Genomic DNA, 144179 nt, shown 5'->3' on the forward strand with positions numbered 1-144179 from the left:
TGTAGATTTACAATTTTTTGTGCTTTGGTTTCAATTATACAATGATCAGATACCCATCCCTCCACCAGTGCCCATTTTCCACCACCATGGATAATATCCCTCCCACCCCCATCCCCCCATCCCCCCGTCTCTGTGGCAGGGCAATCCCCTGTGTTCTCTCTCTCCTTTTGGGTGTTGTGGTCTGCAAAAGAGGCATTGAGTGGCAAACATGTTCAGTCCATAGTCTACTTTTGACATGCATCTCCCCTCCTGGGAATCCCACAAGTTTTAAGCTCCTTATTTTACTGAACTTAGTACAGCATGATCTCCCAAGTTTGGACACAAGTTGCTAATCATCTCATTTAACATGACAAAACTGTATTATGCAATGCTATTTCAAAAGTATATAAGTTCTATAGATATTCAAAAAGCTTTATTTATTTATTTATTTTTGCTTTTTGGGTCACACCCAGCGATGCACAGGGGTTACTCCTGGCTCTGCACTCAGGAATTACTCCTGTGGTGCTCAGGGGACCATATGGGATGCTGGGAATCGAATCCGAGTTGCCTGCATGCAAGGCAAGCACTCTACCCGCTGTACTCTCACTCCAGTCTCATATTCAAAAAGCTTTAAAGATGTTCACAATTAAAGTTCTTACAACACATATTCACTTGGCAAAAGATCACTTCACATTAGAAATTAACCAGGAGACATCTTTACGATTCTTATTTCTAGGAAAACACAGATATAAAAAGATTAAAACACTCATAGATTACTATGAAACACTAAAGATTTCACACTTTTGTACAAAGTTCTCTGAAGGTCAGAACTGGGTTGAAACCTGGTGACAAAGCTTTGCATAAAATAAAGTTATCATAATAATAGCATGCATTTTTACATACTGGACAGACTAATCAACAATATAGCCAGTAAAAGTTGACTAGTTAGTTTCCCACATTTTCCATGCAAGTCTCCAGTCTCAGAAACTACTAAACCCAAAGGGGCTGTTCTGAGTCACCTGGATTTTAAAGTGACTCACTGTTAATTTTTTTTAGTGTGGCTTTGATATTTTTATTTTTAATTTTTATTAGTGAAACACCATGAGGTACAGTTGTTGATTTACAAATTTTTGTGCTTGGGTTTCAGTTATACAATGATCAAGTACCCATCCCTCCACCAGTGCCATTCTCCACCACCACTAATCCCAGTATCCCTCCCACCCTCCCATCCCCCCAATACCACCCTGCCTCTGTGGCAGGGCATTCCCCCTTGTTCTCTCTCTCCCCTTGGATGCTGTGGAATCCAAAAGAGGAATTAAGTGGCAATCATGTTCGGTCCATAGTCTACTTTCAAAATGCATTTCCCATCCTGGGCGGATCCTCCCAACACCCTTTATTTGGTGCTCCCTTCTCTATTTGAGCTACCTTTTCCCCTAGCTTGTGCAGCTGTCCTTCAAGCCATGGAGTAAACCTCCTGGTACTAATCTCAGCTATTCTTGGGTGTTAGTTTCCTATTTTGTTACTTTATATTCCCCAGATGAATGCAATCTTTCTATGTCTGCCCCTTTCTTTCTGAGTCATTTCACTTAGCATGATACTTTCCATGTAGTACCACTTGTATGTAAATTTCATGACTTCATCTTTTCTAACAGCTACATAGTACTCCATTGTGTAGATGTACCAAAGTTTATTTATTTATTTATTTATTTGCTTTTGGGGCCACACCCAGCAATGCTCAGGGGTTACTCCTGGCTTTGCACTCAGGAATTACTACTGGCAGTGCTTGGGGGACCATATGGGATACCAGGGATCGAACCCGGGTCGACTCCGTGCAAGGCAAACACCCTACCCGCTGTGCTATCGCTCCGGCCCCCCCAAAGTTTCTTTAACCAGTCATCTGTTTTCGGGCACTCAGGTTTTTTCCAGATTCTAGCTATTGTAAACAGTGCTGCAAAAGTGTCTGCAGTGCTGCAGATGTCAAAAGTGACTCATTTTTTTTTTTTTAAAAAAAAAGCTAGTCTGAAATTCTAGCAGAAAAGCTTGTTATCTTTACAGCACTTATCAAGGTACAATATTATGACTTCAGAATAGCAGGCTGACATCTAAGATTAACCCATTATAAGGTAAAGGTAAAGGCCCTCCCGTTGATCGTCGATTTGCTCGAGTGGGCCCAGTAATGTCTCCATTGGAGACTTTGTTGTTACTGTGTTTGGCATATCGAATACTCTCGGTAGCTTGCCAGGCTCTCCAAGAGGGGCGGAGGAATCAAACTCGGGTTGGCCATGTTGGCCACTTGTAAGGCGAACGTCCTACCGCTGTGCTATCGCTCCAGCCTGTTATAAATCTTTGCTAAATTGCTCTACAAACCTTAGCTACCTGAAGTCTCAGAGATCAAATAAAACACTGGTAGGATGTTTTGCAACCAACTTTATAACTCTAGAAACTTATGTTTTAAATTAAGTCATTATTCTTTGAACCTGTTTTTAGGTACCACAATTATTTCTTCTCACGTTCTAATAATCCAATGCAGATACAAACAAATATCTATATATCTATCTATATCTATCTTTCTATTTATCTATCTATCTATATATATATTTATCTATCTAGACTTATCAGCATAAGAAAACCTTTGAACCAATTTTCATGAAACATGAGAAAATTTTCTTTGGTTAATTTCAGTATTTCTCATACCTTAGTTATTTCAAATCATGAGCTTTCTACACCATATACTTTAACAATTCCACAATATACAAACAAGTATTCAGGCACAGAAAAAGTCCCTTGGACACTCCTTCACTGTTGGTGGGAATGTCCACTGGTTCAGCCCTTCTGGAAAACAGTATGGACGATTCTCAAAAAATTAGAAATTGAGCTCCCATTTGACCCAGCAATACCACTCCTGGGAATATATCCCAGAGAGGCAAAAATGTATAGTCGAAGTGACATCTGCACTTGTTTGTTCATTGCAGCACTCTTTACAATAGCCAGAAACTGGAAGAAACCTGAATGCCCAAGAACAGATGACTGGTTAAAGAAACTTTGGTACATCTACACAATGGAGTACTATGTAGCTCTTAGAAAAGATGAAGTCATGACATTTACATACAAGTGGTACAATATGGAAAGTATCATGCTAAGCGAAATGAGTCAGAAAGAGAGGGATAGACATAGAAAGATTGCATTCATCTGGGGGATATAAAGTAGCAAAGTATGAGATTAATACCCAAGAATAGCTGAGATCAGCACCCGGAGGATTACTCCATAACTTAGAGGCCAGCCGGATATCCTAGAGGAAAGGGCAGTTCAGATAGAGAAGGGAGCACCAAATAAAGGATGTTTGGAGGATCCTCCCAGGAGGGGAGATGCATGTCAAAAGTAGACTATGGACTGAACATGTTTGCCACTCAATGCCTCTTTTGCAGACCACAACACCCAAAAGGAGAGAGAGAACACAGGGGATTGCCCTGCCACAGAGACAGGGGGGATGGGGGGATGGGGGTGGGAGGGATATTATCCATGGTGGTGGAAAATGGGCACTGGTGGAGGGATGGGTATCTGAACATTGTACAATTGAAACCAAAGCACAAAAAATTGTAAATCTACAACTTTAAAAAAAAATAAAATAAAATAAAATAAAGGGAAAAAAAAGTCCCTTGGTTTTCCCCAAACTTTGATATTAGCAAAACACTTGAACTGCCAACGTTTATAAAAACATGAGAAAACTTTGTTTTTGGTGGCTTCTGTACCTCTGTTGTTTGTAAAACAGTCTAATTTTTACATTAAAATTGGCTGAGACTTTTAAGATAAAGTCTTGCATTCTTTGAACTCATTTCACTTTAGTTTCAAACTCTAGTTCTGCAGCTCTTCCTAAATAGTACGGATTCTGAAGTTGAAAAGAATTTCAACTGTTAATAACCACTAATGTTTTTCCAATAAGAAATTTAGATTGAGAATTTCGATTTCTCTGTAGACTCAACATTCTGATGAGAAATCTTTGTTTAAATCTGGTATAACAAGTTTCAAAAACACTTAGACCTTTAATATTGCTGGGTTGCATATCACTGTGACCTCTTGTGATGATGCTGCTTACCTATTTCTAAGGATTTCTACTTCTGATTTTAACCTGACTCTAACATTCGAGTACTCCACACAGACAGATAGAAAGAGACAACAGACTGACTACAAATATCACATGTACATGTACACACGTATACAGTTGATCAATTGGTCTGACCCTTCAAGAATGACAGGAAGAAAACTGATGGACCGGGAAAGGAAGGGTAGTCCCCAGGGCAAAGTTAGCCCTGTTGACTGATTGGGAACGTTGCCCTCCATTTCCCAGCCCGACCAGCTGTTTCCTGCTTGTTAAAAATTGGTCAAGAAAATGCTTTTGATAATATAAAGCTGGTAAAATAAACAATGACAACATTTGTAAACATCAGATTGTACCTTTTTTTTTCCTTAATTAACTTTCTTAGTTCTGATACAGCTAGAATTTTCTTATCTGACATGGAAATCAGTGGGAGTTCTGGACTATTGGGACAGTCCAGAAAATTTTTGGTGGGAACAAGAAAGGTGGGAGTGCTAAATACTTCAGAAGGGACCCATCTTTGTGGGTATTGGACTTACAATCCTTTTTCCACTGATGTCCCTTCTGACATTGAGGGAAGAGGGTATTAGGTTTGGAGGGATCTCCTGGAGGGGGAGTCCTTCTTGGGACAATTTTTTCTCCAGTGACCTAACTCACCGCATATAAAGCAGCAAGGGCTGCTCATGCAATCATCCTGCAAGGTGACAGCTATTGCTGCAGCATGGAAGGAGGATGAGTCTACATCTTTTGTTTTTATGAGTCAATCCTTATAATGAGCATGTCACAAGCCCTTGCAGGCACACATACATTCAGGAGTCATTCCATCCCAGACCAATTGGTGTACCATCTCATGCTGAATAATGAGTTCTGAGATTTTGCGCTTGATACTTTCTTTGACTCTTTGAACAAATTCAGGAAAAAGCTCTGTTGCATTCTGGTGCAGGGAAGTTGGAGATGCACCAGAGGGCCAGGTGTTAGCCTTTCCCTGGAGTGATTAGCTCAGGACTTGAGAAAAGAAACCATTGCTAGTTGTTGCAACAGGGAGTGTGGATCTCTATCTACTCCCTCCCCCAGCAGGTGATCTAAAGTCCAAGTTGGCGGGGCACAGGAGCCTGCATTACTGCAGTGGTCAGCCTTCCAGCACTCATCTCTTAAAAAACCTCCCACTGAAAGAGAAGAGAGCCTGGCAGGACAGTCTGATCAACATCCCACCAATCATGGGGAGTGTTAAGCGATAGAGAAATAGTGTACAGAATCAATTTGGTCCAAGGCACCTTAACAATATCCTCCTTAATGGTGGTGCACAGATTTTTGAGTTCTTGAGAAGAATACGGGGTCCACACACGGGGTGCCCCTGGCAGGACATGTACTGGATAAAGGGAGGTTATATTCAGCAGGATACCAGATAGCTCAGAAACTGGATACAGGGGTGGGGTGAGGGGCGGGGGGGGGGGGGGGGGGGGGGGGTTGTGGAAACTGCTGGCAAAGGTTGAATAGGGCAATTAACAGATCCAGCAGGACAAAGGAAAAGCAGAGAGAGGCTTTCAGCAGGGACTTTAGGAGCGGTATCTGACTCCCCCCCATCCCCCAGAGTTGCCCTAGATGAACTGTCTGCTGCCTGGGGATGTATCTAAGGCCTCCAGCGGAGTTCCCACTTCTTCAAAAGACCTAAGGCACTGGTGAAGGGCCAAAAGAATGGAAAAATTGCAGGGGAAATACATTTTTTTTAATCTCTCACCTGAGCTCTAGAGGCCAGGACCTAGATTTGGGACCAGGTTGGTTTGGTGATCCAGGGAGTAATCTCACACACATGTCCCCCAAAAGCCTTACCCTGAGACCAGCCAAGTTTCATGCCATGAGGGTGTAAGATTTCCCACAAATTGTTTAGAATAAATAAGTCTTTGGAACCTTGTGGGTAGAGGGAGAAAGAGGGGAAGTGGGAGTGGGGGAAAGGGAAGAGAAACTCTCATGCTCACCGTGCCTGACCCTTAAGGTTCCCTTGGCATTGGACTGCAGGTATAACCGCCCTGCCAAGTTGCTCCCTTGCCAGGAAACTCTCCTTCAGCCATTATGGAATCCAAGAAACCGCAGGTTGGAGCCTACTCAAACGCTGTAGCTGAAGCCCTGGGGTCTATTCAGTAACTCTCCACAGTCACTCACTTGGTGCGCCTCATTCACGTGTTCAGGATTCAAGGGTGTAAAGGAAAAGACACTGCTCCAGCACTTGTGCTGGAACGAGCCATGAATGAACAGAGAAACACGCAAGTGTGTGGGAAAAGTAGAAAGAGTTAGAAAAAAAATGAGACAAGGAAAGATGGTTGAAGGACTGAAGAAGCCCAGTATTCCCCCAGATCAGGTCAGGGGAACTCAGCCGTCGAAAAACTTCACCAATTACCTTCATAGATACTCCACGTCTGGGCAGATCTGGGGCAAAGGATGATGGGTGCGCGGAGAAACCACTCCGGGAGACAACGGATGGTGACTCACTCTACTGCCAAATACATACATATTTTGTAGAGGATCTCAGCTTAAGAGGATGGTTCAATCACATAAAGTTTAGCATTACTGACCTATCACCTTTCCAACTCTGCTTTGCCCCAGCCCAATCCCAATTAGGGCTAGATGGAAATGCAGTTAGGTGACAATTCTTGGGGGAGGAGACTCAGCAACAGATACCTGGTACTTGTAAAATGTTCCTGCTATGCAAGGACAGATCTTATCTCCTCTGGCACCTGTTGCCAAGCTCCACAGCAATAAATTAAAATATTTCTTGAAATACATTTCCTTTAAAAAGTCTCTGTCAGGCTCTATATTATCTTTATTTTATTTGTTTATAGAAATGGCTACCAGTTACTGAGTAATCACAATATGGCATCCCCAAAGAGACCAGCCAGATCCAGTCTTTTCCATATAAAAATTACTCTGTTTTAGAATCAACACTTTGTATAAATTGTGGTCACTATACTATTTACCACCAGAGTTTCTCTGTAGCTCCTTATTTTTCTTTTCTCTTCACTGAACTTCTCATTTTGTGCATTTTTTATTTCCCTCAATTCCTCTAGTGTTTTTTTTCACATTTTCTACTTTTTTTCACTGATATTTAAGAAAGTTGTTTTAAAATATTTGTCTAGGTCCCTGGCATTAAGTTGGGAAAAATAATATTCAGTGATTTTAGTATGTGAAAATTATGGCACTGACAGTAAATTCAACATTATAAGATGGTCTAGTGTTTTATTTCAACATTAGAAATATGATTTTAGCACTGCTTATGATTGGCACATCCACACTACTTCCACTACCCAGTCATCGCCACACTCCAGGAAGCTTTCCGGACCCGCGCGGCCACATCATAAGACACTAAATACCCATCTTCCGGAATTGGAGTACCGTATTTGATAGGGTTCAAATATGGTAACACCTACAAGGGTGATACCCTTGTAGGTATCACCCTACAAGAGTGAGAGGTCGCCCCAAAAGCCTCTATCCCTCTCGGAAAGACTGGCAAGCTACCGAGAGTATTCCGCCCGCACGGAAGAGCCTGGCAAGCTATCTGTTGTGTAGTCGATATGCCAAAACCAGTAACTACAACTGGTCTCATTCACCTGACCCTGAAGGCTTCACCGACATAGCAGCACTGAGAAGGATGAGAAAGGAGAGGCCGACAAAATCTCAAGGCCGACCTAGGCTGCCACAACGAAGGAAGACAAAAATGATCATCTGTACTTTCAATGCACGTACGCTAGCATCAGATGCATCCATCTAGGACCTGATGGTACAAGCACGAATGATCAAGTACGACATCATTGGTCTGACCGAGACAAGAAGGCACGAATCTCACCATACCGTTTTCAACAATGGAGAAGAATTGTTCCTCGGAACATGCGATAAAAGAGGTGTTGGAGGAGTCGGTGTCCTTGTCAACACAAACTTGGCCAAGAGCATTGATTCATTCGAATGCCTGACAACCCGAATCGGACGTTTACATTTGAATAGATGTGGCTCACTGCCTGCAGTTTCTATCTTCGTTGTCTATGCACCAACATCTCATTATGATGAAAGAGAAATCGAGAAGTTCTACATGGAGCTGGAGAAGTTCTATAAAGAAGACCACACCTTCTACAAGATCATTGTGGGTGATTTTAATGCCAAGATAGGACCTAGAAGACCAGCTGAAGAACTTCACATCGGGACCCATGGCCTAGAATGGAACGAACAGGGTGAGAGACATGATTCATCATGTCGACCAAGACCATTCATGGTAACTCACAGTTCCAGAAGGCAGAATCTAAACGATGGACATGGGAGTCTCCCAGTGGACGATTCCACAACGAAATAGACCACATCATATTCAATCGACGGTTTTGCCTGACTGATGTCGCTGTTGTCCCAAAATTTCGAACGGGATCGGACCACCGTCTCTTTCATGCAAAATTCTACTTCACAGAGCGGGGAGAAAGGGCTGCAAAGTTCAAAAAGAGAACTCCCAGAATGACCACCAACTGGGAACTCTTTGATACTATTGCGGCAACATGGGAAGATGCCATTGTGGACAACATTGACGAGGAATACGATCGACTGGTTCAGCACCTCCATGAATGTGCGAGGAACGCCAAGAGAGAGATATCCACAAAAAATCGCCTATCTTCGAAAACTCTTGAGCTAATTCGCCAGCGTGGTTTGGCGCATGCCTCAGGCAACCGCAAGCTAACGTCCGAGCTCGCAAAGCAGTGCAGAGATGCGATCAAGAAAGACCTCAAAGAGAGAAGAGCAGAAGTACTGGTAGATGTGGCAGAAGCCAGGAAAAGTATTCGTAATGCCCGCCTGTCCTTCGCCAACTACAAGACCAAGATGACTGCCCTCCGACGTCCTGATGGATCCATCACATCCTCCAGAACGGCAATGGAGAAGATTATCCATGACTTCTACTCAAATCTCTTCGATAGCCATGTCCACTTGCCGACATACCAAATTCCACAGAATGGATATGTTGTTCCCAATGTTCTCCCTTCCGAAATCTGACACGCCATTTTGTCGGTAAAGAAACAAACAGCACCCGGCCCAGTCAAGGTCAGACCTGAACACCTGAAGAACCTGCCGTCAGTACTCACCAATACACTGGCTCGGGTCTTCACTCGCTACCTGTCTGAATGCAAGGTTCCGTCCCAATGGAAAACCAGCAGGACCGTACTACTGTTCAAGAAGGGAGACATCCATGACATTGGCAACTATCGCCCGATCTGCCTATTGTCTGTCATCTACAAGTTGTTCACTCGAGTCATCCTAAATAGGATTGGCAGAACACTAGATGAAGGACAACCATGTGAGCAAGCCGGGTTCCGCAAAGGATTCAGCACTATCGATCATATTCACACGATAACCAAGCTCATTGAGGTTTCTCGGGAGTTCAAGATGTCGCTCTGTTTAACATTCATTGATTTAAAGAAGGCCTTTGATTCTGTTGAGATGGAAGCGGTCATTGAAGCCCTAGCCAATCAGGGCTTTCAAGCCCAATACATCAGGATCCTCCGTGAGCTGTATTGCGAATTCACTACCAGGATCTCACCATTCTACAAAGAAGTGATCATTGACGTCAAGAGAGGGGTGCGGCAGGGTGATACCATTTCACCGAAACTCTTCAGTGCCACCCTCGAGAACATCATGCGACGACTGGAATGGGAAGGAATGGGAGTGAAGATAGATGGTTGGCAACTACACCACCTCCGCTTTGCTGATGACATTGTTTTAATAACACCAAACATCAGCCAAGCGGCACAAATGCTGGCCGACTTTGACCGTGAGTGTGGAAAGGTAGGACTACAGCTGAATCTTATGAAGACAATGTTTATGAGAAACAGCCTCATTCCTGACGCCCCATTCGCTCTCAATGGAACGACCATCTCCGAATGCAACAGCTATGTGTACCTAGGTCGAGAAGTCAACAGGACAAATGACCTGGCACCTGAGCTGCGCAGGAGGAAGAGAGCGGCTTGGAACGCCTTCAAGAACGTCGAAGCAATAGCTAAGAGGACGAAGAACCTCCGGCTCCGGGCACATCTCTTTGATTCCACTGTTCTTCCTGCATTAACATATGCCTCAGAGACCTGGGCCCTACGCAAACAAGATGAGAACGCTATTCAGGTCTCCCAAAGAAGAATAGAAAGAGCTATGCTTGGAATATCACGTTTCACTCAAATGAGAGAAAGAATCCGGAGTTCTGACATCCGTTGACGATCAAGAATCAGGGACGCTGTCTCATTTGCCAAGGTGTCGAAAATCAGATGGGCTGGTCACGTAATGAGATTTAAAGACGACCGCTGGACTAGAGCTGTTACCGACTGGATTCCCCAGGATGTCAAAAGACCGCGTGGCCACCCACCTACCAGATGGTCAGACTTCTTTGTCAAGATCATGTACGATCGGTTTGAGGCTCTTCATGTTCCCGGAGCGAACAGATGCCATTGGGCTACACTAGCACACGACAGAGACAAATGGAGACATTACTGGCACCCGCTCGAGCAAATCGACGACTAACGGGAAGTTAAGTGATTAAGTGATTAAGTGATGATTGGCATGGTGCCAAGATGTATATCTATTTAGGCTATTCTACAGTCTAGGTCATTGAAACTTTCTCTGTCATTGATAAAGACCCTTCTCACATTCTTATTACTTCCATCATTTTGCTTTTGATGAAGTCAGTGCCCACTCCCCCACCTACCTCCCACCCATATGTGGCTTGTGTGAGGTGAAAAGGAGAGAGATGGCCACTTTATCCAAATTTACCTCTGCTACTCTGGTACCAACTGGGAAGCCTAGGTCTGCGAATATCCCCTGTGGGTCATCGGCCAGTGTCCCCCCAACCAGCCCTACTAGGTGGCTGTCAAGTCACGCCCAACTCTCACTTGTCCTTCTTGGCAAAAGAGTTAATCCCCACCAACTCATTTCTCGATTTCTCAGGAAGCTGGGGACTCAGGCTGGAGGGAAAAATTGCTCTTTGCAGGAAAGGAAAGCCAGTCCTAGGCCTTACCCAGGCCTTACAAGTTTTTGTTCATCTCACAGAAAAGAATTTCAGGAGTAGAATTTTAGAGTAGTGAAATAGCAGTTTGTTCTCACAAAAAAAAAAAAAAAAAGAATTTCAGGAATAGTAAAGTAGCAGTGAAGTAAAAACAGATTTTATTTGGAGGTTTTGAGGAGGGGAAGGAGGGAGAGAAAAGGAGGTAGAGTAATGCACTCTGTTAGGGCACGGATCGAAATCTCCCTTTAACGACAAAGAGACTCCAGAGACTGCAAACAGCAAGCAGGATTTATTGTAAGACTGGCTAGCCAGGGTCCAACCGCCTACACAGACACACAGGTCAGGCAGGTTGGGTAAAGACCCCGAGCTTCTCCAAAGGAGATCTTATATAGGTCTTCACCGACCATTACAACAGAGCCCGCACAATTCATAGCCAATCGATTTGTAATAACAGATACTTTCCTAACCAATACAATTAAGGGTACATCACTTCTTAGCCTATAGTTTAAAGTTCAGCATTTGCGTCAGTCTTAAGAACTTCCTGGTTTTTAGGGCAGTGCTGAGTCTTGCAACATGGATCTTGTGAGAAACATCCAGTTATTTGGTCTGACCCCCACCCTTCTTGTGACTTGCAACTCGAGTACCTGTATCTGAATTCCTTGCTCAGGGGCAGAAAAAAAAGTTATTTTGCAATGCAGGTTCCTGTTAAGCTAAGCTAAATTAATTCTGGTGGTGGTCCATTTTGGGCCTGTCCCTCACAACTCAAGAGAGAAGGTGGGCTTCTCCAAAGGTGGAGATAGTCCTAGTGGTGTAGGCAGGTAGATAGGGAAAGGCCCTTTGCAATGAAACAAAGTTTCATGGAAGAAGAATTCTAGAAATGACCCACCTTGTGGATACAGAAAACAAAGGCCTGATAAGACCATCCAAGACCATCCGCAAACCCTGAGGATATAGGCCTCCTCTCCATGAAGTTCCTCTTTTTGGACCTCCCCTTTACTCCCAACCTCCCTGGTAACCTCCTTAGCAACGGACTTTTACTTGGGAGAAGCCCCACGTGGGGGTAGGTTGGAGAAACCCTATAAAGGCCATCTGGAACAAAGGAAGGATGCGCATATGCTGCCTGAGCACATGTGCTGCTTGCGCCCATGTGGCCGAGCACATGTGGTGCCTGAGCACGTGTCGCCCGCATCTCCCCTCTTGAGATGTGTACTTTCATGCTTTTGTGTCTAACTTCACTCTCTCTCTCTCTCTCTCTCTCTCTCTCTCTCTCTCTCTCTCTCTCTCTCTCTCTCCTCCGCACCTAAAAATCCTCTAAATAAAATCTATTTACTTCACTGCTTGTCTACTCCTGAAATTCCTTTCTGCGAGGCAAGACAAGAACCCGGTAACCCTGGGTCCCGGGTGGCAGAGGCTGATAGGGAGAAAGTGACCGTCTTTCTCCTCCCCGCTTCACATAAGTCATCTGTGGGGCCCACCGACATCACTAGTACACATCTCAAGAGGGAAGATGCAGGTGACACATGTGCTTGGGCACTGCATGTGCTTGCCCACATGGATACAAGTAGTTCATGGGCTCTGGCAGCATATGTGCCTGCTTCCTTTGTCAATGTGGCCTTTATAGGGGTATTCACAAGTGGCCCTGTGTAAACACAAAAAAAAGGACGAGCAAGGGGACGGCAGCGGCCTATCTCTCCCGCTGCCCACGTTCAGTAGTCTCAGGCCGTTTCCCCACTCCAGGGAGGTTGATGGCAATGGTCAGGTGAAGGAAGGAAACGAAGGCCAGGCTAGTTGGTCTTAGTAGCAATTTATTACATGGAAGAGATGTATGTCATGGATCTCTCAAGCACGTGCTCACTTGTTCTCTCAGCTTCTGTCCCCATTCTCTCAGTCCCATCTTCCCAGGTTCTCTAGTGCACATGTTCCCCAGATTCTCTCAGGCATGTGTTCCCCCAGAGAGCCCTGAAATATCTCCTTATATAGACCATGGTACCTCTAAAGGACTCAATACAGTGCTGTCATCAAAAGGAGTTACAGAAAGAACATTGAGGTGGCAAAACATACATGGTTTCTTTACATCCAAAGGCCAGTAATCTTGGCCTCCAGAAAGAAGATACAAAACCAAGACTGAAACTTTCACAAGCTACAAGCTCTTGGATTTGCATCTCAAAGACCAGTCTGCTAGAGCTTGGAATCTATATCCCAAAGACAAGTATCTGAGCTTTGTATCCCAAAGACTAGCCTGGCTGGAGCTGGGAATCTACATCCCAATGATCAGGCCTGGCTAGCACCTGAGATTACTGAGAGAAAAGGGAAACTGCCTCTTACAATATACTGAAATTATTTACTGAAGGCAGTTGAAGGGGAGAAATGTTCAGTCTTATCAAAGCTAGTCAGGACACACGGGAAAACTGCTTCTAGGACAGATTCTCATTTAGCAGATCAACCCACACTAGAACAGAATTCCCTGGGTGTGTTTTTCCTCTCCTTATCCAACCAACATCTAAGCATACATAATATAAATCATTTTGTATGGACACAGTAAGAAATACTTTAAGCTTATAGAATTGCTCTCCTAGGGCCATCTCGATCTCAGACTGCAGTGCTCAGGCTGATGTCGGTGAACCCCACGGGTGGCTTACATGAGTCATGAGGAGGGAAAGACGGTCACCCTCTCTCACTCCGCCTCTGCCACCCAGGAGTCCCTGAGAAGACTATGACTGGCAAAGTCTGCAGTGAGCTCCTTCTCGGCGCGGGCCTGAGCCCCGCCAGCCCCACAAGATGGCCATCAGGCCACACCTGAAGTTCGCTTGGTCTTCTCAGCACGGGAGTTGATCCCCACCACACGACTGCTCGGGGAGCCATGGACTCAGGCTGGGGTGAGGATTTGCTCTTTGCAGGAAAGGAGAGGCCAGTCCCAGACCTTAACCAGGGTTTCTAGGGTTCTTGTCTCGCTCGCAGAAAAGAATTTCAGGAGTAGACAAGCAGTGAAGTAACAGATTTTATTTGGAGGTTTTGGGAGAGGAAGAGAAAGGGGTAAGTGAATAAGTGGGAAAATGAAGAGTAAGAGAGTAACGCGCTCAGAGAGAACGCGGGCTTCTCCAGAAATGGAGAGAGCCTTGAATGGGCTTTTGGGTGGGGTTTTATAGGTTCTTGGGGTCTTCTTGGTCGGGAAGTTCTGGAGTCTTCTCTGGGCTGATCCACCAAAAGTTAATCGAATTAAAAGATGCAGATGTGTCTGATGGCTCTCCGGTGAGGGATCAAATTTCGAATTTCTTCCCGGTCTGCTGAAGGGCTGATCAGGTATTGATTCCTTCCCCAAATTTTGTTGATCTAAATTTCATTGCCAAGGGCCTTTCCCTGTCTTCCTGCCTACATCAAGGCCAGATATCTTTCCTATTCCTAGCAGCAGGGTCCTAGTCTCCTCGTTACTTTTGGATCATGACAGCATTTGCCTAGGATCAAATTCTTAACCTATAGTTAAGAATTGTGGCATCTTGGCCTGGCCCATCTTGATGCCAGGGTAGCACATAACTTACTGGCTTTCGCTGGTTCCATCCAGTTCCATGCCACGTCAGGATCCTGCTTTTGGGGTACAAGGAAGTGAGAGCAACTGAAGCTTAAGTTGAGAAAGCAGATGCCCAGTAGTGAATAATATTCAAAGCCAATTAAATCCTAGGATATAAAGCATAATATTAATTGTCTTCCTGTATCTATACAAAAAGGACTTTGCATTAAACTATTCAAAAGACATAAGGAGAAGAGAAAGGCAATATTAACTTACAGTACAAGGTCAGTGTCCTAGAAGGATGAGACCTTACACATAAACAGATTCTAATTAGGGTAAAAGTTGATTAACTGGTTGAGGAAGAGAGCATAGAAGTGGTTACAGACAAAGGAATGGGAGTGACTTGGGAGCACTGTGAGGGGTGCAACCTGATAAACCTAAGATCCTTGTACTCCAACAAGTCCCAGTACACATCTCAAGAGGGGTGATGCGGGTGACACATGTGCTCGGGCACTGCATGTGCTTGCCCACATGGACACAAGTAGTGCATGGGCTCTGGCAGCATATGTGCCTGCTTCCTTTGTCAATGTGGCCTTTATAGGGGCCTTTATAGGGGTATTCACAAGTGGCCCCATGTGGGGTTTCTAGCTAGGTAAGAGTTGCTAGGGTGATTACCAACAGGGCAGGGTTGGGAGTGGTTGATTTTGAAATTCTTTCCCTTGGCCTTTGTTCCTGCTAGAGCTTCTCGCAGAGGTAGGTCAACCTTCTCTGGGTCTGTTGGCACACAGGTGAAGTCTCACTCTCCTGAGCTCACAAGGTGGGTTCTTTGTGGCATTGGGGCTACTGGTTTTATTACTTCCAAGGAATTCCATTGCCCTAGGGGCTCTTTCCTGTCTACCTCAAAGACTATAGCTATATGGTGGAATGGGACTTGTCTCACTGGCCAGATGAGCAATGGAATTTGTATACTTAGGGGCCACCGCAAACAAACAAACAAACAAATACCTCATGAATTAGATCAATTACCAGGGAAAATAATGGCACAACAATACTTAGGAATTTGTCAAGGGCCATCATATGTGTGGTCACTGACTAAATGCCATATGGAACAGATGGCTGTAATACCAATGTCTGGATGTCCCCAGAAACAGTTTCCACCAATTAATTGTTAATTTAATAAGAAATAACTTCTTAGGACATAGTTTAATAAGACATAATTTCTTATTTCTCTGTCTTCTAATTGTCTTAATTATACAGGTTATTTTCCTATTTTAGTTTGATTCCCCCTCCTCCCTTTCACAGGATTTATTATTTTTCAGTTGTTAAAGGCTGCAGCAATCAGTTTAGTTGACATATTTCCCAGACTATTCTAAAAATGATATTCCTTGTCAATGTGATCACTGAAGTCTCTGCTCTTTGGCTTGTGTTCAACTAAACTTTTGTAGCTTATATCCATTGCGTTCAGCTAAAATTATGATAGAAATTTTCTTGAGTTGTAGGAGCCCCACAGTTTTTGCTAATTGGCTCTGATCTAAGGCCCATCTTCCATATGCCAGCACTATGGAAAGAGAACAGTGCAAGGTGAAAGTCTTCTTGATGTCGGTAGGCTCCACAGGTGGCTTATGTGAAATAGGGAGGTCACTTTATCCCCATCTGCCTCTGCCACCCGGGACCAGAGTTAGTGGGTTCTTGTCTCACCTTGCAGAAAAGAATTTCAGGAGTAGATGAGCAGTGAAGTAAAACTTATCTGGAGGTCTTTGAAGGGGAGGAGGAAGAGAAAAGTGGGAGAGAGTAACTTGCTCAAGAGAGAACCCGGCCTTTTCCAAGGGCTGAGAGAGCCCCTACATACATCCCAGCATTAGACATGTAAGCATTAAAGTACACCTCTCAAGAGTGGAGATGTGGGTGACACATGTGCTCAGTCACATGGATGCAAACCTCACGTGGTTTCGGGCAGCATATGTGCACCCTTCCTTTGTTCAAGGAGGCTTTTATAGGGTTTTTCCAACCTGCCCCCATGTGGGGCTTCTACCTAGATAAGAGTCCATTGTTAGGGTTGTTACTAAATGGGTAGAACTGGTTGCAGGCTTTGAAACTCCTTTTCTTGACCTTTGGTCCTCCTGGATTTTCTCTCTTGGAGGATGGGTCCAGCCTTCTCTGGTCTGGGCTAACTGAGGGCTAACTGGATTAAAGGAAGGAATTGATGGTTCTCCAGTAACTTCCTTCAGGCTCTTTCTGTAGGGAGGGATCCAGTCTCCTCAGGGTCTGTTGCAGGAGAAGGTCTTATCAGGTCTTGCTTTTCTGTATCCACAAGGTGGGTCAGCCTTAGGACTAGTGGCTTTATTATTTCCAGAAATTTCATTGACATCATTGTGTGTGCTTCCCTAACCTACCTGGCTGCATCATCCTCAGGTATACATGTGGCTTGCCCTTGAGCATGCAAGAGGCTTTCTAAATTTCTCTCTAAATAAAGTTGCTTCTGAATTCCCAACTGCCCAAAGAAATTCTCTCCAGGTTTTTGCCCTAGGTAGGTTGCTGTAAATTTTTTTTTTTTTTTTAAATTTATTTATTGAATCACTGTGGGAAAGGTTACAAAGCTTTCAGGTTTATGTCTCAGTCATGCAAATATCAAACACATTTCCCTTTACCAATACTTATTTTTTACCATGAAGAACCCCAATAAAACCCCACCCCCCACCCCTCCCCGTCCCTGTGAAGCAGATGAATTCTAGTTAACACTCTATCTGCTTTGATTAGATTCATTGTTTCAATAAAAGATTCACCACTATTATTTAGAGTTTACCCCCCCCCCCCCAAATCAGACATGCTGAAAAAGCATTGTGAAGTGATTTGCTTTCTACGGCTGGGTTCAAGAATTAAATGTTGGTTTTGGATTTCTGCTCTTTTACCTATTGACCCTGGAAGTATTTCTACTGAAAGTCAGATAGTTAAGAAATTGGTTTCTGTGTTCTGGAGTCCTGGCCGTGCTGGAGAGCCGCTCGTGGGGGGCAACCGGTGGCCTCGGTAGGGCGTGAAGGGCGGACCGAAACGCCCCCCTTCCCATGAGGTTTTAGTCGCCCCCACACTCCCGGCTCATACCTGCTGTCCACAAGGCTCCCATGTGGCCGCCATCTTTCTTTCCAAAGAGGAGAGGGCGAATGGGGCAACACCCTTTCCCCTCCGGCAGACTTGATGGCCTGGATCAATGCAGAGTCCGTTCACTTTTCTGCTCCAAGCTGCTGGGTTCTGCATTAAGTCCTTGTGCTTCTGGGGCCGTGGCCGTGCTGGAGAGCCGCTCGCGGGGGGCAACTGGTGACCTCGGTAGGGCGTGAAGGACGGACCAGAACGCCCCCCTTCCCATGAGGTTTTAGTCGCCCCCACACCCCCGGCTCATACCTGCTGTCCACAAGGCTCCCATGTGGCCGCCATCTTTCTTTCCAGAGGGAGGAGGGCGGAAGGGAGCAACACCCTTTCCCCTCTGGGCAGAAATGATTGCCTGGATCAACGCATAGTCCTTTCACTTTTCTGCTCCAAGCTGCTGGGTTCTGCATTAAGCCCTTGTGCTTCTGGGGCTGTGGCCGTGCTGGAGAGCCGCTCGTGGGGGGTGACTGGTGGCCTCGGTAGGGCGTGAAGGGCGGACCGAAACGCCCCCCTTCCCATGAGGTTTTAGTCGCCCCCACACTCCCGGCTCATACCTGCTGTCCACAAGGCTCCCATGTGGCCGCCATCTTTCTTTCCAGAGAGGAGAGGGCGAATGGGGCAACACCCTTTCCCCTCCGGCAGACTTGATGGCCTGGATCAATGCATAGTCCTTTCACTTTTCTGCTCCAAGCTGCTGGGTTCTGCATTAAGTCCTTGTGCTTCTGGGGCCGTGGCTGTGCTGGAGAGCCGCTCGTGGGGGGCAACTGGTGACCTCGGTAGGGCGTGAAGGACGGACCAGAACGCCCCCCTTCCCATGAGGTTTTAGTCGCCCCCACACCCCCGGCTCATATCTGCTGTCCACAAGGCCCCCATGTGGCCGCCATCTTTCTTTCCAGAGGGAGGAGGGCGGAAGGGAGCGACACCCTTTCCCCTCTGGGCAGAAATGATTGCCTGGATTAATGCATAGTCCTTTCACTTTTCTGCTCCAAGCTGCTGGGTTCTGCATTAAGCCCTTGTGCTTCTGGGGCTGTGGCCGTGCTGGAGAGCCGTTCGTGGGGGGCAACTGGTGACCTCGGTAGGGCGTGAAGGACGGACCAGAACGCCCCCCTTCCCATGAGGTTTTAGTCGCCCCCACACTCCCGGCTCATACCTGCTGTCCACAAGGCTCCCATGTGGCCGCCATCTTTCTTTCCAGAGAGGAGAGGGCGAATGGGGCAACACCCTTTCCCCTCCAGCAGACTTGATGGGCTGGATCAACGCATAGTCCGTTCACTTTTCTGCTCCAAGCTGCTGGGTTCTGCATTAAGTCCTTGTGCTTCTGGGGCCGTGGCCGTGCTGGAGAGCCGCTCGTGAGGGGTGACTGGTGACCTCGGTAGGGCGTGAAGGACGGACTGGAACGCCCCCCTTCCCATGAGGTTTTAGTCGCCCCCACACCCCCGGCTCATACCTGCTGTCCACAAGGCTCCCATGCGGCCGCCATCCTTCTTTCCAGAGAAGAGAGGGCGAATGGGGCAACACCCTTTCCCCTCCAGCAGACTTGATGGGCTGGATCAACGCATAGTCCGTTCACTTTTCTGCTCCAAGCTGCTGGGTTCTGCATTAAGTCCTTGTGCTTCTGGGGCCGTGGCCGTGCTGGAGAGCCGCTCGTGAGGGGTGACTGGTGACCTCGGTAGGGCGTGAAGGACGGACTGGAACGCCCCCCTTCCCATGAGGTTTTAGTCGCCCCCACACCCCCGGCTCATACCTGCTGTCCACAAGGCTCCCATGCGGCCGCCATCCTTCTTTCCAGAGAAGAGAGGGCGAATGGGGCAACACCCTTTTCCCCTCTGGGCAGAAATGATGGCCTGGGTTAACGCATCGTCCGTTCACTTTTCTGCTCTAAGCTGCTGGTTTCTGCATTAAGTCCTTGTGTTTCTGGGGCTGTGGCCATGCTCCAAACTTAACTCTGATTTTCAGGGAGAAATATTGGGTGGTTTACTTCTCATTGATCACTTTGTATATAGAGAGATGTCGCGCGGCCGCGTAAGCGGCCGCGCGGTTTTGAGAAAAAGTCCTCGTTCCCGCATACTCGAGCTGTGTTTGTAGAGGCTTCTGGTCACCAGGGTTCCATCTGGGGGAGGCGGGATGCGGCGCCTACTCCATCTGGAACTTCCCGGTGCTCTCGGCTCTTTTTGGAACCTGTTTTTTCTTTTTTCTTTTCCTCCGGGATCCCGCACCCTCCATGTCTTCCTTCTCTTATTCTGAACGTTTCAAAGATGGCGCTGGGGGGCGGGCTGTGGGCATGACTTCCGGGATCAGAGGTTACCTGGGAGGTGTAGTCCGGCAGATTTGAGAAAAAGTCCTCGTTCCCGCATACTCGAGCTGTGTTTGTAGAGGCTTCTGGTCACCAGGGTTCCATCTGGGGGAGGCGGGATGCGGCGCCTACTCCATCTGGAACTTCCCGGTGCTCTCGGCTCTTTTTGGAACCTGTTTTTTCTTTTTTCTTTTCCTCCGGGATCCCGCACCCTCCATGTCTTCCTTCTCTTATTCTGAACGTTTCAAAGATGGCGCTGGGGGGCGGGCTGTGGGCATGACTTCCGGGATCAGAGGTTACCTGGGAGGTGTAGTCCGGCAGATTTGAGAAAAAGTCCTCGTTCCCGCATACTCGAGCTGTGTTTGTAGAGGCTTCTGGTCACCAGGGTTCCATCTGGGGGAGGCGGGATGCGGCGCCTACTCCATCTGGAACTTCCCGGTGCTCTCGGCTCTTTTTGGAACCTGTTTTTTCTTTTTTCTTTTCCTCCGGGATCCCGCACCCTCCATGTCTTCCTTCTCTTATTCTGAACGTTTCCGGTTGCTGTAAATTTTAAGACAATCTCTGTCCCAGGTGTTGGATTGTGTATAATTCAGCTTATTGTTTTTTTTTTCCTGTGTGTATGTGTGTGTGTGTGTGTGTGTGTGTGTGTGTGTGTGAGAGAGAGATTTTTTTTTAGATGTTAAGTGAAAAAAAGCAAAACCACATTACATCAATCTTTCAGATTCCTCCTGCATTACTCTGCATGGCTAATACCACTATCTGGGTGATTTTAGACAAAGAAATTTCTAATAGTTTTGGAGAATGGAAGTCAAGATCAATCAAGTGATCAATTCAGTATCTGCTTAGGGTTCTCTTCCTGGTTTGCAGATGGCTGCCTTCTTACTGTTCTCACAGGATCCAGTGCCTCTTATTATAAAGGCAGTAGTCCTATGGGATGAGGGCTGTAATTACTTTTATGACCTTGTTTAATTTTATCACCTCCTCATAAGCCTTAAAGTCAATATGTGGTGTTAGGGTTTCAACATAGAATTTTGGGAGACAGAATTCAGTCCACAGTATTACAGACAGATTACAGCAAACATAACAAAAATCTGTGCTCAGTTTTTTTCCCTCTAGAACCAGGGAAACAGTCCCACACTGGAAATATAGGCTACTGCCACTTTAAACCCACTGACCGTTTTAGGAATGTCACATGCAAGAAAGAGGTTTAGGGAAGGACAAATAAAATTATTGCACAATCTTAATACTTCTTTAAAGTGCTTTAACTTGACCCAGGGCTCACTTGCTTTATGTAAATTTTGAATGGTTCTCCAAAGTTTGCACAAAATTGGGTCTGATAGTTTCTGATCATTTTTCCCACATTTCTGTAGGAGAACAGGAGTTGAAGCTTCCTATTTGCTCTTTGCTCTATTTATTCTAAACAAGACTGTAATTTTTGCATGCTTTTCTTAAGCCTTATGCTATTCCTCAACTCAAAACTTTCATATTGCTTTTTACTTCTTATAAATAAAAAGATCTCTCTTAAATGAAGTGATTAACTATATTTTAAATAATGGAAGAATGATCCATTTAAAGCAGCTTAACTTTAAAAAGTGTCATATTTGGTCTGAAGGACTAATACAGTGGTTTAGAGCAACTGTCTTGCAAGTATATGGTCATGAGTTCAAATCTCCTGTGTGCCACATTAGCTGAGTAATAGATTGCTGACTTCAGCCAGCATAGAGAAAAGTGAAAATGAAGAAAATAGGAAGAGTTTATTATAAAGTGGAGAAATAGAGAGGTGCGCACTCTATTTCTTGGCACTGTACAACCTCTGATGAGGCTGGGGTAGAGCTGCTCCCCTGCAGAAGCTAATTGGGATTGCTAAATTATCTTGTGCGGAAAAGTAACAGAGACCAGTGGAACCAGTGTGCCTGGTGTGGTGTTCTGCTATCTGTAGAGAGGGTTGACATGAGGAAGCATGGAATGCCTCATGACTTCCTGTCACCAGACAGACCATAAGTCCTGTCTTCCATGCTGGGGTCAGGGTGATCTTTGATTCTGGGAATGTCACTTTGTCCTGAGCAAACCTTACACTGAACAATCCTTTCAACTCTGCTCTCTATGACCACTGATAACATAAACAATTTTCAGCTGTGCTACAGCCAGCTGTGAGTGAGTACCACAAAAAGGGGTGCAGCCTCTCATAACATACAACCAAAAAAGATACAAGAATTCTGTGGGTGGAAAGTACAACCTCTAGAGAGCATGTGTGTGAGCATCACAGTGTTCCTCAACAAGCATCCAACTATAACCTGTATGCCTCAACTACAAGTGTGAATCCCAATGAGTACATATGCAAGCACCAAAAGTTAAAGGAGTGAAAAACCTTTGTGAGAGCTGAGGCTGAGTATACATGCACCATGGCCTGATAGGCAACTCCCAGCCAGCACAACCACCGTGTGAGCACCACAACTCTGAGTGTGTGACTTCTGCATATCACAGTGGTTTTAACAACAATGAAGGAAAGGAGGTATTTTTTTAATTATTATTTTTAGTGAAACACCATGAGGTACAGTTGTAGATTTACAATTTTTTGTGCTTGGGTTTCGATTATACAATGATCAAATACCCATCCCTCCACCAGTGCCCATTTTCCACCACCATGGATAATATCCCTCCCACCCCCATCCCTCCCATCTCACCCTGCCTCTGTGGCAGGGCAATCCCCTGTGTTCTCTCTCTCCTTTTGGGTGTTGTGGTCTGCAAAAGAGGCTTTGAGTGGCAAACATGTTCAGTCCATAGTCTACTTTCAACATGCATCTCCCCTCCTGGGAGGATCCTCCAAACACCCTTTATTTGGTGCTCCCTTCTCTATCTGAGCTGCCCTTTCCCCTAGAATGCCCGGCTGACCTCTAAGCTATGGAGTAATCCTCCTGGTGTTGATCTCAGCTATTCTTGGGTATTAATATCATATTTTGTTTCTTTATATTCCCCAGATGAATGCGATCTTTCTATGTCTATCCCTCTCTTTCTGAATCATTTCGCTTAGCATGATACTTTCCATGTTGTAACACTTGTATATAAATTTTATGACTTCATCTTTTCTAACACCTACATAGTACTCCATTGTGTAGATGTACCAAAGTTTCTTTAACCAGTCATCTGTTCTTGGGCATTCAGGTAGGTTTCTTCCAGTTTCTGGCTATTGTAAAGAGTACTGCAATGAACAACAAGTGCAGATATCACTTCGACTATACATTTTTGCCTCTCTGGGATATATTCCCAGGAGTGGTATTGCTGGGTCAAATGGGAGCTCAATTTCTAATTTTTTGAGAATCGTCCATACTGTTTTCCAGAAAGGCTGAACCAGTCGACATTCCCACCAGCAGTGAAAGAGTGTCCCTTTCTCGCCACATCCACGCCAGCATCGGTTGCTTTTGTTCTTTTGAATGTGGGCCAGTCTCTGAGGTGTGAGATGGTATCTCATTGTAGTTTTGATCTGCATGTCCCTGATAATTAATGATGTAGAGCATTTTCTCATGTGCTTTTTTGCCATTTGGATTTCTTCTTTGAGAAAGTTTCTGTTCATTTCATTGCCCCATTTTTGGATAGGGTTGGATGTTTTCTTCTTGTGGAGTTCAACCAGTATTTTGTATATCCTTGATATCAACCCCTTGTCAGATGTGTGTTCGGCAAATATCCAAGGAAAGGAGGTATTTTTAAACAATAAAATATCAAACAGAAAGGTAAAGGTAAAGGCCCTCCCGTTGATCGTCGATTTGCTCGAGCGGGCCCAGTAACGTCTCCACTGGAGACTTTGTTGTTACTGTGTCTGGCATATCGAATACTCTCGGTAGCTTGCCGGGCTCTCCGAGAGGGGCGGAGGAATCGAACTCGGGTCGGCCATGTTGGCCGCTTGTAAGGCGAACGCCCTACCGCTGTGCTATCGCTCCAGCCCATATTTTAATATAAAATAGGAATTCATGGAACTCAAGTGAAATGAACCCTTTGTGAAATAAAGAAAATCTACGGGAGATCAGAAAGCAGTGTTTTCCCTTCTCTTTCCTTCTGTCTGTCTCTCTCTCTGTCTCTCTCTCTGTCTCTGTCTGTCTGTCTGTCTCTCCCCCCCATCCCCCTATTCTCTCCCTCCCCTCAGAGAACACTAGCTCAGGGGCACTTCTATTTTCAGATATTTGGAATAATATTTAATTTCTTTCTTACCTTGCAGAGTATTTCCCACTTATCCTGGGTTTACATATTTAGGTTACAAATCTATGTTTGGGTTACAGTTTCAGTGTTGAAGTGAAAGTAATTAAGATGTATCACTTGTAAGTCCAAATACCCAGGAAAGAGAATTGCTGATTGAGATTTCTTCAAGGATCAAACAGTGCTCTCCAATCAATTATGTTCAGATATGGAGAAAGATCCTCTCATACAAGTATAGCTATGGGGATTCAATCTATAAATGAGAAGCAGACCTGCAGGGGCAGGAATGAGGAAGGGCTTATTTCTCAATGGAAGATGGACAGAAACCCAGAAAGGATTCACTACATACCAGTTTTAGACTTCAATACATTTAAATGCAATTTATAATAAGGAAAAAACGTGCTAACTTATGAGGCTAAAATTCTAAATTAGCTTTTTAGACTAACAAAAGTAGCATACACATTTATAAATCATTTACTGCTTAGGGATTTTAAAACAAAGCCACTTTCAACCACTGCATATACAAGAAACATTTTCTGCTCTTGTTGAGCCACCAGGGAAAACAATTAAAGAATATTATGATTATTATTCCAGGGAACTAGAGGAGTACAGAATAACCCCAGGGAGCCAAGGCTCATAAATTGAGACTATTTCTCTAGATGACATGAGTTCTTTAATATACACGTGGCAGTCTCTGTTTTCAAGCTAATATGTTGAGTCATGCTGAGTCCTCTTCCCTTGAGATTAAAAGTATTTCCTAGGCTTTCTTTTTTTTTTCTCTATCTGCTCTTTTGCTCCACTCTTCACCTCTTCATGTTAAATCAATCTAATAATACTAGCCTTTCCAACTGTCTCAAATCTTAATAGATTTTGTGAATATGTAGCTGCAAGGAATAAAAACTACCTAGAAAGTGCTCTCTTGGGTTCCACAAAGTGGAAATACTTTATTATGGCAGGCTTTCAATACGAGAGGAGAGGCTCCGTTGAAAAGTGATCATCAGTAAAAGAAGCTCTATCCTTTTATTCTCCCTTGCATTTCTCTTCGAACTCAAATGAGTGAAAAATGGCAGGGTCAATAGTTTCAAATGATTTGAAATCAGAACTAAATAGCAGAAGCTGGCAAAGAACAACAGTACAAGAAAACCAGGTAGTCTGGACAATTTATCCATTACATAACCAGGACTTGAATTTTACCTTGAGATTCTATCTTACTCATGTGCACTGTCAGTAACTTCATGATCTCTGTCTCGTGGTTCCATGGTCAAAATCTTTCCCTGTGATTGCCTATGTCCCCTGCCTAAGAAAGAGAGGCAAGAATTCTACTATTTATATACTTACGGTTGGGTACAAGTTTGCTCCTGATAAACTCTTAGACTTAGACTAAATTATTGGCTAAATATATGTTTATTACTAAGTATTTAACTACCACTGCTAACATTAAAAAGGGCAGACACCCAGATACAATTACAAATTGATTTATGAAAAAGTGTCAGTAATAATTAAGTATTCTCTTTAAAGTGCAATAAATTTTCAACAAGCTAATAAAATGAGATTTGACATATAATGACCAACCATCTTGCCATACTCTTAAATCCCAAATGCTTACTATAAATGATGTTTATATTTTACAAAGATACACAGTAAATCCAATGAATAAGTTATCACCTCTTTGAAAGAAAAGACTTTGTGGTACATGTACCTGAAATAGTAAGAGTTTAATTGCCTGAAAATAAAATAAGATTGACCTCATGAGTCCAATGTAATTATAAGAATGTCAATGCTTTAAAATTATACCATTCCATATGATCTCACTGATTGCCTTTTGAGGCAGATTGGGAAGAAGTTCTCTAATCTATCACTTGGGAAATTGATATTTAGAGGGTTTACATAATTTGCCATGGGTCACCCAATAAATTAGTGATTAAAAATAGGAGCACTAGGATGGGAGATAGTTCAAGTGGAAGAGCACATGTCTAACAGACATGAGGCCCTGAATTCAGACCCTGGCACCACACAATTCCCCCGGTACCACAAGCGTGACCTGGTAGGGGCCAAGTATCACAAGACTCAAACAGCATTGTATTACTAGGCCTAAGCAACACACTATTAGGCCCAAACCACGAGGGTAAAACATTGTTAGGAGAGGCTAGAAACACTGGGTGTTTTCTCTATTAAAAAAAAATAGCAGATCTGAGATATTTGAGGGCCTGCTGAGGGCTACCTCCAAGAACAGAAAAGTGAACATAACTCAAGTCTCAAGAATTCCCTGGCTTATATAAAACCTCATACTGTAGGTACAACAAATGGATCAAATCAAGAGAATCTAAGAGCTGATCTACAGACTGGAGCTTACCAGGGCAGCAAAACCAGCAGGGTCACTGAGTAATTCAGGGGGCAGGGGATGCTCAGACAAGGGTTGGGTGGGAAAGAGACTCTATGCATGAATTCCTATCACTGATTATCACTGACAGAATTCTAAAACTGTGAAGCAGCGTGGCTTTTAAAAAACATTCCATTGCTCTATTCAACACACACACACACACACACACACACACACACACACACACACGTGCAAAATCTTTAACTCCTACTCCCCAGATCTGTGAATATTCAGATCTCAGCAATTATCTTTCTATGATCATATCATAGAACCCTTGCATATTCTAATCCAGATGTCAGGGACTAAAGAAAACGCAGGTGTTGTATGTTTATGTACCTCTTAAAGTGAAAAAAGTTATTCTACTCTATTCAATTGTTTGTTCTGGCCTGTGTTAAACACTTTTTTAAAATTTATGCCCAGCCCTATTAGTCATCTTTGCTGCACAACAAAACTTGTTGCTTTAAAACAAAAAACAGTAAACATTTATTAACTTATTATGTCTATGTTCCAAAAAATAGGGCTAAGAATAGCAGAATGATTCTAGCTCTGGACCTCTCCTGAGATTCAGCAAAGATGGGCAGGGATAATATTAAGTCGTTGATAAACTAGACTAGAGGATCAACCTCCAAGTTTGTTCATTCGTCCAACTAATCTCAGGAATTCTTATTTCCTTAAGACTGCTGCTTACAGGAAACAATGATAATTTAATAATGTGGGCACCTCTATAAGTTGCCTGAGTATCTTTACACATTACAACTGACTTGCTCCAGCAAATCAGTCCCAGAGAGAGAACAAGAAGAAAGCTGTCATGTTTTCTATACTTCTCCTTAAAAAGTCATACTATAGCATTTCATTAAGATTGTATGTATGAGAATAAGTCAGTAAGTGCAAAATCAAACTTGAGATAAGGAGAAAGAGGCTCCATTTGAAGAAAATAGCAATGACTTGCAGACATTTTCCAAGGACTGTGGAAGTGAATAGGATTTAAATTTAGAAAATTTAATTGTTTTCAAAATGATTTGTTAATCTAATTTGAATACATGAGAGTTGAAAGGGAAACTAAACAAGGGCAGGAGAGATGGCTCCAAGGGCTGGAGCACGTGCTTCACTGCAGGAGCTGGGAACAGGCCCCAAGTAACCATGGGTGTGGTACAAAAACAAATCACGGAAAACTACTAGAGAAAAGGGTGGCTTCTTGTTTCCATTTTCATTCTTTCCTCGCTATTAAAAAAATTCTACACGTAGCCTTTAATAATTGTTGACTTGTCCAATCAAATCAATACAAATCCAAACAATTAAAACTTCAATTTCAGGACTTTACATTCACATAACAACAAATTTAGGAATGGACAGTTCAGAGCTGGTAGGCAGCCTGACAAAGCAATCATAAGCCCAGGCACCTCTGGTCTCCTACATTATTTATAGTATATGAGGTCATTGTTACTCTGATTAAAATACGGCCACTCTTTCTCCCGGAGCCTCATGCCACTGTTCTAGATAGGACAGACACAGGTCTAATAGCTAAGGGACATTTCTTCAATCTTTGAGTCCATTTTAGCAATATCCATTTAATTCTGTCACTTGGCCAGTCATGCTTACAGAGTCTAGCTGGGCATATTATTACCCTAAAACAATCTGCTAGTAAAGAAGAAAGGATATTAGCTTAAACAATTAGCAGAGTCTACTATCCTGCTCCAAGTCACCCAGAACATATATCTCTGCTCTAATCTCTGATGCATATTACTGAAACACTACATCAGAGCTGAGATTTATCTTGTTTTCAAACAGAAGAATCTGGTAATTTTGAATCCCATAAACAAAGAATATATATATACTTATAATATATAATATATATTCTTAAATGTATAAGGGTAGTATACTCTGATAATTATTTAAGCTAATATCTTTTAATATACAGATACCTCATGTGTAGATATGTATATATTCTTAAAAATAAGAATATGCTTATACAGAAAGGAATAAAAAGGGTGTGATTGCTATTTTTAAAAAACTAATTTACTTTAATTATATAAGATATAATATAATATATCTCATATAATTATATAAGATATAATTATATATATAAGATATATATGTGTATATTTATATATATTCTTAATTTATGGAGTTCATAATTCCCAGCATTCCTGTGGTACTGGGATTGAATTCAGAGCTCTTCCATGTAAAACAAATGCTCTACCACTGTGCTATATCTTTAACCTTTAAACACATAATTATTATGCACATATATATCTATTTATATATTACTGTGAGTACAACTTTCTTTTTTTTAATTTATAACACTAGCTAATATTGTCATTTCTAGGTACTTTTAGCAAGGTTATTTTACAGCTGTGCAAAGGTATAAGAATAAGATTTGTCAATAGAAAATAATAGTATATACTGTTTACAACAGTAAGAAAATAGGAGAAAAAACTCCACTAATGTCAATCATTAGAATATTAAATGATAGCATATCATTTAATGAATATTTTGGGATTTTAAAAAATGTTATTCAAGATATATTGTTCAGTGAGAAAAACTATATAAGATTCACCTAATGAACGATTATATTTATATTTGTGTTTTTCATCTTAGTAATGTCTGAGAAAATGTAATATGAATTTTTAAAAATGTTTATCACTAGGCCAGAGAGATAATATAGCAGGTAGAGCCCGTGCTTTGCATGCAGCTGATCCAGGTTCAATCCACAATACCACATATGGTCCCAGAGTCTCACCAGAAGTGATGCCTGAGCACAAAGTCAAGAGTAAGCTCTGAGTGAGCACAGTTGGGTGTGGCCCCCCAAACAAAAACCAGTAACCTCCCCTCAAATGGTATCACAATATTATGGAATGTAGAACTATTTTGGAAGTACTTGTTGAATAAATACAGTTCTCATGAAAGTAATAGCTACTAAAAACAAACTCAAAGGGCAGGAGGAGCAGTTTAGATCTGGTATTATTCTTATCAACATTCCTACTTTCCAGGAATTTTCTTAGACATGGTATAGTTGAACTTTCTTACTTTTTCCCACTGAGGAAAAATGTTCTTCCTCATTCATCATCACTTTCAATAAAAATAAAAGGAAATAAAGAAATGTTTTGTTTTCTGTTTGGAACACTATGGCCTCTAAAAGGTGCTCCTTTGCCTTTATGGCAATGGACAGGAAGGGGTGAGGTTGGACAAAAACCTTACACACAGGCAGGAAAGAGAAAAGAGGATGAGGTAAGGGATGTAAGGGGAGAAGGCCCTGGCACAGGCCAGGCCAAGTGCGCTGACCTGGATATCAGGAAACTTTTACTTCTCTTCTTAGCATGATCTGCAGTTTTCTGACTTTAGTTTTCTCATCTGAAAAATGAGAGGTTTGGTTAAGAATCAATAGATTTTTAAAAAGGTGATTTTAGAAAATTCTTTCGAATCTATTAATAGTAAACTATACTAGAACAGAATCTAAACAAATTAAAGGGAAATAATAATTTATATGTTATTACTTCTCCTAGCCATGTGTAATTTGTCAAGAATACACAGCTAGTAAGTGCAAGAACCAAGATTCCAGCTAGAGTCTGCATTCATAAAAGTTCTGCAGAAAAGCACGAAAGGAGGTCATTTTGTTTGTTTTTTGGGCCACAGGAGGCAATGCTTAGGGGTTACTCCTGGCTCTGCACTCAGAGGTCACTCCTGGCTGTGCTCGGGGGACCAAATGGGATACTGGGGATAGAACCCTGTCTGACCGCGTGCAAGGAGGTCGACTTGGACGTAAATGGTCCCCCGAGTCCACCAAGAGTGATCCCTGATGTGATCCCAAATAATTAAAAATAAAGTAAAAAATTAACAAAATATTTCTTAAAAAGATACAAGGTTTTTTCCTTCTTGTCAAGTTAGGCCTAGATGAGATAATATCCTGTAATATAAAAGCCCTGTTACCTCTCTCCTGCCGGCGTTAGGACTGCCTCAGCTTGCAGGCAGCCTCCACCCTCTATTATTTAGGGGGGGAAGGGGGAGGGGGACTAGAGGTGGAGGTGACTTATTCCTGGCTCTGCACTCAGCGATCACTCCTGACAGTGCTGGGGAACCCTATGGGAGGCCAGGTACTGAACCCGGGTTGCCTGCTAGGCAAGCTGCAGATCTGCTATACTATCGCTCTCGTCCCTGGGCTCTCTATCTTAGAGACAGTTTTCTGATACAAAAATCCTTGCCCCAACTGGACTTGGCACAAGTGGAGTTTTACAAACGGGGGCAGAGTTTAATGAAGCCGGGGGAATTGCCTGCAGCACCCAAGCATTGAGAATCCTTAGTTCATGCGTTCCTACAGAAGGTGGTGTGGTATCAGTAACGGGGTTTTCACTCCTTCCTGGTTCACGAATGTTTGCCCAGCATCCCCTTAGTATGCCTCACCTAGCCTTATTTCCTTTTATTATGGCCAGAGGAGGTGGGGAGGAGCACAGGGGAGGAGAGCAGGGTTCAGAGCAGGCTGGAGGTCAAGCCCAGCAGTGCTTCAAAGTCTGACCGTCACACAAAGATCCCTCAGAGCATCTCCGGTCTTAATTCCTGCTATTTCAACTGCCTTCGTCCCTCACTGAGTTCCAGGAACTAGTGCCAGAGCCCGTGCATCGCAGGTTCTGGAAAGAGGGAGCCTGGGGCGGTTCGTGTGTTTGGGTGAGGTGGGGTTGGGGGTGGGGAGGGGCGGCGGCTACTGCCAAAAGCCGCAAGCGGACTGAGACCGTAGCTCACTCCGGACCCGACTTCCCAGACCCCTTCGCAGAGGGGCGGAGCGGTGCGCGGCAGCCAATCCCCGCGTCCGCACGTCGCCGTCGCCCCGCCCCACTCCCCCCAGCCCGCTCTCTGGTGCGGCCGCGGCGACGTCAGTGCTGGGAGACCCCTGGGTGGCGGCTGCGCCGTTGGCGGGCCGCGGCCTGGATGCGCTACGGGGAGGGGAGGAGCGAGCGGGCGGGAGCGCGCGCGGGTCCCGCCTCGGCCGCAGCTGCCGCTGCCGCCGCCGCAGCCGCCGCCGGCGCCGCGGCTGCCCGGGAATCAGTCGGGGCGGCAGCGGGCGGCCCCGGCTAACGGCCGCGAGCCACACTTCGGCAGCTGCCGCGGGGAGCGAAGTTGCCGGCTCTCGAGTCGTCCCCCTCTCCGCCCCCCACAGGAGGGGCGAGAGGGAGCCGCAGTCCCTGTCAGGTACGGCCGGGGGAGGCGCCCTCAGGCTGTGGGTCCAAGGTCTCGGCTCTCCTTGCCCTCCCCCTCTCAGAGAGAGAGAGAGAGAGAGAGAGACAGAGAGAGAGAGAGTGAGAGAGAGAGAGTGAGTGTGTGTGTGTACGTGTGTGTGTGTGTGTGTGTGTACGTGTGTGTGTACGCGCGCGCGCGCGCTCGGGGGCGAGCAGTGGGGCAGGGAACTGTGGAGGGTGGAAGCAAATCCAAACGCTACAAACAGGTGTCTCAGGGTCGCCGTCAGTGCGGGTTCCTGGGGGAGGCGCGGACCACTTCCTGCCCCCGACGCCTCGGCATCCCGGCCCCGGCGGCCTCCCGCCCGCCTGCCCTCTCTCCCGAGGCCGCCGCGCTCGCGGACTTGATAGCCTCCTCCGGGGTTGTGTGGGTCCCTCCTCTCCTGCCCTTTTGCTCCCCTCCGAGCACGCTGCCTGGCCGTTAGGCGGCGACTGTGAGGTGGGGGCGGGGGTGGGGGGTTCGCGGCTCCGCTCCGGCCCCGACCGCTTAGCGGTCCTCCTGCCGCCCGGCCTCTTTCCGCCACCCCGGAGCTGTGGGAGCAGTCGGGACTCGGGAGTTCCCCGTCCCCGCGCCCCTGCGGTGAGCACCGCATGCACTCATGCACACACACACACACACACACACACACACACACACACACACACACACACAGCGTCCACTGAGTGCCCGCCGGACACTTGTTCACAAACACGTCCCCGAGTGCCCGCCGGACACTTGTTCTCACACACACACACACACACACACACCGTCCACTGAGTGCCCGCCGGACACTTGTACACACACACACACACACACATACACACACACACACACACACACACACACACACACACACACCGTCCACCGAGTGCCCGTCGGACACTTGTTCGCTCGCACACACAAGGTCCCCAAGTGCCTGCAGGATACTAGTAGTTCGCTGCTTCTTGGAGCTTCAGGTTTTGTCTCTGGCTGGTTCACTTTTGTCAGTTTCCTTGCGCCGGGCAGAAATTAGCAAACCTGGTGAGTTTCGGCTTTGGCTGCCTGGAGGAGGATGAATGGGTTTTTGGGTTTTTTTTGGGGGGGGTGAAGAGGAAGTTTTTCTTTTTTTCCCCTTGGGATTGGGAGGGTGATTTGAGAGGTGCTGACGAATAGTTCCTACAAGGTTTGAATTTGGTAAATTTATGTACTCTTGAAAAGATGAACATGATGGGAGTGGGGGCGGGAGGGGTGATCTTGCAGACTATTAATTCTGTTGCCGTATTTCTTTTAAAATAAAACTAACGAAAGTGTGCCCAACGCTTAAGAAAAGTTGAGTGAATTCATACTCTTCTGAATTTGCTGTGTATTTTTTGATGAAGCCTTTTCATGCTTTAAGATTGTCATTATGCCAACCAAAGAGCTGTTCTTTAAAAGTGAACTTAAAAGTTACTTGCAAAGCTAGAGCTTTAAAGGATCAGAGTGAATAATTATACCCGTGTAAAGGGCAGAAATATATTCCCTTACCAAAAGTTGAACATAGAATTTAGATATCTGTGGATGCCAGGGAAAAAGTGCTATGCATAATTTCAAGTTGTTTGATTCTGGTGTATATTTAGGCTGTTAGGACTGTGAGTTTCGAGGAGGTTATTTAAATTACTTTCCACAGTTCTAGCAAATGTCAAATGAGCCATGTGCACACAATATATTGTTTTCTAAGCATTACAAGAATTTTATTATCTGCCAGCCTTATCAATGTGCAATGTAAGTTTCAAGTTGTAAGTTAACTCTTTTCCCATATGTTAAGTAAAAAGTATGGCTCCTTTACTGTTCCTTATAGAATTTGATTTTTAAGCACTTTTGGAGAACAATGAAATGTCTTTAAATTTACCTGGATTTTGTTGTTTTATACCCAAGATTCAGTTTTTGAAAACAATTACTGGTTACTACCTATTTAAAAATAGCTATACTTTTTTCTTAAATTTCCTTTTTAAAATTGTTTCTTTTGGGAACACTCACTGCCACTGGCAAGGCTCTCTGTGGTACTGACCAGTTCACTAGAATATGCCTTGCTGCTTTCCCTGGGACCACCTGGGTGCTCTTGGTGCCAGCCCTGAGTGCTCCTGCCACCTCCAGGGCAACATTCAGCATGCTGGGTAGGGCTGGTGTTGCTAGGAATGGAGCAAATGTGGATTTATCTTTATGAGTCAATTCAGTAGCCACAAGTTCTTAGAATTTTGTCACAAACTTAGGAGTGCATATAATGAATTAATGTGTACCTAGCCATATCCATGTAAAAATCTGCCATTAGGTACATACATGCTGTTTACAATTTGTAAATTTGTATTTGTGCTGGTAAAAAGAATTATGGCATACAAATTATACACTTCTACGGTTGCATTTGGTAAATCACTGGAATTCCTGTGACAGTGTAGCTAAAACCAACATTAAATGGAAAAATAGATGTTTTGATACTGAAATTCAGATTCACTTAATTATTTTTTTATACATTCTGAAAAAAAAAACTGCCATACTGGACAATGCTCAGAGGTTACTGCTGGCTTTGCACTCAGGGATCACTCTTTGCAGAGCTCCAAGTATCATATGGAATGCCAGGGTTCAAACCCCAGGGTCTGTCACAGGCAAGGCACACACCCTCCTCACTGTATTATTGCTCTGATTCCTTCAGAAATTTTAACCTCAATGTATCAGATTTGTTGAAAATTATACAAATTATAGCAAGATGTTTAAGATATGACACAATTTATTTACATTTATGTTTGCTGAAAGTCATTTTATCTTTATCTTTTAAAAGAAAGCAGAAAGGAGAACTAATGAAGAATTGCTCCTTAAGAGAAGTTAGCATTTTTCTTAAGTCTAAATATGCATTTAATAAGTACTTAAATTTTGACTTTGTAGTTAATTCAAATGTGCAAAGGGAAAAAAATAAATGTCCAAGTCTGTAATGTTGAAATTTAGAAGTATCTCTTGGGCTGGAGCGATAGCACAGCGGGTAGGGCGTTCGCCTTACACGCGGCCAACATGGCCGACCGGAGTTCGATTCCTCCGCCCCTCTCGGAGAGCCCGGCAAGCTACCGAGAGTATTCGATATGCCAGACACAGTAACAACAAAGTCTCCAATGGAGATGTTACTGGGCCCGCTCGAGCAAATCGACGATCAACGGGAGGGCCTTTACCTTTACCTTTACCTCTTGGATAGAAAAATATGTGAGTATAATGTAATGTATAAAATATATAATAAAATTATATATGAACAGGTGAAAACATGAAATACGGTAGCCCATAAGAAAGCAGGAGAAACCAAAGTGAAAATTTTAATAATTTATTTCAAACCTGCAGTATGAATTGCCTTGCATGTTGAATGGACACAGTGAGGGCAAGAAGAGGCAGTATTAAAATTTTGAGCTTCTGAAACAGGAACCCTCACTAATTAACAGTAAAAAATTGTTTGTTGGTATACTTTTAAACTGGTAAAATTTGAATAATACATCAGATAAGGTCATTGAAGTACTGAGGTTAGAACAGTAATCTCAGTTTGGGGGTGGGGGAGAGATTTTAACCATTAGCAGTTGTATATTTTTTCCTTTACAGTGCTCAATAAATTTTTGGTACCATAGAGCAAATCAAGATTCAGTGGGACCATAATGGGTAAATTATTTGTCTTATGTTGGCTGGAGCAATAGCCCAGTGGGTAGGGCGTTGCCTTGCATGCGACTGACCCAGGTTCAATTATTTCGTCCCTCTCGGAGAGCCCGGCAAACTACCAAGAGTATCCTGCCCGCACGGCAGAGCCCGGCAAGCTCCCCGTGGCGAATTTGATATGCCAAAAACAGTAACAATAAGTCTCACAATGGAGACGTTACTGTTGCCCACTCGAGCAAATTGATGAACAATGGGAGGACAGTGCTTTATAGGACAGTGTGCCAGGTTGAATAGAGGAAGAATAGAAGTTTCTGTCCTGGGCTCACAGTGATGATAGTACAGAAGGCTGGACACTTGACTTACACATCGCCAATCTTTACCAACCCAGGTTTGATCTTGGCACCTTGTATGGTCCCCTGAGCCCACCAGGAGTAAGCCCTGAATATCAGTGGTCTGGCCTGGATACTAAAAGAAAAGGAAATATTCTGTCCTCGTTAAGCTTAAAATTCTAAACATGGATTCTCAAAATGCAGTCTCGGCATCACCTGGGAACTTGTTAGAAACAAAAATTTTCAAACTCTATCCCTTTTTACCTTTAGTTTGGAATCTGTTTTAATAAGCCTTTCAGGTGATTCATATGAAAACTCAAGTTTGAGATCTATGTCAAGACAGAGAAAAGACCCAATAAATAAAATGAATAAGTGCATATATGTGAGTGTCTGTGTGTGTATATATCATATGTTATCCAGAAATCACAGCAAGAACTAAAGATTAAAAGGGAGTGGGTTGGGGAGATGGCTTTAAGGGTCTGGAATACATACTTTGCATGCAGGAACCCCAGGTTTGATTCCTAGCACCTTATGGTCCCTACTCCCAAGAAATGCCAAAAGTGGCCCCTGAGTACTGCCAGAAGTGGGTCTTCCAAAAAAAGAAAGAGGGATTTTGACTTAATGGATGTACATGATCATAGACCACAAGTTCAGAGAATGGCAGAGTATTCATCTGGTTTTATCTTAGGTTAATCTTATGTCTCTATAGACATTTTTGTTAGTATTCAGATTATTGTTTTTGTTTTTTATACAGAATCATCTTGGGGCCAGTAGTTTTAGTGCAAGAAATGTATTGAATAAATAACTTTGTACAATTTTATATTGTTCCTGGCTTTGGGGGGAAGATCTCAGTTCATGCTATAAAAATGCAGAAAGATCAGATAGCTGGTTCAAAGGGCTGAGCCTGGGGTCTATCCCTGTACTTCAAGCACCTTCAGGCACAGCGAAACCCACAACCAACAAAAAGTGAGAATGTGTTCTGACTTTTTTTTAAGTTTGAGTGTTTTAAACATTGAAATTTTAGAAATATTTATTTGTTCTTGTTTTGGGACTGCACCTAGTAACGCTTAGAGGTTACCTCTGGCTCTTCCTTCACTCGGGGATCACTTCTGGAAGTGCTCAGAGGAGCATATGGAATGCCTGGGATCGAACTCAGCTGCATTCAAGGCAAGCACCTTACTGCTTTATCTCTATAGCCCCTGAAATTTTAGAAATATTTATAATTTGAGGAAGAGAAAGATTGGGATGTAGTTGGTTGCTTTTTTCTTTTTCTCTTATTTCTTGAGCAAGCTTCTTTATTGATATGAATTATTGTGCATGTTTCATTTTCTGATGAACTTAGTTTTTTTCATAGACACTTAGTTTTGATCTGACAAAGGTCACCAGGGGTATGTAGATATCTTTACATTGACAAAGTTAGGTTAATTAATCTGCTGTAAGGGAGACCAATCTCCAGAGGAATTGCCAGCATTTTTACTAAATAAAGAATAGACAGTTATTATAGGATTTTGAAGAAGAGGAGAGTTTAGACAAAATTTAAATGAAGCAGTTTTTGAAAGGTTTAAAGCACAGCAAGATTCTGTGTCAAGGGGTTAATTAACATCCAGTGCAGACTGAGAAGCTTTCTTAGAGTTCTCTTTCTTTGGAAATTATAAAAGAAGGATAAATATGAAATGTTATATCTAAGAAACCATTACCTGAAAGTTTTAAATTGAGGCTTTTTCTGTTTCGTTAAATTATACATTGTCACTGCAAGAGTGAGATCTTCAGTAACACTGATAAACATTTTTATGACTCTTTTGTCCATTATGTTTTTTACAACAGTGTTAATGTTTATGCTTTTGGTGTACAAAGTGACACAACTCCACCATCACCAATGGGTCAAAAACAATTCATCTGGGCTGAACAAGGGCACTTATCTTGCATGGCCCTAGATCTCCGACACCCCATATGGTCCCCTGAGTCCACTAGAAGTGATCCCTAAGCACTGTTTGGTACTCAAAACCCAAAATAAAATAAAATTTAAAAAACAAACAAACCCACTGTCCTTAGGTCACCTTTGGTCTCCCCCACCTCTCTTCACTCCCTGTACCCCCACCTCCCTTCCCCCATACACACACACTTGTGTTGTTTTGAGTCCAGAGGTCCATTTTTATTCAGTACGGTCAGACCTCCCCCCCCCTTTTTAATATGTTACGTACTTTTAAAAAATTACCAAACAGTCGTCCTTCTCTGATTTATTTTGCTTAACGCTACACCCTCTAGGTCCATTCAAGTTGTAGGGAAGGTAGGATTCTTTATCTGTTTATCTGTTATTTGATGTCTGGATTATTTCCAGATTCTGGCTATCATAAATAGTGCTGCAGTGAACATAGATGGGCATTGTCTTTTCAAATTAATGTTTTCATCGTCTTAGTGTAGATGCTAAGGAGTAGAATTCTAGGTCAAATGGATACTTTGTTTTTATGATGATAGAAATTGGAAAGTCATGGTCCAAAAAAAAAAATCAAAGTTATGCATCTGCTAAACATATTGGAACATGTAATTAGGTTGAATTTTGCAATTTAAGGAATCCAGATAGTGTATTGGGTGCATAGGAATAATAGTTGAAGCTGTTACTTATTTTTGAACATCTCACAGTCTTGTAATAGAGAAATACACATATATAATATAGTAAGATAATTTTGGACATATGGATAAAGAGCCTAAAAGTGTTTTACAGGAGAATGTTTTAGATTCTGAGGAAGAAAAGTCATGAAAAGTACTGAAGCTAAAGCAGTATTGACCAGGTTCATAGGGCCTTCTGTGGGGCTCCAGGATATTCCAAAGGGACCAGGTGAAAATGACATAAATAGGTGGCCTTAACACAAGAGGAGGCCAACTGGTAGGACTGGGGGCCCACAAAAGGAGAAACATTGATTTAGACCAGTGTTCCCCAAAGTGGGTCATACTGTGTTTCCCACCCACCCTCCTGGGGCTAGGAGCCTCTGATGCAGTTGGGCGTCACTTTCTGCTTACTTGCTGAAGTAGATTTACAGGTGGTTCTAGTATGTTTTTACAGGGGGTGGTAAGCCACTTAAGTTTGGAAACCTCTTTAGACAAACTCTTTGCTGATCTTGCTGGATGGTTTCCACTATATCACCTTCAGACCCACTGGTTGAATTTTCATCTTAACGTGATATTATTTCCGTTTCCTCTGCTTGTTGCTAGTTTGGCTGCATTTAAATTTTTGAGCTGTAAATGATTTTTTCTTTAGGAGTTTTCCTTTGCTTTCTACCATAGAACCATTTTATTCCTGGTTTTATTTATAGCCATTTACTCCTTTTTCTGAAAGCTCACAGAATTGTTTCACTGAATACAGTGCCCTGAAATTCATAGTAATCTTGGGATCTTATTTATTCACTGTGCTTGATATTATTAAATGCTTTCAGTCAAGAAAATTATTTGAAACATTTGATTATTGAATGCCTCCTCTTTAGCCACACTTCTGATCTTTATTATCAGTTTTCTCTTTTTTTCTATCATCTTGCCTTTGTTCTTTTGCTTACATTTGGGGTGACTTAAAAAAAAACTGAAGTCTTCACTGCAGTTCCTAATTATCTTAATTTGTTTTTTGTTTGTTTTTGGAATTTTAAGGAGTTATATCTTGTTTTTATTTTGTGAATTTAATGGAATAGTATTATTAAATTCCAGAATAACACTGGCAGTTTGGTGTTTTTGTGTAAGTTTTCAACTCAGTGTATAGTTTCTTCCAAGTTGCTTTAAATTTGGCTGAGTTGGGTCTTTCATGTTAGAGGGGTCCCAAAAAATATCTGATGATTAATTACTCTCTCTCTCTCTCTCTCTCTCTCTCTCTCTCTCTGTGTGTGTGTGTGTGTGTGTGTAGAGCAGGTATTGAAAAACTAGTTAATATCTCTGAGTTAATATGGCTTACCACCAATGGTCTTGCTGTAGGATAATTTTGTTTGGACTCATTTGTGGGATATAAAAACATAGAAGCTAATACCCAAGGATAGTAGAAACATGGGCCAGGAGACTGCTCCACAGTTGGAACCTTGCGGCATGTGGTGGTGGAGGGAGGGCAGCAAGAACAGAGAAGGGACCACTAAGATAAAGATAGTTGGAAATGATCACTCCAGAGAAGAACCTAGTAGGTAAAGGGACAAACATGATAACCTTTCAGTACCTGTATTGCGGAGAGAAAGAAGAAAAGTGCCTGCCATAGAAGTGGGCAGGAGGGAAAATGGGGACATTGGTGGTGGGAAATGTACACTGGTGTAGGGATGGGTGATAGGATACTGTATGACTAAAGCCCATTGTGAACAACTTCGTAACTTTGTATCTGATGGTGATTCAATTTAAACAAATAAAGAGCTAGACTTTAGTGGTGAACTTAATGTAACATAGAACTGTAGTACTGTCCTGTTGTTCATCAATTTACTCCAATGGTCACCAGTAACATCTCACAACAAATCGTGAGACTTGTTGTTACTGTTTTTGGCATATTGAATATCTCACAGGTAGTTTGCCAGACTTTGCTGTATGGAGGCTTGCCAGGCTCTTCGAGAGGGGCGGGGTATTCAAACCCGGGTTGGCCACATGCAAGGCAAACACCCTACCTGCCGTGCTATTGCTCCAGCCCTAATGTATCAAAAACAGGCTTATTTTTAATTATACACACCTGAATCATATAATGTAATTAATACTCAATATTAAACTCTGTTTTCAGAGACTATATAAAAGGTGATTTGATTTGTGAGATCTTTATATCAGCTGAAAAAGCATATGGAAGTAAACAGGGCTACACTTTATTATGGGTGAAGTGTGATGAGTACATGAAATTTTATTTTTAGATTTTCTGTATGTATTGGCAAATCTTTATAATTAAAGTTTTAAAAAACAACCCTCTAATGAAGTTAAGAGCAAATTTAGTGCTTTTTCCCACCTGCCTACTCCATTTTTCTCCCTAGATTCTTATAAATTACTATTATGATTTAATTTAATTATTATTTTTCTTTCTCTTTGGGTCACACCTGGTGATGTTCGGGGTTTACTCTTGACTGTGCACTCAGAAATTACTCCTGGCCATGCCCTGGGGACCATATGTGATGCTGGGGATAGAACCCCAGTCAGCAGGGTGCACGGCAGTTGCCCTGCCTGCTGTACTGTCATTCCGACCCCTATCGTTTTAATTCTGTGTACCTGCTTTTTGCAATATTATAACGCTGACACTTTGTTTCATAACACACTGTGAAGAACCACAATATTATTTTGAGTCTTGGCATATATGAAAATGTCTTTGTTTAATTTTTAAATAACAGTTTGCTCAGTATTTGTCTGTGGGTATTATGTTTTTTTTCTTCAAAGAACATATAAACATTTCAGTAGCATTTCATTGGGCTATGGAGGAGAAAATTGCCTAATGTTTTTTCTTTGTTGCTCTGCCTGTAATCTTACCTTTCATTGATATTTACCTGTGGAAACAAAGTTTTTTGTTGTTGTTGTTTGTTTGTTTTAGTGTGGGAGAACTGCTATTTATTAAACTGATTGAATTGGGCATGAACTCCGCATTACTTTTTAAAAAATTTAATTGAATATCTGTGAGATAGACCATTACGAAGTTGTTCATAATTGGGTTTCAGTCATACAGTGGTCCAGCACCATCCCTCCACCAGTGCACATCTCCTACCACCAATGTCCCCCATTTCCCCACCACCATCCCCCAGTTCTCCAACCCACTACCCCCAGTTTTCCTGTATGGGAGGCACTTTCCTTCTTGCTCTCATTCTCCTTTTCCTTTTATGCGTTATTGTTTGCAATACAGGCAATAAGAGGTCATGGTGTTTGTTCAGGGCATTTGGTATTTTTATCAGGACAGTAAGGCTGGAGTTGCTTTTAAATTGAGTGGTTGCTTTAGGGTATGGATATGATTGCCAAGGCTTCCAGAAGTACAGGCAGATGGGGGGAGGTAGCCCATGCCAACCCTGAGAAGGTGTGGAGATTTCAGTCACAAAACCCGCATACTAGAATTTCCAGCAGATTACATCTTCGGGAGGTCTGTCCTGTGATGGTGGAGTCAGGCCAGGGGTATGGCAGCGATTTTGGACTGTGGAGGCAGGTGGCTGCTGGGAGCTCTGCTTGGGTGGATACAGGCCAGCCCACCCCCCTCCAACTTATCCCAGTCTCTTCAGCCATGTGCGGGTCCTAGTTTAAGTGCAGCTTTAAATCTCTTTCGAGATTTATTTGTGGGTCTTCGAAGCAAGGCCAGTAGTAGAGCTTACAGGGTGGCAGTGGAGTTGGTTCGTGGTGTGACTGATAGTGCTTCCTTGAGTATTGGGAAATGGGGGGGAGGTAGCCCACCCCAAAACGGAGAAAGCCTGGAGATTTTAGCCACAAAACACACATACCAGAATTTTCAGCAGATTAGAGGTCCATCCTCTGTACCACCGGCCTGTGGAGTTAGACCGGGAATACGGAGGTGATTTTGGATTGTGGAAGCAAGTGGCTGCCGGGACCTCTGTTTGGGTGGGCCCCAGGCCAACCTGCCCCCTTCAATTTACCCCAGTCTGTTTATCCATATGCAGGTCCGAGATTAACTGTGGCTTTTGATCTCTTTGGAGATTTATGTATGGATATCTGAAATAAGGCCAGTAAATGAGCTTGTATAGCTGAGCCAGAGGTAGTTTGTGGTTGTGGCTGCATACCTCACTTATGGCTGTTTAATTTCTTGGTAAAGTTGGTCTCAAGTTGTTGGGGTCTGGCCAAAGGCACAGTGGAAATTTTGGGGTGTCAGGAACCTGAAATCACCATCAGGCTGCTGATGCACTCGCCCCGCAGGTACAGGTTGACTTGTTGGTGGCACCATACCGCCATAAGTTTTTTTCAATGAAGTTCAGAATGTCTTTCAGTAATAATCTAGATTTATTAAGATATATATGAGCACTTTATACAGACAAAAGCCCTCCATTTCAGTGCAATTTTTTAAAAAATTTTAAGTACCATAGTTTACAATATTGTTAATAAGCGTCATCCATAATACATTCCAGCACCAGCACCCCCCACCAGAGTGTTCACTTCCCGTCACCATTTTTTTTTCTTTTGTTCCTCTTGTTCTCTTTTGGGAAAGTTCTCCCTGTTGGCTCACCACTACCTGTTTTTATAGCTGTTATCTGCCAGTAATTGCTTTATCTGTTCAGTTTTTAGGAATAATGTATTTCTTTTACACATAGTCTAGGAAAAATTCTTATGCATTATTTAATATTGGCTATATTAGCATCAATACAGCACTGTAGCACTGTAGCACTGTCCTCCAGTTCATTGATTTGCTCGAGTGGGCACCAATAACCTCTCCATTGTGAGACTTGTTACTATTTTTGGCATATCGAATACGTTATGGGTAGCTTGCCAGGCTTTGATGTGTGGATGAGATACTCTCAGTAGCTTGCCAGGTTCTTCAAGAGGGGCAGAGCAATCAAACCCGGGTTGGCTGAGTCCCTACCCGCTGTGCTATCACTCCAGCTCTCCATCAATACAGAAATACTTAATATTCTTATTTTCAAGTTTTAAATTAAGCTTAAAATATTTTTATAAAGTAGCATTGATTTTTACTGGTATAAATGTTTTTGTCCTTTCACATATAATATGTTCAACTTTTAAGCACAAAAAGAGTCATTGCTCTGGTGGTGGGCATGGTACAGGGGCTTTGTTTTTTTTTTTGCTTGTTTTTTTTCTTTTTGGGTCACACCTAGTGATGCACAGGGGTTACTCCTGGCTCTGCACTCAGGAATTCTGGCGGTGCTCAGGGGACCATATGGGATGCTGGGAATCGAACCCTGGTCGGCCACATGCAAGGCAAATGCCCTACCTGCTGTGCTATCGCTCCAGCCCCAATACAGGGCCTCTGTACTTTGTCAAGTTTATTTCAGATACAAATGTAATAGTAGATATTCTTCAGCCTGCCCAGCAAGCTACCAAGAGTATCTCGCCTGCACGGCAAAGCCTGGCAAGCTCCCTGTGACGTATTCAATATGCCAAACACAGTAACAACAAGTCTCAAAATGGAGACGTTATTGGGCCCGCTCGAGCAAATTGATGAACAATGGGAGGAGAGCTATCATTTAAAATACTACATTTCTGATGAGCACCATTGCAGTAATTACTTACTGAAATTTACAGTATAAAAATATGACATTAATGAATAGCTTGTTTAGAGGAGCAGATGGAATATTAGCAGTCATAGAATCAGTTAACATGATTCTCAGATAATATATTTATATATAAAATATGGGCTTTATAAATATGTTTTATGTTATAAATAATATATGGGTTCTCATATTTATGCAATGCAAACGATGTAAACTTGGACAAAATACAAGTAGTTCTCAAACTTTTTTGAGAGGTTATGTAGAAGGCATAGATGCTGATATCCATATGTCTCACAGTAAATCAATAGTACTGTCTAAAATTGAAATACATGAAAAAATAAGACCTTCAGGTGCTTAGTTTTTCATAATCATTTCCTTATGTTCAGTGGGGTCATTTAGATGTGCAGGGTCATACTTAATAAATCATTAGCTGATGTTTAGTTAACTTTCTTTGCGTACCTAACTTTCTATAAGGTAAAGTTAACTTTCTATAAGGTAAAGCTAGCATATTAACATTTTAATTCTTATTTATCTTTTGGTTTTTGGGCCACACTTAGTGATACTTAGGGCTTATTCCTTATTTTGTACTCAGGGATTACTCCTGGTAGGCTCAGGGGGATCTGAGTGTCAGGGATCAAACCCTTCTTTGCTGTGTACAAGGCAAAAGCCATACCTACTGTGCTGTCTCTTCCACCCCTATATTAACTTTTCTTAATAGCATGACTGTGAAAGTGTATCAACATGATTCATCGGTTTGCTCGTGCAGGCCCAGTAACATCTCCATTGTGAGACTTGTTACTGTGTTTGGTATTTCGACTACGTCACGCGTAGCTTGCCAGGCTTTACCGTGTGGGCGAGATACTCTAGGTAGCTTGCCAGGCTCTCCAAGAGGGGCGGAAATTAAAATCCTGGACCCCATCAAAAAATGGAAAGAGATGAACAGAAGCTTCCTCAAAGAAAAAATACAAATGGCCAAAAGGCACATGAACATGCTCTTCAGGGGACTGGAGAGACAGTACGCAGGTAGGGCACTTGCCTTGCTCAGGGCTGACCCATTGGATCTGTGACATCCCATATGGTCCCCCTGAGCACCACCAGGGATGATTTCTGAGTGCAGAGTCAGGAGTGACCCCTGAGCATCACCAAGTGTAACCCACAAACTTTCTAAACAATGCTCAATCAACATGATTGAGAGCATGAATTTTGTTTTTCAGTGTTTTGGGGTTTGGAGTTATGCTTAGAACTATTCTAGGCTCTACTCTTGGGGTTGCTCCCCTGGATCATACAGGGCCCTCCAGCATGAATTCTTGATATGTAGTGCTAGTGTAACTGGGCAGAGTTACTGACTTCTCTGAGTTCATCTGTTTAAATGAACTTAATATCTCTTAATTCACACTTTGGGTATGGTGGTGGGGTGTAATGACTTTGTACATCAATTCCATAAGCTTTAACACTGCTTGACTGTTACAGTTGCATATTAGTTAGAATGGGGGTCAGCTAGTCAGAATTTTAGGTAACTCTATTACCTAAACTGTAATTAAAAATATTTAATAAAATAAAAATATTCCTGGGGGGAGTGGGGGAAGTCCTGAGTTCATGGTCCATAAATAATTCATAGAAAACTGTTAGCAAAGGGCTCAGATGTTAGTTTTATATTTATTGTTCCTCTCATCTCTGTTATGCATAAGAATGCCATTTATATTTTAAGTAATGACAGAAAGTTAAATCATAGTCATTGATGAGTGACAGGACTTTAGCTGAATTATTTCTTCATACTTGTCTTGCTTTGTACATGCTAGTCTGTGCTGATTTTTTTTTAACAATGAAAACAGAAAGCCATCTCTTTTTCAAAAAGAAAAAATAGGGTCCAGAAAGATAGTACAGTGACTAGGACATTTGCCTTGCACACTGCCAACCTAGCTTTGATCCCTGGTGTCTCATATTGTCCCCCAAACACCACCAGGTGTGAGCTCAGAGCCAGGACTAAGCCCTGAGCACAGTCAGGTGTCTCCTCGCCCCCCATCACCAAAACAAAAACTAAAAATATGCATTTTTGTCCTAGCACTTCTTTTGCTTCCTAAATCTGAGTTGTAGAGCCTTGAAATCTGTTATTTAAATACTGTTCAGTAAATTCTGCCTTAGGTTTGACAAGCAGTTGATACTAATAAAAAAAAGTAAGTAAAGGCCCTCCCGTTGATCATCGATTTCCTCGAGCGGGCCCAGTAACGTCTCCATTGGAGACTTTGTTGTTACTGTGTGTGGCATATCGAATACTCTCGGTAGCTTGCCGGGCTCTCCGAGAGGGGTGGAGGAATCGAACTCGGGTCGGCCATGTTGGCTGCGTGCAAGGCAGACACCCTACCCGTTGTGCTATCACTCCAGCGATGATACTAATAACGCACTAAATTCTAGTTAATGTTTATTGCCCGCCACCCCCAATATAAAGTGTGGTTAAGCAATGCCCTTTACCAGTCTGGTCTACTTTAGCACCCTAAGAATCTTAAGAAGTGGGCATGAGGATTTAGTCCCAAAATTTGAGTGGGGCTTGATTCCACCCCCACGAGATGACTTATTTTGTTCCAGAAACAAGAAAGAAAAATAAGGTTATATAGAAATGCCTTGACAGGAGTTCTTGACACTGGAAAGGGATGATGTAAAAGCTTCAGGGATGAGCCAGAATGTGCTGACAGTGCTCTGAAGGAGGAAATGTAAGAACATAGCAGGCACCAGACAGTGATACAAAATAACTTTAAATTAAAAACAAATTATGTAACCTCAAGAAGTCAGTTTTACTTCCACTCACCCCAATTCAGGTGCTTTCTTAAAGTAGTGGGGACACTTCCTTAACTTTCTTAGTTTAGAGCAGCCAGTAGCAGGAAAACTCGTCCTTGCCCTGGTTAGAAATACGACTTTGTTTGGATCAAGCAATAGTACAGTGGTTGGCCACTTGACTTGCTCATTGCCCACCTGGGTACAACCCCCGCATCCAATATGGTCCCCCAAGTACCTCCAGGAGTAAGCCCTGAGCAAAGCTATAAAATTAGAATGTGACCTTCAGTAAAACCACATGTGATACATATGCATATTAAGGTGTTGAACATTGCCTTATTTCCCATGCCAAAACCCAGGTTTAGAGAATAGAATCAAGATTTCTTTTTGTTGTTGTTCTTGGAACACACCTAGTGATGCTCAGGAGTTGTTAACTCCTGGCTCTGAACTCAGGAATTACTCCTGGTGATGCTCAGGAAACTGTATGGTATGCCGGAGATAGAACCTGGGTCAGCAACATGCAAGGCAAGCATACTAGCATTTTATGATTGATGATGTATTTGCATTTAAATCAACCATATTATTCTTTGTTTTTTATTTGTAGCACTATGACTCTGAGATTTCTTTAGCAAATTTAGTTTATAAAAGTTTTTATTTTTCTTTTTGAATAAATTTCTTTTCAGCTAGGAAATGCTGTCCATAAAAAATCACTTAGGTGTCAAGATTAGCACTTTATATACACATTGGATCATGGAAATAAAGATTTCTCTGGTCCTGCAGTCTACTCTCTCCTCACTGGCATAAAGACTAATACAGAAAACCTCTGTAACTATCTCTTTCTCCTCCAATTCCAGGAATGGTAGATGGTACAGCAGTGGAAAATTCAACTGAACTTAAACTCTTCTGAGACTGACTTGATTATATCTAGTATTAAGGTAAGGAAAATCACAGCCAATACAAAAGAATGGAAAGTCAAAATCAGTATGCCAGAAGGAAGAGTGAGCAAATCGAAAATGTGCAAAATTGCATGCTGCATAACACTTCATGATGCCTTGAAGTTTCTTTTAATGATGCCTTAAAGTTTCTTAAGTGTCTGGGCGGGGAAGGGGAGGTTGGAGGGGAGGGAGACGAACTTGGTGGTTTGAAAGACATATCTTTTTCTATCCTTTTGCTCTTAACTTTTTGAATGTAAATCATTTATAAGCTTCTTAGAGTTGAGTTTATTTTCCTCTCTGGTCTGACTGGCAGTATTGATCTTTTAATTGCTATTTTGGTCTAGTCACAGTTAATGTCATTGATGATGTATTTGCATTTAAATCAACCATGTTATTCTTTGTTTTTTATTTGTAGCACATATTCTGGCTGCTATATTTTTTTCTTGATCTGATATTCAAACTATTTTATCATTTCAGGGGCTGGAGGAATTGTACAGCAAGTAGGCACTTGCCTTGTACATGGCTGGCCAAGGTTTGATCCCTGACACCCTATAGAGTCCCCTGAGCACTGCCAACGAGTATCCTTGAGCACAGAGCCAGAAGTAACCCTGAGCACAGCCAGATGTAACTCCAAAACAAAAAAAAAGTAATTTTATGATTTCAGTTTTTTCTGTTATAGTTACACATTTCTGGAGGGTTACACTTGAGTGGGTTATGCTCTAGGGTCTATTATGGAGCTTCTTAGGGTAATCATGTAGTCCTAGGGCTCAAACCTAAGGCCCCCACATGCAGCCCAATCTCTCTGGCCCTAGTTATACATTTTTAAATGTTTTTAATTACTCAGAAAGTATATTATACATCCAAAGTCTTTTGAAGTCTAATATTAATTAGTAATTTTTACTACTTCAGAGTAATGAAAGTATTTTTATCATACTTAAACTCTATTTTCATCCTTAGACTCCTATGTCAGTTTAATCAATAGCACTGTAGCACTGTCCTCCTGTTGTTCATCGATTTGCTCGAGCGGGCACCAGTAATGTCTCCATTGTGAGACTTGTTACTGTTTTTGACATATTGAATATGTCACGGGGAGCTTGCCAGGCTCTGCTGTGCAGGCAGGATACTCGGTAGCTTGCGGGCTCTCCAAGAGGGATGGAGGAATCGAATTGAACCCAGGTCGGCCGTGTGCAAGGCAAACGCCCTACCCGCTGTGCTTTACAATTCTCTCAACTTGGTAGTAAACAGTCTTCCTACCCATTCACTGTAAACAGCGTCCTCAAAAACTGAGTCACTGGCAGACTGACAATGCCCCCACACCCATCAGTCCTGTGTTCTTCCAGAGAGTAACATTCTGTAGGCGTGTTGGGTGCTGTGGACCCTCCTCAAGTGTAATATAAGTGTGTAATATAAAAATTAATAAGTTTAGTCAATAATAATATAGGAACATTCTTTGTAAATGTTTATATAGTCAGTATGCTTTTGAATATGCTTACAAATCTACATTTTTTTAAATGATTCTCTTCTTTCAACATCTCTGAATTGTCATTTGCAATTTTTGGCATTTTGGGTCTCACCCATCAATGCTTAGGGTTTACTTCTGGCTATGCACTCAGGAATCACTCCCGACAATGCTAGCCGGACCCATGTGGGATGCCAGGGATCAAAACTGGGTCAGCCGCTTGCAAGGCCAACACCCTACCCACTGTATTATTGCTCTGATCCTTGAAAATTTTTTTTGTAAGTTTTATATTGGGTCTTAAACCCAGTGTACCAAACTTCTCAGGTAAAGTGCTCTTTGCTGTGTCTATCTTAGCCCACTTCATCTGAAATATATTTATTTTTCTGCCTGAAGAACTCTTTTTACTATTCTTCCACAGTAATCAAGACTCATTATAAATTTATTTTTTTCTTGAAAGTAGTTTTCAGTTTCGTTTTCTGAGGTCTAGTATTGTTGGATATAGAATGCTTTGTCTTTGTTTTTTACTATAGCATAAAAAAATTATCACTGTGATATGCCTTGATTTTTTTTTTCATTTTTTATCTTTATCTTTATTTGAGGTTCATAAGATTATTGAATCTAAGGTTAGTCTTGTCACTTTTAGAAGTGTTTAGTCATTTTTCCAAATTCTGTTTCTCTTCAGTTATAAATCTCTTTTTAATTAGAGCATTTATTAGACATTATCACGACATTCATTCTTTTTATTCAATTCTTCATCTTCTTTCCTTTTCTCCATATGTCAATCTGCATAAAATTTTCTCCTTTTTCTTAATTTATTAACTAATTTCTTTATCTTATTAAAATTGTTATTTTAAAAGTCACTGACAGGAAAATGCATTAATTGAATTTCCTGTTACTGTTTCTGTTTTCTAGTTTTTCCCATTTGCTTTCAAACTTTTCCTTTTGATGCCTGGTCATTTTTAATGTATTATTATTGTATGCTACAACCAAAATATTAAAATGATGATTTTAAGTTATTTATAATTTTATTATTTTCTAAATTTATGTCTAAAGTTAAACCAGGAACTGATTACCCTTAATTTAATCCAGTGAGTGGTTAAGATTATTCCAACCTTGACTTGAATCTTTGTGGAACTTAGTCCATTTCTGTTTCATCCTTTTTTCTGAATTGTGGCCTTTCAAGGTTTCAGATAAAAGTCTTAGTGGTCTTCACCTCTTCTCTTAGGCAGATTTGAACTCTGTGTTTTGTTGGTTTCTTTATGTGTTTGGAGGGATGAGGACTGGCTTCTTTGCGTTTCAGATTTCAGCTACATTTTCTCTGTTAGAATCAGTACTTTTTTTGAGAGGTAAAGCTAAGCTCAATATTATCTCTTAACTTTTCTTGTATATTTTATTTATTTTTAAACAATTTTTTTGGGGTCACACCCCGCGATGCACAGGGGTTACTCCTGGCTCATACACTCAGGAATTGCTCCTGGCAGTGCTCAGGGAACCATACGGGATATTGGGAATCGAACCCAGGTCGGCTGCATGCAAGGCCAACACCCTACTCGCTATCGCTCCAGCCCCTCTTGTATATCTTGGCCTTACTAATACTGACTTGGTTTCTTAGCATCTTCAAACTTATATTTACATTTTGCTTAGTTTTTCTGGTTCTTCTCGGTTGGATGATCAATGTAATAGATTCTAGTTAGCTAATCTAGAGTTTAACCACATGAAGTAGCTCTGGTTTTTATTAATGTTCTGGTGATGGTTGTTAGTGGTTTATAATACAGGCAGCAAGTTCGTTTTGGGTTCATGAGTTCCCAGAATTTGCTGACTCTATCTTTCCATAAGCTATAAATAATTTTTACCTTAAAGTTTTAATAAATAGAAAATGTAAGTGTAAAAGATCATATGTGACCTATAAGATCTACAATATTTTATTACTAGTGCTTTACAGAAAAAGTTTGCTAATCCCTTGATTAGAGAATAGAGTGGGTAGTAATTGCTACCCAAAGGTGGGGGAGGGGGAGGGTATTAAATTTAAGTACTGTAAGAGTGAAAGGAAAAAAATATAATGTGACTAGCAGGCTTGGGTGGGAAGGATCCTGGTGGGAAATTCTATGTGCAGATACTAACATATGCCCCAATAATGATTGTCCTACTAGTTATTTATTTTATTGAATTCTCTAGTATGTGTTCTTTTGGAAGCAAATAGAGGGGTAGATGGAACTCATATACTCTTAGAAATGTTCTCTTATACGAAGGATTTACATGTCCAATATGTCTTTAAGAAACACTTGTTTCTATAATGGGTTTTTTTTTTTTTTGCTTTTTTTTTTTGGGTCACTGCAAGCTACCGAGAGTATTCGATATGCCAAACACAGTAACAATAAAGTCTCCAATGGAGACGTTATTGGGCCTGCTCGAGCAAATCGACAATCAACGGGAGGGCCTTTACCTTTTTGGGTCACACCCGGCAATGTACAGGGGTTACTCCTGGCTCTGCACTCACGAATTACCCCTGACAGTGCTCAGGGGACCATATGGGATGCTGGGAATTGAACCTGGGTCTGCCACGTGCAAGGCAAACGCCCTACCTACTGTGCCATTGCTTCAGCCCCATCTATAATGTTTTTAAAATTTATGCCAAGCACAGTAACAAGTCTCACAATGGAAACGTTACTGGGCTCGCTCAAGCAAATCAATGAACAATGGGAGTACAGTGATACAGTGCTTTTATTTTCATAAAGTTCTTCATAATAGTGGATTACATTCAGTAGTTCAGCACCAGTCCCACCACCATCACACCTTTCCACCACCATTATTTTGAATTTCCCACCACCACCAGACCTGCCAAACAGGCAGATGCTAGATAGTTTATTTGTATTGCCCGCTATGATAACATAGGATGTCTCCCAGCCATGTGCTCCTAGAAATCTAAAATTTTAGATAATTAGGGTCTGGAGAAATCTTTGCAGCGAGCTGCTCAGTTCCAAGAGTCTTTTGTGTGTCTCTGAATCACAGTCGTTAATGAGCTTAAATGGTCACAGGAGGCAGCTTGTGGGTGTGACATCCCGGGTCCCGTGGGGGTAGGGAGATGAAGGGCCTGCCCATTTTCTATCCCATGAGACCTGGAGTTCCTGGGCTTTTCACTAGAAGATGTAGTTCTGGAAGATGTAGTTCGCTGAGATTCCCAAGGGACAGATGGAGAGACAACGCCTGCTCCCGTCTGAGGCAGCCCCGTGAAATCAGCCTGGCGCAAAGTCTGGAGGCATCTCTGCAGTGAGCTGCTCAGTTCCGAGAAAAAACATTTTTTAATTGTATATAGCTTTATAATTTATAACATTCTTCTACTTTTTTTTACAGATATACATTTTCAGGAAATGGCCTCTAAACCTTGGCTGAATTTTTTAACGTTCCTCTGTGGATCTGCAATTGGATTTGTTTTATGTTCTCAGCTATTTGGTATCATGTTGGGACAACAGGAGGATACCCAGCCTGTTCTTCCAAATGATCCTCATGGAGGACATCTTGATGATGTGGAACAGAATCCTATAAAAGGACAGATGAACTTCAATGCAGATGCTAGCCAACATAAAGGTATGGTAAATTCATTAAGGAGTAAGAATGAGCAGGAATTTTTAGCCACATACTGTGAAGTCATGGTATATTCTTTCACTTATCAGTCAATTTAACTTGTCGCTAATTTTGATAGTTCTACTTATTCATCATTTTCCATATTCTTCTCTCAGTCTACACTACATTTCTTTAAGTGAAGACCTTAATGTAATGTCGTCCATGTACTGGTACTCAACCAGACTTCATTCTTTCTGTTCTTTCTTCTGTTGAGCTTCAACTTAGTGTAAAGACCTATTTTCTGCATTATATCTTTTACGTTTTAGTATTACTTTATTCTCTTTTTTTCTTCATACCATCCCAGTCCCCGTTCAATTGCTCTGTTAGATTTGTCAACCACTGTTTTCTTAGCACATTGACCATTCTATGCATATTTTTATTACAGCATTTTTTTTTCTGTATATGGCAAGTATACAGTTAGATTTGAAGCTCTAAACTAAATTTTTCTGTAGCAGGATATGTATTTTGCCTTTTCATCTCCTGTGCCTGTACATGCCTACTACAAAGGAATGAATGACTAAATAAATAAAAGAATGAAGACTGTCTACCAGGTTCCAGCAGTGGAGAGGATATTGTCTTACTCTAAGGCAAATATTTTAGCGATTCTTCCATCCTCTGTTTTCCCTGTTCATCCAAGATTTTTTTTTTAATGTAGGAGTACTGCTGTTTATTCAGCCATTGATTAAGCTGATTGAATTGGGCATGTACTCCACATTGCTTTTTTAAAAAATTTTTTAAAAGTATTTAAAATTGAATATTTGTGAGATATACCATTACAAAGCTGTTCATAATAATTGGGTTTCAGTCATACAATGATCCAGCACCCATTTCTCCACCATTGTACATTTCCCATCACCAGTGTCCCCTGTTTTTATACCACCCCCACCCCCTAGCGCCTCCCCCCCGCCCCCACCACCACCACCACCATCAGCTTCCCTCTATGGGAGGCACTTTCCTTCTTGCTTTCTCTCTCCTTTTCCTTTCAAGCATTATGGTTTTCAATACAGGTGCTAAGAGGTCATGGTGTTTGTTCAGGGCATTTGGTATTTTTATCAGGATAGTAAGTCTGGAGTTGCTTTTCAATTAGGTGGCTGCTTTAGGGTGTGGATGTGACTGCTGAGGCTTCTAGAATTACAGGGAGCCTGGGGGAGGTAGCCCATCCCAATCCCAAGAAAACCTGGAGATTTCAGTCACAAAACCCCGATACCAGAATTTTCATCAGATTGTATCTTGGTGAAGTCCGCCCTGAGACAGTGGAGTCAGGCTGGGGGTATGGCAGTGATTTTGGATTGTGGAAGCAAGCAGCCGGGGGCTCTCCTTGGGTGAGCACCAGACTAACCTTCCCCCCTCTGATTTACTCCAGTCTGTTCAGCCATGCATGGGTCCAGGGTTAACTGCAGCTTTAGATCTCTTGAGATTTATTTATGGGTCTCTGAAGTAAGGCCAGTATAGTAGAGCTTACAGGGCGGCACTGTAGTTGGTTCATAAATTGACTGTCTGTGCTTGCAGGAGTACTGGGAAGTATGGGGGCGTAGCTCATCCCGACCCTGAGAAAGCCTGGAGATTTTAGTCACAAAACCCACATACCCGAATTTTCAGCAATTATATGTTAATGAGGTCCATCCTGAGATGATGGAGTCAGGTGGTGGGGTGTATGGTTGTGATTTTGGATTGTGAAAGCAAGCAGCTGTTGGGGGTTCTGCTTGGGTAGACACCAGACTGACCTGCCCTCCTCCGGTTTACGCCAGTCTTTTCAGCCATGTGCAGTCTAAGATTAACTGTGGTTTTTGATCTCTTTTGAGATATACTGAATAAAGGCCAGTAAATGAGCTTGCATAGATGAGCTAGAGGTGCTTGTGGGCGTGGATTTTGACTGTTTAACTTCTTGGTAAACTTGGCCCCAAGTTGCCGGGTCCGGCCAAAGGCTCAGCAGCAATTTTGGGGTATCAGAAAGCCTGACGGCACCATCAGGCTGCTGATGCACTTGCCCCACAGGTGCAGGTTGACGTGCTGGAGGCACCATACTCCTGTTCATCCAAGATTTAATATATCTGTGTAGTTAGAATATTGAACTTCTTCTGTATATACATATGAACTTTGCAATATCATCAAAAGGGATTATTTTCATATTTCCTTTCCCCTCTCAGTCAATTGTACAACATATTGACACTGGCTATTGTCATGTCTCAGTACTGATCCATATCTTAAAAAAGTTGAAGTAGGCAAGAATCAGAAACTTTCATGGTAACTTATGGTACTTTTATATATTATTTTTGGCTTTTCGGATCACACCCTGCGATGCTCATGGGTTACTCCTGCCTTTTGCACTCAGGAATTACTTCTGGTAGTGCTGGGGGACCATATGGGATGCCAGGAATCGAACCTGGGTTAGCCGCTTGCCAGGCAAATGCCCTACCTGCTGTACTATTGCTCTGGCCCAATTTATGGTACTTTTATCTGATTGTTAAAATGTTAGGGCTTATATTTTAAACATATTTGCAAAAGTGCCTGTGTCAGGGCCAGAGAGATAGTACAGCAGGTAGGGTGAGTGCAGAGTCAGGAGTAACCCCTGATCATCTCTGGGTGTGACCCAAAGCAAACAAACAAGCAAGCATTGGTCTCTGCTAACTACCAAAATTGTTATTTTGCCAAGTACTGGTATAGAAGTTTAGAATTTTACTATCTCTAGACCAGTACTATTGAATGTTTTCTGACCTGACACCCTAAGAATTGTTACCTTTCTGCACCCAGATAAAGTTGGAATGTAAGTCAGCTGAACTCAGTGCTTAGTTAAGTTTTAGGGGAGCAGTCAGTAGTGAGACTTTCTCAACTGAATAAGATTTTTTTTTGTATTATATTCTGGCATTAGGTCTTTCTTTGAAATCTTTACTTTGAAAACCACCACTCTACACAGTCTTGGAGATAAAGCCTCTACCCGTTCTTTTGTTTCTGACTGGATGGGTTTGTATTTTGGGATTAGGTTTTTTTTTATCATTCTGTATCAGAAGTAATCTAGCTCTGCATTAACTATTCTTCTTTGAACTGGAGTTGTCACAAAAGCTTTTTGAAAGTCCCTCAAGTTACTTATAGACATTCAGGACTATGAATTCTTACCAGCTCCAAAATGAGTTGTCACTGCAGCAACATGTATTATCTGCCTTCCAGAAGCTTATTCAGACCAGTGGGAAATTTTTGGCAACTGAGAACCAACTGAAAGTTGTCTTTGTTGAATGAGACTATTTTAAACAGAATTTAATAGTCATAAAAATCAACAGGAGAATTTGTTTACAATCAGTTTCTCATTTTGTCTGGAGTGGATTCTAAGATGCATTTCTAACTGCCAAGTCACTCAAATGCTGTTTGGTCAGTGAAACCAGTTCAAATAGTTAGAATTTGAGTCATTATAGTGCCTCTTATTAACTAGAGTGATCTTCTGGATACGATTGATGCTAAGCTAATAAAAAATAATATCAATTCTAATTATATTAAGTTTTGTTTTGTTTTCTTTGAGCTAAATCTCTTACAGGAAAGTGGCCAGAAGTGTGGGGAAGGAAGGAAGGCACCAGGGAAAAGTGTCCTTGAAATTGTTTAAGAAAATGCCTTTGTTAATTGGCTCTGTACATATTTGCAAATTTAACTTTCCATTTGTTTGTTTCATAGATGAAAACACAGTTGTTGCTGAGCACCTCTATCAGAAGGTTAAAATTCTTTGCTGGGTTATGACAGGACCTCAAAATTTAGAGAAAAAGGCCAAGCATGTCAAAGCTACTTGGGCCCAGCGTTGTAATAAAGTATTGTTTATGAGTTCAGAAGAAAATAAAGACTTTCCTGCTGTGGGATTAAAAACCAAAGAAGGCAGAGATCAACTATATTGGAAAACAATTAAAGCTTTTCAGTATGTTCACGATCATCATTTAGAAGATGCTGATTGGTTTATGAAAGCAGATGATGATACATACGTTGTACTAGACAATTTGAGATGGCTTCTCTCAAAATACAGTCCTGAACAACCCATTTACTTTGGGAGAAGATTTAAACCCTTTGTAAAGCAGGGCTATATGAGTGGAGGAGCAGGATATGTACTGAGCAAAGAAGCCTTGAAAAGATTTGTAAGTGCATTTAAGACAGAGAAATGCACACATAGTTCCTCCATTGAAGATTTAGCACTGGGGAAATGCATGGAAATTATAAATGTAGAAGCAGGAGATTCCAGAGATACCACTGGAAAAGAAACTTTTCATCCCTTTGTACCAGAACACCACTTAATCAAGGGTTATCTGCCTAGAACCTTTTGGTACTGGAATTACAACTTTTATCCTCCTGTAGAGGTAAGTTGAGAATTTTTTCTTAATGTTGTAAAATACTTGAAATGACTTTGATTTGCTCTTTTTTTTAAATGTGTATGTTTCTATAGTGCCAATTACTAAAAATCTCCCTTAGTGGTTTTATAAAGTAGCTGTATAACAAAGACAAGGACAGGAATGTCAGCAAGAGTCACTCAGTAAATAAACCAGCATATATTTATATAGCAGTAAATATAGCCTAAAGTCCAGTTCAATGAACGTTGCATTCTAAGTGAGGAGACAAATAAATGAATAGATTATTCTGAATGAGGAGACAAATAAATGAATAGATTATTCAAATGACAGTATGCTTTTAGGATGTGGCTTTAAAATAATCATGAGAGGGCATAGATACAGAATAAAGCTATAATTTTCAAAGTTTTTTACACCTTTGGTTGAAAAGCCAATAGTTCTTACAGTTAAGGAAGACGTTTCTAAGGAGTAACTTTAGAACAGAAGGTGGAGTTAAATTATAAGGCAGGCAATGTGAAGATCTTTGCATTTTCAGAAACAATACCTTAAAAGACTTAGAGGTGTTTCAGAAAAGTAGAAGTTCGTACTTTGTCCTCACACAAGTATCTGAATGCTTTATGGTTAAATTGGACTCCTGAGCTCTAGTTTTCTCATTTATAAAATCTTTTCTACCTGTCATTCAGTTGGACTTTCATTGTATATAGATGGCTGTTACATTCAAATTTTAATAAAATTTGTTCTCATTTCCCACTTTATCTTATGTTCCTAAGAGTTATATCTGAAGTACATTATTTTCTTCTTAAATATTTCAATGACGGGCTGGAGCGATAGCACAGCGGGTAGGGCATTCGCCTTACAAGCGGCCAACATGGCCAACCCGAGTTCGATTCCTCCGCCCCTCTCGGAGAGCCCGGCAAGCTACCGAGAGTATTCGATATGCCAAACACAGTAACAACAAAGTCTCCAATGGAGACGTTACTGGGCCCGCTCGAGCAAATCGACGATCAACGGGAGGGCCTTTACCTTTACCTTACCTTAAATATTTCAAATGTAGTTAGTAGTTGAAAAGAATATTTTGTACCCAGCAACCAGTTTTACCAAATACAAAGCTTTTACTCATTTATTTTAGATATTTTTTAAAGAAAAAGGTATAGCTATTGCTGAGACTCATATGCCTTCCCCAGTTCAGTTTTCTTACCATCCTTCCACAGTTAACCACTAATCTCAAATTTATTATTTATCATTACCATGCATTTTTTGATATTTTGTACATCTTGTATCTACAAATAATATAAATATAAAATACTTTGTATGTTTTAAAATACATGGAATTACTGCCTTTTTCATGTAACATTAAAATTTCTCAACATTAATGTTATATATCAAGTAATTCCACATACAAGTGGGCAAGATTTTAATTCAAACTCGGGTTAAATTTGCAACATTTCCTTCCTAATATATTCTATGTTGGTGTTTGAGTTAAAGTGTAAAGTGTAAGATTGCTTCTTTGGCAAACCACACCACCCAATAAGAGAGAGAACAAAAGGGAATGCCCTGCCACAGAGGCAGGGTGGGATAGGGGGGATGGGGGGGTGGGAGGGATACTGGGATCGGTGGTGGTGGGAAATGGGCATTGTTGGAGGGATGGGTATTTGATCATTGTACAATTGAAACCCAAGCACAAAAATTTGTAAGTCTACAACTGTACCTCATGATGTCTCACTAATAAAAGTTTAAAAAGTATTTAGTTTCTTCCTTTGACATATCTAATAAATTTGGTGCCTCCATTTTATCTTACAAGCTTTAATGCTTGAATTCTGTTAAAAATTGTTTATTAGTATGTGACTATTATGTGTTAAGAACTGTTCACTAGTAATAGCTGTTTTCACTATTTTTTTTTAAGGGTCCTGGTTGCTGTTCTGATCTTGCAGTTTCTTTTCACTATGTGGATTCTACAACTATGTATGAGTTAGAATACCTCATATATCATCTTCGTCCATATGGTTATTTATACAGATATCAACCCGCCTTACCTGAGAGTAATGTAAAGGATACTGTGTCAGATGTAAAAAAATGAAAATCTAAAAGTAAAAGTGGGAAAAACATAAATGAACTATGGTAAAATTCTTGGCATTGTGCTGAATAACTTGTTGAACACTGGAATCCCAGTGAGGAATTCCTTGTAATCGAAGATTCTATATTACACATCTTGCATATGAATGACTGTAAACTGAAGCTTTAAGTAAGCTGTGAAGTCTGATAAAATGTGTTTTCATATTGTTTATACACACACGTTTATATGTATATAACTTGTCTTTTTAAAATGATGGTCACACAGAGGAACTGGAAAAGAGTTTGTTGCCTCTTCTGACCACATGTGTTATTTTCATTGAGAAACTGAAACATTCAAATTGGCTAAATCTACACTGCACCATATTAGTAACACATACATGATGCTAAATGGATCTGCCTTAAAATTTAGAAGGAAATGCTGTTGCTCAGTGTTACTTAGAAACTCAAAATATGAGTTAATATTTCAGTATGATATAAGTGAACTACTCACACACATACTCACACACAGTTTTTTGTAATGAAAACTTTGCTGACTATAATTGGCAGTATTCCTTTCAAAAGAAGGTAAAATAAGAATGGCACTTATCCTCAAGTTAATTAAAAAAACACATTTGAAAATTATTGTGGGCTGCCTTGACTGTATTATATACTTGGTTCTAATTAGTATCTTTTGCCAAGTCCCTCTTGTCTCTTTTCTAAATATGTTTAGCCACTCTTTAATATTATTCTCAACTGTTTACTCAGAGCATCAATAGTGTTCTATAAACATGCATTTTAAAATCTTCTGTTCCCAAATTTACCCATTTTTGCATTTGGGTAATAGTAAACTTAGCTTTGGGAGCATGCTTTTCTTTTTCTATTTGCTTGTTTGGGGGCCACACACAGCGGTGCTCAGAGCCTACTCCCTGCTGGTACTTGGAGGTGGCTTCTGGTGGTGCTCTGGGGACCATGCAGTGCCCGGGATTGAATCTGGCATCCCACATGCTTTGCATGCGCTCAGTTCATGAGCTAGCTCTGTGGCCTGGAGATGCTTTTAGTAACATTGCAGTGCCACTCTCAGGAATTACTGACATTTATAATTGGTTATTTAAGACTTCTTCCAGCTACATAATTACAGTTCCTTTCAATTCTCACCCAGATAGATGAGAACATGTTTGTGCCTTTCATAACTTGTTTAAAACTGTTTTGAAATTCATTTTTACAATGTGAGGTGGCTGTTACTCTAACAAAATAATTTGACTGCAATATGTTGACCGGAGTTAATTAAAAACATTAAAATATACTTTAGAGCTTACAGAAACTGAAATATGTCAGATATTGAAGTACCAAATATTTAATTTATTAATAATACCCAGAACTGTGATGCTGACTTGCAATTTGTGGTTCATTGTTTTGCCAGTGAGTAATTCTGGTCAAGCAGAATGCCCCTTCCAAATTGTCACCAAAATCATTTTTGTAAATGTTTGATTTTAATGACTCTCAATTTAAAGAATTTCTAGAAGAAAAGAAAATTAAAACTTTTTGCTATCTTGGCTGTATTTGCTCAGTTATCTAAGAATACTTTATAATTACAAGATTATTTTTTGTTACAATTGACTTACATTTCTCTATGTTCATCATATGTAAGATGCCTGTTACTCCACTGACCTTGCAACTTAAGTAGCTTCTGTTTATTGTGCTAGTTCATGTCAAAACCATGACCTCTTTGGATGGTATATTTGAAATGTAGTTCATTTAGTGGCTAGTTGTAGATTCCACATAGTGAGAGCCGACACCAGTTTTTAATCTGTTAAATGTTTTTTTCATTATTTTCTTGGTGTTAACCAGCCAAAATTACATGACATTCTATAAATAGCTCTTCATCTTGGTGTGGATATTAATTTATGGGCAGTCGCTGTATATTTATTACTGCTTTTTTTGTACTGTAAATGCATTTGCCACAAATGTTGAAAAAAAAACTTAAGAGTTGATTCAGAAGAGATTAGCATTGTGATGAGTCCCAGACTCTGGAGCTAGGATACTTGGGTTTAAATTCTTGCTTTATCTCTTAACTAGTTTTGTGACCTTGAGCAATTTACTTATCTCTCAGTGCCTCAATTTCCTCATCTGTATATTAGGAATAATAATACTACCTACCTCACAGGACTATTAGAAGGATGAAATGAGTTTAAAAAATATATATGTATATGTATATGTGTATATATATACAGCTTTTAGAACACTGACCCAAATGATGGAGCAATAACTGTAAGGTTTTGTCATTATTCTGTTACCTTGGAGTGTAAATATTGATTAAAATGAATGAAAAATCTACTTTAATAAAATCATTTTGAAGGTACTATTTCTTAACTAACTGATACTAGCTAGTTTTTATCTAGTGCCTACTTCTTGTTTGCCAGGAACTCTGCTTATTCTGTGGACATTAGTGTTAATCCTTACAAATTGGGTGTTGTGCCCATGTTATAGATGGGAAAATTGAGGCACAGAGACTTAAACTAACTTTTCACTGTGACAGAGCTGTTAAGTAACATAGCTAGGGTTTTTATTCACAACCTTTATATTCTTTGTGTCAGTTTTGAGGTTAGTCATTTAGCATTACTTCTGTGTTGATTTATGTGATAAGTATCATTTATTTCCTTGGCCAGTACCAGTCATGTTATTCAGCCAAATTGTTACAGTGGTTCTCAATTGTGGTTCTTACACTCTTGCTGGGAGCATGTTAAAATGAAGATTTAAAAACTGCGGTCCCCCAAAATCTGATTCTGGTGGTGGCAAAGGAATATGATGTATTGTTACTAGCTAGTTTGAAAATTGCCCTGAGATCCAGATGATTCTCTTGCCGAAAGTTCTTGAAACTTGAGAATTACTGCCCCATCAAAGATTTAGAGAAAGCATTTTTTAAATTAGTATAGTGCAACATCATTCTATATTAATGTAAAAAGACTTTAAAGATCACCTAGAAGGTCAGTGGATCATTTTTTTTCAAACTTCTTTAGCTTTTCAGAGTGGCTAGGGTTAACAGAAATTTTTTTCTCAAAATTTAGTCATTGATTTCACATTAGGTCAGGAAGATTCTTTTACATTCTAGTAATACTAATTCATTAAAATGATACGTAAACGAATTACATCAGAATTGACCACAGTTGTTAGTCAAAACAAATTTTAAGAGATAACAAAATGCTATTTTGTAATATACAGAATGTTTTCTGCTAATTCACTCTACTGAAGTTTCATCATTTTCATAATTCATTTGACTGTTCTATATAATGTAATAAAGCAGAAATTTCTTCAAATATTTATAGAGCATATAAAATCAGATTTTATGATGATACAGACTTACTGTCTTTTAAAATAAGATCTTAGTCATTGGGATAAATGACTTTACTGTGGTCTGAAAACTAAAGGCTTTTGCTGTCATGTTCTCCATTAGCAGTATACTTGTGTTTTTAAGGGAAGATTCATAAAGTTCAATTTTTGAGTTGAATACATAAAATTGTATTCAGAAGTCAATACAAAGTGGACTTTTGACACAAAGTTCAATATTTTTTTTAAAATATTAAGTTTCAGAGGAGTATGTTGCATTAAGTACATATGAAAATAAATCACCATTTATAAATATTTTTAATTATGATAATTGAATCAGCATGAAATTTGCTAACTGGCTATTTTTATAAGTGTTTCTTGAGTATTTTTTACTTCCTTGATTCTATCAAATTATATTAGTACCAGATTGAAGCTTAAAATTTCTCAGTGATTTTGTTTTCTGACTTTTCATTCCTTATTTAAATTTTCTTTTTGATTATTCTTTGATAACATTTTTGCTTCTTTGTATTTATTTCCCTTCTTTATTTCCCTGATAATTTCAATTTTTTAGCTATTCTTAAGACTGCTTTCTAAAGGTTAATTTGGATGTTATCAATAAATAGAATTTGTTTCACTTACAGATTATTTTATACCTGTTACATTTTTATTTTCACTTTGATTTTTTCTTTGAAATTGAAAGTAGTAAATTAAGAATAATGCTTGCTAGTTGTCAGGATGTTTGCCCTACTTAATCTGTCGTTTTAAGCTAATTTTAGATAGTTGTTGAATGAAGGAAAATCAAAGTATTTGTATTCCACAAATTACCCCATCCACCTAATACATAATTATTCTCTTTATAAACAACCCAACACCCCATCTCCAAGCCCTCAGATACACCTCATTTGGCTAATTTTTCTTTAGAATAGACTTGAAAGAAATATATTTAAATCTGGTGACAACCTGTGGTTTATTTTATGTTAAATGTAATTTCAATGGATTAAAAACAAATGACATTTTCTATATCAGAGTTGAAATAGAAATTTTAATAAGGTTAGAATAAAAAAATAGAAATTCTCTTTAGAGAAATAAACTATAAAATTAGTTTTAGAGTTTAATAGTGCCTCTATTTCAACTCCTTCACCTCTCTAGTTTTCATTTAAGTTTAAATAACTTTGCAGAGACCTGCAAATTAATAATTCATAGAATATTATTAGAGGGAAACTAATTTTACTGCTAAGCAGTGTGTTATATTGCACAGTGAATGTTTGGGAATTTAAAATTTATATAAGGTATAGTATGAGTGTTTTAAAAATGTTTGGTGACTTGCTTATCTTAAGTGATCACCAATAAGTCAGAAAAAATGTATTTTCAAATGTTTTTTAAAGTGCCTTTTGAACATTTTATTAAATGATGGATTTTTTTAACTGCATAAAATAAATTACCATGTTTAAAGTTGTTTTATCTGATTATTTTTTCAACTGTTAAAAAATTTTAGGTGAAACATTGTCTTTTATAAATAGATTTGAGTGGTTTTACCAAGAGTGTTCATTTTTTTATCACTTTTCTTCATTTTGATTAGGCTTAAATAATTTTCACTGATCCATATATATATAATTTATTTTTAAGCAGTGAAATATTTCATCTCTGATTTTGAATCTTCAAGAAATTACAAACACCTATGTTACAGATTTGGGGTGTGTGTGTGTGCACTCAGGTGTGTGTGTTTGTATGTGTAGTGGAGAGAGGGAGGTAGATTGTCATGTCCACCAAGAAACTAATTCAATATATAATGGTATCTGGCATCTACAGGGCAGAGTCTGGCAAACTCCCCGTGTCGTACCAAATATGCCAAATACCAGTAACAATGATGGGTCTCATTCTCCTAAAGAGCCTTGAATATAATCTCAGGGCTAGGATGAAAGAGACGTTACTGGGGCCTGCTCGAGGCAATCGACGAATAACAGGATGATGAAATGAAAATGAAAAAAATCTGGCATCTACTGGTAATACAGTGGTGAGCAAGACATTCAAAATCCCTGTTCTTTATAGATCCTTAATTTTACAACTGTACAATTTACAAATAAATAAATGAATTAAAGTATAATATTAGAAAAGGTGATTTGATCGAGCAGATTTCTGGAAGAGATTAAGATGCCCGTGAGGAGGTAAGCTAAACTGAGATATGAGTGACATTCTGTATACTTAAAACATTTTTATTTATGAAGTTCTTTACTCCAATTATGTTTTTATCTTTGCTTTCCCATGCTTTAGGTACATATGAAGGTTCATTAAAATACAATCTTTGGGCCAAAAATTTGTTTTCACACAAATATGATCCAGATTTTAGGTCCACTAATAGTAAATCTAGGGCTTTCAGAATATGAATAAAACTTAAACCTACTTCTTCCTGGGTAAACAGTTACAAAAACCCTTGAATCTAGCTTGTCCCTTAATTTTCAGTATTGAGACAATATTGCTACCCAGTATGTCCCTCTCTTATTGGGTATTAACATGTGAATATACTAGTCATATTTAGCTGCTTTAAAAGAAAGCTGAGGAGGTGTCACTTCATATTGCTCTATTCATAAATGTGTAGGGTCAGATAGTACAGCAGGGATGCATGATTTTTCTTTCCATCTTATTCAGACATCTTGTTTTAATTGTATTTAGTTGTGCTACTAATGATAATGAATTGGAGATGATTCACCTAAATACCTACAGACTTACTATCTATTTTAAGTTTTCCAGACATAGTTCTAGAGAAGTTGTAATACTGCTAAATGTATGTTTTTGCTAAACAGGGGTCTAGGTCCCCTGTTAGTACAGCAGGTAGGGCATTTACCTTGATCCCAGCACCTTTTAACGTCCCCTGAGCCCTGCCAGGAATGATTGCTTTGTGCAGAACCGGGAGTAAGCCCTGAACACAGCCAGGTGTGGCAAAATAAATAACCAGAAGAGCTCTACCTCCAACATATTTTACTAAATATCTAACCATATATACATTGAAAAAATAGAAATTATTTTAATACTGATTAACACTTTTGCAACTAAAGTTGACTGAACCCAACACCATTGGTATTCTTTAGATGTGTGAGTAATAGTAAAATATAGATGTGAACTTTGTTTTTCCATGAATTTGAGTGTTTGTGAGTTTAGTGTTAGTGACTAGAAATTTAACCACTCTAAATGTCTTCAGGCTATCTTCATGTCATATCATTTCTTCTGCAAAAATCCCTGCTATTTATTTATGCAGTGTTTCTCATTTTGTTATATTTCCATTTTTCCAAGACTGAAAATTTGCCCAGAGTATTTGTATACTTTCTTGGCGTATATAATGCTTTTGCACAGTAAAATTGAGTACAGTTGCTTACTTTGCAATAATTAGCCATTTTTTAGAATCAGTATGAATTTTTGACTCTTTGAATGGTTTTCTAATGATTTTCTCATCAAAGGTTATTACTGACTTATTTGGAGAACTACAGGATGTACCATCTATAAAACTAAAATGAATACCAAGTATTAGTCTTAACTAATCAGGTATTGACTTTTATCAGCTTTAAATATTTTTTTTTAGAACTCACTTTAAAATGCATTGTTTTCTATTTTTGTAACTATAGCATGGTGTTTCCCAAAGTGGGTCCTGGAAGGTGATGCTAGAATAATGGAAGGTAGTATCCTTTGGTGCAGTGATGGGAAGGGAGACCTTCTTGTTTGTTAACTTAAAGAAAGTACATTTCCAGGGGTGAGCGTACTAGATTTTTTGTATTCTCTCTCTCTCTCTCTCTCTCTCTCTCTCTCTCTCTCTCTCTCTCCACACACACTCTCTCTCTCTCCACACACACACTCTCTCTTTCTCCACACACACTCTCTCTCTCTCTCTCTCTCTCTGTCTGTCTCTCTCCCCTCTAGATTTTGTGTATTGTTTCTTTCACTCGCTCGCTCGCTCTCTCACTGAGAAGGGGACAATAGGTCAAATAAATTTGGAAACTTCTGCTCTTGAGTCTTTTGGTGGCGTTTCATTTGAATTTAACTTTTCATTGGTTTTGAAATTTAGAAACTACTAAGTATTGAAGAAAAAATAATGATTCAACTTTGGTTCTGTACAAGAATATCGTATTCATGCTGTTCTCTGGTGAATATGTGGTGGAAGAGCACCAATTTTGATGCTTCGATATTTTTAAAAATATTCAAATTTTTGAGGTTTTAAATTACTGATTCATGACTATTGTATTTACATAATTATTAATCATAATACAAGCTTTAATTATATTTGATAATGGAGGTAGCTGCTAGGTATGACTGAGCATATTTTATTTAAAAATAGTAATTTTTACAAATTTGTTGGGTAAATTTATCCTTATTTTTGCCTTTGAATTTCTCTTAACCTTCCCCTATTACTCTTTCTTATTTCATGCCTTTTTTTTTTTCTTCCTTTCTTTCCTCATTGGCACCAGTACATGCTGGCTCAATTCTAAACTTTCTTCTCTACAGACATGTTTCCTTTTCAGGACCCTACAAAGATGTAAGTGCAGTTTTCAGTACTTAAAACATTGAGTCAGCTGGGAGTTTTTTAACCCCAAACTGATGTCATTTTGTCTGGTCAAAGTGATGGAGGTTTTGAATCATACTGTGATAAAGGGAACAGAAGGGAACAGAGTGTTTTCTACCACTTTTTTGTAACAGTGAAGCAGAAGATTCTCCCCTGGTTTGCTGGAGGTGAGGTTCAACCCTCAGTGATATATATGTATCAGTTACATAGCCAAGGGAGTGACACAAAAATGGTAGCATATCTTCTCAACCAGCAGCCTTTACTGTCTAGAACTTCAAGTTCTACTAGTGTGAAAGTAATTGAATGAGAGAGCAAAAGCTTTAAATTTGTGGGGGAGGGGGATGCAGGTATCTAAGCAGTGCTAAGCCACCCCTTCTTAGGTATGCAGACACATATTGTTACCTAATCTGATTCCAAATAGACCAAGAGATCGAATTTGAGGGGCACACAGGTTTCACACCTTCAAGCACTTAATTTAAAACCTTGGGGTCTGAGCATACATTGGGCAGGGGCATTTGCCTTGCATATGGTCCGCTCAAGTTCCATCCCTGGCATCCCATATGATCCTCTGAGTATGGGCAGGATGTGCCAGTGAGCACTGCTAGGTATGACCTTAAAAAAAAAAAAGCAACAACAACAACAACAAAACCAAAAAATTTAAAACCTTAAAGAGCAAATAGTTAATTTTATGTGTCAAGGTAACTGGCTCAATCAATTTATGTATCAAATTGATATCTGTAAATCTTTCTGGGAGTGTTGATGAGGATATCCTGGTTAAGATTAGTATTGAGTAGGTTAACTCAGTGAAAATTGATTGTGGTTGGACATAATTCAACCTGTTGGGGGCCTGAGTAGGATGAAAAAGAGAAGGAACTCTCTTCTCTTTCCTACCTCATTACTTGAGCTGGCACAACCCATCTGTAATGCCCTCAGACTGAAATTTACATCATCAACTTCCTGGTTTTCAGGCCTTGGAACTTATTGGAACTTGGAATTTACTGAGATTGAATTTATCTCAATAGATTATGGTGCTTGTTTGACTTATATACTGTAGCATTTCTCAGCATCCACAATTCATAAGTCAACACTTTATCTCATTTTAGATAAGTTCTGTTTCTCTGGAAAGCCCTGACTGATAAAAAGTTACCTCAAAGAGGCTTTATTGATTTATTTTTTTGGATCTATTCTTTTTCGATAGCAAATTCTTTGTTAAACTTGACATCAATGTTGGTCTGCAAACTGAACTGACTTGACACCATGAAGTAAAGTAGATATTTTATGTGAAGGATTATCACAACTAACAGTGATTTTTTTAAAGGAAAATATATTTCAAAGAACAAAACAACAAAAGATGAAAATACTCAAATCTAATTTGGGCAGAAAACCTTAATCATTATATACAAAGGGTTTCATTTCATTGTTATAAGGAGGCCTTCTGTCATATCTTTTAAATGTTCACTACTACCTTCTGAATTAAATGCATACCCCTCAGATTTCATGACAGTCTGTAAGAAGAATTTTATCTAGCAAGAAAAAGTTTAAGGGGCTGGAGCGATAGCACAGCGGGTTGGGCGTTTGCCTTGCACACAGCCAACATGTCCAACACAGGTTCGATTCCCAGCATCCCATATGGTCCCCCAAGCACCGCCAGGAGCAATTCCTGAGTGTATGAGCCAGGAGTAACCCCTGAGCATCGCCGGGTGTGACCCAAAAAGCAAAAAAAAAAAAAAAGTTTAAAACGCAGGTCATTCAGAAAAGATACCATGATCACTACCCTGAGAGTCAGGAAACCTGAGTTCAGAGATCCGCACTCATGGCCAGAACAATTGTGCCATGGATAGAGTATGTGACTGACCTTGGTTCAATCCCTTGCAACCCATATGGTCTCCTGAGCCCTCCAGGAGTGATTCCTGAGTGCAGAGCCAGGACTAACAGGAGTAAACGCTGAGCACTGCCAAGTGTGTCCCAAAAAACAACCCCCCACCCTAAAAAAAAAAAACAACCCTAGAGATCAGCAACCTATCCTTAGACTTTGAGCTGTAGGCAAGTTGACTGAGAATAACCTGTAAGAGCTTTCCCCTTTCCCCCCTCACTGCCCTCCCCCCCCCCCCAATAAAACCTTCCAAAACTGAGCTTGGTTACAGCTGATCTGTCATTAATTTGTGTCCATTTAGGCCAATTAGCATCTTTAGACCTGTTTTCTGGATCTTTAAGTGATTTGAGTATTTATATTTTTATGAGAAAGGAGATTTGTTAAATACTATGTAAGAGAGAAAATTGGACTTATGCTACCATAAACTCAGAAAGGCTAGAAGAGGCAAAGGAAGTCTTCTTCTCCAGAACCCTAGAGGGAATATGGCCTTGCTGATACCTTAATTTCCAATTTTCAACCTCTAATACTAGAAGAGGATTAACTTGTATTGTTCTAAGTCACCGAGCTTATGGTAACTTGCTCTTGTAAAACTAGGAAATGAGTTTCCACAGAATTTGAAAAGTGACTATGAAATATAATTCAACTTCTAAGTGCCTAGCCAAAAGTTAATGCAATAATTTTGTTGCCTACTTCCTAAATTAGTTCTCCTATTCAGTCTAGGAATCCATTTTGCTCTATTCACTCCTCTACGTATGCTATGCTTTTAGTCAACAGATTAAGAGTCACTTCCCCTTTTTTAAAAGGCTCTGTAGTAGCTCTAGGTCTGGGATTCCTACTTTTATGCATTTAGCATGTTTTTTTTTATAATTTCATTTTAAAATTATGTTCTTTCTTTGCACATTATTACATCAGAGATATGCCTGACTTATTTCCTGTTTGTGCCCAGATATAGTAGGAATGTCAGTTTGGGAGAAGGGGCTGAGATGAGTGCAGGTATTGAACTCGTACTCATACCTGTAGAACACTACCACTGAACTATACTCCCAGCCTGTGTGTGTTTGTGTGTGTACATATATATGCATATTTAATCTATTTTTTGTATATGATGGAATTTTTTTGTACAGCTTTAAATTTCTACAGAAATTTTCTAAATGAAGAAGGTAAAGGTAAAGGCCCTCCCGTTGTTCGTTGATTTGCTCGAGCGGGCCCAGTAACGTCTCCATTGGAGACTTTGTTGTTACTGTGTTTGGCATATTGAATACGTCACGGGGAGCTTGCCAGGCTCTGCCGTGCGGGCAAGATACTCTCAGTAGCTTGCCGGGCTTTCCGAGAGGGGCTGAGGAATCAAACTCGGGTTGGCCATGTTGGCTGCGTGCAAGGCAAACGCCCTACTGCTGTGCTATGGCTGAAAGTAGCACCTAGCCATTATGAAAAAAAGCTGTCAGGTGCTATTTTCCATCTTCTATTTCACATTTTTAGGTACCTCTAAACAGAACAAATGGATATAGAGGGTCTCCTAAACAGAATTGTTTTTCACTTTAGAAATGTTTATCTAAACTTAAACCTGTCATGCCATCAATTCAGTACTCACATTTTACAAGAATATATGCCCCAAATGAGAGAACTCAAGGATTTCTTAAATGCTGTATAAAAGTTTTTATCTTCTTGGTTTACAAAAAAGCTCAATTCATTTTCTCTATGGTCACTGTCACTGTGTTACTGTCCTGTTGTTCATCGATTTGCTCGAGCGGGCCCAGTAACGTCTCCATTGGAGACTTTTGTTGTTACTGTGTTTGGCATATCGAATACATCATGGGGAGCTTGCCAGGCTCTGCCGTGTGGGTGAGATACTCTTGGTAGCTTGCTGGGCTCTCCGAGAGGGGCGGAGGAATCGAACTCAGGTCGGCCATGTTGACTGTGTGCAAGGCAAACGCCGTACCACTGTGCTATCGCTCCAGCCCTTTCTCTATGGTAACCATTAAATATTCCAGAGCACAATCACCATTATTTTTCCTGGTTACTAAAAGCAATTATCAGGCTATTATACCTGAAAAGGGGAAGGATGAAAAAAAAGGGGTAAAAATGAAGATGGTAATGGACACTGGTAAGGAGAAAACATTATGTGGAGATAACTTGTTTCCAAATCGCACATTTTATACTTCAGTAGTTTTCTAAAATTAAGAAAGTGATGACTCTTTTCTATAGTCACTAATTTATTGACTGATTAATTAATTTATTCAGCAATAACTCCCCTCCACCCCCCATGCTTCTCACTGTTCAGTGCAGGAAAAAAAAATCACCAGTGCTGGAGCTATAATACAGCAGGTAGGGTGTTTGCCTTTCAATGCCAATCGCTGGCATTTCATATGGTTCCTCAAGCACCACCAGGAGTAATTCCTGAATCCAGAACCATGAGTAACTCCTGAGCACTGCCGGATGTCACCCAAAAATAAAGAAAAAAAAATACAGCTAAACCGATGATTCTACCCAGAGGAGCTCATGTTCTGGTGAGACTTGTATATCAGCAAATAAATAGGCTTACTACAATGTGATATGTGTTGTGATTTTTAAGTTATTTATAAAGAACTGTGGGGGAAATTAAGGGTGAGGCATTTAAGGATGTGCAACTTTTTCAAGGTGATATGCTCCAAAAATGAGATACAGTTAGTCATAAGAAGATGAGCTGACTGTATTATCAGGGCTAGGGTACGTTACGTGCAGTCTTGCCGTCTTAGGCATAGCAGTGCCCTTTCCTTGACATGAGTTTATATAGTATCTCTGAATCTGCACTCCTTCAATGCTTAAAAAAAAAAAACTTTTGTGTAGAGACTGATTATATCATTCAGTAATCCTTTAGGGGGGATAGTATTTTTATATGAAGATAATGCATGCACATGGTAAAACAATGAATGTTATAAAATCAAAAGTAACTGTTTCACTTCTCATTTCCCCTGAAAAATAGTAGCCTTATCTATAAAGAAACATGTTTCTTACATATTGCCCTTTGACATACTGACATATTGTCAAAAATATTTGAAACATTTTCAAATTTCCAAGTCATGCTTCTTGACTTTTTGCTTTGCTATTTTTTCTAATAATTAAATAGATCTCTATGTGGATAATCTGAAATTTTGGCATTCCTCTGTTAGTGAGTTTTGAGTACATATTTTTACCATTAAAAGTGTTGCTACTCTGAATATCCTTGACATATCGTGTGGGTATAGCTTTAGGGTAAATTCCTGGCAGTGAAACTGCTGAGTAAAAGAATATGTCTTTAAATATTCATAGATATTGCCAAATTGCCTTCTAACGGTATGTACCTTTAATTCTGCTGTTCATTTCAGAAAGTATTTCTATTTCCCTTTTATCAAAATTTTTAATTCTCAAACTTATAAATTGTCCATCTATCACATCACTCTATTAATTTATAATAATTATGTTGGTCTGGACTTTTTTACTTGTTTTGAGTGATCAGATTATATTTTATACTGGGTAATTTGTACTTCATTTTTAGTCAAGTATACCTTTCCCTATTTTTCTGAATTACCAAATGATTTTTTCTGAAAATGTTTTAGTTTTCATATAGGCAAATTTATGTGAATAAATCCCTTAGACCTTCTGAGTTTTGTCCTCAAAGAAAGATTAAAATGCATGTTTATGTTTTCCTTTGTTTTATAGTTTCATTTGGGTGGGGGTTAGTCTTCCAAATTGTGCTCAGGAAGCAGTGAGAGACCCTTGGCAATTCTTCATCTACCAAGCCATGATTCAATGAAAGGGCTCAAAGAATGTGTTGTTTTTGTGCCCTTTGGTATCAGGGATACCCGGGGCACCCTGGAGATGCTTGCTTGAAGGCCTTCAAGGCTGTATCTGGTGATGCTCAGGTGTGAAGGATGGAAGCTAGGTCTGTTGTCTTCAAGGCATATGCCTTAGCCCTAATATTCTTTGCAGATCCTAATGTTGTTTCAATGTGTATATTTTTGAGGACTTTGGAAGTTTTTTGAGTGAGGTAGGAAAATAACTTAAAATTGCTTGCCCAGTTGTTCCTATATACTCATATCTTTTGGGGGGATTTGGGGGTAGACTACTATATTCAGAAACAACTCCCAGTCTTGTGCTTAGACGAGAATCACTGCTGGAGTAATGCTCCAGTGACCATGCAGGAGATGAGACCCTGGCCTAATGCTGGGAAAACATGTACTCTGGCTTGTCGCGCTCTCTCTCCAGCCCTGAATATTTTTAACTTATTTTTTTTTATCTCCGATACATACTAATTTTTAATGTATGTTATACTACAATATATTAATTTTGAGTATAAGTTTGGGTATATGTCTGAAATTGATTCTGGTCTTTTCATCTGCCTATTTTGTACCACATGTTTTCATAATTTTGTTGTTTTGGAATCACCGTGAGATATACAGTTACAAATTTGTTCATGATTAGGTTTCAGTCATATAATGTTCTAACACCCTTCAGCAAACTACTTGCCCTCTTTGGTCCTATTTATTTATTTAATTTATTTATTACTTTTTGGGTCACACCCAGAGATGCTCAGGGGTTACTCCTGGCTCTGCACTCAGAAATTACTCCTGGCGGTGCTCAGGGGACCATATGGGATTCTGGGAATCGAACCTGGGTTCGTTGTCATGCAAGGCAAATGCCTTACCCACTGTGCTATCGCTCCAGCCCCTCTTTGATCCTATTTAGAGGTAACTGAACTCTCTATTTTCAGTGGTGGTTTTATATACCATCACTCTTTATACTCTAAGGCATTGTAAATGTAAATCAATGTCATTTCTCAGTGATCCTAAGTAAGACATGTGATCAGCTATTTCTCACATCCTCATAGAATCATGGTGGTTGGCCTATTTTTCATGTAAAAGTCTCTTAATCTTTACCACATTGACGTTGGTTACATGTGTTCTTTTTCTTAGGTCCTCTGTAGGCTACTTGGACAAATTATTAAATAACTGGTAGAATCTCGTACTCAGAACTCAGAAAAAGTGAGGCTGAGCTGGACAGTAAAATTTAACCTGAGTGTAAGGTTCTACATGGTCAAGTGTCAGTCTTCTTTTTGACAAACTGACTTAATGGTAGGAGAGAATGAAAATGGATAGGTGCTCTTAATTTTTAAGATCATAAATAATTTAGGCCTAATCAGTTACTTCATATGAATATAATAAGTACTACAGGGGAAAAACCCAAATGCTCAGGGATGGTTGAGTGAATAGTGATGTGTGTATATAATGTGTTATATGTATGCAAATACATATACAAGCACAATACTACTCAGTTAAGAAAAGATGGAAATACATCAGAAAGATCAAAACAGATGATCTCACTTCTATGTGGGAGAGCCATAAAGAAACAAAGCTAGAAAACAGATAAACCCAAAACTAACCCTTGAATTCATACTGCAGAATTAAGGTTTCAGGCGGGGGCGGAGGTAGGGGAGGGATTTCAGCACTTCGATGGTATAAAAACTTTTAAAGTCTGCAAAGATAATCCTGAAACATACAACTGTAGGTTACTATCAATTTTTTAATGGAAAATGTTATAGAATTTTGTCCATTTATGAATCAGAAATATATTTGTCCTATTATTCAACACCCTTTACAGTCCTAATCTTACATTATATTTTCTATATTTCTGCATTTTCTGTACTTCTATCTATACAACTCTATAAGTCATTCCTTAAAATTGTTTGAAATTCACTTGTCAGGATTTCTTTTCAAGGGTTTTCTTCTTTCCTTTTTGCATCTAACTTTTGGTGTGGACTTACCCACAACAACTTCCTGTTGTTACTAAAGTTGAAGAAGTAAAGTGAGAGAATTAGAAACGGAAAATGTGAGACATTAGTTTTCTGGCCACAGATCAATATCAGTGAGATTATTTTTAAAATGAAGTTAAAGTAAATTGGTTTCCCGTGAACTGACACTGTTTTGCTCCAGGTGCTCCCATATGTGACAATACCGTAGTATTTTCCTTTCTCAAATAGTTGAATTTTTCACACTTAAGAATTTATATTTAACCTTACCCTTTCGCATGTCATGTTAAAATTTTGATTTGTCATGGCTACTTCCTTTTCACCTCTCCCACAGGTAACTCTTCCAAAGGTTCCACCCAGGCTTTTCCGTTCTAAGCAAGCAATTTTGTTAGCTTTAGTGTACATAAAACAAAGACAACAAGAGGCTGAGATGCAGTAATACATCAAATATCCTAATACCCTAAATCGGTCAGTATACAACCTTGCCTGAGAAAGAATGCAGAAATGATCTCAAAAGTAACATTCCTTGAGATCATTTTTTTTGGAGAGCCAAGGACAAAAATAATTAAATTTTGATTATTGACATTTCAGAACTATCTTTTAGGAACATGTGCTTTCCCTTCTTATAATATTTATTATTGAAGAACCTCTTTATTCAGTTAAACAGTTTGAGGGCAAAAGATGTACATTGAGGTAATACATGCACAGTGATTTCCTTTTCTACTTCACTGCACACAGGACAAGGTCAGGTAAAGGCCTGTAATGGAGCTAGGGTGATAGTACAGCAGGTATGACTCTTGCCTTGCACATGATCAACCTCACTCCCAGTCTTAGCATCCTCTATGATCCTCCTGAGCACTGCCAGAAGTAATTCCTAAGTGCAGAGCCAGGAGTAAAACCCCGAGCATCGCCAGGTGTAGTCCCAAAACAACGACAACAAAAAGTGACCTGTAAGTGAGAGATATAGTACTGGAGATTAAGCCCTTGTCCTGCATGCTGCTGATCCTGGTTGGATTCCCAGCACCACGTCTCATCTTTCAAGGTTCACCAAGGATCACTCCTGACAAGAGCCCCTGAGCACCATTCAGTGGACCGTGTCCCCTGCCTCCAAAATAAAGTAAAAAATTTAAATGATCAATTTTTTAAGTGTGACTTAATCCAATTGTGCTTTTGTGTTTTCCACAATTTTCTTCCCATTATACTGGGAATCGCTCCCATTATTGCTGGAGCCATGGCTTTTGCCTTGCATGCAGCCCACTCAGCCGACCAGGGTTCAATTCCTCCACCCCTCTTGGAGAGCCCAGCAAGTTACCAAGAGTATCTCGCCCGCAAGGCAAAGCCTGGCAAGCTACCCGTGATGTATTCTATATGCCAAACAAGAAGTCTCACCATGGAGATGTTACTGGACCCGCTCAAGCAAATTGATGAAGAACGGGAGGACAGTGCTACATACTGGGAGACCTGGGACGGAGGGAGCTTACTCAGTTCTCACACATGCAAGGCAGCACTCAAATTTAAATTGTATGTTTGAACTCTGCTGAGCATGTGATACAGGAGAAACTTTACCACTGGAGAAATGGAAAAAAGTCCACCCCACTGTTCCATCACTAACTCAAGTCAGAATTTGGGCCAAATTTCCACTTTTTATTATTCTCCCAGGAAAAACACACAGGAATTTTCAGTAAGAAGAGGAAGATCCTACTTCTATCATCTTAAATGGAGAATTGATTAGGCTGCGGGGAGTGATGAGAAACTAAGGAAACACAGGCAGAGGAAACCACCCTGAGACAGTGGTCCTGTCTCGCTTTTTTTAGGGGTAGGGACCTTCCAGTTTTTATTAGCCTGTCCCTCCCTCAATCTCCTATGACTTTTCAAGTCTGATTTCTCTGTGAGTCACAGAGGGGGTTCATATGGGGCTACAGAGAACAGTCTTTCCTACAGCCATTCGGTGTCTCCCTTGGTCTCCCCTGACCTCACAGGAGCAGAACAGTATCAGATATGTCAAATCAAACCTGGTCGTCTCAGTATGTCAAACAAAGTGAGTGGCTAAGCACTGGGAAGCTTAAAAGATCATAAACAATGATTTAGCTTTGCAGCTACCAGAAAACCCTGCCCAGTGCCCTGTCCTGGCACCTGTCATGACTTCAACACTGAACTCTTTGTGAGATCAGTTTGAAGGAGGTCACCCACCAACTTCTGTAATGAAAAGTTTTGTCAGTCATGTCTGTATATTAAGACCATCTGTTGAGTTCTTGGCTTCATTTTCAGCTAATTCAGTTCTAAAATGTTCTTTAGGGTTTTGATTTTTAAAAACATAATTTCCAGGTCTCTATGGTCTTCATCTTGTTTATTTCCGTGAACACATTAGACATGTCTTACAGAATCCATGTCTGCTCACTTTATTTTCTGGACACACTAGATAGGAGTTTTATTTCTCTTGACTTTTGTTTCTTTTGGTACTGAGTGACAGTTCCTAGTCTCTCTTTCTTTTTTTAAAAAAATTGAATTCTATCTTTGGTAAGAACATCAGACATCTCAGTAGCCATTTGGATAGGGCAAATTAATCTGTCTCACCTACATAAACCACAAAACCACTGTCTTCTATTAGTAGTGCTTTATTTCTGTCAATCCAAGAACTTCATTGACCTTCCAGCCTGGCCTTCATTCCTTCCTTCGCCTACCCATTACCATCGGTCCCCCCCAGGGTGGAGGAAGCATAGACCACCAAACATGGGCAGCAAGAGAGATAGAGTGCAAGTAAATACACAGTAGAGTTCATGCCTTGTATGCATAAGGCCCTTGGATTGATTGGCTGCACCACAAAAATAAGCAACTTTTTAAATTCTTGGGCTACACCCAGCTGTTCTCAGGGCTTCCTACTGACTGGACTCAGGGAGCACTCCTGGAGGGCTCAAGGAATCTTTTGGGGTGCCAAGGGTCAAACCCAGGTCAAAGTACTGGAGGTCAGGGAGCCAGGGTTCTTGTTACTTTGCTGAAGAGCATACTAAGCAAAAGCACTTACACCTGAGTTGTCCCCTCAGGCCATGTATCCATCTCCTGCTGACCTTTCCTGGAAAACTAGAGATGAACTTGAGAAAAATCCCTTAATCCCCTTTCCCTGGAAGGTTAATGTTTTTTTTAAATGTTAATTTGAACTTTGAAATGACTCCATGATTTTATAAATACCACATCCTGGATAGCTATGCCAGGAAATCCACCCTTTCCTTGCCTTCCCGAACCATTATATGTCTAGTGCTTCACTAAGGGAAAGGAAAGGAATGTTCCCACCACCTTTCCTCCACTGTTCAGATCCAGAAACTTTTGACAGATGAAAATGAAACTTTAAGAAAGAAAAATGAAGGTGGATGATGGAATTATTTTATTATTATTTTTAATTTTTTAAAAATTTTTATTAGTGAAACACCATGAGGTACAGTTGTAGACTTACAAGTTTGGGGGCTTGGGTTTCAGTTATACAATGATCAAATACCCATCCCTCCACCAGTACCCATTCTCCACCACCAATGATCCCAGAAGCCCTCCCACCCCCCTCAACCCCCATCCCACCCTGCCTTTGTGGCAGGGCATTCCCTTTTCTTCTCTCTCTCCTTTTGGGTGCTGTGGTTTGCAAAAGAGGCATTGATAGGCAATCATGTTCAGTCTGTAGTCTACATTCAGGATGCATCTGCCATCCTGGGAGGATCCTCCCAACCCTTTACATGGTGCTCCCTTTTCTATCTGAGCTGCCATTCCCCTAGCATGTATGGCTGGCCTCCAAACCATGGAGTGAACCTCCTGGTATTTACCTCAGTCATTCTTGGGTGTTAGTCTCCTATTTTGTTACTTTATATTCCCCAGATGAATGCAATCTTTCTATGTCTGTTCCTCTCTTTCTGACTCATTTCACTTAGCATGATACTTTTCATGTAGTACCACTTGTATATAAATTTCATGAATTCATCTTTTCTAACAGCTACATTGTACACCATTGTGTAGATGTACCAAAGTTTCTCTAACCAGTCATCTTTTCTCAGGCAATTGGTTTTTTTCCAGATTTTGGCTATTATGAATAGTGCAGCAATGAACATAGACTGCAGATGTCACTTTGACTGTACATTTTTTTGCCTCTCTGGGATATATTCCCAGGAGTGGTATTGCTGGGTCAAATGGTAGCTCAATTTCTAATTTTTTGAGAATCCTCCATTCTGTTTTCCAAAAGGGCTGAACCAGTCGGCATTCCCACCAGCAGTGAAGGAGAGTCCCTTTCTCACCACATTCATGCCAGCACTGGTTGCTTTTGTTCTTTTGGATGTGGGCCAGTCTCTATGGTGTAAGATGATATTATGTTTTTAAAAATCTCATTGTTCCTCACTCTGAAATCAATGTGGTCTGATATAAGGATGGCTACCCCAGCTTTTTTATGGGAGCTGTTTGCCTGTAGGATTGTTTTCCAGCCTTTGACTCTGAGTCTGTGTTTGCTTTGACTATTGAGATGCGTTTCTTGCAGGCAGCAGAATGTTGGGTTCAATTTTCTAATCCATCCTGCCACTCTATGTCTTTTAATTGGTGAGTTTAGCCCATTGACATTGAGAGAGATTATTGTTATGGGATTTTGTCCCATTGTTATGTTAAAATTGGGTGTATTTGAGGGGCCTTTCTTGCCTTAAAGTAGCCCATTTAGTTGTTCTTGTAACCATGGTTTTGAGTCTATGAAGTTCTTGAGCTGTTGTTTGTCTGTGAAACTGTGTGTTGTTCCTTCTATTATGAATGAGAGTCTTGCTGGGAAAAGTATTTTGGGGGAGGCCAGCCGGGTATCCTAGAGGAAAGGGCTATTCAGATAGAGAAGGGAGCACCAAATAAAGGATGTTTGGAGGATCCTCCCAGGAGGGGAGATGCATGTCGAAAGTAGACTATGGACTGAACATGTTTGCCACTCAATGCCTCTTTTGCAGACCACAACACCCAAAAGGAGAGAGAGAACACAGGGGATTGCCCTGCCACAGAGACGGGGGGATGGGGGGATGGGGGTGGGAGGGATATTATCCATGGTGGTGGAAAATGGGCACTGGTGGAGGGATGGGTATCTGATCATTGTATAATTGAAACCAAAGCACAAAAAATTGTAAATCTACAACTTTAAAAAAAATAAAATAAAATAAAGGGGAAAAAAAAAAAGATGGTAACACAAAAAAAAAAAAATCTCATTGTTGTTTTGATATGCATCTCCCTGATGATTAGTGATGTGAAGCATTTTCTCATGTGCCTTTGAACCATTCAGATTTCTTCTTTGAGAAAGTTTCTATTCATTTCATTGCCCCATTTTTTTTATGGAGTTGGATGTTTTCTTCTTGTGGAGTTCAACCAGTATTTTTTATATCCTTGATATCAACCCTTTGTCAGATGGGTATTGGGCGAATAGCCTTTCCCATTCTGTAGACTGTCTTATATTTTGGTCACTGTTTCTTTTGAGGATCAGAAGCTTCTTAGTTTAAGGTAGTCCCATTTGTCTATCTCTGCTTTCACTTGTTTGGCAATGGCATGTCATCTTTGAAGATAACGTTAGCTTCAATGTCTTGGAGGCTTTTGCCAACCTTGTCTTCAATGTACCTTATGGATTCCAGTCTGATATTGAGGTCTTTAATCCACTTTGATCTTACTTTTGTATATGGTGTTAGGCAGAGATCTGAGCCCATTTTTTGCATGTAGACATCCAGTTTTGCCAGTACAATTTGTAAAAGAGAATTTCTTTGCTCCACTTCACATTTTTTGCTCTCTTATCAAAGATTAGATGATCATATGTTTGGTGTAATATGTCAGTATATTCTACCCTGTTCCAAGGGTCTGCAGCTCTGCCTTTGTTCAAGTACCATGCCGTTTTAATTATTGCTGCTTGATAGTAGAGTTTGAAGTTAGGGAGGTTGACTCCTCCCATTTTCTATTTCCCAAGAATTGCTTTTGTTATTCGTGGGGTCTTATTGTTCCATATGTATTTCAGGAATGTTTGCTCCATTTCTTTGAAGAATGTCATGGGTATCATTATAGGGATTGCATTGAATTTGTACAATGCTTTGGGGAGTATTGCCATTTTGACAATGTTAATTCTCCCGATCCATGAGCAGGGTATATCTTTCCATTTTCTCATGTCCTGTTTTATTTTCTGAAATAGCACTTTGTAGTTTTCTTTGTACAGGTATTTTACTTCCTTAGTTAAGCTGATTCCCAGGTACTTGATTTTCTGGGGCGCAATTGTGAACGGGATTTTTTTTCATGTCACTTTCTTCTCTCTCACTATTTGTATATAGGAAAGCCATGGACTTTTGGGTATTGATTTTATAGCCTGAAACTTTACTATAGAAGCCTATTGTTTCTAGGAGTTCCTTGTAGAGGTTTAGGGTTCTCTAAGTATAGTATCATATCATCTGCGAATAGTGAGAGCTTGATTTCTTCCTTTCCTACCTGAATCCCCTTAATATCTTTTTATTGCCTAATTGCTATTGCAAGTATTTCCAGTACGATACTGAACAGCACTTGAGAGAGTGGGCATCCTTGTCTTCTCCTGGATCTTAGAGGGAAGGCCCTTAGTTTTTCCCCATTGAGGATGATGCTTGCTGTAGGCTTGTGGTAGATGACTTTAACTATATTGAGGAAAGTACCGTCTATACCCATTTTTGCGAGGGTTTTCATCACAAACAGGTGCTGGATCTTGTCAAATGCTTTCTCTGCATCTATTGATATGATCATATGGTTTTTATCTTTTCTTTTGTTGATCTGATAGATTATGTTGATTTATTTATGAAGGTTAAACCATGGTTGCATCCCCGGGATGAATCCCACTTGGTCATGGTGTATGATCTTTTTGATGAGTTGTTGAATTCTACTTGCTAGTATTTTGTTGAGAATCCTCACATCCGTGTTCATCAGGGATATCGGCCTGTAGTTTTCTTTTTTTTTTTTTGTGGTGTCTTTGTTTCCTTTTGGTATTAGAGAGATATGGGCTTCATAGAAACTGTTTGGGAGAGTGTCTGTTTCTTCAGTTTCCTGGAAAAGCTTGAGAAGAACTGGCAATAGGTCCTCTTTAAATGTTTGGAAAAATTTGCTAGTGATTTCATCTGGACCTGGGTTTTTGTTTCTGGGAAGACTTTTGATTACAGTTTCAATTTCCTTGATGTTAATAGGACTATTCAGGCTTGTATAGTAAAGTGGCAGGCTATAAAATCAATACCCAAAAATCCATGGCTTTCCTATATGCAAATAGTGAAAGAGAAGAAAGTGACATGAAGAAAGCAATTCCATTCATAATTGTGCCCCAGAAAATCAAGTACCTAGGAATCACCTTAACTAAGGAGTAAAGGATCTGTACAAAGAAAACTACAAAACGCTACTTCAGGAAATAAAAGAGGACATGAGGAAATGGAAAAAATATCCCCTGTTCATGGATGGGGAGAATCAACATTGTCAAAATGGCAATACTTCCCAAGGCACTGTACAAATTCAATGCAATTCCTATAAGGATACCATGACATTTTTCAAAGAAATGGAGCAAACACTCCTGAAATTTATATGGAACAAAAAGCTCCCACAAACAGCTAAAGCAATTCTTGGGAAAAAGAAAATGGGAGGAATCAACCTACCTAACTTCAACCTCTACTACAAAGCAGTAACAATCAAAACAGCATGGTATTGGAACAAAGGCAGAGCTGCAGACCAATGGAACAGAGTGAATATACTGACATCTCCTCCCAAACATATAATCATCTAATCTTCGATAAGGGGGCAAGAAAAGTGAAATGGAGCAGGGAAAGCCTCTTTAATAAATTGTGCTGGCAAAACTGGACGGCTACATGCAAAAAAGTGGGCTCATATCTCTGCCTAATGCCATGCACAAAAGTAAGATAGAAATGGATTTATGACCTCAACATCAGACTGGAATCCATAATGTTTATTGAAGACAAAGTTGGTAAAACTCTCCATGATATTGAAGTTAATGGTGCCTTCAAAGATATCACGCCACTGGCCGAGCAAATGAAAACAGAGATAGACAAATGGGACTGTCTTAAACTAAGAAGCTTCTGCACCTCAAAAGAAACAGTGACCAAAATACAAAGACAGCCTACAGAATGGGGAAGAATATTCACCAAATCCACATCCAACAAGGGGGTGATATCAAGGATATACAAGGTACTGGTTGAACTCCACAAGAAGAAATCACCCAACCCCATCAAAAAATGGGGCAAGGAAATGAACAGAAACTTTGGCAAAGAAGAAATCCGAATGGCAAAAAGGCACATGAGAAAATGCTCTACATCACTAATCATCAGAGAGATGCAGATCAAAACAACAATGAGATATCATTTCACACCACAGAGACTGGCCCACATCCACAAGAACAAAAGCAACAGGTGCTGGCGCGGATGTGGCGAGAAAGGGACCCTCCTTCACTGCTGGTGGGAATGCCGGCTGGTCCAACCCTTTTGGAAAACAGTATGGACGATTCTCAAAAAATTAGAATTTGATCTCCCATTTGACCCAGCTATAGCACTCCTGGGAATATATCCCAGAGAGGCAAAAAGGTATAGTCAAAGTGACATCTGCAATTGTTTGTTCATTGCAGCACTCTTTACAATAGCCAGAATCTGGAAAAAACCTGAGTGCCCAAGAACAGATGACTGGTTAAAGAAACTTTGGTACATTTACACAATGGAGTACTATGTAGCTGTTAGAAAAGATGAAGTTATGAAATTTACATACAAGTGGTACTACATGGAAAGTATCATGTTAAGCGAAATGAGTCAGAAAGAGCGGGATAGACACAGAAAGATTGCATTCATCTGGGGAACATAAAGCAACAAAATGGGAGACTAACACCCAGGAATGGCTGAGATTAGTACCAGGAATTTTGCTCCATGACTTGAAGGCCAGCCACATGTGCTAGATGAAAAGGAAGCTCAGATAGAGAAGAGATCACCAAATAAAGGGTGTTGTGAAGACCCTCCCAGGGTGGGAGAGACATGCTAAAAGTAGTTTATAGACCAAACATGATTGCCACTCAATGTCTCTCTTGCAAAACACAGTACCCAAAAGAAGAGAGAGAGAACAAGGGGGAATGCCTTGCCACAGCGGCAGGGCGGGACGGAGGGGGGGGGTGTTGGGGGGTGGGAGGGATGCTGGGACCCGTGGTGGGGGAGGATGGGCACTGGTGGAGGGATGGGTACTTGATCATTGTATAACTGAAACCCAAGCACAAAAATTTATAAGTCTATAACTGTACCTCATGGTGTTTCACTAATAAAAAAAATGATTAAAAAAATAGGACTAATCAGATACTCTAGATCTTCTTGATTCAGCCTTTGGAGATTATAGGAATCCAGGAATTTAATCATTTCTTCTAGGTTCTCTTGTTTCGTGGCATACAGACTTTCAAAGTAGTCTCTGATGATCTTTTGAATTTTTGGGGTTTCTTTTGTGGTATCCCCCTTCTCATTTTTGATTCGGTTTACTATGGTTCTCTCTTTCTTTGTGAGTCTTCTTAGTGGTTTATCTATCTTGTTTATTTTCTCAAAGAATCAGCTCTTGTTTCATTGATCTTTCAGATTGTTTTTTTGGGTTTCCATGTCGTTGATTTCTTCTCTAGGTTTTATGATCTCTTTCCTTCTGCCTGGTTTGGCCTCCTTTTGTTGGTCCTTTTCTAAGATCTTGAGCTGTGAAGTCAAGTTGTTTATGTGCGCCCTTTCTTCCTTCCTGAGAAATGCTTGCAGAGCTATAAATTTTCCCCTTAACATGGCTTTAGCTGCATCCCATAGGTTCTGGTAGCTCATGTTTTCATTCTCATTTGCTTCCAGATATCTTTTGATTTCGTCCTTGACTTCCTTCCTGACCCACTTGTTGTTCAACATTGAGTTGTTTAATTTCCAGGTGTTTATTTGGTTCTCCATGTCTGTGTGTGATTCATTCTATTCTCAGTGAATCGTGGTCTGAAAAGATTGTTGATACTATTTCTATCTTCCTGATTCTGTTGAGGTATGTTTTGTGGCCTAGCACATGGTCTGTTTTGGAAAATGTTCCGTGTGCAGTGGAAAAGACTGTTTATTCTTTCTTTTTGGGGTGAAAAGCTCTGTATAGGTCTATAAGCCCTCTCTCGTATTTCTTCCTTCAAAGCCAATGTTTCCTTGCTGAGTTTTGTTCTTGTTGATCTATCCAGAGGTGATAAAGTGATGTTGAAGTCTCCAGCTACTATTGTGTTGCTCCTTATAATCTGTTAGCAGTTTTTTTAAAAAAGTATTTAGCTATTCTCTCATTAGGTGCATATGCGTTTAAGAGTGTGATTTCTTCCTCTTATACATATCTCTTGATGAACAGAAAATGGCCTTTGCTGTCCCTTCTAATCTTTTTCAAACTGAAATTTATGTTGTTGAATAGTAGTATAGGGCTGGAGCGATAGCACAGCGGTAAGGCGTTCGCCTTACAAGCGGCCAACATGGCCGACCCGAGTTCGATTTCTCCGCCCCTCTCGGAGAGCCCAGAAAGCTACTGAGAGTATCTCACCCGCACGGCAGAGCCTGGCAAGCTACCCATGACGTATTCGATATGCTAAACACAGTAACAACAAGTCTTATGATGGGGACGTTACTGGGCCTGCTCGAACAAATCGATGAACAACAGGAGGACCATGACTGTGAATAGTAGTATGGCCACCCCAGCCTTTTTCAGGAAGCTGTTTGCTTGCAGGAATGTTTTCCGTCCTTTAACTTTGAGTCTGTGTTTGCCCTGACCAAATGAGTTTCTTTTTTGGGGGGATTTTTTTGGGGGGTCACACTCGGCGATGCACAGGGGTTACTCCTGGCTCTGAGCTCAGGAATTACCCCTGGCGGTGCTCACGGGACCATATGGGATGCTGGGAATTGAACCCGGGTCTGCCGCGTGCAAGGCAAACGCCCTACCCGCTGTGCTATTGCTCCAGCCCCCAGATGAGTTTCTTAAAGACAGCAGAATGTTAGGTCTGTCTCTGAATCCATTTTGCCACTTTGTATCTCTTAGGTGGTGAGTTTAGATCATTGATGTTGACAGAGATTATTGTTATGGGGTTTTGTGTCATCTTTCTGTAAGGGTCTGTTGTGCTTGTAGGGTTTGTCTTATAGTAGCCCCTTTAGCCCTTCTTTTAGGTTTGATTTTGAGTCTATGAAGTTCCTGAGCTGCTGTTTATACAGAAAACGGTGCACTGTTCCTTCGTGTTTGAGGGAGAGCTTAGCTGGATAGAGTATTCTGGGTTCATTTCAGTGAGTTTTTTCACTATATCCCACCGTTGCCTTCAGGCTTGGAGGGTTTCCTCTGATAGGTCTGCTGTGAATCTAAGGGATGCTCCTTTGTGATTTCCTTCTTTGACCTTGCTGCATGCAGTATTGTTTCTCTATCCGTGGCATCCATCATTCTAACTATGATATGTCTTGGAGTGTTTTTGTTAGGGTCGCTTTTAGCTGGCACCCTTTGGGCTCCTTGAATCTGAATGGCTGCATTGTCCAGCTCTGGGAACTTTTCAGAAATGATTTGTTTAACCTTGGCTTTTTCATTGAGATTGTTTCCCTGAACTTCTGGTACTCCAATGATCCTAATGTTGTTCCTCTTAGAATCATCTCCTAGGACTCTGATTCATTCTAGAGCTCTTTTGAGGTCCTTTGCCATTGTTTGTTGTTGCCTGTATGCTTGGTACAGCTTATCTTCCAGTTCACTGATTCTGTTTTCAGCTGTTGCCGTTCTACTGTTGAGGGCACAGACTGAGTTTTTTATTTTATCTACCGAATCTTTTATTCGTGATATTTCTGAGCATTGCTTTCCAATTTCTGCTCTAATTTCTTCCCAGATTTTCTCAATTGTCTGATCCATTGTTTCTTTCATGTCCTCCTTCAATTTACTGCACATCTCTCTCATTGTTTCATTGAGTTCATTGGATATCTTCATTACTTTATATTTGAATTCTTTCTCAGACATGTCCCTTAGATGAGTAGCACCTAGCGAGGCTTCTGGACTCTTTTCATCGTTCTTCCCTCATGGTGGGGATTTGCATTGTTTCTTCATGTTGGTGTGGAGGTCCGGTGCCTGAGATGTTACACAATTTTGCTGGGTATGTGTAAGCTACCTGCAGCCATCCCAAAATTATGCCACGCCCACTTCTTAGGAGACCAAGCCCACTTCTACAGAGGCCATGCCCCCTATGGGTATCAGGTGTCTGTGGGGGGTACAACCTGGGGGTGGAAAAACACAGGACACAGCATTGGGAACGAACAGTAAGAAGCTCAGGGATGAGAGTGTCCCAGGGACCTAGAGGATGCCTGGGGCAGGTTCGCAGGGAAAGCCAAGCCCCGGGTTCACTGATGGAATTCTTTAACTCAACTAATTTATTTTCTAGTCTTATGCTATATCACTTGTTTACTTTAACTAATCCAAATTTCTCTCTCTCTCTCTCTCTCTCTCTCTCTCTCCCCCCTCCCACCCCCTTTTTTTCTCACACACACTTTAGGGGCCTCTAGTGAACAATTCTCAAGATTAATGAGACTTATTTGGATTGGTATGACTCCTGAGGTGCTACTTAGGAAGGTCATTCAGAGTCACAATATGAGGAAGAGGAAACAGCTGTGTGTGGAGGGAGGCAGGCAACTGTAATCAGGAGCTGAACCCTTCTCCCTCAGGTCTGGAACTACAATAGCCTCTCTGTCTGGCCCCACTGAGGCAAAATTGCCCAAAGCTTACTACACCAGCATTTATCTATCACTGGGTGTCATGTGCCCAGGAAAGGACATGACTGTGGAGTAGACCACTCTTCTCAGCTGAAGGTGATTCCCTTAACTAGTTGTTGGAAGCTGTCAATACTGCCAGCATCTAGGAATGAGTTCCTCAAATTTGAAAGGTGTTTACTGAGCCATATCCACACTTTAGTACTGAGTCACAGTGAAACTGTAGCTGTGAAGACTCACCCTCAGCTTTGCTATCTTTGGGTCTTTATTGTTTCTTTCTGTCTTTTTTTTTTTTTAAGACTTTCTCACTTTGTCGACTGTGCTTTAAATTTTCTTCTTTTTTAAAATATCTTTTTAGTTTTAGTTTTTATTTATGCTGTAACTGCATTATAACATTCCATAATCTTCAGGTGTGCATCACTGGATATCAACATTAACTTTACCACTGAAAGTTCTCAGTCCAGGTTCTTGTGACCCCCCTAGTGACCCAGGATATTCCAAGGGACCACAGGTGATAATCACATAAATGGAGACTGGAAGCCAACTAGTAGAACATGGGTGGGAACACATGAAAAAAACAAGATTGGAAAGGGGGTTGAAAAACACTGGTCAAAAGTACACTTGGTAATTTTACATATATTAAAATCTTTCCCAGCTTAAAATTAAAAATGTCTATCTAAAGCTAAGTACTGGATCAAAATCTTTTCTTTAATTAGTATTTTGACTGAATTTATAAAGTAATCTGGTGTTTTGATGTTCCTGGATGCTATGCATATCACGGCATCAGTAGTACCTGGGAGTTTGTTAGATTTGCAAACTCCTGGGCCCGTTTTAGCTCCATTGAATCAGAATGTATGGTGTTGGACCTGAAATTCAGTTCTTTAACAGGGAAGCCTCCAGTTGATAGTGACATTTTAAAGTCTGAGAAGTCCTGATATAAATGAAACTATGATCCCATATACTAGTCATTGGTTCTGTTGATTACTTTTAAACTTTAATAATGAGAGAAGAGTATGTGTATATATGCAAAAGTGTGTTTTATAGCTGGAAAGCAGTAAAAAATATTTTCGTGAAATTTAAAATATTACATATAATGACCGTTCACAGAGATAAAAGGGTTACACCTATGAGGGGTGTAAGAGCTGGGGAAAAATGGGAAAGTTGTTTAATGATTATTTCAAAAGACTTTGGAGTGAGTTTTTATGATAAGGAAAGTGATCCAATTGCCATTATGAATGGTTTGGCTAATAGATGCAATACATGCACTGGGGATTTTTTTTGTTTAAATAAATAAATTAAATAAATAATCATCCATATCAAGAGAGGGGTTCGGCAGGGTGATACCATTTCACCAAAACTCTTCAGTGCCACCCTCGAGAACATCATGCGACGACTGGAATGGGAAAACATGGGAGTGAAGATAGATGGTCGGCAACTACACCACCTCCGCTTTGCTGATGACATCATTCTAATAACACCAAACATCAGCCAAGCGGCACAAATGCTGAACAACTTTGACCGTGAATGTGGAAAGGTCGGACTACAGCTGAATCTTACGAAGACAATGTTTATGAGAAACAGCCTTGTTCCTGACGCTCCATTCACTCTCAACGGAACCACCATCTCCGAATGCAACAGTTATATATACCTAGGTCGAGAAATCAACATGAAGAATGACCTGGCACCTGAGTTGCGCAGGAGGAAGAGAGCGGCTTGGAATGCCTTCAAGAGCATTGAAGAAATAACTAAAAGGACAAAGAACCTCCAGCTACGAGCACATCTCTTTGATTCCACTATTCTTCCTGCATTAACATATGCCTCAGAGACCTGGACCCTACGAAAACAGGATGAGAACGCTATTCGGGTCTCTCAAAGAGGAATCGAAAGAACTATGCTTGGAATATCACGATTCACTCAAATGAGAGATAGAATCCGGAGTTCTGATCTTCGTCAACGCTCAAGAATCAGGGATGCTGTCTCATTTGCCAAGACATCAAAAATCAGATGGGCTGGACACGTAATGAGGTTTACAGACAACCGCTGGACTAGAGCCATTACTGATTGGATTCCACGAGACATCAAAAGATCACGTGGACGCCCACCTATAAGATGGTCAGACTTCTTCGTCAAGACCCTAAATGATCGGTTTGAGGCTCTGCATGTTCCTAGAACGAACAGATACCATTGGGCTATGCTAGCACGCAACCGGGATGAATGGAGACGTTACTGGCACCCGCTCAAATAAATCGATGAATAACGGGGATTAAGTGATTAAGAAGTGAAGTGAAATAAAATTGGAATCCTGTACATATTGGAGTAAGCTTACACTTTATGTTGTCTAAATTCATGCCCCACAGATTATCTGTGTAATAAAGAATGTTATGATTTTGTCATTAACAACAACAACAACAAAAAAGTCAGACTTGCCAAGTGCTTTCTTAACCATGTGCTGGTTTGAAAAAACAAAACAAAACAAAATTTTAAAAAACTATAGGGAATTTTTTTTGGTGCCAGAAAGTTACTTTCTGACCCAATGGGCTTTTTCAGAATAGTTAAAATTGGGTTTGGAAGACAAGAAACTTGTGATTAGATGACCAGATGAAAAATGACCAGCTCCAGAAACTCTGAAATCATTTTTATTCACAAATACTTCTAAATCCCAGCAGGGCTTACTTGATGTCATTTACAATGCCCTTTGAATAAGCACTCCACTTGTAGTTGGCTCTCCGTGTGATGAAAATTCATGGGCTGGAATGCCTGACGACTATCACCTCTCAAAATCTGGTTGCTCATGCTTCTCTGTTCATAACTAGATCATGCTTAGTTTTTGTTTAATATGGAAAATAAATTATATCTACATGGATCCATAATAATAAAGAAGACTTCACTGTGGGATTGCTTAATATCAACCGAAAAACAGTTTGAAGGAGGAATGAGAGCCAGTGGAATAAAGAGTACAAAACAGGAAAGTAGAGGGGCAACTATGGAGGGCAGAGTTTCTAAGGCCTCCTCACCTCAAAGATACATGCCATCTTAATCTTTGGACTTTATGAATATCTTGCCCACATGGCAGAGCCTGGCAAGACACCCATGACATATTCAATATGCCAAACACAGTAACAACAAATCACAAATCACAAATCATCCTGTTAATTGTTGATTGCCTCAAGCAGGCCCCAGTAACGTCTCCTTCATCCTAGCCCTGAGATTATATTCAAGGCTCTTTAGGAGAATGAGACCCATCATTGTTACTGGTATTTGGCATATTGGGTACGCCACAGGGAGTTTGCCAGACTCTGCCATGTGGGCAGGCTACATTCGGTAGCCTGCCAGTTTGTCCAAAGTAGGAATGAGATAATAAGATGTCATAATAAGATGTCGCGCGGCCGCAAGGAAAGCTCAACCCGCTCCCCTCCAAGGGACCCTGGCGGCGAGGACAGTCAGGCGCGGGGGCAGGAGACTGCACTGTTCTTCTTCCGGGAGCTGGTTTTTATAGTCTCTGAGTCTTGGCCGCTGATGGGATTACACGGCGCCAGGGGGTCAGTTGGTGGATGTGACCCCCGCCTACTGGAATTTGGAGGATCTGGGTGGAGGATGCTCGGCCCCAATCCGAGTAGGCTTGGAGATCTCGGCCCCGGAACCCGCGTGACTTTGTCCCTCTGCCAGTACATTCATGTGTGCAGAGAGAGGTCTCAGCATGGTGGTGGCTGGTCCTGGAGATCTTTGGCTGCCGGAGCCCTGGTCGCCCCGACAGTAATAACAACAAGTCTCAAAAAAATGGAGATGTTACTGGGCCCACTCGAGCAAATCAATGAACAACGGGAGGACAGCTACAATGTCATTTTTACAATGCTTCTATTGTAATACGTATGTTAAAATAACGATCATCCTGCATCATCCAGTTGGGCCAGGATAATCATGAAATGGAGAACTTCTTAATCTGGAGCAGGAAAGGAGGTCAGAGAGAGATTTGGAGTGCCCGAGAACAAATGACTGGTTAAAAATAACTTTGGTACATCTACACAATGGATGTGTATGCATTGCTATTAGAAAAAAATGAATAAGCATTTGTTAGAAAAGATGAAATCATGAAATTTTCATACAAGTGCTACTACATGGAAAGTATCATGCTAAGTGAAATGAGTCAGAATGAGAGGGATAGACATAGAAAGATTGCATTCATCTGGGGAATATAAAGTAACAAAATGGGAGACTAACACCCAAGAATAGCCAAGATAAGTACCAGGAGGTTCACTCCATGGCTGGGAGGCAAGCCGCACATGCTCGGGAAAAAGGCAGCTCAGATAGAGAAGGGAGCACTGTAGGATGACATTGCTTTGTCCTCTCTTTCTCCACAAGGAGCTTAGGTTTATCTAGTTACACCCATCACAGTGCTCCTGAAGCACTTCCATTCCATTGTGTTTATCTGTAAATTCTTTCCTATGCTCTCCTTCCCAACCAGTTAATCAGTTTTCCCCTAATCAGATGATTGGTTAAAAAAAGCATTTGTACATCTACACAATGGATGTGTATGCATTGCTGTTAGAAAAGATGAATATGCAGTTGTTAGAAAAGATGAAGTCATGAAATTTGTAAGACTGTTAATTTGTAAGGTGAGATTCCTCAGAAATTTATGATTTTATATGTATGAGTGAAATATTGCCTTTCTCCTCTCCTTATGCCTTATGAACAGTTTACTTTAAAGCAATGCCCTTTTTGTATGATACAGGAAGACCATTAACATTATGCTTTGTAATTTAGGATTTAATTGGCTTTGAATATTATTCACTCCCAGGCATCTGCTTTACTGACTTAAGCCTCAGTTGCCCTTAGTTCCTAAAACCCCCAAAGCAGGGTCCTGACGAGGGACTGAATGGACCCAGGGCAAGCGGTGAGCTACCCTGGCTTCAAAATGGGCCAGGAAAAGTGCCACAATTCTTAACTATAAATTAAGAATTTGATCATAGACAAATGCTGTCATGATCCAAAAGTAACAACGAGACTAGGATCCTGCTAGGGGTGGGAAAGACTATCTAGCCTGAGCACTGTAGTCTGAGATCAAGATGACCCTAGGAGAGCAATTCTATAAGTTTAAGATATTTCTTACTGTATCCATACAAAATGACTTATATTATATATTCTTATATGCTTGTCAGACAAGGAGAGGAAAAACACACCCATGGGATTCTGCTCTAGGGTGAGTCGTCCTGTTGAGCGAGGGTCTGTCCTAGGAGCGGCTTTCCCTGAGGGAAAGAATTCTCCCCCTATTGATTGTGACCACACCTATGTGTAATTATTACCCCAACCCCTAATGCTTTGGGATTTAACTGTACTGTAAGAGTGGACTGGGGGAGAAGAAGGAGGATGAAGGGGGATGGAGAAGGAGGATGAAGTAGCATGGGGGAGGAAGAAGCAGGAGGCAGAGGCAGAGAAGAGAGACTGGTGTGGATGGAGAGAGAATTGGAATAAACTGCGCCTAAGACCAACCAGCCTGGCCCTCATTCCTTCCCTTGCCTGCCCATCACCATCGACCTCCCCGGGGTGGGAGAAGAAGGGTGAGACTACCGAAAGCGGGCGGCGGGAGAGATAGAGCCACCACCGCTGTACTGTGCCCCTTTTTTGAGTTTACATAGAGCACCAAATAAAGGGTGTTGGGAGGATCCTCCCAAGATGGGAGATGCATGCTGAAAGTAGATTATAGACCAAACATGATTGCCACTCAATGCCTCTTTTGCAAACCACAGCACACAAAAGGAGAGAGAAAACAAAAGGAAATGCCCTGCCACAGGGGTGGGGTAGGATGGAGGGTTGGGGGTGGGTGGGAGGGATACTGGGAGCACTGGAGGTGGAGATTGGGCACTGGTGGAGGGATGGGTACTCAATCATTGTATAACTGAAACCGAAGCACAAAAACTTATAAGTCTATAACTGTACCTCATGGTCTTTCACTATTAAAAATAATAATAATAATAATAATAATAATAATAATAAATTTGATAGACTGTTTCTGTGAAGATTGAAGAGACTAAAGGATGAAGAATGCTAGCTGGGATGTAGAGCAGAGAGAATTCCAGGTGACATACAACAAGAAAAAGGAACTAATTGTACATTTGCATGGGACTGGATTCTGCTGATAACTTCTTGCTCTAATATTTAAAAATCGAAGTACTGTAACAGAATTCAGATACATAGTTTAAGATCAATATCTATATGTCCTACATCAAGTTCACACTTAGAAATCCAGTTCTGGGGTCAGAGATATGGTTCAGTAATAGAATATTTGCCTTGCATGTGTAAGGCCCTAGATTTGATCCTCAGTACTAGAAGAAAATAATAGTAAAAGTTTAGTTCTGTCCTTCATTATACAGTTGTTTCATTTTATCTGATTTATACCATCATTTTACATCTAACATTCTGGTAAACACTGATTTATCATGAAAAAGCTTTTGTTTTATTTAGTTCATCCACTTGTTTGTATTCTCTTTATAGCACAGATGAGTGAAATATTATGTTTATCTTTCTCCATCTGAATAATTTCAGTAAACATGCTATCCTTTAGGCTCATCAATGTTGTTGCAAATGGAAGAATTTTGTCTTTAAAAATATAGCTGAGTAGTATTTCATTACGCATATATGTGTATATGTATGTATATATATATCATATTCTTTGTCTTATGATAAGCACTAAGTTGTTTCCAGTTCTGTTTTTTTTTCTTTTTGGGTCACACCCGGCGATGCTCAGGGGTTAATCCTGGCTCATGCACTCAGGAATTGCTCCTGGCGGTGGTCAGGGGACCATATGGGATGCTGGGAATCGAACCTGTGTTGGCCATGTTGGCTGCATGCAAGGCAAACGCCCTACCTGCTGTGCTATTGCTCCAGTCCCTGCTCTTTTTTTTTTAATTTTGGAATAAATACTTAACAGTGAAATAATTGATTGTATGATATTATTGTGTTAATTTTTAAAGGAAATTTTCCAGTGCTTTAATAAAGATGGCACCTATGTATATTCCTCTTAACACTTAGAAGAAGTTCATTGCTTATTACCTTTTGCATTATGGCATTTTTTCATAGGTATGAGGTGATAGCTCATTGTAGTTTTAATTTGCATTTTCCTAATAAAAGAGTATAAACATACATCTTTTCAGGTACCTATTGGCATAAGCAAGTCTTCCTTGGAGAAGTGCTAATTCAAATTTCTTGCCCACTTTTTAAAATTTTTTTTTTTTAATTTTTTTGAATCACCATGAGATAGTTACAAGCTTTCATGTTTAGGTTACAATCACACAATTATCAAACACGCATCCCTCCACCAGTACACATTCCCCACCACCAATATCCCCGGTATACCCCCCCTTTCCCACCCTCCCCCTGCCTCTATGGCAGACATGATTCCCCATAATCTCTCTCTACTTTTGAGCATTATGGTTTGCAATACAGACACTGAGAGGTTATCATGTTTGGTCCTTTATCTACTTTCTGCACACGTCTCCCATCCCGGCCAATTCCTCCAGCCATCTTTTTCTTAGTGATCCCTTCTCTATTCCAGCTGCCTTTCCCCCTTTGCTCATGAGGCAGGCTTCCAGCTAGGGAGCAATCTATCTGTCCTGTATATCTACTACACTTAGGTGTCAGACTCATGTTATCTTGCCTACTTTTTAATCTGTTTATTTTTTTCATTGTTTTTAATTTATTTATTTGTAATACTTACTCTTTGTTGGACATACTGTGTGTGATTATCTTCTATTCAATAAGAAGATTATCTTCTATTAGTTTTACTTTGATGATAGTTTTTTTGTGTCTTTTGGTTATGCACACCATGTTTTGCTTGATGTAACCCTATTTGTTTATTTTTTCTTCTGTGTCCCTTTTTTATTGGAATAAAATCCACAGGCGTATCTCTATAGTCAATGATAAGGAGCATATAACCTTTATTTTATTCTATGTATTTTATGGCTTCAGTATTCACATTCAAGTCTTTACTCTATTCTTGAATTAATTTTGTGCATAGTGTTGAAGTGTGGTTCTTTCATTCATTTGCATGTGATTGTCAAAATTTTGCAACACTTTATTGAAGATATGGTTTTTGTTCCATTTTATGTCCTTTGTCCACAGATTATCTGTCCATAAATATGATGGTTTATCTCCTTTTTTATTGAATCACCATAGATACAGTTACAAAGCTTTCATGTTTGAGTTTCAGTCATACAATGATCAAACACCTGTCCTTTCACCATTCCCATTGCTAATGTCCATGGTATCCCTCTCACCACCCCACCCTACCCCACCCCCGACTTTATGGCACTTTTCTTTTAACTCTATACTTTTGGGCATTATGGTTTGCAATACAGATACTAAGCAGCCAAATGATGGTTTATCTCTGAGCTTTCAATTCTGTTCCATCTTTATTTCAAACAGTCTGATACTATAAATTTATAGCATAATTTGAAGTCAGGAAATATAATACCCCCTATATTATTTTTTCCAAAATTGCTTTGGCTATTTAGGGATTTCTATTATTTCATATAAATTTTAGTAGAGCTTGTCTTAAGTCCATGAAGAAAATCATTGGTATTTTTTTAGGGATTGTACTGAATCTGTATAAGATGTTAGTCATTTGTATATTGAATTTTGTCAAAATATTTCTCTATTGATAGTTTCTATTATTATAATCTTTGGTGATATAGAGGTCCTGTGTCATTGGCATCTTATTATGTGGTAAGGAGGTACAGGATTTTATATCTATATTGGATCTAATGATAAGAGTGGAATGATAAGAGTGGAATTAGAATCAAGGTTCTGTTGTCTGTGCCTGTTTCAATAACTGAAAACAACTGGTTTTCCAAAGTCTTCTTTTTTTATCTGGGAGACTAATTTTAAGGTTGTTGGACAAGGACTTTCTTCAGTCACATGGGATGGCACATGTTATTCAGATACTAGTTTTCCGCACTGATTTGTCTATCTACCAGTCTCATCACATCTACCCTTTCTCATTGCAAAGCTCAGCTTTGCCCATACAGAAGTATTAAAAAATTATTTAGAGATGAAAGTTTAATAAGATATACAAGTACTCCTGCGCACTGACTCATAAAGTATTTTTAAGCATAACCAAGATGATATGTATTTACACTGTTTCTTGATTTGGGCAGTTACATTTGAACCCTCTACACTATAGATTATTTACCAAAGCTCTTTTTCTTTCTAGAAGAGGTAGATAAACCCACATAATTCTACCATCAAAAACTGTAATTAGCGATTCTATGGTCACATCTTGACAGTTCACTGAAGTTCATTATTGAGCCAAGTACTATTTTCTTCTAATTAAACTATAAAAAATCAAATGCCAGTAATATGCATAATGCTGAGTAGAATCACTTATATAAAGGTGTTCTGTTGTTACTTAATCTGTCTTGCCACAGATGTTGGTGCTAAGTCAGGACATTAGGATGAGTCTCTGAACACTGACCTGCAAACAGGAAGCAGAAATGAGGCACCACTTTTTACCTTAAGTGGACAAGCAAAACCTGTGAGTTCAGATTATCTGGAGAAGTACAGCATGTTCTTATATGCCCACCTTGGAAGTACAAGGCAGCAGTCTCCTCCTCTCTTGATCACTTGACATCCCATTACTCATCAATTAGCTCCAGCGGGTACCAGTAACGTCTCCATTTGTCCCTGACACGTGCTAGTGTAGCCTAATAGTGTCTGCTTATTCTAGGAACATGAAGAGCCTCAAAACGATCGTTCATGATCTTGATGAAGAAGTCTGACCATCTGGTAGGTGGGCGGCCACGCAGACTTTTGACGTCCCGTGGAATCCAGTTGGTAACGGCACTAGTCCAGTGGTCTTCTCCAAATTTCATTGTGTGTCCAACTCATCTGATTTCGATGCCTTGGCAAAACAGACAGCATCCCTGATTCTTGACTGTTGACGGAGGAGGTTGGAACTCCGGATTCTTTCTCTCATTTGAGTGAAATGTGATACTGCAAGCATAGCTCTTTCGATTCCTCTTTGGGAGATCTGACTAGCATTCTCATCCTGTTTTCGTAGGGCTCAGGTCTCTGAGGTGTATGTTAATGCAGGAAGAACAGTAGAATTGAAGAGCTGTGCCCAGAGCCAGAGGTTCTTCATCCTCTTAGCTATTTCTTCGATGCTCTTGAAGGCGTTCCAAGCTGCTCTCTTCCTCCTGCACAACTCAGGTACCAGGTCATTAATCATGTTGACTTCTCGACCTAGGTACACATAACTTGCATTTGGCGATGGTCGTTTCATTGAGAGCTATTGCAACATCAGAAATGAGACTGTTTCTCATAAACATTGTCTTCATGAGATTCAACAGGAGTCCGACCTTTCCACACTCATGGTTGAAGTCGGTCAGCATTTGTGCCACTTGGCTGATGTTTGGTGTTATTAAAATGATGTCATCAGCAAAGGGTGGTGGTGTAATTGCCAATTGTCTATCTTCACTCCCATTCCTTCTCATTCCAGTTGTCACATGACGTTCTCGAGGGTGGCACTGAAGAGTTTCGGTGAAATGGTATCACCCTGCTGAACCCCTCTCTTGACATCGATGATCACTTCTTTGTAGAATGGTGAGATCCTGGTAGTGAATCCGTAACACAGCTCACGGAAGATCCTGATGTATTGAGTTTGAATGCCCTGATTGGCTAGGGTTTCGATGACTGCTTCCGTCTCAACAGAATCAAAGACCTTCTTTAAATCAATGAACGTTAGAAAAAGCAGCATCTTGAACTCCCAAGAAACCTCAATGAGCTTGGTTACCGTGTCGATATTGTCGATTATGCTGAATCCTTTGCAGAACCCAGCTTGCTCGCATGGTTGTCCTTCATGTAGTGTTTTGCCAATCCTATTCATGATGACTTGAGTGAACAGCTTGTAGACCACAGACAACAGGCAGATAGGGCAATAGTTGCCAATGTCATGGATGTCTCCTTTCTTGCACGGTAGTACAGTCCTGCAGGTTTTCCACTGGGACGGAACCTTGCATTCAGACAGGTGGCGTGTGAAGAGCCGAGAGTGTATTGATGAGTACCGATGGCAGGTTCTTCAAGTGTTCAGGTCTGTCCTTGTTTGGGCCAGGTGCTGTTCGTTTCTTTACTGACAAAATGGCATGTTGGATTTTGGAAGGGAGAACGTTGGGAAAGACATATCCATCCTACGGAATTTGGTATGTGGGCAGGTGGATGTGGCTATCAAAGAGATCTGAGTAGAATTCATGGATAATCTTCTCCATTGTGCTTCTGGAAGATGTGATAGATCCATCAGGATGTTGGAGGGCAGTCATCTGTCTTGTAGTAGGCAAAGGACAGGCGGGCATTGCAAATGCTTTTCCTGGCTTCTGCTGCATCTACCAGCACTGCTGCTCTTCTCTCTTTGAGATCTTCCTTGATCACTTCTCTGCACTACTTTGTGATCTCGGACATTCGCTTGCAGTTGCCTGAGGCATGAACCAAGTCATGTTGCTGAATAAGCTCAAGAGTTTTCAAAGACAGGTATTTTTTTTTTGTGGCTATCTCTCTCTTGGCGTTCCTCACACAATCATGGAGGTGCTGAACCAGTCAATCGTATTCCACGTCAATATTGTCAATGATGGCATCTTCCCATGTTGCCGCAATAGTGCCAAAGAGCTCCCAGTTGGTGGTCATTCTGGGAGTTCTCTTCTTAAACTTTGCAGCCCTTCCTCACTCCTCTATGAAGTAGAATTTTGCATGAAGGAGATGGTGGTGGTCCGGTCTTGTTTGGAATTTTGGGACAACAGCGACATGGGTCAGGCAAAACTATCGATTAAATATGACATGATCAATTTTGTTGTGGAACCGTCCACCGGGAGACTCCCATGTCCAACGTTTAGATTCAGCCTTTTGGAACTGTGAGTTACCATTGGATTTCTTCTTTGAGAAAGTTTCTGTTCATTTCATCACCCCATTTTTTGATGGGGTTGGAAGTTTTCTTCTTGTGGAATTCAACCAGTGCTTTGTATATCCTTGATATCAACTCCTTATAAATGAACATTGTTTTAAAAGTCCCAGTTTCCTCAATGATTTCCCCCTGTATAAAAGACTGGAAAAAAATTAATAAATTAATAAATTTTGGTTTAGCACTTTCTACAAAACACAGACATTAAAATGACAAAGCTGTGAAGAAGGTGATTTTAGATTTTATGAATCAAACTAGATCTAGAAACTGATAATTACTTTAATAAAGGTATTTCCAGGTTAGATGTACTTTTTCTCAATACAGTAGTTTACATCACCCCTATCTGTAGGTATTTTGTTCCAGTTTCTCCAGCAAATCTCCAAAACCCTGGGCAGTGCCTAACCCTATTTATCCACAGATCTGTACTTATGATACAGGTTAATTTATGAACTAGGTGAGTAAGAAATTCACAGTGATATCTAATAATAAAATAGACAATTATAGCAGTATAATTCAGTAAAATGTATGTGAATGTGCGCTCTCTTTTATAGCATTTTTATTTTGCATAATTATTTCAGGCCATAGTTGATGGGAATCACTAATACACTAACCACAAATAAGGGGATATTTTTGTATCTGAACAAAAACTAGAGAAATATATATTGTTGCATCGCCGTCATTTAAGTGCTTTCTTATTAATTTGGGATTATAGGAGACATGAATAAAGGTAAAATGAAAATTTATGAAAATTTCTAAACTTAGACAAATCTATTAAGGTATTTCCTTCTTTCGGAGGTTTATAATACTTGATTGTAAAGATGAAGAAAAGGATTCAACTTCCCATCAAGTTAAAAACAAGGCTTTGTATCCTTGCTTTCAGCTCAGTGTTCTGAAGATCTGGTACTTATGTTCCAACATCAGCAACTTCACACTAGCCTGCTTGCCTAATCTGAATGTGGCTGCAGCTTAGTGAAGGTTTTTGCTTGCTGTTCGTTTTAAATGAACCTTGGCAAATTTGCTAGACTATAATGTGTGTCAAGGAGTCAATTTGGAAAGCAAGGTGTTATATAATCACTGTTGTTGGTCTAACAACAAATGAATTATTAGCTAAATTAAAAGTTCACTTTGAATATAAAATCACTTAAGTAAACGTTCACTGTGAGCTATTGAACCTTGAAAGCTCTCTATATCAAAGTCTCTCATGTATCATTGTTCAGGGTTGTTTCACTTCCCCACCGTTGTTTCTTGTTGGTGCTCCCTGTGCATACATTTGCCAAGGTCAGGTTCTTTCCTTTCTTCACTGTCAACTGTTCTTATCGGAACATGGGAGAGCCTGTTGCCTGACACCTCAGCCTCTCTCTAACTTTCTGGCCCCTCTCTTTGTCAGATTGGGGTGTTCTCACGGGGCACAAGGCTCATTTCTCAAGATGTAAGCAGTGTGGCAAGCCCTCCCATGTGCAACATTTTATTAAAGTGTATGTTCATTAAAATTGTGCAGGTTGAAAAATTGTTCTGATACAAATTTATTTTACTGGGTGTTGGGGGAGGTCTCTTTGTCCCAGGAATAATTTGTGTCAAGCCATCACATCCTCAGACCCCAAGCTGTCAACTTGGAATGTTAGAGCTTGCTTTTTGAGAACAGTGTCATTTGAGGTTTTCACAGACAATTCTGGTTTCTGTGGATGTCTGTGAAGTTCTCATTTGGTGTCTTTACATTTGAGTTTCTTGGTTTATTGGCATGAATCTGCTTGCTTTACCACGTCAACTGTACACATTAAGCAAGGCTTAATGTGTTTACTCTCTTCATACAATTTCATTAACAAACACGCAAGGTACTACAGCATGTTTACAAGTGGTGCAAAGACAAAGCTCTTCCAGTCTTCTCTCTGCCTAATTTTCATCAACGCCTGACACGCTACATGCAGACCTTCTGGTTTTGCTGGTTCTGCCTCTTTGACTCAATAGTAGATTCTTGAGTCAGCTTAACTCATTCTCCTCCAGTCAATAACCAAAGATCAGCACAAGTGCTTCTTCCCTTGTCAGAAAAATCACAGCAATTTTATTGATGTGAAATTCTGTAAATATAAAACCATCTCACGTATATCTGATACTTAAGAGAGGAACTAGGAGAGGTATCTAAGACTCAAGAGAGGATCTAGGAGAGGTTATATATGAAATTTTATCTGAGTCTATTTTGACTAACCAAAGAATTTTGAATCAGGAGATGCTCCTGTTAGGAATATTGAGGGCAAAAAAAAGAGCAGGGGAAAAGGAACCAAGCCTCCGACATAGACCAAAGGAATGAAGGAAAGTTGGCCGAAAAGAGCTAGAGATGACTCAAGTGAAATTCTAGAAATAAATAAGATAATTAAAGTCGATTTGCTCGAGCGGGCCCAGTAACGTCTCCATTGGAGACTTTGTTGTTACTGTGTTTGGCATATCGAATACTCTCGGTAGATAGGGCCTCAGAACGAGTCTTTGGGAGTGAATGACTAGAAAGGGACAATAAGAGATGAGGAAATGGCAAGTGAACTCTCTAAGTTAAGAGACCCCAGGGCTAGAGATTCTGAAAGGTATTTGTAGTGGTAATGTTATTGTTTACAGTATTTCATTTTCTTCTTCTAAGTTAGCAAAATGCTTTTTTACTTAGGGCAGAATATAATTACTTAAGAAGGGTAGAACTATTTTTTTGGAGAGATTTCAGTGAAGGGTGAGATGTGACATAAAAGTCACATAGACCCAGGTTTCTGTGAGCCTTCCGTTCCCAATAAATGGGAAAGACTCTGGAGGAAAAAAAAAATGTTATTTTTCTTCACTCTTTCTCATTCTTCCTGCCTTGTGAACCGGTGGATAAAGCATTACCTTACAGTCAGGAGAGGAAAAACTAGACACCTAAGGACAAAAGGTCCTGGAAAACATGAACGGACTGTGACTTCCAGTGCAAGCCTCAGTCATTGCATGTTTTATTTGAAGCAGAGATTGTTACTAACACATAGATCAAGTGATAGTTGGGCAAAGTCCCACTCAAATGAGAAAGATACTCCTGAAGATAACATCTGCAACACATTGAGACACACAAACGAATCTCGGACCCAAGCAACTTGCTGCAGAAGTGGCCCCGGACTTTACAAAAGAACCATTTCCACTGGGCAACTCCAGACAGGGGCAGGTGCCATCCTTCCGCCTGCCCTCTAGGAGCCCCGGAAGACGCCATTTTCTAGAAGTCAGCTATAAGCTCCAGGTATGAGTGGTGTTGGTGGCAGACCCCAGACCTCACGGGACGGGGGAGGTTTGGGTCCTTCTCCTCCTCCCCACCCCGATGGGACTCAGAGATGATGCCACATCCAACCAATGTCTACTTAAGCTCCCACATGGCCATGATCCAGAGACACACAAATGAACCTCGGACCCGAGGTTGTAACTTGCTGCAGTGATCTCTTTAGACCTTGTAGCACTGTAACACTGTCCTCCCGTTATTTGATTTGCTTGAGCAGGCACCAGTAATGACTCCATTGTGGAGACTTGTTATTACTGTTTTTGGCATATCAAATATGTCACGGGAGCTTACTAGGCTTTGCCATGTGGGTGGGATAGTCTCAGGTAGCTTACCAGGCTCTTCAAGAGGGGCAGAGGATTTGAACCCTGGTTGGCCACATGCAAGGCAAACACCCTACCCTCTGTGCTATCACTCCAGCCCCTTTAGACCTTAATTATAAAATTTTAGAGTTCCTAGAGTGCATGGCTGCTGTCGTGGCTGTGTGACATTATATTGTTTCCATAACAAGCAATACAAAACACATTGTCTAGCATTGCATTTTCAGCAGGTATGAGCAGTGGTTGGACTGGTCTTGAAATATCGTAGGTAACTAAAGTAGAGAAAGAATATTGTGCAAATAGTCTGCCACAAAGGCAGGGGGAGATGTGGAATGGGTTGGGGGGGGGGGATACTAGGGATTTTGGTGGTAGAAAATGTGCACTGGTGAAGGGATGGGTGTTTGATGACTGTATGACTGAAGCTCAAACATGAAAGCTTTGTTACTATACCTCACGGTGAATCAATAAAAAATAAACAAACAAAAAAACAAACAAAAACCATCTGCAACACACTAAGACTGGGTTAGTCACCTCTTGACTAAATGATACAAAAGGAGTGCCATTTTGTTTCCTATAAACAAAGAAGGATGAGAAGGAATTCAATGTATAATGTTCATATTATTCATGTATAAGGAATGAAATGACATGAATATAATTTCTATTTTGAATTCTTCCTTGTTGTAGCTTAGTAAACTCGAAAATATAAGGGTTTTCCAAAGTTTACATACAACCAGATACTGCTAAGTAATTCTTAGATATTAGACTCTAAGTTCATTTACCTTAAAGATTACTTCCTGGGGTGTTTTTCAGGAACCAGATTGTGTGTTGAAAAACTAGTGTATACATTCCTCTTAGACTTTGAGCCTAAGGATGATCCAGCAATCATAGGTACTAGTTCTATTTTTCTTGCAGCTTTTGAAGTTTGGGTGTAACCTCCCAGAAATGAAATTATAAGCTGGACAAGAAACAAACATCTCCAACAATGTTATTCACCCTTAGGGTTCCTTATGGTCTTTGTTGTCCAGGCAAATCCTTATGATATATATCCAAGGAGGTTATGGAGAATTAATTACAGACTCCTGAGCATCTGGCCTGAATCATTGTGTTTCATAGATTCAGTGTGTTTTGGGTAAGCTTAGTACTTATTTTAAATCATGCAATAAGTATAAACCTAGGATACATTTCCAACTGATCTCTAAGAAATTTAAGTATTTTCTCATTAATACTGGCAATAAAATAAATATATACACCTTCTACACTTGAGACAGCATATTGAAAAGTGATGTTTCTCTTTTCTGAATAGGAAATAAATGCATTAAAATATGTGTATATAATGTATAAGAAGATAAATTTATCAGAAAATAAAATGATAATATATGTATATATGTGTGTATATACATATGTATATATATGTATATATATGTATATGTGTGCATGTATATATATATAATGGTTTTGAGGCTACAAATGGCTGTACTCAGTTTCTACTCCCTGCTCTGCACTCAGGGATCACCCCTGGATCACTCTTGGAAGAATTTGAAGGGCTGTATGGTATATCAGAGATTGAACCTGGGTTGGCCACATGCAAGGCAAATACCCATTGTCCTATCTCTCTAGCACCAAAATGATCAATTCTATTTAAAGTACTAGATTTGGAGTTACACTAGTTTCTTATTATTAACCAAATTATATCACTGTGTTATTTATTGCATCATAACTACCCAAACCTTTGTTACCCAATTTGAAAGAAAAAACATATACCAGATTCAGTTCCATCTTAGATAAAGTAATTCCCTTGTATTATATTTATATGTTTGTTTATTTGTGTTGCTGAGAATCAAATCCTGGGCCTCATACATGTATGTTACATGCTCTACCAATGAGCCACATTCCTGCTCCCTCTTCTATTTTATTAGTTAAAATTAAAATAAAGAAAATGGGCTCAATGGAGAGATAATCCCATTTCCCAGCAGAAGGGAACATGGTCCAAACGGCAGTGCAGTTCCAAAAAGACTTACTGTGGTTTTATTCCAAAGAATGTCTCAATCCTTCATTTATATAGAAAGTATATTTCATCAGGTGAGACCTTCAAATATGAACTCCTCTGTGATCAGGAGAATGCTAATTACTGCCTGACAGCTTATCACAGACACTGGATTCTTTTCCTTGACATTCATAGCTTCTTTCATTTTATTTTATATCCTACCTGGCATCCTATCTGCTAACTGCCAGCAGGTACCATATCCACTCCCTTGGGAGCATTTTGTTCCCAATAAGCCTTGTTTACTGTATCTCCAGTGTGTGACTATTCTAGGTATCTCTAGAATTTATAGCTCATCAATCTATATTTTATTTATTCATTGCGTTGCTTTACTTGACTTTTCCCTCCTATGTTATGATGATACCTTGTATTCCCAGTATATCAAAGTGACTTGATGTTCTGATTAGCTCGGCACAGACAAGTTCCCCTGAAGACTTGACTTGATTTTCCAGTGGACTTCCCCCAAACTCTCCTGCAGTAAATGACATAAATTATTGAGTGAAGAAAAAAAGGAAGGGCATGCAAGAAGTGAGATCTTACACCAATCTCTTGATATGTCCCAGAAGACAAGGAGACATCAGATGGGAAAATTTTGCCTCTCAGACAATAGCATCTCCACATAGAGCTGGTTCCCCCCTCCATGAAAAGATGTTGTTCATGTTCAATTCCAACCCCAGCTCTCAAAATGATTTCCCCAACACTCCACCCGTTTCTCTATCATTCTATATAGTGTGACATTACCCTATTCTTCCTTGCAAGGAGCTTTTCTCAGCAATACTTAACTTGCTGTTAACTGGGGTGTTTTTTTCTCAGTAAGATAATACAGATTAAGTTTAGGTGAAAAGTAGAGATATAAGCTATAAATGCTTGGACCCTTCCTGGGAGAAACTTTATACCTTCTGAATTTCATCTATTATTGAACCACCATGCTTATTTGTTACCTTAACTTGTTCCATGATTGTATTCCACAAAGCTTCAAAATGGTAAAGTGACTTGACACTTAGATTTTTACTTAGATAGATGTAGACTTGGCATATTGTCTGGTTACATTTATACTGTCTATTCAGTTTGTAACTGAGAATCTTAGCAGCTAGCTCACAAGTTTTTGAAATTATGCAATCCTAAAATTTGATAATAAACTATAAATTTCTTTACCAAAAAATGAATTAGGAAATGTATGGAAATCATGGTCTTTAAACCTTTTTTTTCCCAGGCATTTTAAAGAAAGTATAGACTTTTTAAAAAAAAAATGTTCCCCAAGCATGAAACAGCTCTGGCCACCAACTCAAGCATCATGCTATGCTGAACACAGGACCATGTGCTTTGATCCTGACTGATATAAGAGCAATATCACCAATAAGGTGCCTCTGTCCATTGCAAAAAGTAGGAAAACTAGACTTATTTATAAATGCAGAGGATTTTGATAATATTACAGACTAGGTATTATTGGATCACTAAAGTCTACCAGATTGTAAATTTTTCAAACCATGTCTCTCTCATTCCATGGCTCAAGTCTCATTCAGAGCCTAGTGACTTGTTCCCAATCTTCATTGATAGGTTTGGCTTTTATGAATGAAAGTATTCATTAATCAGTATAACAGGAGGAATTGAAACAATAGCTTCCATTTTCTTCAGACTTACAAGAGGGAAGCAATCCTAAAATATACACATAAGCATCACAGAATTTATAAATTCTTTTGGGTATTTGGAAATCTGTTATGATTTAACATTACCTATTTTGAACATCAAATTAGAATTTTTAGTGTGTCTCCTTCATTAACCAACTTGCTGCCTTCTCTTTTTATTTTCACCATAGTAAATGTGAATCCTATTTTACTTTGAATATTTAAAGAAAGTGAAGGAAATAAATCACTCCCAGGTTTGGAGACAGTGGTGGCAGAGAAGGCATGGCTAGATATGTTTTCGATTAGCAAGAGGCATTTCAGATGGGTGAATGTCTCTTCCACTATGTTAATTTTGTGTTGGAAGATGGTATTGAGCAATAGGTGAATGGAAAGTTCAGTTAACCTATTCTTTATAAAACTCAGTCAACCTATTATTTATGAAGAAAAAATTTCTTTTTTTCCTTCTCTTTTTGGTTTTCGGTCTACACTTGTGGTGTTCAGGGTTCCTTGAATTGCTAGGGATCAAACCCAATCATCCTACATACAAAGCATGTGCTCAGCCTACTTGGCTATGACTCTAGCCTGAATATTGTCACTTGTCACTTGTCATGCCGTTGTTCATTGATTTGCTTGAGCAGGAGTCAGTAATGTCTCCATTCATCCCTGTCCCATTCTAACTCTTCCTTCCCAACGCTGCTGTATTGGAGCTCTTTCAGGGTCAGGGGAATAACCTGTTACTGTTTTTGGCATATCAAGTACACTACAGGTGGCTTGCCAGACTCTGCCGTATTATTATTATTATTATTATTATTATTATTATTATGCCAGGTATTGAATGCAGGGCTTCATGCATGCAACATGCAAGCCATTCTGTTCTGTCACTGAACCGCCTCCCTGCTTCTCTAGGCAGAACTGATCCTTTGGTGCTTTATTTGGCTCCACTCTACTTTTTCTGGAGCTGTGGTTAAGAACTTGATGCTTAACAGGAAGATTTGGGCTCTTGAAGTTGCTGTTTCTGTCTGAACAACCCCTCAGACTATCACTGTAATTGCATGTCTGTCTTTTGAGTTCTTCAAAAATAGGAGCCAGACTTACATGTTTGGCAAAGGTTAAAAAATGTGTTCAGTGCTAAAAGGGGAAAAAATAAATGCTAAGAACCTATTACTATTTCATTATAGTTCTACTTTAAGATTGCCTTTATTATAGTAGCAATAAATGAATTTATGAAATTCTGTAATGTTTTAAACCTTTGTCATGTATATTTTTCTCCCAGAAATATCATGGATGCAGACGGAATGACTATGTGCAATTTTCAGTGAAAAAAAAAAACCAGAAAAGAAATGAGCTGCCTTGCTCTCAGACTTGCTGTGAGGTCTCAGCAGGAATACTACTGCCTCTGTGGATCCTGTTTTCTTAGTTGTGGGTGGAAGACTAACAAATTACTATCTCTAGTTTAGACCTGCTCCTTAGAGCTCACACCCCACATATCTTCCTGGGAATTGTCCAAAGATGTTCCTCGAGTGTCTTGAAATGAATATTTGAAAACTGAGTCATCCACTTAACTCCAACCTTGCCCTTCATTTGTCTTGGTAAATGGCCCCACTACCCTAATAATTACGCGAGCCTGAGCTCTCACTTTCAATCCTCCACTTCTTTTCTTTTACTTCAATGTATTATTTAAAACATTTCCCCTTTGTGTCCTGCCTGTACTTAAATCAGCTCTTTTAAATCTCTTCCGTGGACTCATGTGCTGATTTTCTTTCTGCTGTCAACTAGACCAGAGTTCTTCAACCTTTTAACCTCTGCATACTGGCATCTGTCCCGAATACAGTTCACAGAGCAGCAATTAGAACCTAGGTGGTAGATGTGTGGTTTTTGACTTTTATATAACTGCAGAGCAGCAATTAATTGTTTTGGGACTGGTGTGGACAAATCTAGTGCATAGATACCTGCATGAGATCTTTAAATCACACTTCTGTTAATGAAATCCTGAAAAAGCTTGAATAACCTATAGAATAGTAAAATATTCTATTTTTATAACACATATTTGATTCTTACCTCTCCAAAATTATAGTTTTATTATATTTTCTTATAAAATTATAACCTTATAAGTTTCTACATATCCTATATACTCGTTTTTGGAAGATGGTTTTTTGACCACACCTGGCAGTGCTCAGGGATTAGTCCTGGCTCTGTGCTTTGAGGTCACTCCTGAAGGTATCCAGGAGACCACACAGTGACAATGATTAAGCCCAGATTAAACTTCTGCATGCAAATTATGTTCTCAGTCTGTTGAGCTATTTCTTGTGTCCTATACTCACTCTGTATCTTCACTGAAAGAAAATACATGCTTGGATTAACATGCACAATAGTCGGAAGCTATAAGAAACTCTGACTTCCATTATATTGTGTTCTTGAAACAACAGAATTACAGAAGTAGAGACTAGGTTAGATGATGTTAGGAATGAAATGAATGTTTGAAAACTGAGTTATCCAGTTAACAAAGGTGGAGTGGAGGCTGGAGGGAAGGAGGTAGAGCTAAAAGAGCAGATGGAAGGATTTGATGTTAATGAATTGTTTTGTATCTTTGCTGCAGCAGGGTAAATCTCCTAGTTGGGATCCTGTGCTGTGGCAGGAGGTTCTCATTGGGAACATGGGATCTTTCCCCTGTTCATTTCTATTTTTTCTTACAACTGCCTATGAACTAACTATTGCTCAAAATATAATGTTTAAATAAAATGTTTAAAAGTAATTCGCATGAATATTATAATAAACATCCATTTTTTGAGACTAAATCTCAGCAACATTTGTGGAAGACTCACCTGACCTCTACATCCAGAATGGATGCACTTACCCTACAGAAAGACAAAATGAGAAACTTGAGTAAATCAATAATGTTAAAAACAGAACGTAGATAACCATGTCAAAGAATGTAGCTAACCATTTTCTTTTCCATTTTTTTCTCACACCAGTCAACATACTGCTTGAGTCTCTTATTGCTGTTTAACTCTCTCATTTTTTGTTTAACTACTTAACTCTTTGTTTAATCACTTAACCATTTGACTCTTAAGTAACCACTCAACCACTTGACTCTTTTAAACTACTTACATTTTAGTTCTTGTTTGACTACTTGATTTTTGGTTTCTGGGTTAATCAATGAATTATTTAGTTAAACTGCTTTTTGGCTTCTGTGATTTTCTTGCTTGAATAGTGAAACTACAAGAAATGGTTTGTGTCTTTAAAAAGATCTTTGCTTTTTTATACTCAGGGCTGCCTCTCTCACCGAGCTGGGCATGAGAGAGCTGTCACTGGTCAGCTAATAAAGGTTCCTTAATTTGAGACAAAATTATGACTTTGTGGAGCATTTTTGGAATGCCTAGCCTATAACATCATTAGTTATTTATTAGAAACTTATGAGCAATGTAGACTTAACTTTTTCAAGCCTCAGTTTCCCTTACATGTCTGGTGAGAGTGTGAGGGTCAAACTGATGCCATGACAAGCAGCAGCAGACCTAAGCCTCAACTAGGCCTCAGTTTCTGTTTACCCGGAGCAGAACTTGTGGTTTCTGGGAAACTCTCAGTTGAGTAATGTGCCTAGATAAGGAACTGGGCAGTTGGGTCTGGCCGGTCATGAGGGGTCACTGTACCCTCCTTAGAAACTATTACTAACTGTTGTCAAATTGTTGATCACTTTTGTAATAGGGGCAATGCTAAAATAACCCAGTATATAAACTACTCTTAACTTTGAACCCTGTATAAACAAATCGCGTGTGATTTGGAGTTGGGGTTCCTGTTAAGACTCCACTGCGTTGGATTAGACTTGGGCCCTAGCTTGAGTTAGCAATGGCTCGAGCTAGTAATAAAGTTCCTTTGCTTTTGCATTATTGTGTGTGGACTTGGTCTCTCCATAAATGGGTAACCGAGATTCAGATACAACAGGAGATAATAAGATTTAATAATTAAACTTCCTGCTGATGTGCTGAGGTATCTTGATGTTTCCACCTAGATGTTGAGTAATCATTTTGCCTTTTACCTATCTATGTTCAAGATAAAAGAAAAACCCCTTGGAATAAAAGACAGATTAACAGCAAGAAAAAAGAAAAATCTTACTTAATTAAATTTATAAGTAAAGGCCCTCCCGTTGATCATCGATTTGCTCGAGCGGGCCCAGTAACGTCTCCATTGGAGACTTTGTTGTTACTGTGTCTGGCATATCGAATACGTCACTGGGGTCGGCCATGTTGGCTGCGTGCAAGGCAAATGCCCTACCGCCCTACCGCTGTGGGCTGGAGCGATAGCACAGCGGGTAGGGCGTTCGCCTTACAAGTGGCCAACATGGCCGACCTGAGTTCGATTCCTCCGCCCCTCTCGGAGAGCCCGGCAAGCTACCGAGAGTATTCGATATGCCAGACACAGTAACAACAATTAAATTTATAATTAAAATTAATCATGTGCTAGGGGGTATGGTGCCGCCAGCAGGTCTACCTGTGACGCAAGTGCATCAGCAGCCTGATGGCGCCTTCAGACTTCCAGATACCCCAAAATTGCTGCTGTGCCTTTGGCCAGACCCCAAAAACTTGGGGCAAAGTTTACCAAGAAAGTAAACAGCCAAAAGTTAGGTATGTGGGAAACACACCCACAAACCACCTCCGGCTCAGCTATATACTTGGAGGCATGGCCTCTCTGGTTCCTGATTGAACTGCTTAACGGCCATGATCCCAGAGACTCAGAAACAAATCTTGAAACCCAACGGCTTTTGGCAGAAATGCGTCTGGTCTCTGCAGTAGGTCACCCGTGCTGGGCCAACCCAGGTGGGAATAGGTTTTGTGCCTTGGCCTGTTCCGCGTGGTGGCCCAGTGACCACCATCCTTCAGAGGCCACTGGACAGTCAGGTTTGGGCCCCCAGTGATGAGACACGCAGGGCCTCATGGGATGGGGGTGAAGCTGGTCCTGTCCTTCCCACCCAATGAGACCCCAAGTCATCGCCCACAAACGACCTCTTTGGCTCCTGATCAAGCTGTTTAACGGCCATGATCCCAGAGACTCAGAAACAAATCTCGAAACCCAGTGGCTTTTGGTAGAAATGTGTCCAGACCCCACAGTACGTTACTGTCGCCGGGCCACCCCCGGAGGAAAGGGTGTTGTCACTCCGCCTGCTCCCTCTTGGTGGCTCAGTGGCCGTCATCCTCCAGAGGCCATTGGACAGTCAGACTTGGGCCCGCAGTGACGAAACTTGTTGGGCCTCACGGGATGAGGGGGGAGCCGGGTCTGTCCTCCCCACCCCAACGAGGCCCCAAGTCATCACCCACGAACGGCCTCTCTGGCTCCTTATCAAGCTGCTCAACAACCTTGATCCCAGAGACTCAGAAACAAATCTTGAAACCCAGCGGCTTTTGGCAGAAATGCGGTAGGACCCTGCAGTAGGTTACTGTCGCCGGGCCACCCCAGGGGGGAAAGGGTGTTGTCCCTCCGCCTGCTCCCCCTTGGCGGCTCAGTGGCCGTCACCCTCCAGAGGCTATTGGACAGTCAGGTCTAGGCCCGCAGTGATGAGACATTTTGGGCCTTACGGGATGGGGGGTGGGGGAGCCGGGCCTTCCCCATTCCAACAAGACCCCAAGTCATCGCCCATGAACGGCCTCTCTGGCCCCTGATCAAGCTGCTTAATGGCCATGATCCCAGAGACTCAGAAACAAATCTTGAAACCCAGCGGCTTTTCACAGAAATGCGTCCAGACCCCACAGTACATTACTGTCGCCGGGTCGCCCCAGGGGGGAAAGGGTGTTGTCCCTCCGCCTGCTTCTCCCTGGCGGCTCATGGCCGTCATCCTCCAGAGGCCATTGGACAGCCAGGCTTGGGCCTGCAACGACGAAAAACTTGTTGGGTCTCACGGGATGGGGGTGGAGCCAGGCCTGTCCTCCCAACCCCAAGGAGACCCTAAGTCATTGCCCACGAACGGTCTCTCTGGCTCCTAATCAAGCTGCTCAACGGCCATGATCCCAGAGACTCAGGAGCAAATCTCAAAATCCAGTGGCTTTTGGCAGAAATCCCTCCAGATTTAAGTGTTAAAATTTCAGAATTTCAAAATCACATGGCCCTACTGCAGCCACACAACATCATATGTTATTCATAACCAGCAATAGAACACAAATTATCTACTGTTGCTTTTTCAGCAGATCCTAGTGTTGGGGTATGGGTCTGGTGTCAAAATATTGAATGTGTTCAAAGTAGAGAGAGAGTAATGTGGAAATCATCTTCCCCACAGGTAGGGGGAGGGTGTGGGATGGTGGTATACTGGGGTTTTTGGTGGTGGATAATGGGCACTGGTGAAGGTATGAGTGTTTCATTGTATGACCGAGACTTAGACCCGAAAACTTTGTAACTGCTCTCATGGTGATTCAATAAATAAAATTACAAAAAATGAAAAAAAAAATAAAAATAAAAAATTAATCATGTGCTAATTAAGTTAATGAGATCAATGGTATTAAATGTAAATGCATTTAAAAATTTTATTTCAGTTTACAATTAATTATAGAGTACCTTATCCCTGGCCTGGAAAAATGGTGGATTGAAAAGGTGACTGAGATTTCTAGACGACCCTGAGCTAAGGAGCTGGACCAGCCTCTGAGGCTTCAAGGCCATTCCCAGGAAGGTGAAAAAAGGCTAGACAAAGACTGCCTTGCCCTGCTCTAGGTAAGTCTCTCAAGATGAACAAGTGCACTCTTCCTATCATAGAACCCTCATCTCATGTATTTCTCACTCTTTCTGGAGCTTCACCCATGTTGGCAGTTTCTCAAAATAATCAACTCAGGATATTTGTTATGCCAAAGAGGTACATTTTGTGTGGCACATTCTGCTACTCTGCACTTATTTTAGCATGGCAGGATAGTGGCTGAAGCCCTCAGGCTGTTCATCTTTGCTTTGAGCAGTCCTGCTTGTTTATCCAATGACCTAAGAACATTCAAAAAACTTTGACTTTTTTTTTATTTGGAGGTTTTGGTTTGGGGGCCCCACCCAGACATGTTCAGGTCTTACTCTGCTCTGCTCTTGGGATCACTTCGGATGGGTTCTGGGGACCCTATGGGATGTCAGGGATCAAACCTAGGTTGGCTGCGTGCAGCTTAAGTGCCTTATCTCCTGTACTATAGATCCAGCTTCTGAGCTGGAAAAATATTAACCTTTTCTGTGTGGGTGGCAGTGACCTGAAAATGTCTCAGTGAAATAGGAGGCCCCCAAGGGTGGCTTATGTGAAGCAGAGAGGAGAGAGATGTTTACTTTCTCCCGATTTGCCTCTGCCACCATGAGGCTGTCTGGGAAGACTAGGACCGATAAAGTCTACATGAGCCCCTGTGCAGTATGGGCCAGATTCCCCCCTCCCCCCCATTCTCCTCCAGTCCTACACGTGATGTCTGCTTGGTCTTCTCAGTATGGGAGTTGATCCTTCCACTCCATTTCTTAGGGAGCCATGGACTTAGGTTGGGACAAGGAATTGCTCTTTGCAGGAAAGGAAAGTCAGTCTTAGACCTTACCCAGGACTACACAATTCTTGTCTTGCCTCAAAGAAAAGAATTTCATGAATAGAGAAGCAGTAAAGTCAAAGAGGTTTTATTTGGAGGATTTTATGAAGGGTAAGGAGGAAGAGAAAACGAGTGAGCAAGAGAGCAAGAGCGAGAGCGAGCAAATGAGAGAGAGACAGAGAAAGAGTGAGAGAGTCAGGAGAGAACTCAGGATTCTCCAAGGGCAGAGAGAGCCCCTACACACATCCCAAGGTTAGATATGAAAGCAAGAAAGTACACATCTCAAGAGGGGAGATGTGGGCAACACATGCGCTCGGATGCCACATGTGCTCAGGCACCACATGTGCTCAGCCATAGAGGTACAAGCAATAATGGGCTCCGGCAGCTTATGCAGACCCTTTCTTTGTTCAAGGTGGCTTTTGTAGGGTTTCTCCAATCTGCCCCCACATAGGGCTTTCTGGCTAGGTAAGAGTCCATTGCTGGGGTTATTTCCAAGGGGGTTGATTTGGGAGTTGTCTTCTTTGAAACTCCTTTTCTTTACCTTTGTTCCTGCTGGATCTTCTCTCAAGGGTGAGTCCAACCTTCTCTGGTCTGGGTTAGCTGAGGGTTAATCAGGTTAAAGGAATGAATTGAGGGTTCTCAGTAAGGGAGGGATCCAGTTTCCCCAAGGTTGGCTGCAGGAGATCTTATCAGGTCTTGTTTCCTGTGTCCAGAAGGTTGGTCACACTTAGGACTGGTGGCGTTTTTACTTCTAAGAAATTTTATTGCCATGATTAGGACTCTTCCCTAATCTATCTGCCTACATCAACAGGAAGTCATCCTTAGGTCAGAAAGTTTAACTGATTGAACACATGCTCTGCAGGCCCAAAGCCCTATCTCCAGATCCAAAGCAACTGTTCACTATGTCCAGCACCCCATGGTTCCCAGCACCTGTGGAATTAGCCCCTGAGCATTGCTGGTCTGGACCCAAAGTGAATAAATAAAATTGAAAAACGGCTAAGGGTCTGAAGTATCATTAAGAAACATTTTTGCTTCAGGGTCTGGGGAGATAGCTCAAAGGGCTGGACCACTTTAAGGACAGAAGCCAATGGCCCTTTGAGCAGTGCTTGGGAGAAGATCCCTGAAAGCATGTCACTGTACTGTTTCAAAAACACATTTCTTATTTTCAAAGGAAGACAATAACCTCATCTTAATATGCTTTCATCTCCTTTAAGACTCATTAGGCTCTTTTAGCCAAATAGTATGTTACACAAAGAAACAGAGCTTGGTGATATTGATGGATTTGCACACTCACAGTAAGTGAATGGCTCACCCAGGACTTTCTATGCCAGAGCTCACAGTCCTAGCCTGAGTGAATCTCATCTTGCTGGAGGCTCTTCTGCAACTTGTAGAGCAAAGCTAATGGTGAACAAGAGTTGGTCTTATACACACATGAGAGCCCCAAATCAGAGACCCACAAGGACTTCATATCTGTTGTCAAATAGTGCAAAGATCTAGGAGAGGAAATTTGTGATGTGCAACTCATTCCTAGTGTTTGACATGAGGTCACTGCCACTGTCACTGTCCTCCCATTGTTCATCAATTTGCTCAAGCTGGCCCAGTAATATTGTGAGACTTGTTACTGTGTTTGCCATATCGAATACGTCACGGGGAGCTTGCCAGGCTTTGCCATGTGGGCAGGATATTCTCGGTAGCTTGCAGGGCTGTATGAGAGGGACGTAGGAATCAAACCCGGGTCGGCTGCATCAAGGCAAATGCCCTACCTGCTTTGCTATAGCTCCAGCCCATTATTTTTTCCTATGGGGAAAAATGAACCAGAAAACTGTGAGCACCTAATAGATATTTTGTCAAAGCAGTTACCATTTTTTGCAATTCTTGTCACAATTCTCAATACCTAAGATAGAGGAGCAGGCGGTTTTCTAAGAAATTAACTACTTAAATAGACAGATGCCAAAAAGGGAGGGGGAAGACTCCTAGGTTTTAAAGTCCTAAATAGCTAAATACAACGTAATCATCAACTTAGCAATGAGGAAGTTCTTGAATTACCACACAATGTGTGCAATTTTCACATAATTAACAGTTGCTTTGGATCTGGAGTGACTCAGTGGGCAGACTCAGCTTTCCCTTAAGTAGAAAACATATTGCCATGGCAGATGTTTTCTAGAACTTGCTTTTCAGTAGGGAGATTCCTTCCCTTTGTAGCAAACTCAATGTATTCCACTTAAAAGTTTTTAAGCATTTACTAATGTTTATTGATCACCTTTGATGTGTAAGGCAGTTGGTTGGGTCTGAGATGAGAAAGATATCTCAGCACTTTCTTATAAGAAGACAAAAAAAGAATGACATACATACTTTGAGCACATTCCTCCTGAAAATCTGTAACTGAATAAGATAAGTGAGTAAGCTCCCCAGGTCCTGGTGGGAAGGTTCAGACTTACATTTGAGATGATACAGGATGACAGATAAGATTTTAAAGACTGAGATAGGAGAAGAAAGTTTGGAGAAAAATAAAAATAAAAAGCTTCTTAAGATGCAAATGATTTGGGGAGTTTTTACAGGAAAGAGCAATGTGGTTGAAAGGAATTTACAAGATCAGGGTATAGTAGGACTAGTCTGTGCCTTGCAGTGTAATAGCTACTTGTCACATGTTGTTAATGGACACTGATGCTGTTTTTTGATGTCAGGGGTTAAACCCAGAACCTTACATGGAGACACAAATTCTATGACTTATTTACATTTCTGGGTAAAAGCACTGGAAATGCATCTGGTTCAAATAGAAATTTGCTATCAATGTAAAATGCACATTGGACTTTAAATACTTAATTTGGACACACATTTTTATAATTAAATTAAATTCATTTAAATAGAATTTAAGTAAAATTTTTTTGCTCTTTAATTTTTCTTTTTAGTAAGAGACTGTGATTTATAAAGCTGTTCATAATAGAATTGTTTCTGGCATATAATATTGTAACACCAATCCCACTACTAGTGTCCCCAGGGGCCCTGCAATACCTCAGCCTGCTCCCTCAGCAGGCATATAGCAATTTTTTTTTTATATTGCTTGCTCCAACAAAACTTAAAAAAATAGCAAATGAAATTTCAGAAGACAAATCAACAAAAAATAATATAAAATTTAATATATTTTATCACTTGATCACTTGACATCCCGTTACTCATTGATTTGCTTGAGCGGGCACCAGTAATGTCTCCATTCGTCCCTGTTGCATGCTAGTGTAGCGCAAAAGGTGTCTTCTCACTCCAGGAACACGAAGAGCCTCAAACCAATTGTTCAGAAGTCTGACCATCACATATGTGAGCAGCCACGGGATTTTTTTTTTAATTTTTATTAGTGAAACACCATGAGGTACAGTTGTAGACTTACAAATTTTTGTGCTTGGGTTTCAGTTATACAATGATCGAGTACCCATCCATCCACCAGTGCCCATTCTCTACCACCACTAATCCCAGTATACCTCCCACCCCCTATCACCCCATCCCACCCTGTCTCTGTGGCAGGGCACTCCCTTTTGTTCTCTCTCTCTTTTAGGTTGCTGTGGTTTGCAAAAGAGGTATTGAGTGGCAATCATGTTCAGACTATAGTCTACTTTCAGCATGCATCACCCATCCTGGGTGGATCTTCCCAACACCCTTTATTTGGTGCTCCCTTCTCTATCTGAGCTGCCTTTACCCCTAGAGTGTGCGGCTGGCCTCCAAGCCATGGAGTAAACCTCCTGGTTTTTATGTCGGCTATTTTGGGTGTTAGTCTCCTATTTTGTTACTTTATGTTCCCTAGATGAATGCAATATTTCTATGTCTGTCCCTCTCTTTCTGACTCATTTCACTTAGCATGATAGTTTCCATGTAGTACCACTTGTATGTAAATTTCATGACTTCATCCTTTCTAAAAGCTACATAGTACTCCATTGTGTAGATGTACCAAAGTTTATTTAACCAGTCATCTGTTCTCAGGCACTCAGGTTTTTTCCAGATTCTAGCTATTGTAAAGAGTGCTGCAATGAACAAACAAGTGCAGGTGTCACTTTGACTATACTTTTTTGCCTCTTCAGGGTATATTCCCTCGTCAATAATATGATCGACTGGTTCAGCACCTCCATGAATGTGCGAGGAACGCCAAGAGAGAGATAGCCACAAAAAATCGCCTATCTTCGAAAACTCTTGAGCTAATTCGCCAGCGTGGTTTGGCGCATGCCTCAGGCAACCACAAGCTAACGTCCGAGCTCGCAAAGCAGTGCAGAGATGCGATCAAGGAAGACCTCAAAGAGAGAAGAGCAGAAGTACTGGTAGATGCGGCAGAAGCCGGGAAAAGTATTCGTAACGCCCGCCTGTCCTTCGCCAACTATAAGACCAAGATGACTGCCCTCCGACGTCCTGATGGATCCATCACATCCTCCAGAACAGCAGTGGAGAAGATTATCCATGACTTCTACTCAAATCTCTTCGATAGCCGTGTCCACTTGCCGACATACCAAATTCCACAGGATGGATATGTTGTTCCCAACGTTCTCCCTTCCGAAATCCGACACACCATTTTGTCGGTAAAGAAACAAACAGCACCCGGCCCAGACAAGGTCAGACCTGAACACCTGAAGAACCTGCCGTCAGTACTCATCAATACACTGGCTCGGCTCTTCACTCACTACCTGTCTGAATGCAAGGTTCCGTCCCAGTGGAAAACCAGCAGGACCGTACTACTGTTCAAGAAGGGAGACATCCATGACATTGGCAACTATCGCCCGATCTGCCTATTGTCTGTCATCTACAAGTTGTTCACTCAAGTCATCCTAAATAGGATTGGCAGAACACTAGATGAAGGACAACCATGCGAGCAAGCAGGGTTCTGCAAAGGATTCAGCACCATCGACCATATCCACACAATAACCAAGTTCATTGAGGTTTCTCGGGAGTTCAAGATGCCGCTCTGTTTAACATTCATTGATTTAAAGAAGGCCTTTGATTCTGTTGAGACGGAAGCAGTCATTGAAGCCCTAGCCAATCAGGGCATTCAAGCCCAATACATCAGGATCCTCCGTGAGCTGTATTGCGGATTCACTACCAGGATCTCACCATTCTACAAGGAAGTGATCGTTGATGTCAAGAGAGGGGTGCGGCAGGGTGATACCATTTCACCGAAACTCTTCAGTGCCACCCTCGAGAACATCATGCGACGACTGGAATGGGAAGGAATGGGAGTGAAAATAGATGGTCGGCAACTACACCACCTCCGCTTTGCTGATGACATTGTTTTAATAACACCAAACATCAGCCAAGCGGCACAAATGCTGGCCGACTTAGACCGTGAGTGTGGAAAGGTAGGACTACAGCTGAATCTCACGAAGACAATGTTTATGAGAAACAGCCTTGTTCCTGACACCCCATTCGCTCTCAATGGACCGACCATCTCCCAATGCAACAGCTATGTGTACCTAGGTCGAGAGGTCAACATGACAAATGACCTGGCACCTGAGCTGCGCAGGAGGAAGAGAGCAGCTTGGAACGCCTTCAAGAACGTCAAAGAAATAGCTAAGAGGACGAAGAACCTCCAGCTCCGGGCACATCTCTTTGATTCCACTGTTCTTCCTGCATTAACATATGCCTCAGAGATCTGGGCCCTACGCAAACAGGATGAGAATGCTATTCAGGTCTCCCAAAGAAGAATAGAAAGAGCTATGCTTGGAATATCACGTTTCACTCAAATGAGAGAACGAATCCGGAGTTCTGACATCCGTCGACGATCAAGGATCAGGGACACTGTCTCATTTGCCAAGGTGTTGAAAATCAGATGGGCTGGTCACATAATGAGATTTAAAGACGACCGTTGGACTAGAGCTGTTACTTATTGGATTCCACGGGATGTCAAAAGACCGCGTGGCCGCCCACCTACCAGATGGTCAGACTTCTTTGTCAAGATCATGAACAATTGGTTTGAGGCCCTTCATGTTCCCGGAGCGAACAGATGCTATTGGGCTACACTAGCACGTGACAGGGACAAATGGAGACATTACTGGCGCCCGCTCGAGCAACTCGACGACTAACGGGAAGTTAAGTGATAAGTGTATATTCCCAGGAGTGGTATTGCTGGGTCAAATGGGAGCTCAATTTCTAATTTTTTGAGAATCGTCCGTACTGTTTTCCAAAAGGGCTGAACCAGTCGGCATTCCCACCAGCAGTGAGGGAGGGTCCCTTTCTCGCCACATCCATGCCAACACCGGTTGCTTTTGTTCTTTTGGATGTGTGCCAGTCTCTGTGGTGTGAAATGATCTCATTATTGTTTTGATCTGCATCTCCCTGAAAGGCACATGAGAAAATGCTCTACATCACAGGATCTTTTGATATCCCTTGGAATCCAGTCGGTAATGGCTCTAGTCCAGCAGTCATCTCCAAATCGCATTATGTGTCCAGCCCATCTGATTTTCGACGCCTTGGCAAATGAGACAGCATCCCTGATCTTAGATCGTCAATGGAGGTCGAAACTCCGGATTCTCTCTCTCACTTGAATGAAGCGTGATACTTCAAGCATAGCTCTTTTGATTTTTCTTTGGGAGATCCGAATAGTGTTCTAATCCTGTTTTTGTAGGGCCCAGGTCTCTGAGGCATATGTTAATACAGGAAGAAGGGTGGAGTTGAAGAGATGTGCCCAGAACCAGAGGTGTTCCAAGCCACTCTCTTTCTCCTGCACAACTCAGGTGCCAGGTCTTTTGTCATGTTGAGTTCTCGACCTAGTACTCATAACTGTTGCATTTGGAGATGTTTTGTTGAGAGCAAATGGAATGTCAGGAATGAGTCCGTTTCTTATAAACATTGTCTTCATGAGATTCAACTGCAATCCAACCTTTCTACACTCACGGTTGAAGTCAGCCAGCATTTGTGCCAGTTGAATAATGTTTGGTGTCATTAGAAGGATGTCATTAGCGAAGCGGAGGTGGTGTAGTTGTGACTGTCTATCTTCACTCCCATTCCTACTCATTCCAGTTGTTGCATGACATTCTTGAGGGTTGCACTGAAGAGTTTCCGTGAAATGGTATCACCCTGCTTAACCCCTCTCTTGACATGGATGATCACTTCCTTGTAGAATGGTGAGATCCTGGCCATGAATCCATAATACGGCTCACGGAGGATCCTGATGTATTGAGTTTGAATGTCCTGTTTGGCTAGGGCTTCGATGACCACTTCCGTTTCAACAGAATCAATGGCTTCTTTAAATCAATGAACGTTAGACAGAGCAGCATCTTGAACTCTTGAGAAACCTCAATGAGCTTGGTTGTTGTGTGGATGTGGTTGATGGTGCTGAATCCTTTTTGGAACCTGGCTTGCTCGCATGGTTGTCCTTCATGTAGTGTTCTGCCAATCCTATTCAGGATGACTCAAGTGAACAACTTGTAGACGACAGACAACAGGCAGATCGGGCGATAGTTGCCAATGTCATGGATGTCTCCCTTCTTGTACAGTAGAACATTTATATAGTTTATAAATTGCTAATATTTTAGATTGTAAGGGATGAAACTTTTTTTTTCTCTTTCCTATGCCCTTTTTAGATTTTTCAGCTCGGCCCCCTCATCATTTATCTGTTAGGATCCTGAAAATAAAAAAGACTAAAACAATTTTATTACCAAATACATTGTGCTTAGTAAATACTCATTGATGAGTAATGCAAAAGGATGGACTTTTCTGGGGGGGGGGGGGGTGGTGGTTCACACCTGGTGATGCACAGGGGTTACTCCTGGTTCATGCACTTAGGAATTACTCCTGGCAGTGTTCTGGGGTTCATGTGGGATGCTGGGAATCGAATCCATGTCAGCTGTGTGCAAGGCAAACGCCCTATCCACTGCACTATTTCTCTAGCCCCAGAATTGAATTTATAGAGCATCTTAGCAAAAAACAATACAACTTTAGAGAAGGGACAGGAGAAATGAATTTGGGAATTCTAAGTGTGGCAAAGTGTAGAAAAACAAATATAGAGGGAATCCAAAGGAAGATAAGGGTGATTTTTACAGGATTTAATTCTGTGGATTCCTATAGTGCTTTCTCTGGGCTGAAAAGAGTCTAGAGCTGTCCCCAGTGATTAAAACTAAGGCTGTCCTTCCTAGGAGAAAGTGGGATATCAGAGACTTTTTCTGGTGTCAGCTTTTTCCCCAGTTACCTTCAGCCAAAAAAACAAACCTTATGCCGTAATGCTATATCTTAAAGGGTTCTGAATTCCCTTAAAATATTGCAAATTAAATTCAATATTCTCTTTGTTCATTTATTTATTTGAACCACTTCCAGCTGTGCTTGGGGCTTACTCCTGACTTTATGCTCAGGGATCACTCCTGGTGGTGTTTGAGGATTAAAAGAGGATGTTGGGATTGAACCCACATTATCTGCATATAAGGCAAGTGCCCTACCTGCTATACTATTTCTCAGGCTCCTCAATATACTCTTTAAAAAATAAGACTTTTCATATAAATGTTATTTCCCCCATTCCCCTCTGTTTGTTGTTGTCACTGCATCGTGTCCGGGGGGACATGCTTGGTTGGTTGCAGTGTTGGCACACTTAGTTGTGGTGCTCACCCAGGGCTCACAATTCTGGTTGCGGAGTTCACGCACCTATTTGTGGTGCTCACTGGGGATGATCACACACTTTTACTCATGATAAAAGCCTATACCTGTGCCCCATCCCCACCCCCAAATCCCCCTGGGAATTGCTCTTCTTTAGTTGTGATGTTCCTGTCTATACTAGCTGCGCACTTGGGCTATAGCACAACAGGTAAAGTGTTTGCCTTGCACATGGTCTACCCAGGTTTGATTCCTCCATCCCTCTCGGAGAGCCTGACAAGCTACCGAGAGTATCCTGCCTGGACGGCAGAGCCTGCCAAGCTCCCCAAGCTCCCTGTGGCACATTCAATATGCCAAAAACAGTAACAACAGGTCTCACAAATGAGATATTACTGGTGCTATTTGCTCGAACAAATAGATGAACAACAGGGAGAACAGTGTTAGAGTGCCTACCAAGGCATACCAGGGGGAGCTGGGTTCTCACACTTGTACTCATCAGGGATTGCAGTGTGCTCTATCATTTTTCATTTGTGATGTGGGAGCAAGGGTTGCACAACTCAGCTGCAGTTCAGTGCTCATAAATGCTGGTCTGTGGTAGCTGGAGATGAAACTCTCTGGTGGCATGTGGGGTCCTGAAGAACAGAGTCACTGGGATGTGCTTGGTATACATGGGAAGGCCAGGGGTTTGGGCTTGAATTCACAGCCTCATGCTTGCAAGGCAAGTGCTTTCGTCACAATACCATCCCCAAGAACTTTAAAAGAAGGTCTTAAAAATGAGGCTAAAAAAGAATAATTCAAATGTCTGGAGTATATACTCTGTCTCTGGGAGCCGAATTTCCATCCCTGGCACTGCAGGGTTCCCTTAAGCACTACTGGGAGCATTCTCCCTCAGCAATAATTTTGTGACTCTCCAGAAAAATTAATTTACTGATAAAACAAGGAAAAAACCAAAGTATAAAAATTGACACACCAATTTCTTTTTAATATGACTACTAGAACATTTTAAGTTACATATGTAGGGCAAAATTTACATATGACAGCAAAAATCTGCAGCCCCATCCCAAAATATGTCTTTAGCAAAAAAATTAATTTCAAAAAACTTTTTAATTTCATGGGAGGAGGCCTGGAGGTAGAATGAATATTACTTTTGAAGAGATATTTACATAGAAATGTATCCCTGAAGACCTTCTTCCAGGGAAAGGCTAATCAAAGAGGAAGCAGAATTTAAATAGTTTTAGTTTTACTGTGCCTTTCTATTGGGGAAGAGTTCTTCACATTGTACACTGGGTCCAGGCAGACACGGGGTGAAGGATGACAGGTGTGCGGAGAAACCACTCTAGGAGATACATATGACTGCTCACTCTATTGCTGAATACACACATATTTTTGTAGAGGGTTTTGGCTTAAGAGGATGGTCCAATCACATAAATTTTAGCATTACTGACCTATCACATTTCCAACGCTGCTTTGCCCTGGCCCAATACCAACTAGGGCTAGTTAAGAATGACTCTTGGGGGGTGGAGGTGAGACTCAAGGCTGAATGCTTGGTACTTGTAAAATATGCCTAGACACTCCCTACTGGGTGCTCTGCAGGGACAGGTCTTATCTCCTATGAAGGGACAGATCTTGTCTACTCTGGAACCTCTTGCCATGCTCCACACCTTTCTTGCCCTCTCCCCTTTTGGGGATACTCCAGTCTTGGTGCCAGTAGACTGTGGAGTGGGGTGTACAGTGGGGATTGGAGGTGTGGGAGCTGCTCTTTGAGATACAGGCAATGGAGTGGGGCCTTCAATGTGCAAAACATGAGCACTGGCCTTTGTGCTTCCACCACCTGCTGGTCCTACTATGCCCTTTTGGTTACCTTTGATAACTGGCCTCTCATTCTTTCTCCCAGAGTTATCTGTCTTCTAATCTAATCAAAGATGGCTTCTGAAATGAGGGATGTGGCTCAGTGGTCAAGTGCATACCTCAATGTGTGAGGCTTTGGTTTGATGCCCAGTACCACATCTAACTACTCAGATCTGCTGGTTTTCTTGCATGAAGTATACATGTTGTTCATAAATGTCTCTTTGCTTCTACTCTTACCGATTTGCCCAATGTTTGCTTATTTGGCCAGCCTCTGGAGAGCCCAGAAGGAAGTAAAGGATAATTCTTTAACACCCTGAAGGAGATAATAGTTCTCTAATAGTTCTCTATAGAAGAGTGGCCAAGTTATAGTTCTCCTTGAATTTAAGACACATATATCTTGCCTGCATGGCAAAGCCTGGCAAGCTACCCCTGATGTATTCGATATGCTAAACACAGTAACAAGAAGTCTCACAATGGAGACATTACTGGGCCTGCTCAAGCAAATCGATGAACAATGGGAGGACAGTGCTACAGTGCTACAGTGCTGTTCTCGAGGCTTGTTATTAACAGTGCGGGGCTGCCATGACTCCATCTGCTGGATAGGGCAAATGATGCTAATGTGACATTATCATGGGCAACTGGAAGTAAGGGATGGGAAAGGGCTAGAAAACATGCTATTTTGTATAGATGGTTCAGTGTAGATTGTTTTTTACTTTTTATAATAGATGTAAAGATGCTAAAGATAATGTTACTATGGAATTTCAAAGGAGAGACCACAGATTAAGGAAAGCTAGAAGTTAATTTTTTTATTTTGTGTTTTTGTTTTTTGTATCACACCTGGTGATGCACAGGATTACTCCTGGCTCTGCACATAGGAATTACTCCTGGCGATGCTCGGGGGACCATATGAGATGCTAGGAATCAAACCTGGGTTGGCTATGTGCAAGGCAAACGTCCTACCCACTGTGCTTTCACTCCAGCTCCTAGAGGTTAATTTTCTGTTTACACTTTATGGTGATGCACTATTTTAAAAAATACTCTATCATTAAAATTTCTGTAGGGAAAACATCAGATTCTCCATTATAGCCTTTATTTTCATTTTTCCCTGAAATGATGAATTTTGATGAACTTGTTAAAAACTAGTATTGCTTAGGAAATCAGTTCTTGAGTATTTTTTGTATTGTTTAAAATCAACTTTAAGTGCTTGAATGTTGTATGATGTGTAGTTTGTCTGTTTAAATTGGTTTTAATCTATATCTGAGGTGACATTTTTCACCTGAAGTATTCTAATCACAAATCCACACTTGAAAGGTGAATAGCAATCCCTTGAAAGATGCTACTCTATGAGTGATATTTCTGCAGGAGCCTCAAAATTTGCTCTCTGAATCTTCACACAAGGGGACTTCAGAGGGGCTCTATAACATCTTGTTCAATGATGAATGATTTCTGTCTGGAGAGCCTGGCACCTAATGCCTTGGGATAAACTCTTAGACTTAAAATTTGGTTCTCTATTCCTTCTCTTAATGTAAGATTCTCATATCTGATAGAATTATAAAGCTAAAGGAGCAGAAATATGAGTGGGATCCCATTTATAATAGATGTTTTACACAAGATTGGTTTGATATTTATCTGTATGAGAAATTATGGGAAAACCTATAGCAAGGTGAACATACATCTGGATTTCTGGAGAGGCTCCTGTATTATTTATTTACGGTCCAGTCTTGATTCTTAACAATTCTTAAAAGATGTGTTTAGGGGCCAGAGATATAGTACAACAGTAGAATATTTGCTTTTCATGCAGCCAATCTGGGTTCAAACTCCAGGATCCCATATGGACCGTTGAGTAACACCAGGAGTAATTCCTGAGTGCAGAACCAGGAATAACCCTTGAGCATTGCCTGGTATGGCCCCCAAACAGAAAACAAAACAAAACAAGTATATGTGAGTGTGGATGAAAATTATAGGGTTAATCTTTTGTAGTGGTTTTAAAATTTGTTCACATGTTTTTGCTGTTCCTCCCTTCAAGAGTTGTAACCGTCCTGTGAAGGTGGACTGGATTACTGATTGGCCTTGAAAGAACTGAAGTAGTGATGGTGTGTGGTTGTCATCCAAGTCATAAAAGGCGTTAACTTTTTGCTCCTGTTTGCATGACTTCACTCTTTGTTGAAATTAGTTGCCTTGTGAGCATTTTCTAAACAAGTAATCTGAGGTTCAGCTAAAACATTGTCTAAATTTCCACATTATAGACAAGTAACTCTCAATTTGTGTCTGACTCCAAATACATACTCTTAATAGAATAAAAGTTTGTTTTTTTGCTTTGTAAAAAAAACCCAGAAAATGATATAACTGAGACTTTTGGCAAAAGGTCATAGTAAATACAGAAAGACTTTATCTAAAAGGGATAATAAAGCTAAAATTCTATGGGTTGTTTTTAAACCATTTTCCCCATATGGATAATACATAAGGGGGAAAAATGGTTCAAATGACACAAAAAGTATTTCAATACAATATTTCTCACTTCTACTCCCAGCTACCTAGAGTCCTTTTCTGAAGGCAACCAACATTACTCTCTTACCACCAGCATTTTTTAAATATAAGTGCTAGCATAGAATATATACTTTGTAATCTTTTAAATTTAACAATAAATTGCAGCTGCCATTGAATACCAATACATTTAAAGATATCTACTATTTTTATAACTATAGTATGCTAAAGGAATTGTATAAAATTATGTAACAAGTTATATCAGTCACGTATTTTAAGTTATTTTAAAAATGTTAAGTGCTAAGATGAATAAGTCTATCCATAGGTCACTTTTAGATGCAGGTTTTGGGGGTCATAACCCACCCTATTGCCATGTCAGACTTGCAGGTTGATATATACATTATTTCATAAACTGTTCTTGGACTTAAAGTTACAACCAAGATGGATACTAAAAGCTATTGGCTTCCTTTTCTATTATTCTGGACTTAGAATACAATTTTAAAAATCCTTATCTTAAATGCATAAGCATTTATCTTCTAACTTACTTTATCAGAAGGAAGCTAATGAATGGTTACTTTTAAATATAAATACCTTAATTCTGGGCTGGAGCAATAGCACAGCTAGTAAGGCATTTGCCTTGCAAGCGGCCAACATGGCCGACCCAAGTTCGATTCCTCTGCCCCTCTCGGAGAGCCCAGCAAGCTACCAAGAGTATCTCACCTGCACAGCAAAGTCTGGCAAGCTCCCCGTGACGTGCTCCCCATGATGTATTCGATATGCCAAACACAGTAACAATTGTCACAATGGAGACGTTACTGGGCCCGCTCGAGCAAATCGATGAACAACAGGAGGACAGTGACAGTGACAGTGACAATTCTTTACCTCAAGCTTCCCTTTTTCTACCCACCTTCTTCCTCTATATCCCCTTCCTCCTCCTTGGCCAGTTGTTCTAGGCTAAAAGCTAAGACTTAGCCCTGCTTCCTCTTTTCCCCTCACCCCTCATTGTGTGCAGTAATAAGAGCTGGAAGTGACCCATCTGTCTGCTGCCTCTTGGTTTCCAGGACAATGGGCCACCAGGGTTGGGAGGTGTCTTCTCTCCACAGAAGAGTCTGTGTTCACACATGAAAGCTCTGCCTGCGTGATGTGTGAAAGTTGCTGCCTCTAAAAATGAGTATGTATCCAGGTAACATACTGCTGAAAAATAGGATAAATTTGGGCATCAAATCAGGCCATCTTTTATTCCCCTCAAGTAAATTTTGATGCAAGGACTCTGGCTGCCTACCTTGTATATTCTTTTTTTTTATTTACCAAAATTATTCATGATTTGGTTTCAGCGATAAAGTGGTCAAACACCGATCCCTTCACAGGTGTCCCCTTCCCTCTACCAGAGTCTTTAGTTTCCCTCTGTTCCCCCGCCTTCCTCTCTAGCAGGCAATTTTTTCTTTCTCTTCTTTTTCTTTTAGGCATTGACTGTGGTTTATAATACCATTATTGATAGGGTATGATGCATATCACTTTACCTCTTCTAAGCACCCAGTTCTTGTTCAGAGGGACTGCCACCATCCATCATTGTCCTAGTGGTCCCTTCCCTGACCTCTCCTCTTCCCTCCCACAGTGGCAAGGACCCCTTCTCCTGCCCTTGGTTTCTTCAAATTGGGTTATCTTTGGAATATTTTCTAGCTTCCGCATTTGGGGCCCTGAAGTTTTCTCCAGGTCTTAGTGAGGACTATCAGTGACCCTTGTTCTAGAGAAATGACCCTTTCCTTTCTGTAAACAAAATGCAAAGGAATATCTGGATTTCTGCTATAATCCGCCAGCCTGTCTGTCTCTTAAGCTTCCCTCTTAAGTGGTTCATACTTCTTTCTTTCCTTTTACAGTGCTAACTGAATTGAATACATATATATGTATGTATGACGCTACCTCCACTACCCAGCCGTCGCCACACTCCAGGACGCTTTCCGGACCCGCGTGGATAAGACACTAAATACCCATCTTCCGGAATTGTCGTACCATATTTGATAGGGTTCAAATATGGTAACACCTACAAGGGTGATTAGAGGTCGCCCCAAAAACCTCTATCCCTCTCGGAAAGACTGGCAAGCTACCGAGAGTATTCCGGCGGCACGGAAGAGCCTGGCAAGCTATCCGTTGTGTATTCGATATGCCAAAACCAGTAACTACAACTGGTCTCATTCACCTGACCCTGAAGGCTTTACCGACATGGCAGCACTGAGAAGGATGAGAAAGGAGAGGCCGACAAAATCTCAAGGCCGAACTAGGCTACCACAACGAAGGAAGACAAAAATGATCGTCTGTACTTTCAATGCACGTACACTAGCATCAGATGCATCCATTGAGGACCTGATGGTACAAGCGTGAATGATCAAGTACGACATCATTGGTCTGACCGAGACAAGAAGGCACGAATCTCACCATGCCGTTTTCGACACAGGAGAGGAATTGTTCCTCAGAACATACGATAAAAGAGGTGTCAGAGGCGTCGGTGTCCTTGTCAACACAAACTTGGCCATGAGCATTGATTCATTCTAATGCCTAACAACCCGAATCGGACGTTTACATTTGAATAGATGTGGCTCACTGCCTGCAGTTTCTATCTTCGTTGTCTACGAACCAACATCTCATTATGATGAAAGAGAAATCGAGAAGTTCTACATGGAGCTGGAGAAGTTCTATAAAGAAGACCACACCTTCTACAAGATCATTGTGGGTGATTTTAATGCCAAGATAGGACCGAGAAGATCAGCTGAAGAACTTCACATCGGGACCCATGGCCTAGAATGGAACGAACAGGGTGAGAGACTGTCTGAGTTCATCATGTCGACCAGGACCATCCATGGTAACTCACAGTTCCAGAAGGCAGAATCTAAACGTTGGACATGGGAGTCTCCCGGTGGACGATTCCACAACAAAATAGACCACATCATATTCAATCGACAGTTTTGCCTGACTGATGTCGCTGTTGTCCCAAAATTTCTAATGGGATCGGACCACCGTCTCCTTCGTGCAAAATTCTACTTCACAGAGTGGGGAGAAAGGGCTGCAAAGTTCAAAAACAGAACTCCCAGAACAACCACCAACTGGGAACTCTTTGGCACTATTGCGGCAACATGGGAAGATACCATTGTTGACAACATTGACGAGGAATACGATCGACTGGTTCAGCACCTCCATGAATGTGCGAGGAACGCCAAGAGAGAGATAGCCACAAAAAATGCCTGTCCACGAAAACTCTTGAGCTAATTCGCCAGTGTGGTTTGGCGCATGCCTCAGGCAACCGCAAGCTAATGTCCGAGCTTGCAAAGCAGTGCAGAGATGCGATCAAGGAAGACCTCAAAGAGAGAAGAGCAGAAGTACTGGTAGATGCGGCAGAAGCCGGGAAAAGTATTCGTAACGCCCGCCTGTCCTTCGCCAACTATAAGACCAAGATGACTGCCCTCCGACGTCCTGATGGATCCATCACATCCTCCAGAACAGCAGTGGAGAAGATTATCCATGACTTCTACTCAAATCTCTTCGATAGCCGTGTCCACTTGCTGACATACCAAATTCCACAGGATGGATATGTTGTTCCCAACGTTCTCCCTTCCGAAATCCGACACACCATTTTGTCGGTAAAGAAACAAACAGCACCCGGCCCAGACAAGGTCAGACCTGAACACCTGAAGAACCTGCCGTCAGTACTCATCAATACACTGGCTCGGCTCTTCACTCGCTACCTGTCTGAATGCAAGGTTCCGTCCCAATGGAAAACCAGCAGGACCGTACTACTGTTCAAGAAGGGAGACATCCACGACATTGGCAACTATCGCCTGATCTGCCTATTGTCTGTCATCTACAAGTTGTTCACTCGAGTCATCCTAAATAGGATTGGCAGAACACTAGATGAAGGACAACCAGCGAGCAAGCCGGGTTCCTCAAGGGATTCAGCACCATCGACCATATCCACACGATAACCAAGCTCATTGAGGTTTCTCGGGAGTTCAAGATGCCGCTCTGTTTAACATTCATTGATTTAAAGAAGGCCTTTGATTCTGTTGAGATGGAAGCAGTCATTGAAGCCCTAGCCAATCAGGGCATTCAAGCCCAATACATCAAGATCCTCCGTGAGCTGTATTGCGAATTCACTATCAGGATCTCACCATTCTACAAAGAAGTGATCGTTGATGTCAAGAGAGGGGTTAGACAGGGTGATACCGTTTCACCAAAACTCTTCAGTGCCACCCTCGAGAACATCACACAACAACTGGAATGGGAAGGAATGGGAGTGAAGATAGATGGTCGGCAACTACACCACCTCCACTTTGCTGATGACATTGTTTTAATAACACCAAACATCAGCCAAGCGGCACAAATGCTGGCCGACTTTGACCATGAGTGTGGAAAAGTAGGACTACAGCTGAATCTTACGAGGACAATGTTTATGAGAAACAGCCTCGTTCCTGATGCCCCATTCGCTCTCAATGGAACGACCATCTCCGAATGCAACAGCTATGTGTACCTAGGTCAAGAAGTCAACATGACAAATGACCTGGCACCCGAGCTGCGCAGGAGGAAGAGAGCAGCTTGGAACGCCTTCAAGAACGTCGAAGAAATAGCTAAGAGGACAAAGAACCTCCGACTCCGGGCACATCTCTTTGATTCCACTGTTCTTCCTGCATTAACATATGCCTCAGAGATCTGGGCCCTACGCAAACAGGATGAGAACGCTATTCAGGTCTCCCAAAGAAGAATAGAAAGAGCTATTCTTGGAATATCACGTTTCACTCAAATGAGAAAAAAAATCCGGAGTTCCGACATCCGTCGATGATCAAGAATCAGGGACGCTGTCTCATATGCCAAGGTGTCGAAAATCAGATGGGCTGGTCACGTAATGAGATTTAAAGACGACCGCTGGACTAGAGCTGTTACCGACTGGATTCCACGGGATGTCAAAAGACCGCGTGGCCGCCCACCTTCCAGATGGTCAGACTTCTTCGTCAAGATCATGAATGATCGGTTTGAGGCCCTTCATGTTCCCGGAGCGAACAGATGCCATTGGGCTACACTAGCACGCGACAGGTACAAATGGAGACGTTACTGGCGCCCGCTCGAGCAAATCGCTGACTAACGGGAAGTTAAGTGATTAAGTGATATGTATATATATGTGTATATATTTGCTTTTTGGGTCACACCTGGTGATGCACAGGGGTTACTCCTGGCTCTGCACTCAGGAATTACTCCTGGCAGTGCTCAGGGGACCATATGGGATGCTGGGCAAGGAACCCGAGTCCGAGTCAGTTGCGTGCAAGGAATATGCCCTACCCACTGTACTAGCGCTCCAGCCCGAATGCTTATATTGTTATATCGTGAATTCCTCCCAATAAAATCATAATGTAATTATATGCAACAGACTTTTGTTTTCAAGTGAAACCTTTCTATTTAAAAGTAGCAATTAGCACCTTTGAGATCCAAACTATGTACATGTTAGGGTTTTTTTTTTAATTTTTATTAGTGAAACACTAATAAAAGGTACATTTGTAGACTTACAAATTTTTGTGCTTGGGTTTCAGTTATACAATGATTGAGTACCCATCCCTCCACCAGTGCCCATTTCCCACCACCACGGATCCCAGTATCCCTCCCACCCCCCATCCCCATCCCACCCTGCCTCTATGGCAGGGCATTCCCTTTTGTTCTCTCTCTCCTTTTGGGTGCTGTGGTTTGCAAAAGAGGTACTGAGTGGCAATCATGTTTGGTCTATAGTCTACTTTCTGCATGCATCTCCCATCCTTAGAGGTTCCTCCCAACACCCTTTGCTTACTGCTTCCTTCTCTATCTGAGCTGCCTTTTCCCCTAGCATGTGTGGCTGACCATCAAGCCATGGAGTGAGCCTCCTGGTACTTATCTCAGCTATTCTTGGGTGTTAGTCTCCTATTTTGTTACTTTATATTCCCCAGATGAATACAATATTTCTATGTCTGTCCCTCTCTTTCTGACTCATTTCACTTAGCATTATACTTTCCATGTAGTACCACTTGTATGTGAATTTAATGATTCCATCTTTTCTAACAGCTACATAGTACTCCTTTCTGTAGATGTACCAAAGTTTCTTTAACCAGACATCTGTTCTTGGGCAATCAGGTTTTTTTCCAGATTTTGGCCATTGTGAACAGTGCAGCAATGAACATAGAAGTGCAGATGTCATTTGGACTGTACTTTTTTTGCCTCTCTGGGATATATTCCCAGGAGTGGTATTGTGCATGTTAGTTTTGCTACAAGCAGAGTGCAACATTTTTCTAATTATCTCTGTTCCTCAAACCTGTTCTGAGAATCTGAGAATCCAGATCTGAGCCATATATATAATCTCTGTCCTATAATTTTAAAAAACCCATCTTATGTGATGAGTTCCTTGGTTTGAATCTAGCACCAAAAGGGAAAAAAAGTTCCATCCCACTGATGAGGCTGCAGGCCTGGGGACACAGGGAAAGTGACTGTAGCCTGAGTCACAGCTGAGTCACAGTTTGTCCCCTCTTCTCTCACTTCCCACTTCTTCTCCCACTCCTCAACGTGAAAAAAAAAATCTTCAAGCGTCACGTTTCAAGAAACAATAAAAGACAGCCTTCTGTCTAATTTAGCAGCAGCATACTACCAAAATCCTAGGGAAAAATAGATTTAAGAATGAGAAGAAATTTCATGCATGAGATAAAACCAATTGCCTCAGACCAAATCATAGTCAACAAGAGTAATTAATCTGAATAAGCTGAAGGGCACATAACTGAATGCTAATCAAGTTTTCTTCCTGTTAATGAAGAGACATGGATTGGTGGATATTTCCATGCCGATTTCTGAGTTGCAGAAATGAAAAGGATGAAAGTAAAGTCCTGTGTATACCATGTGTCACTCAGGAGTTATTCAGAATGAAAATGATCATGTAAAACTAGCAAAATACATCTATTTTTTTGAAAGTTTTAATTCCTTACTCAGGGCAACATAGACATTACCAACTGTGACTAATCACACATCATCCAAGCTATAGTATTTCTACTAAAGAGTTAGATAAAGCTGCTTTTTGTATTCTAGCAGAATAAATTAATTTCAAATGAGCACATTCAGCACTGGAAAACTACATTATTTAACCTCAGCTCTCTTGTTTTCAAATTGTAGAAATTTAAAATACTTAACATTTTAGTTGCCAGTGAATAGAGCTTAATGTGAGTTTCAAAGAAGCATGGGTGCATGTTTTCAATGGTCAAGAGCCGCTCCTGAGGCCGGTCAATGGCAACAGATGAACAATGGGCGGGGAAATGGGGGAACTGGGCCCTAAAATTGTTTAGACAGTTTATCTCTCTCTCCTCCCCAACGTAGGTCCAATCTCTCTCCTTAGAGCACCGTAATTTCTCCTCCTTTCTCCCCTCCATAGTTCCACCTCTTCCCTTGCAGCATAATAATTTTTCTTCCCCTTTTCTCCCTCCTTTCAGCATAGTTATATAGAAGTCATGAAGGGTAGGGATACACATAGGTGAGGTTGAACATTGTCATAACAACAAACAGAGGTAAAGCACTCCTTAAGGGGAAGTTCTAGGAGTGCAAGGACAGAATCTCATCTAGAATCAGCACTCTAGATTACTAGGAGATCCACTCAAGGGCAGGATTCCATCCAGGGTGTATTGCTTCCTCCTTTGTTCAGCTAGTAATCCATTTAACCAATCACAGTAATTTACTTCTTACTAATATTTTTAGTCATTTTGTATGAACCCAGTAAGAGATATATTAAGCTTAGAGGTTGGCTCCTCCTGAAGATATCTGACTATATATCCCAGACTATAGTCCTCAGGCCAGGTTAATCTTTCCCAACCACAGCAGCGTCCTTATTCAGTTACTTCTCTTGGGTCATGACAGAGTTTGTTCCATGACCATGCTCTTAACTTATTATACTTCTTATGGCACTTAGCTTGTCCCTCTCCGATGCCAGAGTAGCTTACAGCTTGCTCTGGGTCCATCTTTGTCTCTTACTGGGACCCTCTTTTGGGGAGTGTTAGGAAGTAAGGACAACTGAGACTTAAGTCAAGTACATATGATGATGGATGCCTAGGAGTAAATATTATTTGTAGTCAATTAACTCCCATGTTACAAAAGCATAGCACCAACTGCATTCCCGTGTTTATACAAAAAAGGACATTGCTTAAACATGGAAATGACATAATGGAAAAAGAAAAGTAATATAGGGCTGTTAGTGCCTGGTGGAATTGGTTGTGCCTCAGGAGCACTGTTGTGGAAATAACTCAATAAACCTAAGCTCCCTGTGGGAGGAGCAAGGACAACCCAATGTTATCCAACAGCTTATTCTTAGTATTTTTTTCTCCTTCTTTCCCAGCAGGAACTTGACACTTGAATAGTAATATTCTGATGAACATTAAATTTTTAGATTCACAAAAACCGCTGACACTTTTGAAGAAAGTTTATTTTTTTATTAAAAAGACAGTGTTTCTATACAACTAGAAAATATCCATAGGAGCATAAATTGTAAAACATAATACACCAACCCCTAAAAGAAACAACTAAATTGTCATAGTAGCTTGTATAAAGCAGGAATAAATTGAAGGGCACATAACATTGGAGTGACAAAATTAAAAATAAAGTGATAATCAGAATCCTGATTCTAAACTTCAAGTTTCCTCAGTTTTCTGGGAAATATACCAAAGTTAACTTTCTTTCAGTATTATCAAGTTCTTATTTAGCATTTTCTCTGGCGGAGCAGATAAGTACACACACACAATTGCACACACACATACACACATACACACACACGACTTAATAGGAACCTTGAAATTTTTATAATTTTGACTGGTCTCACAGTAAAAAGGAGTAGCAGTGGTTTTGTTTGGATTTTCTCTAATCTCAGAACTCAAATTCGGCCTGATTTTTTAAATAAAACGATTGGCCAACTTGTATCAGCTTGTTTTTTGGAATTGATAGAAGTTACAGACTAACCGAAACCAAGAGCATTACAGTTCTTTTTTAGTTTAAAGCTGTGCTTTATTCATGTTACATTTTAAGCTTGTGGATAACCGATGAATGATTTCTCACTTTTTGAAGAATATGTGAGTTATTCTTGTTCTATGAAACCAACCCCCAAATCTCTCAATTCTTTGAACATGTCAACTGTGAATTAACTATACCAGAGAAGATATATTGTTATCAAATGTTCATTTCAAGAGTTAAACATTCTAAGTTTAACATATAATAAATGTGATGCTTTCTGTCACTTGTGCGGTGTTAGATAATGTCCACTGCAATATTATAGAAAGAATCATTAATGTCACATTTGACTTTTTATATAGTAAGTGAAAATTTATTTGAATCTAAGATATGTGCAGAATACTTGAATTTATGAGTGAATATTTTTACTGTAATGGAGAAGAAATGACATTTTCAATGCATATGGGCATTCAACTAATCATAAGTCATAAAGGGATCCCCAATTTCCTGTCTACTCAATCTACCACATACCTCCGTGATGGCTAACATTTGATCTGGTCATTTTTATATTATATAATTCATTTACCAGATGATCTTATTTAAAATTATATCTGACATTCTTAGAACTTCTCATAATTAATAAAATTCCTACACAAAGTGCTGCTTAAAAAATAAAAACAACAAAACATCAAGCTGTTTTCCATAATAGTAGGTGGTCACTTCATTTAGAGGATCTTTAAAATAAATTACCCTTTTAATGAATGAATGCAATGAAGCCACAGTTGAAATCTGTCCAAAAGAAAGAAAGAAAAAGAATCTCATCCAGGATAATGGTGAAACTCGAAAGTTTTCAGTTCAAAGCTTCTCCATTGCTGGATCAGGCTTCTGCAAGCAGGCTTCTTCAATCTTCTGTGTAGCATGGAAGGTGATTTGGCTTTGATGTTTTTCTTTACTGCCTTTCCAGGTTTTGGAGACTGTGTGTGGGAGTCTCCAGGGTTAAAGAACCAGTACATGGTGGAGGGAATAGGTACCAAGGCATCAATGCAGGCCCTGCTGTCATCTTTATGGCATCCTGGAGACATGATGGAAGCCAGAGCCAGTTTCTCAACTGAGAGTTCTTGTCTCGACTAGTCTCTCACTTGACAGTTTTGTTTTGGTTTTTGGGCCATACCCAGCCTTACTCCTGGCTCTGTGTTTAGGGATCACTCCTGACAGTCTCCATGACCATATGTGGTGCCAGAGATCAAATCCAAGTCAGCTGTGTGCAAGGCAAATTCTTACCTGCCGTATTATCTCTCCATCCCTTGCCTTGACAGTTAGAGAGGTTAATGAGACTTTTTCCAAGTGCAGACTTGGGAGTCCAGATTATCGGACAGAAGAAGCTCATCCAACTGTTAGAATCATTTCCAGATTCCCACCAGGCTGTTTACTTGCATGAGGGTCCTTGTCAGGATGAATCAATTCAGCTGCCTCTCTGCAGTCCCCAGATCACAGGATACCTTTAGTTATTCTTCCCTAGGTCCAATTGTAAGTGTAGAGGCGGTCTCTAGGCAACCATCTCTCCTCCTGTTGTGCTTCCAGACAGCATCAGTTCCCACCACAGCTTGTGCTTTAGCTTTCACAGACAGTGGCAGATGACAGCTCCAATGACTCTTAAATAACAAGACACATGAGTTCAACTTCTTGGAGCAAGGTTTCTCTAAGCCCCTTTCATTAGGTCATTGTGAGGAGGAAACAACCATGCCTTTGCAGCTATATTTTGGGATACACTCCAATAACTCAATGCAAAGAAATTCTCACAGGAGGTGCTTCAATATGCTTTGATCCTGCACTTTCTCTTTAATAGTCTGGAGGTGTTCTGCCTTTTTACCCCTGGGCAGCAAGATGGCGGCCGACTCGAAGCTTTTTGGAAAGCCAGGTATGAGCCAGTGGTGACTGGGAAACTGCAAGCTCATGGGAAGGGGGGCATTCCCGGCTTGTCCCTCACGCCCTACTGAGGTACGAGTTGCCCCCCACGAGTGGCTCTCCAGCACGGCCATGGCTCCAGAGCCACAGAAACCAATCTCATAATTATCTGGCTCTTGGCAGAAATCCCTCCAGACTTAATAAGTAAAATATCAGAAATCCAAAATCACGCAGCCGCGACATCATATGGTTCTCATAACCAGCTGTAGAAAACAAATTATTTCACAATGCCTTTTTAGCAGTTCTGATTGTTGGGTGTAAATTCTAAACAATAATGATGCATCTTTTGTTGAAATAATGAATGTAATCAAAGTAGATAGAGAATTAAGTAAATTCATCTTCCTCACAGGCATTGGAGGGGTGAGAGGGGGGTATATTGGGGTTCTTGGTGGTGAAAAATAAGTACTGGTGAAGGGAAAGGTATTTGATCATTGCATAACCGAGACTTAAACCTGAAAGCTTTTTAACTTTTCCCTTAGTGATTCAATACATAAATAAATAAAAATAGTCTGGCGGTGGGTAAAGAGTCAATACTGGCAAAGCAAATTTGCAACCTTTGCATGCCTTGTATAGTAGATCCATTGCCTTGCTTTGCAACAAGGGAGTACTTAATATTTACTGTTTTGTTTTGGAAACATAAGGTCTCTGCTCTAGTTTCAAGGCAAAAAGAAGAGTTCACTTTTAACATCATTATCCATTTAAGTTTCTTATTTCTTAATTGCTGCTCTTCTGACTTGGTCTGGGCAATAAGAGATTTTAAAAGATAGGGATGAAGCATTGTGCTCTGTGTAAGATTAACAAGGAGCTGTTACCTGTATTTTAGGATCTCTTCAGAGTCTAAGGGAAGAGTCCACCTCCATACAGTGCCCCTGGATTGAGATGGGCTCTGGGACCACTGTGATGGTGACAGTTTGCCTAGTCAAAGTGGAAGCAACATCCCATGTATTACTACCTTCCTGGTCCCTTTGCTTCCTAAAATCAAATCAGAACATTTGAATCTAATGTCATCCTGATTTCAACCTTTCAGGGGTTTCTTAAGCCTGCAGAATGGAATCCTCCCACTTCAAAGCACACCAATAATTTCAGTTTCCCTAAAGAAACTCCTTTTGTGCCTGTCGATGGTCTCCCTGAAGACCGCCCTCCCCAGTGGTCTCCCTTAGCATGGGGTTGGCTTTCGTTTTTTCTTCTTGTCACACATAGAAACACTTATCAGCTTTGTCCTTTAGGTCAAGATAAGTGGATGGAATGGAGATGGCAGAGCACCAGAGTGCACCTGGATGACACATCTGACCAGGAGGCTAGTCTGAGGTCCCAGTGCCTTATGAGGAGATTGGTTCTGGGAGGCATCCCCACGTCTGGGCTGGCTTCCTCGAAGCTGTCATGTGCACACAAGATACAGAATCTTTCATGCCTCTTAGAAGCAGCCCTTCCTGCTGTTCTGAAATGCATATAGCTCCTGAGGGCAATGACCCAGGATTACTGGTCATTGTGTCCACAATGCCTGGAATAAAGTCTGTTTTTAACTGTTGGATGCCTGAAATAGAGAAATTGCCTTGGTCTCCCAACTACCTCTACAGGCTCCTTTAAGTTGGGTGCTGCCTACATTTCCTGTGAGGTGTTTAAGAACTGGGGGACGGTTCCTGTGCCCTCAGTTTGTGGACTCACTCTTACAGTGGACTATGAGTCAACGTACTATTTTTTTTCCTTTTGAGGCCTTGATGCTGCCCTATACCCCATTGTCCAAACTCCCAAGACAGAGGTCACATGCTGTAGGATAACAATATATCTTTTCACTATACACATACTGTTTAATGTAACAAGCACTGTCCTCCTGCTGCTCATTGATTTGCTCCAGTGGGCCCAGTAACATCTCCATTGTGAGACTTGTTGTTACTGTGTTTGGCATATGGAATACATCACGGAGAGCTTGCCAGGCTTTGCCATGCAGGCAAAATACTCTTGGTAACTTGCTGGGCTCTCCAAGAGGGGTGAAGGAATCAAATCCGGCTCAGCCTGGCCGGCCCCTAGCGCATGGCAAACACTCTACTGCTGTGCTATCGCTCCACTAGAGTTTAATGTAAACAATGAGTAATATATAGAAAAGTTTGAAATTGCATTTTCCCATCCGTGTTCAACATTTTGATGCATTCATTTGCAGATATGGAAACAACATATTTTTCTTTGCTTAGACTTTTTATTTAGGAAGGACAATGAAGACAGTGCTCCACCTGGAATTTTGCATGTAAATTTTTTGATGTGCTTTTTCTTCATGTTTTCCTACAGTACTATAATCACTTGGTAAATATTTTATGTATGATACTGAATTTTTTGTGATACAAGATGTACTTCCTTCTGAAAAAAAGCAAACAAAAAACCCTTATTATAACTTCCTGGTCCTTTCTACAGGAGAAAGGCAGTTGCAAGTTGTAAGTTCAGAACAATATTGATCTTCTGGTACTTCCTGCTCAACCCGTGATTTAAGTCTAAGAAACTGCTATAAACTCTATGATTATCTTTAATTTCTTTGTGCTTGAGCAACAAACGAGACCTTGACTTTTTTTTTTCTTTTGGGGTTCACATCCAGTAATGCTCAGGGTTTACTCCTGGCTCTGCACTCATGATTTACTTCTGGCAGTGCTCTGGGGACCACATGGGATGTAGGATATCAAATCCAGCTTGACTCGGTGCAAGGCAAACACTCTCCCAGTACTATTGCTCTGGCCCGAAGACCTTGTCCTTCAGATTTGATTAACAGCCTTTTCCTGGTAGAAAAGGTTTTAATGTAAATGGTATCATTATGTTGAGATTGTTTTCCTGAAGTTGAAATTGGTAAGTTATATCTTGACACTACTTTTTCCACTGTATCTAAGATACTTGATAAAGCCAAGTAGCTGTGTCATAGACCCCATGCTCTTCAATTCTCAGCACTATAGAGACAAGCCTGAGGTCAAGAAGAGGTTAAGGCTGCTTGTATTGCATAGAAGCTAGTTGCAAGGGAGACAGTACTAGAGAGGTGAGTTGGCTGGAGCCCCAGTAAAGTCTGGGAGAGTTTGTGACAACATGAGGTGGTAAAGGAAGCTCATTCTGGAAGCTGGATGAGCATGTTCAGTTGACAGAATATGCTATCTTATCAAATCTACATCTCATGCACATGTTATTGCCTGACCCTGGGCATAGTTTTAGTATTAAAATGAGGCATAAAGGTCAGTAATGATCAGTTTTGAGGGTCATGTTGGGACAAGCTGGAGCAGTCAGATTCCTTCTATTGCATTATACATGCTTCCCCTGCTCTCCTGTGAGATATGGCTGCTTTTCCTGAGGTGAAAAGTAAAGATTTATGGTTACAGTGGGAGAAGGGGAGTCAAAACACAGTCCATATAACATCTGAATTATGCACAATAATTTGGCAGTTTCTTTTAAAATTTAAAAGAAAAGTAAAGCAGCATAGAGGGAGGGACGATAGAGATTAGGATGCATGCCACCCAGCTTCAATTCCCAGCACCACATGGTCCCCTGAACATCTGAATCCCTGGGTATAACCCTGAAAGTCCTCAGTATTGCCTAGCATGCCCCCATAGTCCTTAGTACCGCAGGATATGAGCACTATTGCAACTTCTGCCCCTTGCATTGAACTACCAGGGCCACCTGAGCAAAGTTTGGGAAGTTATTCCCTTCTTCCCCATCCTCCCTCCAAATCAAGGGGAAAAAATGAGCTTTTTATTTTTTGTTGAATCACCATGAGATAAAATTACAAAGCTTTCATGTTTGAGCTTCAGTCATGGAATGACCAAACACCCATACCTCCACCAGTGCACATTTTGCACCACAAATATCCCCAGTATACCCCCATCCAACCCCTCCCCCTGCCTCTATGGTAGACAATTCCCATCTTTCTCTCTCTGCTTTTGGGAATTATGGGTTTGCAGTACAGATACTGCAAAGCCATAATGTTTGATCCTTTATCTACTTTCAGGACACATTTCCCATCCTGAGCGGTCCCTTCAACCATCATTGACTTAGTGATTCCCTTCTCTATTCCAACTGCCTTCTTCCCCAGCTCATGAAGCAGGCTTCCAATGGCGGAGCAGTCTTCCTGACCCTTGTATCTACTGTCCTTGGGTGGCAGTCTCATATTATGTTCTTTTATATTCTACAAATAAGCTTCTTGAGATGATTTTGTGTTGATTGTGGGGATTCGTGGTAAGTGGGATGTATGGATGACCCTTCTCTTGATAGGAGATAAACATGCGATGTTAGCACTGGAGAGGCCAAGGAGAAAGCCAGTCAGTCATTAGAAGTACACTCTTTGGGAGGACAGAGTGGTCTCAGGATGTAGGAGCAATCGCTCATGTACAGCAAGCGGTCACCAGGGCTACGCTGGCTAGTGCTCGGGAGCCCACACAGTGTTATGGAAAGAGCTCAGGCTTGTTATCTACCTCTTGAGCTCTTCCCCAGTCTCCTTTAAGTTTTCTTTTTTGAACACCCTTTTCCTGTTGTCATCCTCAGTTTTTAGTAGTTAAAAAATGCAAGCCTGCTTTTAGATATATTTTGGAGAGTTAGTTAAAGGGCTGGAAAGATGTCAAGACAAAGGAGGCGAGGAGAGAAGAAAGGAAAGGGCAACAACCTATAGAAGCAAAACAGAACAGCAGAACTTGGCCCAGGGAGGGCTCAGTTGGAAGAGTCTCAACCTTTCAGGCATGAGACCACAAATTCAGTGCCGATGATCCAGCCCTCACGCTGAGTGCACTGCCTGTGGCACTGACTTTTGAGATCATGCTGGAGAGACAGATTGAGAAGTAGGTTCACACTCTCTAGGACGAGCAGGGTCAGAGTTTCAGGAGCATGGAGGTGATGGATCTAGGTAGAAGCCTTATTACCTATGATGAAAGCTAAAGCACTAAAAAGATTCCTCTGGCCTAAGAATGGAACAGAAGTAAAGAGAAGGGCCAGGCCTGACTTACTGGCAGGCTAGTTTTCTGGATCTCAAAATAAAACACTAGTTAAATATTTGGAAAATAGATGAAATTTTGGATATGCTTAGCTTTGCAAACTGGGTTTGTGCCAATATACACGTATAATCTTCTCTAAACACAAATGGAATTCATGAGGTTTGGGGAATCCAAGGGATTAGTGACTAGAAACATTTCTGATTTCTGATAGAGCCAAGGAAAGGAGGTAGATTATAAATGGAAAAACTAAAACAATTTTTTTCTCTTTTGTTTCCTGGGGCTACACCCAGCTGTGCTAAGAGCTTACTCATTGTTCTATGCTCAGGGATCACTCCTGACAATGATTGGGGACCATATTCAGTGCTAGGAATTTGAAATAAAGCCAGCCACGCATAAGGCATGTTATTTAACCCCTAAACTCTCTCTAACTATTGCACTTACCATGAAATACTTTTAAGGCCATTTAACAGTGGGGTAAAAAAAATTTTCTCTTTTAAGGTGTTGTTTCTAAACCACTGGTGTAGGTAGTGATTGAGCTGTCTTGACTTATCTAGAAAGGGTGTGTGTAATTCTTACTTTTCTATGCTGTAATGGCAATCCTTTGTTAACCTGACTCTCAGTCTTCATAATGCTGGTAGCAGATAGTGGTTTTCCTCATTTAAGTATCTCCCATGCAGTCCTTTATCTGTTTTAATATGTTGTATTGTCTTTAAGTACAATGCATAGATGAGCAGCTCTCCTAGTTCCCAACTGAACTAATCCTGAATTGGTCTGAGGTCCTGTAGAATTTAAGTGAGACTCTGTGAAGGTACTGAAGACTGTAACTGCTGCTGCTATTCTTGGTCTTGAAGTCTCGATTATGTTGATGATATGGGAAGTGGTTCCTATGCAAAGGGGACACTAAGTAGTTGAGAACCACTTAAAAAATTGTGTGTGTGTGTGTGTGTGTGTGTGTGTGTGTGTGTGTGTGTGATACAAGATAGTCTTTATTGAAATGTATTTAGAAAGATGTGAAGAGAGATGGGAGAAGTATGTGTTTAAGGGAAAACACAGGCTTCTCCAGAGTAGAAATAGGCAAGCAAGGAAATGTAGAGATAAGCAAGCAAGATGCATATTAAAAGGAGAACACGGGCTTGAAAAGCAAGATGAGAATCACATTTAAACTTAGGTTTTAGCAGGAGATACTATGGTCAGAGGAACCCTATGATTACTAACAGAATCCCTGCCTCTTAGAAGTTTAAAGGTTTTCAGTGCCTATATAATAACACCAGTAGCTTTCACATTCCTTATATACCATTTTTTCCAACCACTTGATTAAGATTTCCCCATATAGACATTGGAGCCCAATATTACTTTATTATTTAGCGACACCCATGAAATATTTGGTTACCCAT

The 144179-nt window shown here is 41.0% G+C and overlaps 1 protein-coding gene across 3 annotated transcripts; it reads left to right on the forward strand.

Moving 5' to 3' along the window:
- The first annotated feature begins 31543 nt into the window (after nucleotides 1–31543).
- Nucleotides 31544–63847, forward strand: C1GALT1 (core 1 synthase, glycoprotein-N-acetylgalactosamine 3-beta-galactosyltransferase 1). 3 transcript variants are annotated; one of them, XM_056118513.1, is made up of 6 exons: nucleotides 31647–31772; nucleotides 47532–47612; nucleotides 48090–48258; nucleotides 52423–52656; nucleotides 56353–57020; nucleotides 58912–63847. In XM_056118513.1, exons 4-6 carry the CDS (start codon nucleotides 52440–52442, stop codon nucleotides 59083–59085), a joined length of 1059 nt encoding a protein of 352 aa, XP_055974488.1. In that variant the 5' UTR covers nucleotides 31647–31772; nucleotides 47532–47612; nucleotides 48090–48258; nucleotides 52423–52439; the 3' UTR covers nucleotides 59086–63847. The 3 variants fall into 3 exon arrangements, with proteins under 3 accessions (XP_055974489.1, XP_055974488.1, XP_055974487.1); XM_056118512.1 differs by lacking the exon at nucleotides 48090–48258; XM_056118514.1 differs by lacking the exons at nucleotides 47532–47612; nucleotides 48090–48258 and having other exon boundaries at nucleotides 31544–31772.
- The last annotated feature ends 80332 nt before the right edge of the window (nucleotides 63848–144179 follow it).

Source organism: Sorex fumeus, unplaced genomic scaffold (assembly GCF_029834395.1).
Source record: "Sorex fumeus unplaced genomic scaffold, SorFum_2.1 ptg000037l, whole genome shotgun sequence".
Lineage (NCBI taxonomy): Eukaryota > Metazoa > Chordata > Mammalia > Eulipotyphla > Soricidae > Sorex > Sorex fumeus.

What these genes read in the sequence shown, in the direction of transcription:
- C1GALT1 (XM_056118514.1), top strand. Translation starts at nt 52,440, where the DNA reads ATGGCCTCTAAACCTTGGCTGAATTTTTTAACGTTCCTCTGTGGATCT. An exon ending in AGATGCTAGCCAACATAAAG is followed by an intron (nt 52,657 to 56,352) that starts GTATGGTAAATT and finishes TTTGTTTCATAG; the next exon opens with ATGAAAACACAGTTGTTGCT. An exon ending in ACTTTTATCCTCCTGTAGAG is followed by an intron (nt 57,021 to 58,911) that starts GTAAGTTGAGAA and finishes TTTTTTTTTAAG; the next exon opens with GGTCCTGGTTGCTGTTCTGA.